At 31.2% G+C, this 126146-nt stretch overlaps 18 protein-coding genes and 1 pseudogene across 19 annotated transcripts in view; 12 read left to right on the forward strand and 7 right to left on the reverse strand.

The window, feature by feature from the left end:
• Positions 1-69: 69 nt before the first annotated feature.
• Positions 70-1933, forward strand: LOC114395492 (BTB/POZ domain-containing protein At3g56230-like). Its single transcript, XM_028357285.1, has 3 exons — positions 70-363; positions 574-750; positions 1345-1933. Exons 1-3 carry the CDS (start codon positions 175-177, stop codon positions 1786-1788), a joined length of 810 nt encoding a protein of 269 aa, XP_028213086.1. The 5' UTR covers positions 70-174; the 3' UTR covers positions 1789-1933.
• Positions 1934-5515: 3582 nt separating this feature from the next.
• Positions 5516-7227, reverse strand: LOC114394931. The gene is made up of 4 exons (XM_028356613.1): positions 6997-7227; positions 6442-6567; positions 6139-6309; positions 5516-5711 (listed from the first exon to the last, which is right to left on the reverse strand). Exons 1-4 carry the CDS (start codon positions 7072-7074, stop codon positions 5613-5615), a joined length of 474 nt encoding a protein of 157 aa, XP_028212414.1. The 5' UTR covers positions 7075-7227; the 3' UTR covers positions 5516-5612.
• A 6417-nt stretch (positions 7228-13644) lies between these two features.
• Positions 13645-16474, forward strand: LOC114395115. Its single transcript, XM_028356821.1, has 6 exons — positions 13645-13760; positions 13948-14014; positions 14340-14447; positions 14548-14646; positions 15322-15447; positions 15949-16474. Exons 1-6 carry the CDS (start codon positions 13731-13733, stop codon positions 16092-16094), a joined length of 576 nt encoding a protein of 191 aa, XP_028212622.1. The 5' UTR covers positions 13645-13730; the 3' UTR covers positions 16095-16474.
• Positions 16475-19041: 2567 nt separating this feature from the next.
• LOC114396678 (amino acid transporter AVT6C-like) lies at positions 19042-21837 on the reverse strand. The gene is made up of 5 exons (XM_028358772.1): positions 21314-21837; positions 20394-20546; positions 20077-20280; positions 19529-19994; positions 19042-19419 (listed from the first exon to the last, which is right to left on the reverse strand). Exons 1-5 carry the CDS (start codon positions 21672-21674, stop codon positions 19293-19295), a joined length of 1311 nt encoding a protein of 436 aa, XP_028214573.1. The 5' UTR covers positions 21675-21837; the 3' UTR covers positions 19042-19292.
• A 1371-nt stretch (positions 21838-23208) lies between these two features.
• LOC114396807 (alpha-soluble NSF attachment protein 2-like) lies at positions 23209-27841 on the forward strand. The gene is made up of 9 exons (XM_028358980.1): positions 23209-23543; positions 23962-24011; positions 24118-24190; positions 24731-24810; positions 24985-25136; positions 25740-25899; positions 25984-26031; positions 26252-26332; positions 27530-27841. Exons 1-9 carry the CDS (start codon positions 23399-23401, stop codon positions 27608-27610), a joined length of 870 nt encoding a protein of 289 aa, XP_028214781.1. The 5' UTR covers positions 23209-23398; the 3' UTR covers positions 27611-27841.
• A 1246-nt stretch (positions 27842-29087) lies between these two features.
• On the forward strand, positions 29088-31419 carry LOC114395772 (annotated as a pseudogene).
• Positions 31420-35131: 3712 nt separating this feature from the next.
• Positions 35132-36055, forward strand: LOC114397750 (senescence associated gene 20-like). The gene has a single exon (XM_028359940.1). The coding sequence runs from the start codon at positions 35419-35421 to the stop codon at positions 35740-35742; it is 324 nt and encodes a 107-aa protein (XP_028215741.1). The 5' UTR covers positions 35132-35418; the 3' UTR covers positions 35743-36055.
• A 12436-nt stretch (positions 36056-48491) lies between these two features.
• LOC114395055 lies at positions 48492-50068 on the forward strand. Its single transcript, XM_028356745.1, has 3 exons — positions 48492-49114; positions 49675-49744; positions 49821-50068. Exons 1-3 carry the CDS (start codon positions 48767-48769, stop codon positions 49880-49882), a joined length of 480 nt encoding a protein of 159 aa, XP_028212546.1. The 5' UTR covers positions 48492-48766; the 3' UTR covers positions 49883-50068.
• A 2364-nt stretch (positions 50069-52432) lies between these two features.
• LOC114395056 (copper transport protein CCH-like) lies at positions 52433-53240 on the forward strand. The gene is made up of 3 exons (XM_028356746.1): positions 52433-52731; positions 52813-52888; positions 52969-53240. The coding sequence occupies exons 1-3, from the start codon at positions 52723-52725 to the stop codon at positions 53106-53108; spliced, it is 225 nt and encodes a 74-aa protein (XP_028212547.1). The 5' UTR covers positions 52433-52722; the 3' UTR covers positions 53109-53240.
• Positions 53241-54067: 827 nt separating this feature from the next.
• LOC114396134 (cation/H(+) antiporter 15-like) lies at positions 54068-57585 on the forward strand. Its single transcript, XM_028358028.1, has 3 exons — positions 54068-54489; positions 54823-55821; positions 56289-57585. The coding sequence occupies exons 1-3, from the start codon at positions 54280-54282 to the stop codon at positions 57525-57527; spliced, it is 2448 nt and encodes an 815-aa protein (XP_028213829.1). The 5' UTR covers positions 54068-54279; the 3' UTR covers positions 57528-57585.
• A 6063-nt stretch (positions 57586-63648) lies between these two features.
• Positions 63649-66233, forward strand: LOC114397647 (arogenate dehydrogenase 1, chloroplastic-like). Of its 2 annotated transcripts, none has more exons than XM_028359792.1 (6): positions 63649-63938; positions 64141-64465; positions 65160-65242; positions 65332-65401; positions 65488-65562; positions 65666-66233. In XM_028359792.1, the coding sequence occupies exons 1-6, from the start codon at positions 63772-63774 to the stop codon at positions 65759-65761; spliced, it is 816 nt and encodes a 271-aa protein (XP_028215593.1). In that variant the 5' UTR covers positions 63649-63771; the 3' UTR covers positions 65762-66233. The 2 variants fall into 2 exon arrangements, 1 of the variants encoding a protein (XP_028215593.1); XR_003663373.1 differs by having other exon boundaries at positions 63662-63938; positions 65478-65562; positions 65666-66012.
• Positions 66234-66291: 58 nt separating this feature from the next.
• LOC114397645 (protein RETICULATA-RELATED 5, chloroplastic-like) lies at positions 66292-73622 on the reverse strand. Its single transcript, XM_028359791.1, has 7 exons — positions 72854-73622; positions 72355-72484; positions 70997-71524; positions 69603-69710; positions 68966-69514; positions 67942-68055; positions 66292-66728 (listed from the first exon to the last, which is right to left on the reverse strand). The coding sequence occupies exons 1-7, from the start codon at positions 73531-73533 to the stop codon at positions 66594-66596; spliced, it is 2244 nt and encodes a 747-aa protein (XP_028215592.1). The 5' UTR covers positions 73534-73622; the 3' UTR covers positions 66292-66593.
• A 2685-nt stretch (positions 73623-76307) lies between these two features.
• LOC114394541 (biotin carboxyl carrier protein of acetyl-CoA carboxylase-like) lies at positions 76308-83057 on the reverse strand. Its single transcript, XM_028356153.1, has 9 exons — positions 82784-83057; positions 81799-82008; positions 81184-81260; positions 80873-80926; positions 80080-80340; positions 79913-79975; positions 78403-78471; positions 78276-78321; positions 76308-76744 (listed from the first exon to the last, which is right to left on the reverse strand). Exons 1-9 carry the CDS (start codon positions 82815-82817, stop codon positions 76683-76685), a joined length of 876 nt encoding a protein of 291 aa, XP_028211954.1. The 5' UTR covers positions 82818-83057; the 3' UTR covers positions 76308-76682.
• A 2495-nt stretch (positions 83058-85552) lies between these two features.
• Positions 85553-88040, reverse strand: LOC114396185. The gene is made up of 4 exons (XM_028358088.1): positions 87909-88040; positions 87438-87830; positions 87159-87337; positions 85553-86304 (listed from the first exon to the last, which is right to left on the reverse strand). Exons 1-4 carry the CDS (start codon positions 88038-88040, stop codon positions 85743-85745), a joined length of 1266 nt encoding a protein of 421 aa, XP_028213889.1. The 3' UTR covers positions 85553-85742.
• Positions 88041-94086: 6046 nt separating this feature from the next.
• On the forward strand, positions 94087-97296 carry LOC114395508 (probably inactive leucine-rich repeat receptor-like protein kinase IMK2). Its single transcript, XM_028357302.1, has 2 exons — positions 94087-96248; positions 96460-97296. Exons 1-2 carry the CDS (start codon positions 94130-94132, stop codon positions 97056-97058), a joined length of 2718 nt encoding a protein of 905 aa, XP_028213103.1. The 5' UTR covers positions 94087-94129; the 3' UTR covers positions 97059-97296.
• A 7989-nt stretch (positions 97297-105285) lies between these two features.
• On the forward strand, positions 105286-110230 carry LOC114395044 (laccase-12-like). Its single transcript, XM_028356731.1, has 7 exons — positions 105286-105478; positions 105592-105743; positions 106342-106586; positions 106843-106971; positions 107870-108411; positions 108964-109408; positions 109762-110230. Exons 1-7 carry the CDS (start codon positions 105353-105355, stop codon positions 109890-109892), a joined length of 1770 nt encoding a protein of 589 aa, XP_028212532.1. The 5' UTR covers positions 105286-105352; the 3' UTR covers positions 109893-110230.
• Positions 110231-112005: 1775 nt separating this feature from the next.
• LOC114396186 (cation/H(+) antiporter 15-like) lies at positions 112006-114650 on the reverse strand. Its single transcript, XM_028358089.1, has 2 exons — positions 113928-114650; positions 112006-113199 (listed from the first exon to the last, which is right to left on the reverse strand). Exons 1-2 carry the CDS (start codon positions 114648-114650, stop codon positions 112006-112008), a joined length of 1917 nt encoding a protein of 638 aa, XP_028213890.1.
• Positions 114651-117038: 2388 nt separating this feature from the next.
• LOC114395146 (cation/H(+) antiporter 15-like) lies at positions 117039-121684 on the reverse strand. The gene is made up of 5 exons (XM_028356854.1): positions 121544-121684; positions 121445-121481; positions 120607-120794; positions 118693-119691; positions 117039-118289 (listed from the first exon to the last, which is right to left on the reverse strand). Exons 1-5 carry the CDS (start codon positions 121682-121684, stop codon positions 117039-117041), a joined length of 2616 nt encoding a protein of 871 aa, XP_028212655.1.
• A 690-nt stretch (positions 121685-122374) lies between these two features.
• The window catches only part of LOC114396187 (SNF2 domain-containing protein CLASSY 1-like), an 8779-nt gene continuing 5007 nt past the window's right edge, over positions 122375-126146 (forward strand). Inside the window, exon 1 of the mRNA XM_028358090.1 lies at positions 122375-122468. Coding sequence (XP_028213891.1) covers positions 122375-122468 — 94 coding nt within the window. The remainder of the gene's footprint in view (positions 122469-126146) is intronic.

The raw sequence follows: 126146 nt of genomic DNA on the forward strand, positions 1-126146 counted from the left end.
GGCATCAATCATTTATAATGATGGGGTCCAAGCAATGTATTATATAAAGAATGAAGGTAGATGGCAACTCTTTAAATTAGCAAGTTCTTCCGAAGAAGCAAATAAATAACTCCTTATTCTTTCTGTGATTTAAGAAAGCAGAGGAGAAGGGGGAACAAAGAGAAGCTAGCAAGCATGGATTGTTGTGTGTGTACAACTATGCCATTGATATTGAGGCCTCCGAGGAATACAATATGTGGGGCTTGTTATGAAGGAGTTAGGAGCATAATCAACATGATGAGCAATGTCGAAAGTGAGAAAGTAAAAGCAATGGCTAATCCAAATCCAAACAGTTCTCCAGTTTCGCGGCGAAATTCGAGTAAGGCAAGCTCTAATCCATTTCATAATTTAAATTGTTGATTATAAAATGAAAAACTGCATGTAGTTTATATAAATTTGTGTGCCTCCTGTAGTCATTAACTTTTTAACATGCTATAATTTTTATTTAGTTGATTAACTTGGGAATTGACTCTGCAAATTGTGTAATCAGAAAGGCGTAATAACATTAACATTGAGATTATTTTTCCTCTGCAGACACTTGATGATTGTATAAGATGGTGCTCAGAGCAGATGGAGCAGTTTAATCAACAAAAAGAAGACTTGGTTTTTCTCAGAGGCTTTGTTTCAGCCTTCAAAGCACAGATTCACACGGATATATTGGTCAGTCCAGGCAGGCATGGTCCACCTATACCTGCACATAAGTCCGTTTTGGTGAGTTGTTTTTTGTTTTGCCAACTAAAGCTACGTTTGGATCATCATTCACCCCTTTTAAAATTACTTGCAGAATAAAAAAATACAAAGAGTACCTTTCTTCAACAATAAGTTTAAACACTTGAAAATATGTCCACAACGGTTATCCAAAACATGCACAAAATATTTCCCTTAAAAGACTAACATTACTAACCTATTATTTGTGAATCTTTTTCTATCATTAGATAAAACTTATTACAAAATTACGAATAAAATTCAGTAAATAAGAAACGAAACTCAATATTTTGTGAATTCAGTATAACAAAGTGTGTTAAGAAAAGTGTTTTCTTAACATTCTTGAAAGTTGAAATCATTCAAACTTTTAATTAGGTGTATAATTCTAATTATAATAGTGATACTTGGATATTCAAATATTTTAGACACTCAATTAATACTCTTTATATGTGTTTATTTCTTTTTTTTCACATCAAATACTTATTACATCTATCACTTTTTTCTATTATTATTTTTTCTAAGTGTCTATTAGTACATGGGGTGTCCATTTAACTTTTTCCTTTTTATTAAGGATGTAACGAACATGTTATTATGTTCTAGGGAGCAAGATCAGAAATATTTAAGAACATGCTAGAGTGTGATGAATGCAAGGCAGCACCAAGTAACAGCATAACTATACCCGATTTGAACCATGAAGAACTAGAGTCTCTCCTTGAGTTTCTGTACAGTGGGACCTTGGGTGTGGAAAAATTGGAGAAACATGTTTACGCTTTGTCACAAGCAGCTGATAAGTATGTGATCCCACATTTGCTGAAACACTGCGAACGATATCTGCTGAGTTCACTAAGCACTTCCAATGCCCTTGAGACATTGGAGATCGCGGATACTTGTTCCAACCACAACTTGAAGGAGACAACCTTGAATTTCTTAGTTAAAAACATTGAGCACATGGTGCCTTCACCTAAGTTTGAAACTTTTGTGCATAGGAGTCCACATCTTACTGTTCAACTAGTTACAAGGGCGTTTGTGAATGGTGCCAAATAATCAAAATTGTCTCCAAGTTGAAGAGCCATCTATGTTTTCTTTTCTTCAATTTAATAATGTATTTATCCAAGCCTACAAACTGAGATCTCTAAAGTTTAAACAGAATAATATAATTCATTCCTTGTTCTCTTCAAGGTTCTCTCGAGTTCTCTAATTCAAAATTAAAGCACCTCTCTGTTTTACTCTTTTTGTTATGCCTTTCTTGTTACTTTGATTTAAAAACAAATGAGACGTCAATAAAAAAATAACAATTAAAAATGAAAATAAAATTATTTAAAAGAGAGAAAATATTGACACGTTATATTTATTTAAAAAGTAATAAATAATTTAGGCAGGTTACTTAAATTCCTCTCGCTAATAATACATTTCAATGCATGACTCAACCATGTTTGTATGTTCGAAATCTTATTATTGATTTTTCTTATACCAATTAAAACACTTTTTTATACACTTTGCATACAGAAAGTATGAAGCATTAGTATTATCTCTATTATTATAAATATTATAGATTTCTATTAATAATATAAAGCATTATATTAAACTTTAATATATTGATGATATATGTCATTTTTTTTAAACCAACAAAATTGTTTGTCTATTGTTAATTATAAAAACTGGTAAAAATATATTAGTTATTTAAATTTTATTATATAAATTTATATCAACAAAATGATGCTACAGCCCACATCAAAGGCATAATTCCGACTTTCATTGCGAGCCTCATTTAGCATGGCCTGACCCCATTGGTAGAAAGCCCATCAAAGACAAACAAGCAACCAACCTATCTGATGTCTTCATTCTTGAATACTATGTCATGGTCTATTTAGTTTGGATTTCCGTGGAATTAATTACATAAACAATTAATTAACTTTTAAAATATTACTAATACTTCCTTTCTTCGTTACTAATTATAAGACATTTTAAATAATTTAGGTCCTTTAAAAAAAATTAGTTAATCACATTAAATATATCAATTAATTATATTAATATTTTAAAATTATTTATTTCTTATTTCTTTATTCACTTAATTGTTTCTTATTAATATTTAAACAGAAAATAATTAAGTAAGGTTATATAAAAAAAAATAATTCGTGCATCTAAAAATTAAAAAATAATCTTATAAAAAAGAATAAATAAAATTTAAAAAATAATCTTATAATTAGAGAAAAAGTAACAATAAACTTATCCGTAAATATTATGTATCAATATTATAATATTGCAAAAAAAAGTCTAATATTGGTAGCTTAAAAAAAACTTAAAATGCATAAAAAAGGATTATGAGAGTACTTAAATATTTTTGCAGAAATAAATCACTCAATTACTTAAACTCTATTCACTCATAAAAAATCAGGCTTCTAAAGTTCTTAAGATCTAACAGCTTAAACAAATTAAAGCAAACGTACTTACTCTGAACTATTAGAGTTAACTTAGTGGGAGAGATATTAGAGTAGATATACTCCTTGTTATTGTTATTATACACTAAATAAAAAGAAAAACTCACTTTGAGATTTTTAAACAAGACACACAAAGGTTCTGATAGCTAGCATTTAAAAAAATATTTTTAAACTTTTAGATTATCATTTACATAAATAAAGGGCAAATTACACTCAAAGATTCTTAGATTTAATGATATTACATATGATATTCCTTCCCCATTTTTATGTTACATTTCTAATCATAATTTTAAAAATTAATTTAATTCAGTTCTGTTTTTTTTGACAGGTAATTCAATTCAGTTGATTATTTAGTTTATACAAAACTAGTATTATATACCCATAGTACGAGCTGAAATTATCCAAAAATTCAATGAGGAATGATGATTTTATATTGCTATAAGTTACATTAATTAATTCTTATATAAATTATGATTTTTATCAATTTGATTCTAATAATTATATTAGGGGGCTCGATATGACTCATATTTATTTTTTTAAAAATTATTCTTATGATGATATAATAGAATATGATGATATTGGAAAATAAAAATATTTTATTTTATAGGATACTCAAGAATAAGAGAGATTCAAATTCCTTCTTATATTGTTGGAATTGAATTGCTTTGGACTATAATGCAAACACCTCTACCATCATCACCATAGGAGCAACTGTGAACATCCATCACCATCAGCATTCCTCATATGGAGTGCGCATGCAAATGAAATAATAAAGATAATCTTATGATATCTATAACTCTTTTTTTTTATTATCAAATGATTATATATATATATATATATATATATATATATATATAATGTTCAATTTGTAACATAATCCTAGTTTGTTGATAAACCCTTACATTTTGGATGTCAGATTTGAAGGACACAATCAATCTACGAGCGGAGGACATGGATTTTGTCAGGAACTTTGTTGCTGGATTTACCATTTAGTGAACAAATTCCCACTGACATAACAGTCAGTACTGCAAACTATGGGCCTCCCATTCCTGCACAAAATTGCTGCATTGACATGATCGCTCTACTCTATAACATTGCATGTGATCAGGCCCTACCCTTTTAATTTTGAGGATTAATTATATATTTATGTGAAAGCAATTACTACAAAAAAGTATATTTCACCGTGAATGTCCAAGCTTAAAAAAAATCGATTGTTGAAAGTGTGAAAAGCTTGTCCATTCTAATATATATTTTTTCATCAGCGTTCACAGTGAACACACTAGCTAGTAAAATCGATTGCACCCAATCTAGTCTAAATATTCTTCCTTCTTCAAAAGAAATTAAACGAATAAAAGACAAGCACAATATCTTTCTGCTTTGCCAGGGGTGGTAAGAATTCAATAGGACCTATATATCTTAGTGCATCCTTTTATGAAAGTTAGTAATTATGTTAATGGCCTAAAAGTCCCACGCACAATTGTTTACAATCCTCTCTGTTAGTACTTAGTACCCAAAACAGTTCTGTCCACGACTAAAAAGACAGGGTCTTTCTAATTGGTATTATTAGTGTTTTTAGAACATTAGACAAAGAATTTTTTAAAAAATATTATAAAATTATAGGAGAGTATAAAAAAATTATAAACAGTATATTTTTACATATTTCAATAAAAATTTATTCTTTTAATTTTTTAATCAATATTTTAAAAATACTAATCAGCATATGTAAAAAAGATACACCTGTGTGTCTAAATTTACATGTCTAGTTTGTTTACCAGAGACCATTTTTTCTTTCTATATAAGATATGTAAAGAACTTTTTATTGAAGGAAGATGCATCACTTCATAATTGATTATTTGTGTTTAAGATATTGTTTATTTTGCTCTATTCGTGATGTATACAAGTGTCAGCTTTGGATATGTGCTTGCTGCTTCACCAGGTCACTTATTTGTTAGTTTTGTAGTACTTCATTCATTTTATCCCTCAAAACTGGAGACATAATTTTTTTCCTCACTGTTTCTGTACGGTGTCGTTTCATGTTTCATTTGTATCACTGGATATCTTGTATATTCAATCGTACTCTTTGCTGAAAATTTTGTTTTACAGAAAAGCACATGCGCACGATTTGAAATAAGAAAATCTTAGTGAAACTCTAACATTATACTGCCATACATCAGAAAGTGAAAAATTAAATGAATTTTGGAACTCGTCATTATTCTAAAATAAAACGTGCATATATGCATATATACATAAACTTGATATATATTGGCTAGCTCCATATATATAAATTTGATAAAAAATCATAGAAACTCGATTCCTTGATCAATATAACTACCAGTTAGGCTTAATACATGAAAGAGAAAATGCATAAACTAATTTAATAAATGGACAACAAAAGATATAAATAACATAAATATAAAAGCTGACATTTTGTTACTTTTGGTCAGCATTTTGGCTCCAGTTCTTTATTGCTTGTCCCATTGCCTGTTTCACAGCTTGTGCATCAATGTCCTCATCACCTTGTTCTTCATTCTACAAAAAGTTACATTATTTCGTCATTCTTATGCATGAAAATATGGAGAGAACAAGACAATATAAACATGAAAATATTTAAGTTATATACTTCGAAACCTAACTAGCTTGCTTCTGTTCGTATTAGCCAATTAATTGACGGAATTAAAGATTCTATAGGATTATAATTTAAAATACATTATACACTTATTTCAATGCACAGCAACATGGTCCCTCTCGCCTTTTCTTCTAAAGGATGAGAGCGAGAGAGAGAAGCAGATAGAAGAGGAATGTTTTATATATACAAGGACAACGCATGTGGCCTACAAAAATATAGAGTAATGAGAGGGAAAAGAAACACTGAATGATATTGATGCATGCATTGAACTAGTTAGGTAGAAAGCATCTATAATATATACAAATTTATGCTAACAATATTGTGTCTTACTTTTCCTCCAACAGCATGAAATCGAAAGGTGTCCTTACAAGTAACCCTAGCTTCAAGCACATGAAGACCCATCTCTTCAAATGACTCCAATATGGAAACAAGCAGACCGGGGCAGCTCTTTGCTGAAAAAACATTTATAAGAAATCCCTTCTCTAAGGTTTCTACTGTAACCTGTTTATGCCCATCCAGAAAATGCAATTCCAATCAATTTCTTTTAGAGACCTTGTAAGTTGATAATAAGACCTTGGAAATTAACACACACATAAATATTCAGAGGAAGCTGTTAAATTTTAGCTAATATACCATAGGCAAAGTATTTTGGTCACTGGAAGTTTGTGCGTTGGCTACGTCTTGGTTCAGTCTTTCTACTTTTTCCTTTAACTCTTCGATATACTTTGATGCATCTATTATGATCGAGGTTTTGTCTAGCTGCCACCAACCCAGCAAAAGAACAAGAACTATTAGATAATTTACTATCTCAAATAAATTAAGCACCATATATGTAATTGATAAGTACAGGAATATATGCGCATAAGTTAATGTATTAAATTAATTAAGGACAATATAATATATCAACAATATATATTTAACAATCTTCATTTCTAATTAGTTTGTGTTTCAATTTTCTACCCAGATATATGGGAATGATAGTATACAATACATAGAAGACAAACGATGATACGAATATTTCAACAAACAAAAAATAAAGAATAAAAGTAGGAAGTGGAACAGAAGGGAGGATAACAATGCTGACTCAACATGGAATCGCCATGATTGATTTCCCTGAGAGTATTCATAGAGAAAATCAAATGAAACGAAAGATATATATAAGAAAAAAAAATGCAGGGAATTAATTACAGCATTAGAGTTGGTTATAGAACGAAGAAGTTGCAGCTTCTCATTCAGTGTTGCTCTCTTTTGCTCTCTAGAAACCATTTTTCTTATTGTGCTCTCTTTTGCTCTCTAAGTAAGTGATCGTTCTGGTGGCCTAGCTAGCTAGCTTTCTCTTTTCTGTGATGCTGATTTTTTCTTTTGTTATGAACTTAATTTGCTGATCTCTATGGTATTTTAAAAGAGGGGATATGGGCTCTCAAATCTATACGACGTTCTGCAAGGAATCCCACATGATTGTCTCTATTTGTCTCAGTTTCTTCACAAACAAATACTGCATAGATTCTCACTGAACTTCCACAAATACCCTTTTTGCAATATACTAATTAATTATTTTAGAACTTCCTACTTAATTTGCCTATTTTTAAAAGAATTATTTTTATCTCCTCTCGCTAAGAATTGATTTAATTGACGTGAGTGCAAGTTTGAGTCAACTAAAAGAATATAACGTGTACTCATTTAGGTATCATATCCAACTTCAGTCACCTTTCATTTTACACGTGTATTGTTTATTACATATATTTTATTTTATTTAGTTACATAGATATGATGTTGACGAGAAATTAAATTTGGAATATATATATATATATATATATATATATATATATATATAGCTAGCATGATCAAGTTGTGAGTTGGCGAGTATGGGGGAAGAGGAATCATGAGCTCGTGAGTGAAAATTTGCCATCGAAAGAAGTGAAGGAGAAGCAACAAATCAAAGGATGTTTACTTCTGATTTTGGAATGCATCCAAACACTCCTCACGGGGAATTTTTTAGGCTCTCTACTCCCGCGCGATCTCTCTTGTATCACCAGCAATGAAACTTTGTCATATTTTTCCTTCTCTCTCCACACGAGCCATCTCCTATCCTTCTTTTTCATATTAGACATTAATTCAAACCCTCTTTCATTTAACTTTCCCTCATGAAAGTGAAATTTAAATGATAATATTGGATTCCGATTGTGCAAATTAAATACAAGTAAAGGCTTTTATATATATCCCAATAAATTAATATGTAATTTTATGATTTTGGTCTTAATAATTTTTTGTTTTAATATAATTTGTCTGTGCCTTTTCTAACAAGGATGATGTCAAGTTAAAATCATGATGATGTCATTAAGTATCACATCATCAAATGATGAAATCATCCATTATCATATTAATAAAAAAAATGATATCATTAAATAGGTCGCCTACACCATCAAATAATGATATCATTAAGAATTAAAAATAAAAGTTATATATATGCAAGAATAAAAAGTAAAAAAATGACATTTGTAAGAACAAAAAAAATATTTAAACATTAAATTAAATGTTTACTTCTATATACTCCATTATCACACTTATCACCCTCAAGTTTGTTTATGCAAATTCTATTTATCAAATATTATCACCAAAATTTCTCATACTAAAAACTTTTAGTCATGAATGTTGAATTGAGATACCATCTTTCATTTGAATTTACTAAAATTCAAAAATAATATAATTAATATAATTATATAATTTTTTTGGTGAAAACATAATTATATAAATAAATAAAAGAAAGTAATGAAAAATATAAACACATATTAAATTAATCTAACAAATAAAAGGTATTTCAATTAGTTGACAATAAAAAATATACATTATTAACAAGATTATGACTTAAATTGTCTATCCACAATTGCCAATCAAAATACATCACTAAATATAATTATTATAATTATTGATTAAAAAAAAGCTATCAATCCATATTTTGTAGAATAATACCTTAAAACAAGCATAAACATAAATTCTTAGAACTTAACAAAATAAAATTATTATTATATTTAAATATATATTAATATAAAGTTCAATTTTGATCCTTATAGTTATATAAATTTTATCTTTTAGTTTCTATACTTAAAAATCATCTCTTTTAATCCTTATGCATAATATTTTTAATCTCTTTTAGTTCTTATTATGAGTTTAAATGGTATGGATTAAAAGAAATAAAAATGATACAAATTAAAAAAGATTAAAAATAATATGTGTAAAGATTAAAATACACAAATTTAAGTATAAGAATTAGGATAAAAATTATATAATTATAAAAATTAAATGAGTAATTAAGCATTAATATAATACTATTATATGAAAAGTTTTGTTTCTAAGAAGAGTCTCGTCCACTTTGCTTTTTACAATCACATGTTAAAAAAATTATATCATATTAAGGGATGGCCAATTATCTATGCCTATATAGTTTATATGTTTTGAAAAAATTTGGGGCGTCGTGACTCCCCCGCCCTCAAATAGCTCCGTCAATGACCATTCACATCTTATAGTTCAAGTATCATTGTTACAAGTACACACATTTATTACAATATATATACCTAAAGTAAGGTTGTTTTTGCTAACTTAAACATCAAAGTGATTTTGTGGATAACCCACTGCCACTCAAGGAGTTCGGTGTCGCAGAGTTCAGGCATCTAAAATCTAGACCATCGCTTGTCGCACTTTGAACCAAACATGAAGGATGGAGCTTTGAGAAGGAGGGGTGGAGAAGAAAATGGGGTGCAAATATATATAGCGATGAGGAGTATTTTAATATTTAATTGAATGCTTAAATATTTTTTTATCTCCTAAATATGTCATTTATTACTTTTAATTCCAGTAAAAAAAATATTTTAATCCTTGTAAATTTGTTACTATTACATTTTGTGTTTAATAACATCATCATTTGATGATGTAACATTTTAATTATACAATCATTTGATGACATAATTTTATCTTCATTTGATGATGTAACATTTTAATTATACAATCATTTGATGACATAATTTTATCTTTATATTATATTTGATTACATTATCATTTAGTAATGTGCCAATATAATATCATCACTATCGGTTCTGATGGTTTTTTTTTTAACAGCGAGAGAAACTAATTAAAAGACACATAAAAAAGATAGAAAGTAATATATATATATATATATATATATATATATATATATATATATATATATATATATATATATATATATATATATATATATATATGTGTGTGTGTGTGTGAGTGTGTGTGTATACGGGTTTACAGGGTATGTACAACATGGTTATATATCATATAGTATCTAACTAACTATATATGAAAATAATTTCATAAATTGTCATGAGTGGTTAGTATAATTTATTGTAAAAATTATTGAGATATGTATGTTTTTTAACTGCATTGAGATATAGTTTTTTTGACTCATAATATATATTTTATCTGCACTCATAATATATAGTATCAAGATATTTTTTTTTGTCAGCGTCATATGTGATGTTAAATGTGATACTTTATATTGATGAAAAATGCTAATAAGTTTCTTTAGCATATTTTTTAAGGAATTAAAAATAATTTTTTTATTCGAATGCATAAAATTGTGTTGTTTATAATTTTTTTTTTATAATTTCCTAAATATTTACTTTTTTTAGTTTTTTAACCCATGAGCACTGGTTAACAAAACCATATATCAATTAGGGGTTATAAAGTTTTTAGGAATAATAATTAATGATAATAAAGTTTTAAACTTATGATTTATAATGCAGTGCAAAAGTCAATTTTCCAAGACATGTTAGGCAAAACTTGGATTTGAATTCTCTGCCATCGGAGAAATCAGGCATTCACGTAGTCAGATGATTAAAAGCGTCGACTAGCAGTGAAGATCTAACAATTCATAAGTCATTTAATAACTTCAACTTTAAAAATATCTAAAAAATACTAACCATATGATGAAATCAAACGGTCCATAATTATGACTGTGTGAATGCAGAGAATCCAAATCCGTAAAACTTCTGAAAAATGCTTATCGAGCGTAAAATTTTATCGAGAATGAGCACGTACTCAGAAGCATCTAGTATGAATTGAATTATACATATAGATTCAGATGTCTACATGCACACACATATATAATGAGACGGATCTTAGATCATATCATACGTATTTGGTATTTAGAGCTGTTACTTCCTTGTGTTGCTTCCAGTATTGTCACCATTCCACAAGGACAAATCAGGTACCCACCTCTATTCACATCTGTGTCCATTAATCATCACAACAAAACAATATCCTCCATACATATATCCTGCTCCTACCTTGTCTATTGCCTTATATGCTCTGAACTCTCCTAGAGTACTCTTTTAGATCCCATAATGTTCACCATTCATCAAGGTTTTCCTAATTACTTTAATTAAGTGTTGGAAATGTTGTATTTTGAGTTGTTGGCCATATTTTGATGAGTTCTCAAAAGACCAGTTTACTTAGAAATTATTAATTTTTTTTAAGTTACTATGTTCGCTATATGGCCAAGACTAGGGGAAAAAAACATAACATGCATGTAACCCTAGGTCATAATAAAGAATTAAAACCAAGTTATTTTATTAAATAGTATAAGGGCTATCAATAAATAATTTTTACAAAAATTAAAATTAAAATATTGATATTTTTACAAAAGTTCAACTTCTATGTTACTAATTAATAATATTCTGCAAATAGAAAATCATGTTAAATTTTTTTTTTTTAAGATAATTATTATAAAAGTTGATAAAATTATGCATGCATGATTATTTTAATGACTATTTGAAAGTGTAAGAATTATTTACATTATCTATATATATAATCGTTATTTTCTGAGTTGAATGAACGTGTCCGAGTCATTATCCATATATTTGTATTTTTTTTTTTTGAGTATTTTTTTGTTGTTGAATAGTCCATATATTTGATGGTATCAGGAAAATGTGGAAAAGATACAAAATCATACAGGTAAGCAATTTGTCTTGAGTCGTCATGAGTCTGTTAAAAGTCTATCGATCAGCAACCTTATGTAATATATACACTTTGGGTGCGATCATTTCAATCAAAATCACATTCCCTAGCTTTGGCTCAGAAATCAATAATTGAGCAAGTAATTTTGTGGATACATAAAATAAAAAGAGTTGGCCTGTATGGTGAGGTTCACAGGTAATTACACATTATTCCAGTTTATTTTAGATCGAAACCAGATATTAATGATCACAAAAAAAGATGGATCGAAGAAAATAAAATATTGCTGGCCCTCCCTTATGCTATTTCCTATTTCTTCTTATGCTTTGAACCTATTAATAGCACATTTTAGCCTGAGCAAGGAGTCCGAATGTCCTTTTTCATGGACTTGGCAGTTGCAATAAAGTTGGAGAAGCTGATAAGATTCTGTTTCAGATTTGATTATTCTTACTCACATGTTCCACGATTGACGAGAATATATATATATATATATATATATATTGGTTTTTAAGTGTGTCTCTATCCTCCCGTTTAATTTGAATTTGATGACTTTTTGGTAGGGTTAAAGACTAAAGCTAAAACTCCTCTAAATAGTAACTTGTTCTTAAAAAAAATGATTTTTTTTTATCAGTTAACCACACATACTTAATTTAAAAGATTTGAACTCCTTTAACTTGAATCAAAAGATGCTAGCTTTTTATTAATGAATATGATGATATGTACGAGGTAATGTTTTAGTATGATTATTGGAAATTTGGCATCTTGCTAGCATGTAGGTGATACTCTTATTTCTCATGTTAAATAGTTAAATTCATTTTAAAAGTATAGAATACCAATAAATTGATTCTTAAAAAATAAAAATTTAAATTTAATTATTGAATATGTAAAAAAATATGATAAATTAGTCTTGCAAATAATTTAATGGCAAGTTAGTTCTTGAAAATATAATTTATTATCAAATTAATCATTAAAAATTATAATTTAATGACAAAATAGTTTCACAAATTTAATGACAAGAATAATTTTTTGCATTTTTTACCTATTTAGAAATTAAATTTATGTTTTTCATTTTTTAAGGACCAATTTATCATCGTATCATACTTTCGATAACAAATTTGACTATTTATATTTCTTATTAACATGCTCAATGATGATCTATTTTTCTGTCTATATAGATAGATCTATGTTCTATAATTTACAATTGAATTATATACAAATATCATTATATAACAACATATATTAAAAAAAACTTGTATTTTTTTTATTTTAGAGAGTTTTTGTATCTTTTTATCTTCCTGTTGGATGAATAATTTCCATGTACATATATACTAGTGCTTTGTATCATGGAACTTTTACATTTTTTTTTTCCTGGAAACAAGCCATGGTCATGAGATTAACTCTTAGAGGCTTAAAAATAATTAAAGTGAATTTTATCTTTTTCAACAAAGTCTTCTTCATACGCATAACCAACAAATACATATTTAAGAAATTCAATCATCTATCAACTGTGTTAAATCTTGTTGATATCTCTATTACAACACTTTTTATTAATCCGTGTATTAAACTTGAGATGTGGACTTAATTTTAACAATTAATTAGAAAGCTATGCTAACTAAATGAGAGTAATTACAAGTAATAGAACCAAAATACAATAAAAACGTTCCAGAAATTAATGTTCAACTAGTATATTTTTTATGAAAAATAAACAGAAAAGTTTTTAAAAAAATAAAGGGTTATAAATCACCTTGGTTGACACCCAATGAGATAATGGGCTAAAATTACTCATTCATTTCAAGCCCAGTAAGTCTGGGCCTAGCATTAGCTTCAAGTAGTTCGGATTCACCCGACCCAGATAAGACATTCGGGTTCGGATCCTGTAGTGTCATCACTCGTTAGATTTCGATGAAGAATAGTTAGAGAGTGCTGTGAGCTTCAGCAAAATGCGCGCCCTAGCAGCTCAGTTCTCTAATGTAATGTTCTCTTTAATCCTTGTCTCTGCCTCTGTTCAATTTTAACCCTTTATAATTTAAAGAAGAAAATAAAGTAATCATTTTCAAATTCAATTCATATTTGAAATCGATGTTGATCTTAAGTAAGTACCCATTTGCGGATTCATTTTATTCTTAACTTTTTTCATTTTTTTAACCCTTTTTGCAGTATTTATGCAGAAGAAAAGTTGGGGTCAATCTGCGATCTCGTAATTTTTCATCATATAACAGTAAAGGTATCACCTTGTTTTTTTCTATCGGTACTTTTGAAAGAAAGAAATAATTATAAGAAATTATGACTAATTTTGTCAGGCTATGGAATCATTCTGTTGAGAACGAGAAAAATGAAATAGGTACTTGTATTGAACGTTCTAGTAGTAAATGATAGGTACATATGTTGATTTTGGGGATTTCTGGGATTAGATCATCAAGCCAAAATCTTGCACTGTAAAATACTAAAATACAAAGAAAATGGTTTTCTTTTTTCGTTCAATTTTTGGTTTCATTGTTTGAGCTGCAATTATGTTGCGTGACTTCACTTGTAACTCTTTTGATTTCCAGATGAGCTAACCATCGAGGAAGAAGCTGAGAGAAAAGTTGGATGGCTATTGAAGACGATATTTTTTGTCACTGCAGGGGTAGCAGGATACCATTTCTTTCCTTATATGGGTATATCAGCAAAATCCCTGCAACAATTTTTAACTTGCAAAGCCTTCATTTGCTCTGGGTAGTTCAAGCTTCACAATGCTGTTAAAATTCATATTTTCAGGAGAGAATTTGATGCAACAGTCTGTTTCGCTTTTGCGTGTCAAGGATCCCTTGTTCAAAAGGATGGGAGCTTCTAGATTGGCTCGTTTTGCAGTAGATGGTAAGTTTTACTATCTGTATCTTTGTGTCACTAATTGCTTGCTGTTGTTGTTTTATGACCCATATTTCTTTGGCACATGACATATATATTGAATTGTTTATTAATTGTTAGTCATTTGCATATTAGGGCAGTTGTTTTCTAGAACAGATTCCTATTCTTGCAACAAGCATATTTTCATTATCCTTGTGCTTTACACTAGTGACATTTAGTCATTTAGTATTAATCTCAGCTTATTCTTGAAATGACAATTTTGGTTGAAGGGGAGAGTTGATGGGAGATTTTGAACTTGGATAAAAGAGTCATAGATTGAAATTTTTCTCTTGAACTGATAATCAAATAGTTATTGAGATTTTTAATTGAGCTGCATTTGTTAAGAAGTCACGGCTAAAAGAGTTACCTAGTTGTCAGTTATACTATTTTCATGACTAAGCAGCAAGCACAGATATTGCAGTGATACACAACCGAGAGCATATTCTCCAAAAGGCAAATTGCCTTGATGCAATTTGCTAGTTTGTACACTGATAGAATTGCTTATTTATCAATAGTGTTCCAATGTATAGGTATCTCATGGCACTGATTAAGGATAAAACATGGTGATTTATTCCTTTCTAAAATCTTTTGTCCCTGCACAAGTTGTTTATATTAAACATTGTTTACCTTACTTTTGCTCACAAGATGAAAGAAGGAAGAAGATAGTTGAGATGGGTGGAGCTCAAGAACTCTTAAATATGTTAAGCACTGCTAAAGACGACCGTACACGGAAAGAAGCATTGCATGCTCTTGATGCACTGTCACAATCAGGTGAAATCATAATTTTAATATTTTTTTAAATAGTTATTATCATGCTGGTGGAGAGGTAGATTATTGTGATCAATTAGTACCTTTGTGGTTCTAAATAGTAAACCAGAAATGCCCAACCACTTATGGAATTTGTTAATTTATTTGTATAATATTGAGCTGGAAATCAATTTTATGAGCAAAGTGTGATAAGAAGCATATGAAACTTTTATATGTTTCCAGTTTCTGTTATCCTTATTCAATAGATATGGGCTTGTAAAGATGAAAATGAACATAAATTGTTTTGTGCATTAATTTTGGGACATATTATACGTGCACAAGCTTATGTGTAACAATATCTATACCTGCTACTTTCCCTGTCAACATATTGATTTTTAAGAATCCAGTTCAAGTAATATTTATGAGGTTGAAAGATATGCAACAGTACAACCAAATTAGTAGTGCTAGCTAGTACTAGCCTTTTCTGTTCTCTTTCGATTGAGATAAGCTACTTCAATGTTATAGATGAAGCTCTTGCATCCTTGCATCATGCTGGGGCCATTTCAGTAATTAGGTCTGCACCAAATTCACTTGAGGATGCAGAAGTTGAGGGATTCAAGTTGAGCTTGATGAAAAGATTTCAAGATCTCAGATATGATGTGCCATCATGACTTGAGGTGCATGCCTCCTTTTGCTTTATGTTTTTGGTTGGTTGGAGCATGAAATAACATGATATGAGAAATTAAGCTGGCAACCAAAGCTTTTGTGGGGAAGAGTACTTGAAATTACTGTGTATCATTTGACCAAATCTAATGGAAGATTATAGTTCTATTGTCATTTTAGTTTTTTTCACTTGTCAAATGCGATTTGTCGCTCATTGTTCTGTCAATCATAATAAAATGGAAAAGATTTATGTGCATGTCAATTTTTATTTTTTGAAATATGTGTTTAGAAGATAAAAGATTACAACAAACTAGTATTGAAGTTGTAAGTGTTTAGATACTGTAATTGTATATTTGGTTAACACTACTAGATTAAATTTAAGCCTCAACTTTCAAATGTGATTGATCATATAATGTCATAAAATGTGTGTAATTATAGGTTGATGCTTTAATTGTTATTTACATATGCCTCAACTCTCAACCGTATGTCATCATCAGGCTTCTTGTTTAGGTTCAGCTGGCGCCTTGCTCGTTCTATTTTGTTCGTATTCCTTTGTTCATTCGATGTTTTTTTAGGAAAATATGTTCGTTGAAAGAAAAAATCAGTCAACAGAAGATACATGCCCTTACTTTTCTCTACTCCACGTCTCCACCTACCCTAACCCTTGGAGTTACTTTTCAATTGAGCACGTTAACAAGCCTAACTAAACGTGGTTCTGTGGAGATAATATACTAAAAAAATATTATTTTTTATTTAATTTAATAAGACTTGTGCGCGTAACTCTTTTCAAAGTGCTAGCTTTCTTTTTTGGTGAATTTTCAAAGTGCTAGGTGAATATGCGTATTTGGAGATAGAAAGCTTTTTTTTTTGGGACACAAAAGCTTGTTTAACATGTGATAAACTTAAAACTAATAATCATTTTTTTTAATTATCCCTATTCAATGTTTTAGTTTTAAAAATACCCCATTTGGGAAAATAGCCCATCTGTGGATGTAAAAATTACTAGAGTACAAGTTAATTAGGGTTAGTTGTTTTTTTTTTCTTTCTTCTTTTCCTACGAGATCAAGAGGAACGGAGCAAAATCATGTTTTTTCTTCCACCAAAATAACATAAAATTTTAAAACAAAATACTAAAATAATAGGTTATAATATATTTCTTTTCCTTCATTTTATACTTAGTCTTTTATTTAAAAAAAAAAACATCATTCTAGTTATTTAACTCTCACATTTGAGTTAATGTTATACTTTTGAAACTTCAGTCATTTTTTTATTATTTTAGATACAATTTTGAGCCTTTTTTTTATTAATTAAAGATATAAAATTTGTCTCATTAAATTAAACTATGAATCCAATTAATGTTCAAACAAAACATAAATCCTTAACATGATGAAAATTGAATGAAAAATGAATTTCATAAGCAATTGGAAAACTGAAAAAAAAAATCTAATAACAATATTTGAAAATCTATTAACAATGAGCAGTAGGCTTCTTTGGAACTTGAAATGAAGGATAAAAGAGTCATTGGAAATAAATCTCAATTAATTGAAAGATATTTTTTAGATAATGTCATTAAATAGAATAAAAATAATCAAAATTTGCTTATATTTGAATCTAATAAAAAAATTGTTGATTACTCTTTTTGTCTCGAATATAAACAAAAAATACTTTGAGTATTAGTCTCAAATAAAAGTAAAATTTAACTATTGTTACTTTATTTAATGAGATATTCCTAAATTATATTTTATTTAATTAAAGTTTTATTACTTATTATCTCTTTTTTTTATTTTTGATATGAACTTTCAAGAAAGTGTAGTTCAGAAGAAGAAATTTTTTTTTAATAAGAATGGTGTAATTAAATAATCTAATTATCTAACTACTAACTTTTTGAATAAACCGTAAGTTAATTTCTTTTATATAGAAAGAAGTGATTAAATTAATTTTAAAAGAGTTCCTCTTCATTTTAATCATTAATTTTTTTGAAATTCAATAATCAATACCTACTCATTACAATAATAAAATACAAAAACTTCTTCATGAAATAAATTGATTCCTTGTGTACTATAATTTAGTGTAGCTGGACACATATTAGTGCCCCGTGGCCGTGTGTTGTGCTTTTTTGTTGGGCGAAACAAGGGCCAAAGCGACGAATCACTTCCTTACGTGACACACCTCTGTCTAATAGACGATAGGCCAAAGTCACCAATACTGTTTGATTGAGTATTTTTTAATGCCACATATCATATCTGTCAGCGTCACATGTTCAAATAAATCCCTAGTAAAAACGCCAGAAAACAATTTTTGGACTTTGGACTAGTTACAATTTTTCAACGTCACATCTTTAAATGATTTCGTCTCTATTTAGTAGTTGTTTTTAATGCGGCCATGCCCACTTTCTCGTTACAAAGCATGCATTTTATTATTTGAACGAAAATATTTAATATTGTGTATTACTCGTTTTACACAATTGCTTTTATTCTTTTTTTATTTTTATTTTTTAAATACAGTCATCTTTAAAAACAAAATCTTCGATCATTCCATTTCATTGTTCACAAAACATTATCCTATCACATGCACCCTATGTAATATAATACACGGTTGTGGATAAAATAATTCTGCACCTGCCCAACTTTTGTATTGATATCATTTTTTTATTTCCTCTATATTTTCCATATTTATATATTAATTCTATCACTTTCCTGCACCCCAATAAGTCATGCTCCAAATATTATTGTTTTGGATAAGCATATTGCACAATCTATTCTTGGCTTCTTCATGACCATGACACGGCAATGGAGACGAACGATAATGAAAGGCGCGTAAATCATTTGAAAGGTTGAATTATGTACCAAATGCTATTATATTAGCATTTCATACGCCATTCTAACAATAATGAGAACGAGTTGCCCCACAATTGATCAATATTTGTATCCTTGCACGGCACAAACTTGTAAGATATGGCCCCAACTTCGTCACCCCATCAAGTTGATTTCATTTCTTTAATATTTGGTATTTTACATAGAAATGCTGCCACAAGACATGAATTCTACAATAAACAACAAGGGATCCAAAATACAAAAGTAACACAATCGCCACAGCAACCAAATGCCTCTAGAATCTCCCCAGCCATACCCTCTCTCCCCAAATAAAATTTTCTATACATATAAAAAAAACAATAGAAGGGGAGAAATGAGAGAACCAGCTTGTATTTATGACTTGCTACTAAAAGCATTATATATGTTGGTGGAAATGGCAAGCACACTTGTAACCACAGCTAGTATAATCATTATCAGTGCAATAATTTTGTCTCTTCTCGTTGATATACCTTTAACATCCCTGTCATCAGAAACAATGAAAATTAAGAGACTAATTTATTTATTTATTCAATTCAATTTTCAACTTGAGCTCTACTTTATCAGAAGTCAATAAGTCTATGCTAGATTACCTTAAAACAATAGAGCCGGGGAAAATGAAGGCAAGGCACACTGCGGATGAGGATCCCAGGAACTGAAAGAAGTACCAAATATCTGGGATTGCTATAGCTGCAAGGTAGGAGAATACAAGCAGCACCAGAGTGAGGATCATAAATCTTTTGTTGTCTGTGGCTAGCATAGGCTTCTTAGGGAAGAGAACTTCATCTATGTTGGTTCTCAAAGAGAAGTTCAAGAGAGGAAACACCAGCATGATGTGGAGGGCATAGCTTACACGGACCAAACTATTGAGCAAGGAACCAACTGCTGAACCAGCATTCTGGTCAAAATTGATGAGAATGTCTGACTGGGTTGAATCCCCAAATAACATGTACCCAAATAAGCCTATTGCAAGGTAGATCACAGCACAAAGCAATAATGCTAATCGAACTGCTGTTGTCATTTGGGATGCCTTGGCAAGCTCAAACCCAATGGGGTGCACTGAAAGTAAAATCAACCATCAGCACAGAAATTTTCTAGGCATACCCTTAAAAAAAATGAGCAAATCCATTAGGCCAATTACCATTAAAGTGAAATGTGAAGGCTGTGACAACAACAGGAACTGCAGTGAACAGATCAAAGAATGAGGTTTGGTAGTCTAGCCGAGGAAACAATCTAGGAGTTTGTGTTTTTCCTTGCACCAGAGCTGTGATAGCCAACCCACAACATATGCCAACAAATGCCACTGCAAGAAGAGTTGACACTGCAGAGCTGTACTTCAAGGACTCTACCAATTCCAAAACACCAAGAGGAAGAACCCATGTTAGTTACTGAAACTCTTCAATTCCAAATACACAAGAAAGCATGTTATATAACAAAATATTCAATTGTAACACTCACCTACACGTTTGTACAATACCAATGGAAGCATAACAAAGACCAAGGTGAAAAGCAAAGCAAATTCCCGGGAATTCCACCAGTGAATTCCAAACCACTGTTGCAAAATGCCCAAATGCACTTCCCCTCCATTTTGCTTTCCAGATAGCACATCTCCTGTTGTTCAACAAAAGGTAATTATTAAAATACATCTATTTTTTTCTTTCATCTTCTTTCTACTACATTTTCTTCTTATATTTCTCTTTATTTCCTGTCATTTCACTTTTTTTTTTCCTGTCTTTCTTCTACCCATTACATAGACCAAAAATTGAGGTGTGCATTGCGGAAACAGATTCCCCACATTCACTTTTTTTTTTTCATGAATCAGAACTATTAGATTGAATATCGAAGGTTATATTTGGAATACATATTTTAAGAGTATGTTTGGATACAAAGTTAGAAGTGCATTTGACAACTTTTGGGAGCTCCTCTAATGGAAAAAGATTAATATTTTTAGTAGAAAACTCTCAAAAACACTTCTAGTTTGTATCGAAACAGGCCTAAGTTAGATTCATTGAGATAAGTTATGAGTAATACAATCTGTATTTAACAGTGAATTCCCAGCGGTAGGAAATCCCGATCCTTACATTTCCATTATCTTGTTAAATTAATTACCATACACAAACATTAAAGAAAACGACTTACTACATATATTTTTTCAAAAAATGAACCTTTCTATTTATAGTAAAAAAAATAAAAAACAAATTTCACTTATTATTAGCAACAATTTCACCAATCAAAATGAATCTGACTGAAAACCCGGCAAAACTCAGAACAAGCATACCAAACCAAAAACATGAAAAAATCTACATTTTTTTTTTTCCTTTTTTACGAATTCAGTAGAAAGGAAATTAAAAAAAAAGGGAAAAGTTTCGTTACGTTACCGATGATGATAAGGTAGAGAATTAAACCCCCAACGTTGGTGATGATGACGCAAACTTGCGCGGCTAATGCTCCACCCGATCCGAACGCCTCCCTCATGACGCCAGCGTACGTCGTCGTTTCGCCGGAGTGCGTGAACCGCATCAGGAAGTCCACGGACAGTTCCGCCAGCACGGCCACCACGAGAATCATCGCGAAAGCGGGAACTACGCCGAGAACCTTCATGATCGCCGGAATCGACATGATTCCGGCGCCGACTATGCTGGTGGCCACGTTGAACACCGCGCCGGGGACGGAAGCCGGCGGCGGCGTTCCTTTGGAATCCCCCAGGAGGGGGACGCTGACTCCGGCGGCCGGAGACATGCCGGAGGCAAAATTGTGAGGATCGGAGAAAGTGCGGTGGCGGTGTGCGGTGCCTGGCAGCCTACTATCTTTGAATTGAATGGTTTTTGTTTTGTTGTCTCTCACGAAAATTTCACTTCCTCTCTCTTTATAAATGATACAAGTGGATTTGGGAAGTTAAGAAAACAAAAAATGAAGTTATAATAAGTAAGATTTTATTTTATAAGTTTTGTAGGATGAAAAGAAATATAGTTGAATGAGGAAATTTCATTGAAAATAGTTAGCTAGATTTTATAATAGAGATTAAACAATAATAAAATCTGCAGATACTTCAACATGAGTATGATAATAATAATAATAAAAAATTGTTGTTTTCTATTTTTACTTCAACATGGACTGAAATTCATATGAAATTTTTTGAATAGTCTAAATTTTATTTTTATTTAATTTAATATTCATATCAAAGTTATTTCATACTGAAAAAAATATTAAATACTAGCATTCTATTATTACCATTTGGAGGAATGATTGAAAGAGTGTTAAAGTGCACCTTTTCAGTCAACAGTTAAAAATAAGGCGTTTAATTCAATTCAATATTAGAAAGTTAAGTTGGCTGTATAATAATAACAGTGGTAGTAAGTAGTAGAGTGAAAGAAAAAACTTTTTAGCCAAAATATTTAAATCAAGACTAGAAGATATGCAAATCAGAGATTACATTGGATGATACGGTCGACCAATAAAAAATAAAAGAAAAAACATAAATTGGGATGTTCAAATACTAATAATAATAACTCTAAACAAACATTAACACGTGAGTTTTCTTTCCCACGTTGTAATCATTTTGAATTTTTAAAATGTTATGACACAAATAATAAGTTAATAATAATTATAATTTAACATTTGAATTGATAAAAGTGTTTAGTTTTATTGTAGATTAAACTAATCTTTCTTCGAGTAAAAATAACATTAAATTCCTACACAACAGGTTTATCAGTTTATAGAGTAATAACACTCTTATTCTTAATCGTTTTCTTTTCTGGAAGAAAAAATAAATCTTAGTCTTGTTATTTTTTTTGAGAATGTAAAATATACCTTAAAAAATTCCCTTAAAGTTTGTATAATTTTTTGGTATGTAAATATATTTATAAATAAAAAAATGTTTGCGAAAAGTAATATTTACATAACAAACACTATTTACAGAACATTGATGAAATTATTTTTAGATATATAATTATTAATACGAATATATGAATATGTTATTAAAGTAATCAATAGTTTGTCAATTTATTTTTTATTCACATAATTGCTATTTTTTTCTCGGTTTGTTTTTTCGTTAAAAAACCTTGCATTGGAGGAAGGCCAATGCTAGTTATAAAAATATAAAACATGATTTGAATATAAAATTATTTTTAGTCGAAAAACAATGAATTATGTTGCAAGTATCACTATTGAAAAAATGCCAAAGGAGCCCAAGAAGGTGAGGCCCAAACTGAAAGCGTGAAGCGGCCCAAGACTGAGTGAGGAAATAAATAATTATCCAGAAAATCGGAAATGGACAATCCTTCTTGTTACGCAATTCTGAATTTGCGGGTTTTGGATTTGGACTTGGTCGTCAACACAGTCTAATTAATATCTTTTTGCTCCTTCGCTTATGAATCTTCTTCTTCTTCTTCTTCTTGTTCCTGCAACGCACTGAATTCGATCAATCAATCCATCTTCAATTGCTTTGTTTCGATCGGAGGAAAATGGCCGATCAGTTATCGAAGGGAGAGGAATTCGAGAAAAAGGCTGAGAAGAAGCTCAGCGGTTGGGGCTTGTTTGGCTCCAAGTATGAAGATGCCGCCGATCTCTTCGATAAAGCCGCCAATTGCTTCAAGCTCGCCAAATCATGTTTTTCCTCTTTCTCTCTACTTTTTTTAAATTCCATTTCGTGTCTCCTCAAAATGTTGATTTAGTGTCATAAATCATAATTATTATTCTCTTCTATTGTTGTTATTTTATTGTTATTACTTCAATCGACGAGTGTGTTGAGTTTTGAGGTGTCCGATTTCCCGATTAATTGAAGTATAGTTTTAATCTGATTTTACTGGAAAATATTTTTTGCCTGATTTTTGTTTTTTGGAACAATTACTAGCATATAAATTAGAATTGTGGAAGAAGTACGACAATCAACTCTGTGTTGTTTGTGACTGCGCTCACTTTCAATTTGACGACTAATCTCTTTATTTTGTTGAAAGCGACGAACTTTGAAATTGATGTTGGAATAGTTCTGTTTATTGTTCTTGATTTGATCTATGTGGCATTTTAGGGGACAAGGCTGGAGCGACATACCTGAAGTTGGCAAGTTGTCATTTGAAGGTAACATTCATCAGACTTGGGGTTTTGGAGTGGGCTGAATCTCTTTTGCATCCTTTAGTTCTCTATTGAGCCTGCAATGACATTGTTGTGTTCTGTTTCCATTTAGTTGGAAAGCAAGCATGAAGCTGCACAGGCCCATGTCGATGCTGCACATTGCTACAAAAAGACTAATATAAACGGTATGCATGTGTCTCAGTTGTTACCACTACATGCACTACAATACTTTCTCATTTATGATTTGTGCTTTAAATGCTGCTCTTGCTTCCATGCAGCAAGGCCAATTCCTTTTAGCCTCAATGTTTCTCTGTATAACTTTAATGTAAATCATATAAAACAATTGTTACCTTTTTGCATGAACAAATTATATAAAGCAAATCTCTTTGTTTAATCTTTACATATGTGTAAATCAAATACTGGGCTTCATATCGATAAGGTCTAAGTAGGGGTTCAGTCTTTTATTTGGATTAGTTTAAGTCAGAAATTGAAGTTAATTTGTGCTTGCATAAGTTGCTTCCATCTGATTGCTTTCTTTTTATGGCTGTCTGTATGTCATAGCCTTATTTTGATTTGTTATTTGCTGACTATTATTAGATTGGAACTCATGATCATATCCCTAAGCAGGAGCAAATTATTTTGCTGTCTTGCTTGTCTTAGTATGTCCCACTTGCATTAGGAAGAACTAAGACAATTAAAGTTACCTTTTCTTTCTTTGAATACAGAGTCTGTATCTTGCTTAGACCGAGCTGTAAATCTTTTCTGTGACATTGGAAGACTCTCTATGGCTGCTAGATATTTAAAGGTATATTATGTTTATGATATTGATATCTCTTCTCCTGGGTATGATTTTTAATTTATTCTCTTGCCCATATCCCAGATTTTAGATATTGATCCTGTAATAAAATGCGTTGAAGTATACTAAGTTATCTGAATCCCTATTAACATGTTTTAACTGGGTTCACTATTTTATACACAGGAAATTGCTGAATTGTACGAGGGTGAACAGAATATTGAGCAGGCTCTTGTTTACTATGAAAAATCAGCTGATTTTTTTCAAAATGAAGAAGTGACAACTTCTGCGAACCAATGCAAACAAAAAGTTGCCCAGTTTGCTGCTCAGCTAGAACAGTAAGATATTGTCCTTTCTGCATATATTATCTCTTTTATTATGCTGATGAATTGATCAATATTTCTTCAACTTGGGTTTATTCTTTAATTGGTTAGTAATTTCTTCTGAGAACTTTCTTTCTGGCCTTTATTTTGTTCAGTACCCTTTCTCTAACCCACTCTCCTCAGGTTAACATTAGCTTAGGTCAGTGTAGGTTGTTTGACACTGAGTTGTTATTGGTATGGATGTATGGTCTATTATGATCTCAATGGAAATCTAGCATATTTTTTTTCCACAATCCATAATATGATGACTTGTGTACATGGTGTGAATAAAAGTCAGTCCATTGCTGCATTTGGTATTGGTTACGTGTTACTGTACTTTCTGCATATATTATCTCTTTTATCATGTCGATGATTTGATTAATATTTCTTCAATTTGGATTTATTCTTTAATTGGTTAGTAATTTCTTCTGTGAACTTCTAGTTAGAGCATGAACTGCTAAAGAAATCCAAAACTTTATTTTTTACATGGAAGGAACTTTATCAGAGTTTTATTTATTTATTTATTTTTATGTTAAATTGAACTTTAACTGTTTCTATGTTATGATAACTCTTCTTCAGATATCAGAAGTCGATTGACATTTATGAAGAGATAGCTCGCCAATCCCTCAACAATAATTTGCTGAAGTATGGAGTTAAAGGACACCTTCTTAATGCTGGCATCTGCCAACTCTGTAAAGAGGACGTTGTTGCTATAACCAATGCATTAGAACGATATCAGGTCTAAGTTTTTTCAATAGTTCACTTCTGGAGACTGGACAGCTTATTTGTTGCTAAATTATTTAGATATGTTTTTATTTTGCAGGAACTGGATCCAACATTTTCAGGAACACGTGAATATAGATTGTTGGCGGTAGGTCACTGGTTTTGAAATTTCGTTATGAATTTTTTATGACCAAGTAAATTGGATTAGAATATTTGAACTTCTTTGTAGCTGTCTCCTGGGTCATAATGTTTTATTATATTTTTGTATTTATCATAGCATTGTGATAGCCCTGTTACTACTTTGTTTGCTGATTTACTCATACATTTGCCAGATGAAACTGACATTTTTTTTTAATCCTGGTGGATAGGACATTGCTGCTGCAATTGATGAAGAAGATGTTGCAAAGTTTACTGATGTTGTCAAGGAATTTGATAGTATGACCCCTCTGGTAAGCTCCAAAAGTTGTTAAATAGGATAACTTCTAGTGGTGTTTAACAAAAAAAAAAATTCCACTTGTATTTTTTATCCACATTTTATAACAGAATAATCATAACCTTTCACAACTTAATTCTCAATTTTCACAGTAATTAAATGTGTAATTTTAAAAAAATATTTTCCTTAACTTAAACCTGATTGAAATTTCCCCCTGAAATTTAAGTTCTATTTGATTACCTAGAGTGTAATTTCCGTGTTTTGTCACTTAATCACTGTGTAAAATTAATTTTTTTGCTTACAAAGGTGTCTTGTTTGGAATGCTAAAATAATAAGTACACGTGTCACCAAATTTAGTAGGATTAACATTTGTTGTTTTTTGCCATAATAAACGGTTCAACTTAACATTTGTTGTACGTGTCATCAAATTCTACAAATTGTGAGCTGCTTAGTGGGTTGGACAAACATTTTAGCAGGTGGTTTCGATTGCCTGTTGAATACGTGAAATTAAACCAAGGCAAAATTATAATTTGTTTCTTTTGTCTGTGTTTCACTCATACACATTGAATCTTGATGATACACAGCCTTGTTAATTGTTATCCTTCCAATTTTTTTTAGTGTTTTTGAGCATCTATTCTTGTTGGTCATGCGTTTTCTTCACTCATGTACCTGGTTCTTTTCCTACAACGATAAATATGTATCCTTTGTTTTTTTTTTCCAACTAAATATGTAATTTCAAATTTCTAATCAATCATTGCTTCCAAAATACTCTCTCTGTTTCAAAATAAGTATATTGTTTTACAAGACCAAGAAAAGCTAATATATATGAAAGAAATTAGTAATTTTACAAAACTAACCTTAGTATTAATATTATACTGAAAAACTAAATTGACACTTATTAGGGGTGTTAGTGTAAAAAAGCAATTAATATTACATTGAAAAGCTAACATGATACTTATTTTGGGACAACTTTTTTCTTTCAAATGCAACACTTGTTTTGGAACGGAGGGAATACTAGATATTGTGCTCCCTTGTATGCCCTGGACATAACGTATTTAACTGGTCTGGATGAGTTTATGAATGTCATTAATTTAGGGGGAGTCATTTAGAATAGCTTACCTATAAGTACTTTCTAACTTTTCTCAATTAGTTTCACAGTGCAATTTATTAAAAATGTCTGTATCTAATCAACATTGTCTGTGTGCTTGTGCAGGATTCTTGGAAGACCACACTTCTCTTAAGGGTGAAGGAAAAGCTGAAAGCCAAAGAACTTGAGGAGGATGATCTTACTTGAATTGTACCTTTAATATTCCTGGTGGTTGGACCTATTGTTTGATGATTTACATTGTACTACTATGTGTGTCTGTCCAGTTGTTCGTCTTACACATCCACTTACAGAGTGTACCTGCTTTGGTTTTAATTGAATTGGTCTGACTGAATTCAAAAAATGAGTTTTTAATGAGGTTGCTGGAGTCTGATCTTATCTACATTATTATGAATTGAATTACTATCTATACTTGTTTTACACCAGGTTTATGCTAACCTGTTAGCAATACTAATCCATGTTACTTTATGCGGATAATCCATAAAAACAGAAAGAATTAACCATCACAATTTATTGATAAGTATATGATAGCATATTTTATCGAGAGTTGAAATTTGAAAATAAGGCGTTTCTGTATGATTTTTGCTTATTTTGACCGACATTAAATACCTACCTGGTAAAGAAGGATGGAACATATCAAGGTAGGGTATTTCTTATTACAAGACAAACAAAAAATATAGTAACAAACTGGGTGTTAAAAAAGTCGTGTAATGAATGGACGGTCCGCAACCGCAAATTATACCTTTGAACTAGAAAAGTCTATAGCTTCCTTTCTTTTTCTTTTTTCCGTTCCTAGACTGTTCTACTTTTTGTAAAGGAAAAGATTCAAAAGAGAGAACGCAAAATACCACGCGGCAATTTTTTACTTTTTTGCTTGATTATCTTATCGTGGAATTCCTTTTCCAATCTCAATAACTTTTTATTTTCAAATGTGTTTTTAGATTTTATACTTTTGTCAATCAGGTTCACCTACTTTATTATATTGATAAACTTGGTCCTCAAATTTTTAATAACCTGAAAAATTATTTTCAATTCATTAAGAAATCATGATTTTTCAAAATTAGAAGTGACTGAATTCACATATTTTTTAAAGTTTGAGAACTAAATTTAACAATTTAAAAATAGAGATTCATCATGTTTCACAAAAAATATAAGGACTAGAAATATTTTTTCTTCTTCAACAATTTACTCTTAACATTAGGCTAAAATAGAATCTTTGTTCTTACGGTTTGCCACTTTAGGAACAAAATTTAACTTAAAATACAAATAAAGGATTAAAAATCCATTTTAACTTATTTTTAATAAAATACTGTATGATCATTAATCTAATTAATATGTTTTTTTCTTGATGAAAGTATGACTTTGTTAATCATAATAATCTAATTATACGAAGAATCGCGTGACCTTATACTCGTGCTTGGAAATAAAAGAGAGATGATGGTCGACATTTGATAAATTGCTTTAACTTTTGATCTTCTTTCTTACGTAGTAGTTTTTTGTCCCACAAAATGAATTTTGCATGTATTCAGTGCTTCCTTCTTCGGCTTCACTTTTTCTGGCCGGTGGCAGCCGGTAACCAGTAGTCATATTTGGATGTTAAAGAGACAGAAAATCTTAATCACCGCTCATTGTTTGACTGCATTGTTACCTGCGACTGCGAGTACGTGGATTCATTCTTGTTTCGCCAAGTGTATGAGTGCGTGTCAGTGTGCCTCTTTTTTGTAACTTTTTCCTTTGTATTAGCGCTTAGACTTTTGATTCCAAACCATTTTTCTTTTCTTTGTTTCTGAAATTTTATCAATCAAACATAACTCTGTGAGGAAATCACACTTCCCCGGCCGTCATGAGTCAGCTAATTAATTGGTATGTCTAATTTTCACCACCACCTTATCGGGTCTTCAAAATTTAATGCTATTATTCTCAGATTTCTTTTCTTGTTCCTACATTCTGACTTTGCATCTGTCACTGTTCTGAGAACTGAATTTTGTTGAATTATTAGAAAAATAGAAATAGATTCTGGGTTTTCATTTCTAGTTTTAAAATTGTTTATTAAGCATATGAACACCGTCACCACTCACCATAGCTCAATTCTCTGTCTTTATTTTTTTATTTATTTGCTTTGATACTTTCCCCGGTGCTTATATGGATGCATAGAAATAGAAAATTTGCTACAGACTTGTAACCTTGGCATAGTTTCTTCATGTCTTCTTCGCAGTATTTTTCTGTACCTATATCATTGATGATACGGTTCTGATTTGATCGAGAAAGCTCAGTTTTTTATCAGAATGGTTTCGGTTGATGATGGGATTGTGAATCCCAATGATGAAATTGAGAAATCTAACGGGAGTAAAGTGAATGAGTTTGCATCTATGGATATTTCAGCAACTCAAAAATCATATCTGAACAGTGAAGATCCTCAGAGAAGGCTTCAGGGAACCTTAATAAGTTCTTCTGTTACTAATAGGATAAACTTTCTTAAATTTGGTTCTGCATCTGCCAAATTCAAAAGGCTTGCTACTGAGAGAGACCAGGTTTCTATATCTGTGCCTTCTCCTCGTTCAAAGAGCCTAAGATCACGTTTCAGTGGCATGTTTGCTCAGAAACTTGACTGGGCTTCAGTCAAGAAAATGTGCATGGAATGGATTAGAAATCCAGTGAACATGGCCCTTTTTGTGTGGATCATTTGTGTCGCGGTTTCGGGTGCTATTCTGTTCCTTGTCATGACAGGCATGTTGAATGGTGTGCTACCAAGAAAGTCTAAGAGAAATGCATGGTTTGAAGTAAACAACCAAATACTCAATGCAGTGTTTACACTCATGTGTTTGTACCAACACCCTAAGAGATTCTACCACCTTGTTCTTCTGACCAGATGAAGACCAAATGACATCTCTAGCCTTAGGAAGGTATATTGCAAGAATGTCACTTACAAGCCCCATGAGTGGACACATATGATGGTAGTTGTCATTCTCCTTCATGTTAACTGTTTTGCTCAATATGCACTTTGTGGTCTAAACTTAGGGTATAAAAGGTCCGAGAGACCTGCCATTGGAGTTGGAATATGCATATCTTTTGCAATTGCTGCTCCTGCAATTGCTGGTTTGTACACCATTCTTAGCCCACTTGGGAAGGACTATGATTGTGAGATGGATGAAGAAGCACAGGTTCAAATTACAGCTTCTCAAGGGAAAGAGCAGCTGAGAGAGAAACCAACTGAGAAGAAATATTCATTTGCATCCAAAGATCAACAAAGGGTTGTTGAAAATAGACCAAAGTGGAGTGGAGGAATACTTGACATTTGGAACGATATTTCCTTAGCATATCTCTCACTTTTCTGCACCTTTTGTGTGCTTGGGTGGAATATGAAGAGGCTTGGCTTTGGAAACATGTATGTTCACATTGCCATTTTTATGCTGTTCTGTATGGCTCCTTTCTGGATTTTTCTTTTGGCTTCCGTTAACATAGATGATGACAATGTTAGGCAGGCTCTAGCAGCTGTTGGAATCATTCTTTGTTTTCTTGGTTTATTGTATGGTGGATTTTGGAGGATCCAAATGAGAAAGAGGTTCAATTTACCAGCCTATGACTTCTGTTTTGGCAAACCTTCAGCTTCTGATTGCACACTTTGGCTACCCTGTTGCTGGTGCTCTCTCGCTCAAGAAGCGCGTACCAGGAATAACTATGATCTTGTAGAAGATAAATTCTCAAGGAAAGAAACTGATACTAGTGATCAACCATCAATTTCACCTTTGGCTCGTGAAGATGTAGTGTCAACCAGATCTGGCACAAGTTCTCCTCTGGGTAGCACTAGCAACTCTTCCCCTTATATGATGAAAACATCTAGTTCTCCAAATTCAAGCAATGTCTTAAAGGGATATTACAGTCCAGATAAGATGCTATCAACTTTGAATGAAGACAATTGTGAAAGAGGTCAAGATGGAACAATGAACCCCTTATATGCACAAAAATAATATCAAAATACTATAGACATTAACTCTGTCTTATCATCTTTTATGAATCTCAATATATTTCTGTGCATATATCAGCATCAGCGTCACTGAATTCCTTGGACATTGACACTGAACACTCATGTATGAGCTGGAGATATTTATTGTCTTTATTGAACAAATTCAAGAAAAAGAAGAAGAAATAAGCCTCGAACTTTGATTCTTAAAAATGTGTATTTCATTTTAATATCTAATTCTCTAAAACTTTTACTTTAATTTCTAATTTGATATGTTGTCATATAATAAAATATAATTTAGTTTTTCTCATTTCATTTTTATTGGTATAAAAAATTAAAAAGAATAATATTTTATAATACCTTACACATCAACAAACAAAGTGAAGATTTTTATGCAATAAAAAAATTAAGCCATTAATACTTATACTAAAATGAAGGTTTACTCAAACAAATTATAAAAATAAAAAAAATAAGTAAGACATTAATATAATGTAGATACCCAACAACATAAATGGTCGACGTGTCACGGCACACAATCCAATTTTCTTTGCTAAAATACTATAAAGTATAAACAAAAGAGTATATGATTAGCATTACCAATGAACGTTAAAAAAAAAAAAAAAGCATTACCAATGAAGTTGGGGCCATACTTCCCTTAGTACCAAAAAGAAAAGCATATGAAGTTGGGTTTAACAGAAAAGAGTTAGTTCTACTGTGAAATTTGTCTAAATTTAATATCCGGTCATATTTAAAATAGAATTACCTTTAAAAAAAATACATGTGAGAAACTAAAGAAAAATTGTTTAACATTAAAACCATCGACACTCTATAAATGATGCCCTATCCACAGACCACTCTTTAGTGTTTTTAATACCCTGACTCAGCAAGCAATATAATCCACTTACTCCCCAAACCTAAAAAATATACAAAAGTCAAACAAAATGCTATTTATGTGACCATTTTAAATACAAGGAAATTGGAGTTTCAGATCTTTTTTTCTTTGCAAACTTGCCACCTTTGAAGTGAAACATAAGACGAAATAGATAGTGACACACTGACAGTGACACCTAAATAGTAGCTACATTGATGCATTGTGTCTAGTGTAATTCCATGACTCATTGAGGAGCTTTTCCATAGATGAATAGCATGTTTATGGTATGGGACTGTAGAGTAGTGGAGAGTTGCTTCTGGGGGAGTGCTTATTTGGAGCATTGGCAAATGGCAATTGCCATCCAAAACAATACAATACATTACACATACTGATAAAATAGTACAGTGGATATGATAGACCATGCTTATGTCTTATGTGATTCGGATTGATTGCATTCCATATTAGAACAGTTGCTATTGTTACTATGTCATTTGAATTTAAATTTGAGAAAGAGTTAGTAGTGAAATTACATGTCATTTAAGCACAATCATTATATATTAAATTTATTAATTTTTATAATAATTATATTTAAAATCATATAAGTAATGATTCATAATTATATGACAATCTAAAATCAATACATAATCATCAAATTATTTAAATTTTACTGTCAATATGAGAATTTTGCCAATAATTAATATATAAAATCTCAGAGATTTTAATTTATTGAGTTTGTAATTTTTAAATTTGAACCTGACCGATGATTAAAATTAACTCATATTTTTCTCTTCCATTTAGTTTGGATTGATCCAGTCATCTGGTAGATCTAGATATGGGTTCACTCTTATGTGTATTAACTCGTTATCATTCATTTTTTCTTTTTGAGAAAATGATATGCTGAATAATTATACGCGAAACCTCCTTTTTCTTATATGGTACCATTTGAAATATGAGTTAGTCATAAAAGAAATTTGAATTATAAGTTGATAAAATAAGCATGCTTTCTTTTTTCTTAAATTTTTAATCATTATTATTATGATGATGGTTTTTGTTTGGAATCTTAGTCGGTGCCGTCAGTTGAATCCGAAAAGAATGAATAGACAGAAGTGCTTTCCGACCCAGAGAACCAAACAGTAGCTAACTTTGCGCTTCTTGTTGGTGTTGTTCGTTGAGATGCATAGATGGTGTGAAAATTCATTTTTGCTTTTTTTACGAATGAATGGAAACAGATTATCTTTTTTTAATTTAAATTTCTTTTTGCCTTGTTTCCTGCAATGCATCTTTTTTTTTTTTACGAAGAAATGGAAACAGATTAACTTTTTTTTTTAATTTAAATCGTTTTCCCTTGTTTCCTGCAATACATCTAATTGCGTACAAGATACAACTACATTTGTAATTAACTTTTTTTTTTTATTATATATATGTCACTTTAAAAATATAGAGTATTATGAACGGCGTCTTTACATTTTTTCAGTTAAATGACCTTGGAAAATTATGTACATTATCAACGTATAACCTATTTTCTCATTATTGTTTTATACACTTGCCATAAAATTTGATAATAAATTGTTTCATATTAAGCAAAATAGGCTATAATTGAAGTAATTTTCTAACTCATTTTTAATATTAAGCAAAATTTAAGTGAAATTTATTAGATCACTAAATCCTATTATTTATTACATATTGGTTTACGTGAGTTATCGAAAAAAAAAAAGGTTACGTAATTTTGCAATATTCTTTTCCCACATTAATTAGCACTAAGACAAAAAAAAAAAAAAACATTGTTTTTGGGAGTGAAAACTGAAAAGTCTAAATTGCCAAAACTTGTAATACCTACTATGGTTCTACCTAGCTTACCTTGTGGATTGTAGTTAAGCTAAACCCGTTAAAGACTTAATGCAACTAAGTAACCAAAAAACAAAGACAAGCGAACGCATTTGTATATACATGCTTTCACTTATCACTTTTTTTTTATAAAAAAAGAAAAGATAGCAACAAGGTTTGAACATATGATCATGTATAAAAAATATGTTTTTTATTTATTATTTTACCTTAAATATGAAGGAAATAAAAATATACTTTTATTGAAGAATATTTATTAATGATATAACTAAAAATATGTCAATCATAGTATTGTAATGAATAATAATTTAATTGACTAAAAAATTAATGATATAACAAATTGTATCCAGTAAAAGAAACTAAAAATGTAGTATCAATCATTAATAAATGATAAAATCAAAATTTACAAAACAACATATTTTAGAATTACCAAGGTATCAAAATGTTACTATTTCCTCCTCCGTTTCAAATTATATGATATTTTAAAAAGAAAAAAATTGTTCAAAACTAGATATTATTTTACAAAATTAATGTTATATTAAATATATTTTTTAAAATTATTCTTAATAAATATTCAGTGAAAATAATATATAGAAAGAATAAATTAATTGTTAATTAAAGAGATAAATATTATATTAAAAATTACTTAATATTTATTTGAAATTAATCGTATTTATTATTATTAAGTGTGCTTTCAATTCTTTAACGTGGACAAATACTTATTTCTGCATAATAAGAATATTAAAGGTGAAGAGAATATCCGATCCACATATTTTTGGTCAAACTCCTTCACACATCAGTGAAGTCCTTCAAAACTCAAATTAAGTCAAAAAAGTAGGCTTGACTACTATCATCAATTTGAACACTCATGACGTTGCAACATTTAAAACCCGCCTACTATTTCCATCTTACTCTACTTCTATTCCATCGCCCAATCAAAACCCAACACGTCATCAAATCAAAAAATATTCAAACTAGTACCGCCCGCACCCGATCGCAAGCTTCCCGGTGCGGAATTCCTATATAAACCCCTCTTCCTTCCCATTTTAAGACACAACTCCAACAAGGCATTGTTTGGTTTGGTTTGGTTACTTGAAAATCTCGAATCGCTTAATTTTGATTTAGTTTTCCACCGCAACGCGGAACCTCTTTCTCGAACTGGCTAACTCTCAGGCAAGTGGCTCGGACGCTGATTCCAGCAACACGCGGCTGGTGGTTGCACTGTATGACGCCCTAAACTCCGGCGACTCCAACGCCGTCGTCAAGATCGTCGCCGCCGATCTCGAGTGGTGGTTCCATGGTCCGCCCTCTCACCAGTTTTTGATGCGCATGCTCACCGGCGACTCCGCCGCCGACAACTCCTTCCGATTCGTTCCGCAGTCCATCGCCGCCTTCGGCTCCACCGTCATCGTCGAGGGCTGCGACTCCGCCCGCAACATTGCCTGGGTCCACGCCTGGACCGTCACTGATGGGATGATCACTCAAATCAGAGAGTACTTCAACACCGCCCTCACCGTCACTCGCATCCACGATTCCGGCGAGATTGTTCCGGCCAGATCCGGCGCCGGCCGTTTGCCCTGCGTCTGGGAGAGCAGCGTCTCCGGTCGGGTCGGGAAATCCGTCCCCGGTTTGGTTCTCGCAATATAAAATATAAAATAAGTAATTAGGGAAGGACGAGGTCACGTGTTGCCGTTGCTATAATAATTAAATAAGGGACTTGTGCACGTGGCGGTGACTGGATCGATCGGTTTCAGGGAACATTGATACTTTGTGTTAGTATTGGAGGTTAGGGAGATGTGAGAGCTTTGTTGTTATTGGTGTGGTTTGTTTTGTTTGCTTGTGTGTTTTTCACCACTATGGGCGTATTCAGGTGGTTGTATCTTTCTTTTGTTATTTGGAGTGTTGATGATGATGCAATAAGAATATCTATGGACTATGCTTTTAAGAGTTGGGTTGTGATGATGCCAAATATTCTATTTCGTCTTTGTCTTCTCATTGTTCCAAGTTAATTAATTGGGTAATGTGATTTTTAAATCTAACTGCTCTTGGACACCCAGATGATCCAAGTCATCTCCTTCTCTTCTATATACTAAAAAAACATTTGCTTTCTCTAAAATGAGGATTTGTATTTTAGAGAACAAAAAAACTAAATTTGATGACAATTTCAATTATTAATTTCGTAATTGATAGTTATTATTATATTTTATCCTCTAAAATGTCATTTCCTCATTTTACATGAACCAAATCCAGAAAAATAAGGATTTTTTACTTGCATTAAATCCAAATATGGATATAAGATTATTACATAACTTTTTGGTACTAATTCCTCGCGGATCATGTGTCATTTTAGTTAGCATAATTCCGACATTTGGATATAAGGATTTATTTTATTTTATTTTCTATCTTCAATAATTTGTATAAAGTTTGAGAGAGACCATTTTGCACATATGTCTTTCTCTTTTTCTCTTTTTCTTTAATTTAAGGGAAAATAATCGATCCAAACAATTAAATTAAATAATAAGAATTATATAATTTTGGTAATTACAATAATTCTAAGTCACGAACAGAAAATGTTAGACTCATTTTTTTAACTTTTTGGAAGTGGTGGGGCTAAGATCCTTCAGGAAAATTCCAAAAGGGATGCAACTGAAAGAGGGATTAGCAAAATTCCTCTTCAATAATTTAAGAAAGTGAAAGATAAATTTGGTTCTACTATATGATGTGATGTTGCGCTTTACATATGCTCGTTGCTTGGTGCATACTTGATTGAAAAGACTCAATTTTAGGGCATAAACAATACAATACCCTTTTACATTACATCAAAACTTCTAATAAGTTGTTTCAATTCGTGCGTGTATTGTCTATTTATCAAATTGCCAACAACCCTAAATTATGATTTAATTGGTCTAAGAGATTATGTCAATGGTGTAATCGGAATTGAGGTAGAGATGCGCCTGGTATATTGTCTAACCAATAAACCAATTGAATTTGGCAACTTGAATCAAATTTCAAATATCATCTTTGTAAGCTCAGCTACTAAAAATAAGTAGAATGCATCTGTTTTTGTTTTGTCCTCTAATATTGGTCTGAAATATCTATTAATTTTGTTATTATTAATTAATTTTTGTTAAAAAATTTAATTGATTATTTTTGTTGAAATATTTCTTATTAATTATATTTTTTTATTTACAGAACTTAAATCTCTTGTTTAAAAAGAAGATTAAGATCCAACACCTTGTTTAAAGAGATTAAAAAATTTGATATCACTACCAATTGACTTTTTGGTAAATATGTAGGATGTATAATAATGATAATTAGAGTTTTTATGAAAAATCTTTTAGGGGCAAAAAATTATTTTTAAGAAATATATATACGACTTTTCTAGAATACGTGGAGGCACAGCTAACAGGAAGCTGGAGTAAGGTCCACCATGTCTTGGGCTAATACAACATAAACCTCTTCACTTCCTTTTAAATTGCAATAATCACATGCATCGCATCGTAACGCATGGTCTTGTTTTTTGTTAGATGATTGGTCACTTTCCCACGGTCGCGGTAGAATCAGCCACCACCATTTCTTTTTTCTTCTAGGACCCATTTGTCAGACCAGGATTCGTGGACTCAAGATATTCACTGTACTATGTGCATTCATTTTGCTACATGTTTAGGAACAAAAGAGAAGAGAATCTCTATGTTAAGTGCTAATTACACATAACCAGCCAGATAGGGGCATCCATTGATATCTTTGTTTTTCCCTCTCATATTGTCACGTTTTTATATATTCTTTTACATCTTAGGAAGGAACTATAAATTAAAAACACCCATGTGCGTGTCCCTTTTAAACTTAATAATTTAGGTGGATGCATGATCTGGAACTCAATTAAGTATAGCTTAATTTATAGTTTTATTTTGGAGCGTGCTAAATAAAATAATTAAACTCCATGCAGAGCAGGATTTTATTCCTTCGGGATAATTGTGTTTACTGATTAGTGTGCATGAACAAAAGCTGCGGCTCTTTGTTTTATACATTTGTTTGATACTTTGACTAGATAAAAGATTAAAAAAAAGTTACAGCAGAAAATAATAAATGTATCTGTGAATGGAATTATAATTATATTGTTTCAAAAAAGAAGCAAAGGGTCAAATTTTCCTATACAACACAACAATTTAACATCTATCTCCTTGCATCAGACACCAAACCACAAATCCGGCACTGGTTATTCATTGATCAATTCGAACTCAAACAAGAAGACACAAATAATTCACCGTCTCTTATGGATGACTTCGCAAATCCAAGACGTAACTTATTTATTGGAATTTGAGTTCAGACAGAAAGACACAAACAAATGGATTACAAGCCTCATTATTCCGTCAGGAAAAAAAATAGGTGGTTTTGTTTTTCTCTTTTCACTATGTCTAGTAGAGTCCACACCACATACTCACTAGTACAAAGATAACAAGATAAACAGTTGAACACCCGTACTATTTCAACGAAAAAAATAATAAACGATCCAAATTTAACAACTAATATTGTGGAGTTGTTAAATCATAGCTATAGGTCAATTTGCACAAGGAATGAGAGATCCATTAGAACCAATTAGTGTTTTCCACTAGTTTATGACATCTAGTTCTCATAGAACTTTAAACTAGTTGTAACTAATTTCACAAATCTAAAGATAAAGTTATTAAAGCTTAAATTTTAGACTTATTAATAAAAAAAATACCACATATATTGATAAAAAAAAAAGCCCAACATATACATCTTTCATTTTAAGTAGAGGAGTGCTTCCCCCAAAAACCCTAGAAACAATAACACCCTAGGAATCCTAGTAACAGAACACGACAACACGTACCCTTTAATTTTAAGGGGACTTCTCCCTCCTCCTTGGAGAGCTTCTACCTCCATAGGAAGACTTCTCTCCCATCTCAGGAGGTTTTCTTTTCCAACATCACGCTCCCCCTCAATCCACCACCTCTTTTCCTCATCTTTCTTTTTTCCTTTTTCAGTTGCTATTCTCATCTCTTCTCTAGCTTTATAATTTTTTTGTTTGTTTTTTTAACATTCCCATTATTTTTTATTCCTATCACATTTCTCCTTTACGATGGAGCTTGTTAGAGGCCTATATATTGCAGATGGATCTAACAGAATGAAAGATCGATAGAAAATATTAGAAAAAATGTCATTAACATTGAAAAAAAAACATTTCTTAAAAATTATTTTTAAGTCTCACTTTTGCTAGCTAACCTCGAGATCACAAATTATATATAACTTTTTTTTTATCGTGCTCTGTTGCAATTTCATCTCAAATTTATTTTGATAATTAATTTAATTTTTAATTATGATTTTTATTTGTCTATGAATATTGATATATCAATACGACTTTAAACATTAAACTAATTGCTCAAATAGTTTACACAAGTACTAATGAGGTCAAGGTTGAACAACTAACCTTGATCGAATTCTAGATTGCTCTAATGGTTCGTTTAGAAGGGATGAAAATGCATTTTCTATGGATTAAGATTTGGGATGTTTAGATGACGGTGCTGCTTTCAACACACCTGAAACATTGTGAATATATTTTTAAAAAAATCTCATTATATAGTTAATAAAAAATATTAACGTCATCATTTAAATAAACATTTAATAAAAGAATATGAAGAATTTGACATAAATATTTTCACTTGGTGCATGTTTGGTAACATGTGAGTTGAACTCGATACGATTTTTTAAAATGGTTTTTGTATTTATTTATTTTTAAAATATATTTTTTACCACCAATTCAAAAACACTATACTATCCAACAACACGTGCATTAACTAACATGGGATTTGTTAAGTTTGATATGTGATCTTGAGTTTTTGAGACCTCACTATTTAGTTATATTAAATATTTGAAAGAGGAAAAATAATTTGCAATCCATAATAATCTTACAAAAGTGAAGTAAAATTATTTTTTTATAAAAGATACATGTGACAATGTTCCAAAACACACTATTATAATTATTATTATCTAACTCATATGCATTGACAATTTGATTCAGTGGAGAGGAGAGAGAAGTTATCACGTTAAGTGGGGATTAGTTAATTAAGTGCACAAATACGTCACCTTCGTTTTCAATATGCCATTCTGCTTTTCCTCCCACGTTTTTTCAAGCCGTTCGATTTGTTTTCTGTAATTGTTTTCAACCAAGGAAGAGAATAAATCCAATAAAAGGACATACTGTCGGGGTAGTGATCGTTTGATGATGATATTGATAACATTGGCATCTTGGAGAATATCGCATAAACACAATTTTGATTTTCTCTTTATAGGAGTTTCCCTGAACTTTGATCATTATACGTATTCACATAACAGAATCCATTTTTTTTTTTTAAAAAAAAGGATCCATATTTCATTTCCTCTTAATTATTTGCTTCCTTTTCCCATGTAGGTGACTAGGTGGTGTTTTGGCCAGGGTCCCAGACTTGCTAAATTGCACAGTTAAGGAATATTTTCATCATTGGATTCCACTAACAAACCCTGAAGAGTCTTATCAATATGAATTATTTACTATGCCACCATATATGATATATGTTAAACACTAATTAGTGATCTGATGCTAATTGTGAAGTGCTGAGAAATTTTAAGCTACGAAAGCGATCGTATGAAAGATAAGTGGTTTTCAGCATAAAAATTAAAACATATTATAAAAAAATAATAACACATGAATCATTCCTTAATTTAAATATTTTATCGACAATTCTTATTTTTTTATTTTTTTCTCACATCATAAATTTCATTATATTTATATTTTTTTTCTCTCTTTCTAAACGTAGGAATTAAGATAATATATGCTATGTATATCAAACACTTTCGATTATAAAGAAAAATATTTGAGATATTTAGAAAAGTTTGTACAATGATTTAGAATGGGAGAACTACTTCACCGAATTCTGTGGTAAAGAAGGGTGACCTCAGTTTTTTCTTTGCTTATTTCTTCAGTTAATTATTACTACTGTTATTATTGCATGTACACCCAATAAGTACTTAAATTAAAGAGGCAAAAAATAAAGAAAATCTAATTTTATTAATGTAATATTTTTATTTTTAATTTTTAGAAGGTTACAGGACACATCAGTTAAAAGAGTGGATGTCATGATTTTTAGAAAAAAAAAAGAGAAAAGAGGAAAACCTTAAATAACATTGAAAACACTCATTAAAAAAGACTTGAGACTTTGAAAATAATTCTTAAACCTTAATTTTTAACTGTGTTAAATGATGTCATGTGATTTATATAATTGATTTCACTTAATAATAAGACTTTTGCTGTTATTGTTGTTTATTTATTTTGTTTATTTTAACTTGCACAGTTGGTGCGTAGAATAAAAAAGAAATTAATCGTTATAACTATAGCTATCAATACAAGTAGATCAAGCTACAAGAAGTTTTTATCATAGAATTGAATTAGTTACTAGTTGGGTGTGTTTGGTTCACGCATTAATAACATAGTTTTCATATCTGGATATATGGAAGTGATCTCTTATAGCTTTTTGCATCTTTTATTCAATGAATATGATCAATCACTGCACAATGCATTTCCGAACACTTGGTTAGTGGTTGGAGGAATCTAGTCTCCGAAATTGTCCATGACTTTAATTTAAATTAGGTGTTACGTTGTTATCATTTATCAAGCACCCGTTCCCGTCACTTCTGGTTAAAATCCATTAGCCTTTGCTGCTAAAAAAACTTAGAATTTATCTTAGTGGGGAACATTTTGATACAACCTAAAGTAAGCATTCAAGTTTTGAAGACAGTAAGCAACTTAAATTTTATGGCTCTCTTTACTAATGACGCCATTAGTTAACCACACGACTCAAAATTTAAGTTATTTGATATTTACGTTTAATAACATAACACTACCTCATCCCAATAGCCAAATATGTATATATATATATATATAAAATTGAGAGAAATTTTACTATTTTCACGTCTTGGTCAGTTCCATTCTTGTAGAAAGTCATTTCCTTTGTTTTTTCTGCGGCTTCCACATCACTGTCGACATTTTTCCACGACCTTTACTTTTTTTTCTCTAGCTTATGAGATAAGATAAGAGGCAGCCTATTCATATCACATTATCATATACCACCACTGATATATGAATTTTTAAGCCTGTGTTGCGTCCTTATCATAAATTTACATATAACCCTACGTGTGTTATCTATATTAGAAACTGAAATATGTTATTAACATTAATATACACCACTGCATAGGATAAGTACTACTTTCGACTTTCAAAGATTAAGAAAAATGAGGTGTCCATATCAAAACAGTGGGATAAAATTATATATTAAGACTAATTCAAAATGAATTTAAATCGGGCTTAGTTTTCACATGCTTAAATATTTCCATTTCTATATCTTAGACTTCCAATTCCAATGTTGAATTGTGGAAGTAAATTAGCATATATAGGAACTATTTTAAGGGATGAAGGCGAGCATACTACTCCTAATAATAAAGGTATCTGAATGAACTCAAATGAAGAATAAGAGATAACTTGTAAAAAAAAACTATTAGAATTGAGAGAATATTATTTTATCAATAAATATAAAGTATTTTTTATTATTTATATATTTTCTATAACTACCATAACAGAAAACTAATTACTTCTAACTCATTATAACAAACTTAGTTTAGTTAGGTATCACTAACTCAAATTACACTCGGATGGGTAATACCTCAAGACATCAATTGGCGTAATGTCATAGTCATAGTCATATAATTCTCAGATCTTGAGAACAATACAAGCAAGATTCTGAAATGACATCGGATCGGTATCTTATTCCATGGCTAGCCTTTTTAATTGGTTAAACTGAAGAAGAAAAAAATAGCACAAGAAATAAAGAGAGAGATGGAATCAGATCGCGTATATGCTCATTGCTGTAAGAGAATAAAATTCATAAACGTGCTAGTTTTTAAGAATATTCGTAGATCAGTTGGAATGTGACAATCGTGGTTGCTGAAAGTTTTGGAATAATGGTCTAAAATGGCCAATTTTATGGCAGAGCTAAGATGCTTTAGTCTACCGGGGTGTCAAGACAATCTAGTACTTCAGTTGGTTGATTAAGCCTGTGTAAATTATTATAAAATTTGTAATATTATCTTTAATTCTTATGAAAAAAATAAGAATATATTGGGGTGGATTAACACATCATTCAGCTTATTTTTTTAAATGAAATTAGATGAAGATACATTTTTAAAGAAAATTAGGTAATTTAAATAATATCATCTATAAAAGTACTTGCCTTTTTTTATGTATTCATGTATCTTACTTATTTGATGAATGATGATAAATGTTAAATTAATATTTTTCTCTTTGTTAATTCAAGAAATATTAAAACATTGAGATATATAAAAATCATTACTATTAAAATATTATTTTTATTAATTAAATATCTTTATATTTAAAATTTTAAACGTATGCAATTCTTATGTTTTATCATCAAAATCTTTTCTAAAGTTAAATCAATCTTTTCTGCGTATTTTTATTTATATTTAAGATACCTTATATTTAAAAGTACGTATTACTCATACATAAAATAGTTTCTACTTTTTTTAAATAAAATACTTTTTATTTTTTATAATTTTTTTTATATCTATAATAATGGTCTAAAGTATTCATCAATTTTATTGATAACTAATTCTTGTTGTAGAATCTGATCAATCATCTTTAGTTTGTAAGACTAAAACATGAGATTTTGTTTAATTAGATCAAACTCAATACCACTTGAACAAATTACTTGTTAGTATTAGTTTTCATATTATGTTCGCAAGCTAAAAATTATAGCATTAGTTGAATTTCATCTAGCCATTTACAAACTCTATTCAATGGGCCAATTTCTATGAAAAGAAATATTTTATCCTCTAAATGTTGTATATATTTTGGAATTTGAGAGAAACAAAAAAAAAGAGAAAGATTGTGAATGTGATAGATGATATAATAAAAATAAAAAAAAATAGAAAATGATATAAAATAGATGTAAATTTTAGGGTGCCCAAAATAATTGAATCTATGTGTAGTAATAATAATGGAAAAATAATATAAAAATATTATAAAAAGTGCAACAATTTCTTAACTATAGTCTATAGGTTACTTAAAGTAGGGTTGTTAAAATGAGTAGATCCGTTTAACTGAGTCAGCTAATTAAAATGTGTTGATTGAATTTGAAAATTTTGAACTCAATTTAATTTTGATTTTACTTTATTCACTCCAAAGATTTGTTTGAACGTAAAGTTGTAATGAGACTAGTTCGTTAGTCCATTTTCTTCTTAAGCAAATATATATCACCCATTCATTAAATTGAGCTAGGTTTTGAATTAAATTTTACAAAATTTGAAATAGTCAAATTTGTCAATCCAACTTGATTAGAAATTCTCATTTAATGAATGAGGGGAACTAGCCTGAATTGCTACTTGCTATATACCTGAAGTCTTACTTTCATTGTCATATTATAATTATGGAGTGAGAAACAAATTATTTTAAAACAATCATTAATTTAATGTTTTAATGTAATATTAATTATTTTTTATTTATATCTCTTATAATATTAATAATAAACATCAAAATTTATAAATAAATTAATAATAATATAAGATTAATTTTATAATTTTTTTTTAATTTGTATAAAATAACTTAAGATTAGTATTATTTTAAAAGGGATGGAGTATGATATGCAATATAAAGCAATAAAATCATATATATCTGCCATGTCAGCATGTATAATGACATCTAAATTAAAATGGCTGGTGGATAAGATTTTTTGAACTTCGCTTCTTATCTCTCAACAACTGGAGGCTATTATGTCCACTTTCTACGACATCAAACACATGTTAGGTGCATTTGGTTGCAATTTGCAATCTATAGGATTAGGAGGGTGTTTGGTATGTAGCTTACAAGACTATTTGCTTTGAATTTTCAAGTGACCGTATCCAGAGTTTTTGCTAATATCTCATCAGATATTAGACATTTAGTTTTCATTAGTATCTATCTCCGCGCAATGCAAGAGACTTGACGTTAAGAATTTATGAGAACCACAGGTGAAACTGCATTAGCATCCTTCAATTTTCACGAAAATGATATCTATTACTCAAACTAAAGTGGCATTTTAAGCTGGAATTTTAAGAATCATAAATTTTTTGAGCTTTGTTTGTGTGGAGGAAAGACTCAAATGAGAATACTGATTTTATCTCATTTATTTAAGTAGAAAGAGGTCAATTAAGAAAAAAAAACTCATTTGAGAGAAAAAAAAACAATTACAAATTATTGAGAGAGAAATGAGAGAGAAAATTATTGTGATTTTCGTACACTCACCGATTTTTAGATTATAACTGCGGATTCGTTCATCTTTGAATTAGGTTGATTGTTAGACAACAGGTTCTACATATGTAATACTTCAAATTGTTTGATGAGATCGTTAAAAAGATATCTGAAGAGAGAGATAAATGTTTTTCATTTTCTGTTCTATATTTTGGGATTTCATCTTCTTGTCTCTATTGTATCAATTGGGGGTCTGTTTTGATTTGGCTGTTTGTAGCACGTTTCAATGCACTTGTTGAAGACTTTCTTGTAACTTTATTGATTATAGTGAAATTATTTCTTTGGTATAAATGATCCGTGATTTTTACCCTTGCATTGAGGGATTTTTCACTTTAAACAAATTGTGTCTCTTGTGTGCTTTTAATTTCTATTTTGCTCTCTTTATATTTTAGCCTGCTCCTCACAAATTCTTGCAAGTTTGGACCAATTTATTTCTGCTGCCTATATTACTTTGTTATTGTGTTGGTATATTTTCTTCATCAAAGAATATCCATTTGTGCTTTAAATTTTGGGTAGTTTTGTTTCTTGCTCCACAAATTTTTGCAGTTTTAGTGAAAGGCCCAACCAATATTCTCAACATTTTGGGCCTTCCTCGAACAAGGACCCGTAAGAATAGAAGTTTCTAAAATGGACTTGTAATTGGTGTCACCCATGACAATGAGAAGTAAAAGAGATTGCTATTGGTCTCAACAAAATTATTATTGGCCGTTATCACCATTCAAAAAATTTAAATTTACCCTTACCCACAATATACAACGAAATCATGTTTTTATTGTATCAAAGGGTGCAGAAACTGTTGTTCAACAAAATTTATAATATATAACAAAATCTTGATTCCACTATGTTAGAATTTATATAACACAATCCGTGGTGTTGTAATTTTTGTTGCACACGATTTTGTTGTGTTACATAAATTACTATACAACTAAATCGTAATTCCATTATATTACATGAGGTGCAAATTTGTGTTACAACATAATTGTAATTTTATTGTACGATAAAAACTATAAAAACTATAACACAACGGAGTCACAATTCAATTGTGTTATACAAAAACACAAAAAAAAATTAAATTATAATTTTTTATGTTAACAAAAATGGAAAAAAATACATCCAACAACATGAATGCAAAGAGTGCAGAGAAGGGAGAGAGGAAAAAAAAGAAAATGAATGAAGAAAGGGATAGAAAAAATGATATAAGGAATGAACAATAGGAAAAGAAAAAAGAGTGATGAGTTGGGAAAGGGTGGGGTGAAAATACTCAAAAGGTATTTTGGTTTTTATTTTTAACTTATAGTAGGGATCAATAGTATCACCTTGAAGTAAATAATTCCTTTTATAATCAAATAAGCCCAACAAATGACCTATAAGAGGGAATGGAAAAAGCTAGCTTGATGATGTTGCTACTTGCTAATGACTTGTTCAACTGTAATCTCCCCTCGAAAAAAAAGGCCTCATGACTCATGAGCCATTGACAACTCATAAAGTAATAATAATTATTATGAATTAAGTAATATATTAAACAAAGAGGTATCACAAAATTCTCCTTTAAGTGATAAAGTTGTATTCAAAATATAAGGTGTTTGTTTTACGGTATATTTTGCATTCTCATGAATTATGTTCACAAAATCTTTTATATCTAAGAATATTATTCTCGTAGATATGTTTGGTTAATGTTTAGTAATTTTAGGGGAAAAATAATTTATTTATTTATTTAAAATTAAAAAAAAAAAACTGGTGTAGTGCTGGATATTGGAAAAATGCGGTAAATGAGGGGTGAATGAAATCAGCTTATGATTGTTGGGATGAGCCCCTTTAGTATTCAAGCTGGACGGAAAAAATATTGATCCAAATGAAATCGGATTCATTTTGGTCCAATATTTTTTGAATGGGTTCTGACTGAACTTTAAAAATAACAACACTTATATAAAATATGTACTGATGCAATTCAATTCAGTCCATTTTATCAACTCAACCCTTTACTATGAGAATAGGAATATGCATCCTATAATTTAGTCCACCCAGATCAAACTTGTGAATCTTTGAAAAAAAGAAAAGAAAATTTTAAATGTGATTTGTTCTGGATTATAAAGTAGTCTCGTAGCAAATCCAACTATCTGAAGCTTAAGCTTATAAAAATATTTCAAATTTTATTATTGAATCAAATATACTATCTATAGTGGTTAACAAAAATATGAATATGCATTGATTTTTCTAGAGAGGGTGCTGGGGTCCAAACTCGAAGCGTATTTTTGTAAGAGGAAGAAAAATGTCAAATATATAATATTGAAATATTTTCACTAAAATTATCGCACATCATTTTTACAATTATTTTATTGTATTACATCATTTATTGTTTATTTATTTTCATGTACATATTTCTTAACCTTTTTGCATTTATAAATTTTTAAAAAAATTATAAAAGTTAATCACTTTGTTTGAATTAACTCAATTTTTATTTATGAAATAGTTACTTAATTTTAGTAATTTTGATTAGTGATTATTTGAATCATCATTCAATAAATGAATACATATTTAAGTGTAATAATTTTCATTAGTTATTTTTATGTATGATATTTATGGTATTTAAATTTAAAATATTATTTATTTTACCTATTTTTTTTATAAGCCAATATGTTTTATTAATATTTATTTACCTTTTAAGTAGCACAACATTTTTATAAAGCAAATATTTAGATGAATCAAGAATAAAAAATAAAATTAATTTTTATACATTATTAATATAAAAATATTACAATATCAATTAATAAAAAGTATAATAAATATAACCCTTAAAGTGATTATTACGGAAACAACAAATTATCACTTTTATATATCTATTTTATTTCTATAATTATATTCATAAGTTACTACATATTATTTTATCCTCCTTACAACTACTTTCACAAATCATCCACTAATTTTATTTGAAAAAACAAAACATGGAAAAAAGTTAGACACAAAAGGCTTGTTTCCCTAGTAATTTATATAAGAGAATAATAGTGTAATTAACCTGTGTGACTGCATACACCTTTTACTTATTAAAATTGGTTGGTATGCAATCTCTGTCTATGCCATTTCAATTTCGATCTAACCCTTGTGTTGTATCAATTCCTCTTACCACAGTTAGCATAAGTAACATACTCACCTTTATTCCAAGCTCTAACCATTTCGACTTGTTGCTAACTAGATTGAGGATAGTGATCTTTGTCTTCGCCAACAACATCGTCCACTTGAACAAAAAATCAAAAAGACCCTGAAATATCTGAACTTTTAAAAGCCGCACTTTTTATTTGTTGTGTGTGAGATTTTGATTTGATGGGAAAATATCTTGAATCTGCGGCGAGGCTGGCGGAGCTATCGCGGATTGTGTCATCTGCTGCGAAGCCCAACAGGCCAAAGAGAGCGCTACCCAGATCGCCCAACCGTGTGGCGACTCCTCGAAGTGCGAACCCATTTGGTGTTAAGGTCGAACCTGCGAAAAAGATGGAACCTTTGGAAGAAGAACAACAATGTCGGACACCCCTCGCCAAGGTTGTCTCAGATTGCTCCAAGCGCTGGTTCCAGGACACCCTCAAGGAGGCTAAGGCTGGGGACACTACCATGCAGGTTTTGGTTGGTCAAATGTATTACTCTGGATATGGTGTTGCGAGGGATCCCCAAAAGGTCTTTTCTTTCTTCTTATTTTTATCATTCTATGTGCAATGTAATAATTGATTGTACACCCCTTGTAAAGGGTATGGTCATAGACTCATATATATTAGTGCTTGATTCTTTTAAGTTATCCCTCATTTGATGCCAAAATTATGTGATTTTGTTCCCTCCTTGGAATTGGAACTGAGATAGAGTGCAGGGAAGTTGGGCATTTTACTTGCTGTTAGATTTTAAATCCCTTTTCTTGTGTTATAATTTTTATCAGATTGTTGTTTTTTGATTTAGAAGCTCTCTCATATTAGCTTCTCCAAAAGCTGGTTTTTAAGTCAATTTTAGCTTATCAGATTGTTGTTTTTCCTTTTATTTTCTTCTCCTATAAGTGTTCATGGAGAAGTTTATCCAAATATGCCTTTAAATTGCTTTGGTGGAAGGGGCTGTTAGGGCTTCTAAATCTTGCTCAATTGTCAATCAAGACCCCTCACTGCAGTTAATTTGAATTGTGTAATTGGTATGCTATTAGCTGCTTCTCAACTTGAGGTTACTGACTATACTGTGACAAACTTTGTTTATAGGGGCATGCTTGGATTAGTAAAGCATCAAGGAACCGAAATTCAGTTTGGAAATTGTGCGGTAAACGGCCAGGTAAGCTCTACCTTTTGTTGGACTAGTGAATTGTGGTTTTATGTGTCCTGATTGATCTCTATTTTGTGACATTCAGGTTACAGAGCAAGTGATTCTGATTCATGTGAACTGGAGGAAAAAGATAAATATTTTCCTTAATTTGCAAGTATAACTCTTTATTTTTTTTTCTTCTAAAAAGATTGAATTTCTATTTCAATTCTATGGTATAGTATATGTGAACTTATTGTCACTGATACTGGTGGTTATTTATTGTAACATCCAAAACATAAGTCAAATTTTGTTAACTGACAGTTGCTCTACAATGGTGTCTCTATTTTTGAATTAGATGTTGTGTTCATTTTCATGAAGATGTTATAATATACTAGTAATAACTTAAAACAACAAGTGTATAGCTTATTTCTTATGCCTATGTAAGCATTGTGTTCTGTCCTTTTTTCCCCCTCCAAATTGATATGCTCCTAGTATTGACCACTCCGCATCTAGGACTTAAAGAGAAACTCTTGCGCTTAGACTTTCATCCATACTCCTCAATTCCATGGGAGATCATAGCTGTAAATGTTATCTTCTGATGGTCTGATACCAAAAAGCATCTAGTTTACTTTTGCCTTGCTGCAATTAGTATGATAAGCTGCCTGAAACTAATTGTGTTTGATTCAGTTCTCATTTTGAAGAAATAATGCACTGACTAGCAGTCTAGCAGTATTGTTATCTAGGATTCTAGGTGTATTCAGTATGATATGCCGCTATAGTATGAAGACTTAAAAGGTCAGGCTGCTGGGCACTGACATCTATTTTGGGTATCTCATGTCAAAATCAATTAATACTTAGGATGCATTTGGAAGAACTTACTTATTTACAACTTATTTGGAATTACCTCATGATATAAGCTCTTGTGTAAATGTTTCTGAAAGCTTATAAAATTAGTTTATGATCAGTTCATAAGTTATTTTTAGCTCATTAATTTCAGTAAGCTCTGGATAGCTTATGAAAATAGCTTACAACTTATATTAAAACAGTTTAACATTATTTTCTCTTCACTTATAGAAATAACTTGTACATAAGTGCATGTATGATAAACACTCGATTAGTAAGTGCTTAATTAAGATTTTTAACCAAACAAGCCCTTATGTAGTGTTTTTGGGTGTTGTTGCTGCAATCAGTATAATAAGCTGGCAAGTACAATTGATATTTGTTTGTATTCAGTGTTATATGTCTTGTGCCTTTGAGTCAATTAATAGGATCACACTGTGTATTTAGTTAACCTGATAAGTAAAGACTGTTTACTGAATTAATTGCATTTGCAGCATTGCGAGCCCAAACTGATATTTGCCTCATGAAATATGAAAGATGTTGATTACTAATATTCCACTATAACATATAATTGCTTGTGATAACAAATGGATAATCACTTTTTGGTTTTGGTTTTACAAATAGAAAGCTTGCATGCTATCATGTTTGTTGACGATCAGGACCTACTAATGGGAATTTAGAGAAGACTAGGGTGTGGTGGCCTTTTACGTTGTGCTATATTGTCTTTTCTCATGCTATTACTTCTCAACACTGGGTAGAATTCCTCCAATTTGCTTTTTTATCTCTTATAAAGTAAATGGCGATTAGGAAGCAATTAATATCACATGATACCGGAGAAGAATCCATTTTAATAATTGACCTTGGTAATTTTTGTGAATGGGAGTCGCTAACTCAAATATCAGATAAATGATGAAAACATAACATCATGAAAATAGTCAGTGTTACAAATGTTTATGTTAACGGTTCATTTATAGATCCAAAAAGGAAACTAATATAATTCAAATGATTGATAAACTAAAGGACAAATTTTACATATGGTTTTTTAGGTATTGTTTTTCACTCAGAATTAAAGTTTCAATTTGTTAATATGCATAATCATTCATGGCAGGGGAGAAGTTTTTTTCCTATGTTTAGAAATCATGAATCCTAAGAATCATTTTTTTTTTGGAAACGAGTAAAATCTGTTTGGTTGATATTATGATATTTTTATTATAATAAAAGAAAAATTAAACTTGAAAAAGTAAGTTTACTACAATGAGAAAAATTTTCTTGTTCGTGAAAAAACTTGTTAAAAAACATTTCCTAAAAATATTGTTCTCTAGGAATCTTATTTTTAACGGATATCAAACATGGGAAACTAACATTTTTATCTCAAAAGTTTCATAAAACTCAATTTTTTCCCACCAAACACCTCCTCAATTGTAGACCTGTATTTCAAATATTAACTATATGAAACTTCAATTCTAATTGAAAAATAACAAAACAATACTTATGAATTATATGTAAGTGTTGTCCTAAACTAAACTAAACCAATCAACAAAGAAAATAACTCAAATTCTAATTGAAACAAATGAAAAGATCATTTCACTGTTCTAGATAAATTTTATGATATATAATGTAAAAGTGAATTAATACCTAAATTAAGATAGTACACAGGCAAACTTCAAGAAAAGAGAATTAATGAAAGATTTCTACAATTACAAATTATTAATTCATTGAATAGAAGAAGTCCCAAAGCCTTTTGTTTTCCAGTGAAAGAACCAACAAAAAATTGGTTGAATAGAGAGCATTGCGCGCTTTAGTTGATTTGATGATAATTGAAGATAAAGATTTATTTATATTGTTTCGCTATATATTCCTATGTTGTTTTGAGGCGAAGTATGATGCTTGCCGACCTCACTTGCTAATTAGTGGAATCCAGACAACTCCCAAACCTTAAAATAGGATTAAAGTTTCACCTTTTGTTTGAAATATTTCTTACAGAAAGTAAAAGCTTCCACAATTCACGTTAAGAATCCAATTCTGTCTTGTATTTGCTCCATTTCACGCGGTTTCATAAATCATTAGAACCCCACTTCTCTCTTTTTTTTTTCTTTTTTTCTTTCTCTTCCACTTCTCATCTCTGTCCAAACCATAGAGTTTTACTCACACCTCTTCAGCTTTCAATCATGGCAAATGTAAGGCTTTTTATTAATTTCTTGCTTTCTATTTGCAACTATGAGACTGAGAAGGCTTTTCTTGTTGCATGCCATCATCAGGTTGTGGAAGTGAAAGTCGGTTTGCACTGTGATGATTGTATCAAGAAAATCCTCAAGGCCATCAAGAAAATTGAAGGTTCTTAATTAATTTTCTCAACACCAATAACACATAATCACTTTTTGTGTTAATTAGTTTAAAATTTGTGTTCTTTGCAGATATTGAAACTTATAACGTGGACACAAAGCTGAACAAGGTCATTGTTACGGGAAACGTGACAACAGATCAAGTGATCAAAGTCCTTCAAAAAATTGGCAAGAATGCAACTGCCGGGGAAGATACTCAAACCAATAAGTGAACTTGTTTAGGATAGGACCCTTTTTTTCCCTCGAAACATATCCTTCTAAACTATGTACTCTGAAATTCAATAATCTATATATTGTGAATAGTTTAATTTTATTCTTGAATTTCAATTGCAACACTTGATATATATGTTTTTTCTTCTTTATTTAATTTTAAAAGAGAGATTAGGGAACCATTGGATGATTGATTGATTATGCAGTTCTTTAGCTGTTCTGAAGTTTCATTTCACTAACCTATGTATCCTTACATTTAATGTAACTTTTATTATGTAATTTTGCTGACAGATTTTATAATGTAAATTACTGACACGAAATTTCTATTTGGATTAAAAACAACACTAAACTGGATATAAGTCTTGTCTTTTATTTGGGAAATTTAATTTATATATACCGATATTATAAAGTTTTTTCACACTGATATTTACTTGTAAATTATTTTTTATAATAAAATTGTTACTCTTTAAAAGTTATACCTACCAACTAATTTTTAATTAATTGATAATATAAAAAACTAACAGCACATAAAAACTAAAATCTATTTAATGTTATAATCGATTTATTATTTATACAAGTGCGGATAAAGTTGAAAGAAGCAAAAAAGTGAACACTAACAACACCAAGTAAAATATTAATTGTTGGCTACCTCTTTCTCTCACGTATAATAGCGTGAAGTGTTACTACTGAACCGTGGTGCCTGATAGCAAAAAAATTATTTTTCTGTGACGGTCTTATCCTTGAGTCGTCCCTGTAATCTAGCTAAAGTAAATGTTGCGTGCGTTCGCTATTATATATATATAATTGACAATATTAACCATTAACCACAATGCATTTGTATGGCAATAGCTTTTCGATTTACGTAGTTCTGTGGATTTGCTAAAAGGTCTCAAGTTAATATGATTTGTATCCTCCACACCCAAGTTGTATAAATATAGATATAAATATTTCCTGGCTTTGCTACAAGTCTATAGCCACCTTGCTTGAAGGCAAACCGTTAAATATGTCAAATGCAAAATACAAGGTCAACCTCTTATTCTCTTGTGTATACTTCTTCATGGGTTTAGAGCACTGTTATCCTTCCTCTTGTTTTTCTCAAGGAAAAGTACTTTTTAACAATAAGCACAAGAACAACTAAGGTTTTTTTTTCCTCCTTGATATTGATTCACAAATATGGCCGCTGTATCTGAAATTGGAAACAAGACATTGGTATGCCAAAATCCCCACAGTTTTGGTCACTTTGATGTCTGGCACCGAGGCAACCCATTAGAATCCCCCACTTGTCTTCTCTTTCTGCAGGTCTCTATGATGACCATAGTCACACAGATAATGGACGCATGTCTCAAGCCACTAGGTCAATCCTCCCTTGTATCCCAGATTCTTGTAAGCTTTCTCTACATTTTACAAGGTGTTTAATGATGGTCACTAGAATCAGTGCTCTATGACCATGTAATTCTAAATATCTACAGAAATATTAGTAACACTCCTTTGAATACATTTTTTAGTATAGATTAAAATTTGTTAAATACTATAAAGTTTGGTGGTTATGCATTTTACAAGAAAGACACTTGTAGATTGACAGGACTATGATAGCTGTAATAATTTCTCGTGATAGTGTGTGTTGCTACCACTCCTATCACCAATAATGTAAAAATGTGATTTGTGTATCAATAATGTAAAAATAGCGTGTTGTTAACAAATGATGCATGGTAACAGGGTGGAGTGCTGTTTGGCCCCTCAATGTTGGGGAACAAAAACATTCTGGGGCAAACCTTATTTCCTGTGAAGGGTGCTGTAGTGCTTGAAACAGTTGCATCGTTTGGCCTTATGTTCTTCTTCTTCATATGGTGTGTTAAAATGGATGTTGCCACATTGATGAAGACTGAAAAGCTGGCCATCACTGTTGGTATTTCTGTGTTCGCATTTACATTGGTAATCCCTACTGGACTAGCAATTCTGTTGAGGAAATATGCTACAATGGACAGCAGCCTTGCACAGGCACTGCCCTTTATGGCTCTCTCACAAACCTTAACTGTATTCATTAGCATAGCAGTGCTCTTGAAAGATCTCAAAGTCCTTAACACTGATATGGGACGTTTAACCATGTCAGCAGCAATGTTTGCTGATATAGCTGGCTTTACCTTGACAGTGATCATTTTTGCTGTACTGCAGAATCAGAGTGGTAGCTTTCTGACACTAGCAGGCCTCCTTCTGTCCGTAGTTGCACTCTTTCTTGCTGTTATATTTGTGATGAGGCCAGCAATACTTTGGACGGTAAAGTACTCAGGTGGCGGTTCGGTTAATGAAAGCTGCGTTGTTTGCATCTTTCTCTTAGTTCTCTTATCTGCATTTATCAGTGAGTTAATTGGACAGCATTTTATTATGGGACCAATAATTTTAGGCCTGGCTGTTCCAGAAGGGCCACCCATAGGAACAGCTTTGTTGAGTAAATTGGAGACAATCTGTATGGGATTTCTTTATCCAATCTACCTCGCTGTTAATGGATTGCAAACTGATATCTTCAAAATTGACTTGCAATCTCTGTGGATTGTGGGTCTCATACTGATGGTGGCTTTCGTTGTAAAGATTGGTGCTGTCATGTTGCCAGGATACTTTTACAATCTACCCATGAAACAATGTTGTGTCATTGGCCTCCTTCTAAATGGAAGGGGTATAGCCGAGCTTACCATGTACAATATGTGGATTGGAAGCAAGGTATGTATCTATGTATGTGCATATGAGATTGAGACTAGTGAATTTAATTTCTAATTGATGCCAAAAATGTGTTTCAGGTCGTCAAAATTAGTCTTAAGGCACTGGGATTCACTGATTATAAAAATAAGAATACCGAATACCGAAATTATCATTTTTAAAGTATATGGATGAAACAACAAGTCGTTGGTTAGTGTAGTATTGGACTTCATTCCCTTAAACAGGATCTTAGATTTGAGTCTTGTAGATGAGAAAAATATAATTGGGAGGGACAACCCTATTAGAGGTGGTCAGCCAGATTCTTCAACAGAGATTGATTATCAGCAAAGTTAATGATATTCCGTACCAAATAATATGGTTAACAAAAAAGTATATGGATTAAGACTAAGGTTAATTGAGGGACATAATAAAACACATTTTACCCGGTTGATTAACTAACAGTCTAATACTTGTTCTCTTGTCTATGGTAGTTAATATCGGAACAAGAGTTCGCTTTGATGGTGGCCTCCATTGTAGTAGTAAACGCTATCCTAGCACCAATCGTAAAATACACATATGATCCTTCAGAACAATATCAGACCGGAAGAAGATGCACAATTCAGCATACTGGGCGAGATATGGAGCTCCGAGTCATGGTGTGCATTCACAACAATGAAAACCTCCCAACAATCCTGAACCTCTTAGAAGCATCCTATGCAAGCAGAGAGAGCAAGATTGGGGTCACAGCATTAGTCCTAGTGGAGCTTCAAGGAAGAGCCAGGCCTATTCTTGTTGATAACCAAAACCAACTCCATGATGAGCTGCGCTCAATGTCTTGCAACGCAAGTCACATTGAGAATGCATTGAGGCAATATGGACAACAGAACGAAGGATATGTATCTGTTCAATCTTTCACTTCAATCTCCACCTTTGAAACCATGTATGATGATATTTGTAGAATTTCATTAGAGAGTGGATCCAACATTTTGATCTTGCCATTCCACAAGAGGTGGGAAATTGATGGCACCGTTGAGATTTCTCATAGGACCATCCAAACCATGAACATTAATGTCCTCCAAAGGGCCCCATGTTCAGTGGGAATTCTAGTTGATAGGAGCATCTTGAATCCTTCTCCTTCACTCTTGATGGCTAGAGCAGCATTCTATGTCGTGGTGTTCTTCATTGGCGGTCAAGATGACATGGAGACATTAGCCTATGCCACTAGAATGGCTAGGCATGAATGTGTGTATGTAACCGTGGTAAGGTTCCTTCTATTTGGAGAGGAGAATTCTAAAGATAGAAAACGTGACAGCGATCTTATAGATGAGTATAGATACTATAATGCCAGAAATCGTAGGTTTGAGATTCTGGAAGAATTGGTGAAAGATGGGATAGAGATGTCAACATGTATAAGAAGATTGATAGATTATTTTGATCTAGTGATGGTGGGAAGGGAGCATCCAGAGAGTGTTATTTTTCAGGGACATGATGAATGGAGTGAGTGTCAAGAGCTAGGGATCATTGGAGACATGCTAGCATCACCAGATTTTGTGACCAAGGCATCGTTGTTGGTGGTGCAACAACAGAGAATAAGAGGGAGGCTTGTTACACATAATGTGAATGCCACTCCAGTGCCTAATCAAAGAGATCAGCTCCTACATGATGTTCCAATTCATGAAACCTTTAGTCCTTCATGTACTATTTCAGTGGACAAATATGACAAAATGTAGATAGATTCCTGTGTTTAGTGAATTTTCCTTGTCGATATATATATTATGCAAATCACAGATTTTCATTTAAAACCACAATATAATGTTACTTTCGACAAAGCCATGAAAAAATAAAATTGATCATCACATATGGTTAATACTTAATACTAATACATTGCCCTCACTTAATAATTTTGAATTAAAAAAAATACTTGAATAGTGGAATGGTACTAACTTCCTTAAAGGTGTGAAGAGGCATAAATGGAAAAATGTGATTTTATTTAATATAAATGGCTAAATGAGTAAACCATGTTTGGTTCTGCACAATAGTTATGAACGTTCAAAGTCTGTCCTACCCAACTTTGCATGATATTCAACCTTACGGGCATGTAATGAGGAAATCCCCTTAATTTTACTAAAATAAAAATCAAAACAAGGATAAAAATAAAATACAGATAAAATCCTTAAGCTACAAGTCTAATCAGAAAGAAAAAAAATATGATCCAGAATCATCAAATGTTTACAATTCCAATTAATCTCTTTGTAACACGTAATGTTAATTCTTTTCGTAAATTAAAAAAATTCAACTACATGTTGTGTAAATTTACAAAAATTATATACACATAACAATCTCAAATCAAAAAATAATTTCTGAATGCTCATCCACAGAAAGGTTTAAACTGCACGTCTTCACAAGGTGGATTCCTTAATACAGTCAGTGTATATATATAAACCTAAAAGTAATTTATTAGAAGGTGCTAATAAGTTGGTGAAGCAAGCCAATCTTTCCATAAAGCAATGGTCATGGAAGGTGATACTTGGAAAGAAAGTACCTGAATTTCTTGGTAAAGCAAGAAATTATGTAAACAAAGACATTGGCGTCAGGAAACAGCATCTCCATTTTAAGTGCCAATTTATGGTGCGTATTCAAACATCATGTCCAATAAAAGAAAGAAATTCTTACGACTTTGTACCATTTCATGCTGTAATTGAGGGGTACACATTTTTTTTCCAACAACTTGAGGGGTACACGTTGAACAGAACCTAAACCGTTCTCGTCGAATAATACCGATTCGACAAATAAAAAATGAATAAATTATATTGGCAAAACAAAAAATAGAATAAATTATACTTTATTTTCCAACTATTTCTTACTTTTTTAGTTTTCTCTCTCTCTCTATAAGTTATATATTTATATACAAAAAGACGAAATTCGTAAGGCAATCTTATTGGTATTTTAATTTTCTCTACTGATTATGTCTAACCATTTATACACACACACACATATATATATTGTATTACTTGTTAAATAAAATCAGAAAAATGTTGTAATCACTTTCAAAACTGTAGTTAATAAACCTTAACTAAATCAAGCAAAAACAATGGATAAGATGGAAGTTTAGTGATACAAAAATATATACAGGTATAGTGAGAATAAAAAAGTATAAAAAAAAGTTGAGGAAGTGTGAAATCTACGTGAAGATGAAGGATGAAAATTGGTTAAGTTAGGTTAGGTTAGATTTTATAAAATATGTATGAGTTTGATTTGTTTTTTAAGGTTCGAGCTTAGTTTATATATTTAGTTGATATAGACTACATTTAAAAGACTGACTTAAAAGTCTCTTTAAAATACATAATAATAACGAAAATGGATTAAGTTAGATTTGGTTTTTTTTTTCTTTTTACTGGGTAGTTAGATTAGGTTAATCTTTATAAAACATGAATTTGATTTGTTTTTTTTTTCAAAAAAAATTAAGGTTCAAGCTTAATTTATTTAGTTGATATAACCACTTTCAAAAATCTGACTTACAAGACTCTTTAGAATTCATAATAGTGACACTTGATTAAGTTAGATTAGACTTTATAAAACACGAGTTTGATTTTTTTTTTTTTAATAATAATTAAGGTTCTAGCTTATATATATTATATAGTTGATATAGACTACTTTCAAAAGTCTGACTTAAAAGTCTCTTTAGTATACATAATAATATAACCTTTTAATTTAGTTAAAAAATTTGTCCCTAAATAAATTAATAAATCCAAACTTATATACAAGTTAATAGGCTTAAGTCTTAAAAAAATAATATATATATATATATATATATATATATATATATATATAAAGCATTAAAACATTTCAATGAAAACAATATAATAATAATAATAATAATAATAATAATAATAATAAATATATTATTGTTATTAATTCATAGATTTTATTATTACTATTATAGAATAATTTGTGTGTATATATATAGATATATATAGAGAGAGAGGGTCATTTTATATGAGTGAGAAAATTTAAATATTATTATGAATTTTCAAAATTAAAATACACATGCCATATGATTTTCTTAAAAAATTACGTAACTTTTTTTTTTACAAAAGTAATCATATGGTTTTAAAAACTAATTTAAATAACTTATATATAACTATATCAGTTAAATTTGGTTCATAAAATAAGTATATCAGTTATTTTACAAAATTATAAGTATTCATAAAATAAATACAAAATGATAAGTACCAAGTGTATGGATCAGCTTATGCGATGTTGTTCCAATGTAACTAATAATCTTAAATTCGAGTATTGAATCGAATATGCAATTCATTTAAATACTTTAAGAGATAATTTGTTTACTCGTAATAATTTTATTTGACTTAAGTAAAGTTTTCTCATATAAAAAATACATATAGTCTATAAAAAAAAACATTTTCTGACTAAATATATTTTCACAGGCTCCACACAAAAAGGAAATAACAAAATTTTAAGAGAATGTATATTTACACTCATCAGTTTGTTAAAGTTAAAATTAAAATGGAGTAGAAATTGAGAGAAAAGAGAGGAAATATTTAAAATAAAGGTTGATTTGTATAAATAAAATGTGAAGGAAAGAAATAAAAAACTGGTGAGTATTACTCAAAATTATGTTTACAATGATGAAAGGAAAACTGATAAAGAAAGTAAACACTAAAAAAAGAGACCAACTTACAACTAACATTTACTTCGAGCATAGTTAATTAAGTGTTTGGGACATAATGTTTCTATAACTAAGTCTTACGTAGATTAAGGTTTACGAGACCTATCCTAAAAACATGAATTGAAACTAGTATCACCTGTCTTCTGGGCTCAATCCTGGGGATTCATAAAGACATTTCTTGAACAATCAAAGGGGTTATATGAATGGTTTAACGATCATTAATGTGATATTGATTGACAACCGATCAATGCTAGATATATAGGCTTAAAATCCTGTATCAGTCTACAGACGACTAATATGATGTAAAATTCCTTAGTTTTAAGTGCTTTTGAACATCAAGAGACTTAAAGTTCCGTGTTGGTTGACAAACAAATGGTATGATATATAATCCTTCAACGTAAACACGAAAAAAAAAACTTAGCCAATCATCGATACAGTACAAATAATAAATTAAAATGCAATTTTTTTCTTGTTCTTATTTTTTTCTTTATTTCTCTTAAACTAGATACTATCGAATCCATTCTATTTCTTATCTATTTCCATTATTCTACTTCTCACTTATTTTCATTACTTTATTCCTTTCTTTTATGTTTCTATCCACTTTATTTATCACCTATTTCTTTCTTTCTTACCGAATACTAAACAAGCCTTGTGATCCGAAAGCCCGAAACAATCATTTTTTTATGAAACAGCTTACACTCTGGTGGTGTGTTGTGTAAAGTTAAATAAGCTTTTTAAAAAATGGTAAATAACCGTTTCATATATTATTCAAATAAATAAATGGCTAAAATTGAATCATTCTCCGTATATAATGACCACCCATTTATTTTATTAATATATCTAACAATTATTTTTAACTCCATATAGGCATTTTTGACCCTCATCTTAAAACTCACCTCAAGAAATATATAGTTATTTTAATTAAATTAGTACTCAACTTCAAATTAATTATTAGACAAGTGTTGTTTTTTAACCATTTATCAAATTAGGAACTTTATGTCACGTTATCCTAAAATCGTTACATAAATTTTTAATGTCACCATACAATTTTTTAGAAGAAAAATTTGTCTGAAACCCATATGACATGGGATGCATTAGTCAAAGTAACACTTCCTAAATCATCAACTTAGTTAGTGGCATGCAACATGGCGTTAACCTATTTTTTTTTTCTAGAAAAAAAAAAACATATAAATATCACCAGCTGATGTCGCGCCACCTTCAACGCCCAGCCCAGTGTAGGCGCACTATGAAATCAATGCAGTCAGTTTTGTCATGTCAGACTTGCAAGAAAATCTCCAAAATTATATCACACTTAATAAATTTTATAAAGTATTATGCATAATATTTTTTTAAAGTTATTATGCATAGTATCTTAAAAGTTTCATTACCACTATTTTTCATTAGATAAACTTATTTAATACTTTGTGTAGGCTCATATATAACCAAAAAGTAATCTTGAATGTTAGATTTAAATATAAATAAATTTATTTTATCTTATTTTATTTTAATAATTTTTTTATTCATGATGAAAGATATTGTAAAAATAATTTTATTTTCCCTTTGAGATTAAAAAAAATTAAATGATATGAACCAACTTTTAATTAATATGAAATTAGTTATTTTTATTTATATATAACTTTAGATAACATATTTTTACTCAAAAGACTAAATTAGGTGGGAATGATGGTCAGATTAAGTGTTGTGGAATTATTGAAGTCTTATATTCAAAGTCCTAACTTATAACTATATTAAATACTTAAATTTTTTTTATCATCTATAACCATCATATTCAATTCTAAAAGAATTGTTTCTAGTAAAAAAAATCCGTGACTCAGAAAAAAAACATTACTTGGGTTGATTTTTGTAGCATCTAATATAATTAGGTGTTGACTCTAATTTTTATTTTGACGGAAGAAAGTTCAGAATGACGAGAAAGTGTTGAAGCAATATTGGTTGTCGACTTGTCGTGTCTGAGACGTGTACGTGTACCTTCCTTACCTAAAAAATGACAATTAAAAAGTGTTTATTCGGGACGCGCTTAACCAACTTCACAATTTTTTAAGTACCACTCCGGGTGCTATGTTACATGGGCGTCATTCTATTTTTTTTTTCTTTTTAACTAAGAAAAATTAGTATTTTAACCAATTATATAATTGTGAGATTAAATATTTAAAATATATAATTAAAATTTATAATAAATAAATTTTTTTAAATATATTAATTATATTTGTATTTATAATGAATAATTTATATAGTAATACAAATTATTTTTAGTTATTGATATTAAAAATACAGATGAAAAAAATATATTGAAAGAGATGAAAGGTTGAGAATTTTTTTAAAAATATTGTTATTGAAAAATTATTAGAAAAATTCATTGAAGAATAGTTTTAAAAAAATTCTCATTCAAGATAATTATTCTTATATATATAAATTTATAAATGATTTCATGTAATACGAAAAATTGTTAATCCACATGACAATCTTAGCGAAGTGGCAAAACTGCCTTGGTAAAAAATTTTCATAAGATAATCCCTTTTAAATAATTAATTTGTAATTAATATTGTGTCATCCTCGTTACCTTCTGTTCATTTAGCTTTAAGAACAAATTTATGTTTCGCATCACGTAACGTGTGTGTTTGGAAGCGTTGAAACCACATTTAATGAAAGAAAAAAAAAAAAACATATTCTAAGACACAAGCAACAAAAGGAAGGTTTCTTTAACGTCAGTTAGGTTGAGATAAATGCGTACGCAAAAACAGTTAAATGATTAGCTTTTAGAAAAAGTTAGAGGTTATAAGAAAACATAGGGAAATGTCACTAATTTGTTATACTTTCAATAATCAAGATGTTAGTTTTCTCTTTCAAAAACATATTAACTTGTTCTCTAATTACCATTTTTAATTTTTAACTACATTTATTATAAATACTTTAGTGAAAAACTCATAGCAGCTATTCCAGTTCTGTTCATGTAAATATCGTAGAAGATAATTGCATTTTTTTCCTTTTCTTTTTCTAAAACAAGAAACGTGTGAGGAATCTTAAGAATTAAGATGCTAATTTAAAAAGTTGCTGAGTTAGAGCATAAAAGTTCAAATAAAAAATAAATGAATAGACAAACTATTAAATTATTAATAGCCTTAGCCTTGAATCTGATGCAGACGTGTATGGCAATGGACATAGAAGCATTAAATAGGCCTCGTTACATTCAAGTTTCAACCAAATTGGCAGGGAAAATCCTCTGATACTGTTGTTTTCCTGAAACCATCACAATTTGTTTCTCAATCATGTCAACCTCATCCTCTTCCCAAAGCCTCAAAATTGGCATAGTTGGATTCGGCAACTTTGGCCAGTTTCTGGCCAAGACAATGATAAAACAAGGCCACACTCTCACAGCAACTTCTCGATCTGATTACTCTGAACTTTGTCTCCAAATGGGCATCCATTTTTTCAGGTAAGTCAAACCAAACCAAACCATGCATAAATACATACACACTTGCACCATTTTGCTGGAAATCCCACGTGGATCAGTGATATAGTCAAAATAGTGTATATAAATAGAGAACAATTTTTCACTTACGAGCTGATTTTGTGAAGTTAAAGTCTAAAGGCAAATTCTAAGACATTTCATGTTCCGTATGTCAAACATTGCGCAGGGATGTCAGCGCATTCCTTACCGCGGACATAGATGTCATAGTGTTGTGCACATCGATATTATCGCTATCCGAGGTTGTCGGGTCAATGCCACTCACCTCCCTGAAGCGACCAACGCTCTTTGTTGATGTTCTTTCTGTCAAAGAGCACCCAAGAGAGCTTCTACTGCGAGAGTTGCCAGAGGATTCGGACATACTCTGCACGCACCCAATGTTTGGTCCTCAGACTGCCAAGAATGGATGGACAGATCACACTTTCATGTATGACAAAGTTCGGATAAGAGACGAAGCTACCTGCTCTAATTTCATCCAAATTTTTGCTACTGAGGTAGGTTAATATCCTTTGTCAATACCCACCAATCACGAAAGAAGAAAGAATCATTTTTTTTTTTTTTTTTTGCATTGGACCAGTTTAATTATGTTAATCAAGAAGAAAGAAACAGAGAGGGTGGAAGCTAAGTAACTTCTGACGTTTGCATTTGATAAATCAAGATACAAGATAAATCTATGTTGTAAAAAATATAAGTCTCAGTCCCACATCTAGCAGAGGTAAGGATTACCATCACCTTACCCTTATAAGTTATTTGTTGGTTTGAGTTAGGCCTAAATTTAAACTTACAAAGTATCAAAGGTAGCTTATCTTGGATCTATTAATAGGTCACTTATCATATTACCTACACACAAAACCCAATAATGTGGACCGTGAGAGGGTGTATTGAGAAATATCAACACGTTGATTTTGAGAGGTTAAGCTAGGCCAAGCCCAAATTGAAAGAATCTAAGCATACAATCCTACAGCCAAGGTTATAGAACCTCAACGTCATTATTGAAAACAAATGCATATTAAACAATTCAATCTTCAATTCTCCCCTGGACTGAGTTTGAACTAATTCTTCATAAGTTTGGACCATTGTTGCTTGGTTTACAAAAGAATCACAAAAATCAGTTGTGAATGCCTTACATTTATGATTCATCCGGGGTACATCTATTTCACTGTGTTTTGTTACTTTTGTATTACGCAGGGTTGCAAGATGGTACAGATGTCCTGTGAGGAACATGACAGAGCAGCTGCTAAGAGCCAATTTATCACTCACACAATTGGCAGGTATGCAGCTTCCTACATATCTAATAAACCATTGAGAAGCACTAATATAAATGCTCACTAGATGTAACTTTTGGCTGCTTCTTGATCAGGACACTGGGAGAAATGGATATTCAATCCACACCTATTGACACTAAGGGCTTCGAGACACTTGTTAAATTGGTAAAGAGTTGTTAACATTTCCCCTACTTTCTCTAAAAAAATTCCTTTATATGTGGTTATGTATCATATGGAAAAGTTACTTGCAGAAGGAGACGATGATGAGAAATAGTTTTGATTTGTATAGTGGATTATTCGTGTATAACAGATTCGCCAGACAAGAGGTAATGGAACTGCCAACGAAATGCTTATTTACTTTTAAATTCCATTTTAAAGCACTGAACCAAGTACCCCAAGATAGACTCATGAATTGTGAAAAATATGCAGCTGGAAAACCTTGAACATGCCTTGCACAAAGTCAAAGAAACGCTGATGATACAAAGGACGAATGGGGAGCAGGGTCATAAAAGAACTGAAAGTTGATGCATATTTATTTTGCAAGATATTTTCTCTAACTCTCAAATATCCTCCTGCAGTTCCAATTATAAATTACTCTTATTTCAGTTTCCTTTTACCAAAATTGAAGTTCAATTAATAAACCAAAGAGACTGGTATATGTTCAATCACATGCGATAAAAATGTTCCACGTTCTTGTTCCGAGCAGATTCTTTGTAATTTCATAAAGTTAGAGAAAAGAAAAAAAAAACAGACATTTAGTCGCCAATGCCTAAAACCATATAATAACTCCACAGTTTGGTTCTCTGAATGAATTCCCTTCATTTTAATCCAAATCTCAACTACCTCTTCAATTCTAAACAAATAAATTAGAACACTACCAAGTGATCCTCTGGGGTCTTGACATGAGCCTTCTAGTTCTAGCTTTTCAATCAATGTATCTACAGAGCATGTATTCCATTTTGGATTATAGAGAAATAATGTAAAACTTTTAACCAAATGTTACTGCAAATCTAAAGAAAGTTCATTGCTCCATGATAAATTGATAATACTACATAAGATGTACAACTGCTGATTTTATATATCATTTTAACAAGACTTGCCAAGAGATATATCCCTTAAAGCCAAGAGCACTTATGTTTCGATTTGAGACACCTCTATTTATTCCACTTACATTTGAAAAATAAAAATATTACATTCACCAAACTGGGAAATGGGAAATATCAAAACGTATAGAAGTGAGCCGTGGAAGGAATTGTAAACAAATTATGACGAAAACCAGAACCTATTCCTACCAGCTTTTCAAGAATAGTACAAAATTACCAAGAAAAAAAAATGATGCAACGTATTTTCACCGCATTTATTTTTCTCTCTCATCAATGCTGGCTTCTTCTGTTTCGTTGCATAAAATTGCAGAAGGATTCGGAGGATCTGATGCTGATGGCTCTGTCTTTCTAACTTGTAGGCCAGTAAAGCGCGCTAGGTCAATCCATTGCTGCAGCAACTCACGAAAACAAAAATTTTTAAAACTCCTAGTCAAATTTAGAAATGTATGTGCAGATGAATAATTCACATAAAACTAAATTATACTCCATTGGTTTTAAAACAATTGCTACTCTTGATTCTTGAGGTTTTAGTCTGTTTCAAATTATGTCACTTTAGAACATGAAGACGACATTGCTTTTTTCTTTGTCTTTTATTGTTTCTCTAACTAAAAATGAAAGCAATGAAAGCAATAATGGCGGAAGAGGATAATATAGTCAGACGAACTTAGGGTTTCCTTGAAATTAAGAATATTTAATGACTTTATTAATCATAGTAGAAAACATTAAACAATTATTGTGAAATGGAAGGGAAGTATATTGCAATATGGCAAAAGCAAATGCTAAAACAGTGTCTTTACAATATTGGCTAAAAAGTCAAAAGAAAAAAGTTATTAGAAAATGTCACTAATACATTTCCATTGTGATTTTCAATACATCCCTAATGTAATTTCTAATAAAAGAAATTCTATTATTAATTCCTCAAGACCTTATTACAAATGCTAATGAGTTTCCTTAAGACTCTTGTCAAGGGATTAAAAAAATAAAATATATTAAATGAAAAGTAATGTATTACATGTTGTACTTTTCATAAAATGCTCTATATTTTTGGCTTAATTATACTTTTGATCTTCTTACTTTTTCAATTTTGTAAACTTTATCCCTCTATTTTTTTTCCACAATTTTGATCTCTAATTATTTTAATTATCCATTAACATAACATCCAATATTCGATAAATGTGCTGACATGGCAGTGTAGAAGAGTGTCATGTCAACATGAACGTGTTGACATACTAGCAACACGTTAACAAGACCCTTTTTTATTCCTTAACAAGCACCTTAATGGCACTCGTTAGCAACACCTTTGTAATATTAAGATGACACGTTGACAAGCGGAAGTTATTTTCTTTCCTTAACTTGTGATTTATTGTTCCTAGACAAAAGCACAAGCTGACGCAATTATAACTCCTCAAAACACATATTTCCATATTAACACTTGAATGTGAAATTCACCACTTTAAAAAGAAGGAAAAATTAAATTAGATTTTTGAGAAGAATTATAGTGTTCAACCATAAATAAATGAAATCCACTTACTGACGAGATTGTGAACATTGAGCATTGAAAGTGAACAAAAGCAGATAGAAGATAAGGAAAAAAAAACTGACCTGGGTTCCCCAATATGAATTGACTGTCCGTGCTACAAAAGAAAGCATATTTACAAAGAATGTTTGAGAAGCAAACTGTTCAGAAATCCGATGCTCCACTATCCCAGCAATTATCTGCTCAACAAAAATATTATAATTTCCGTATTAATACAAAATAACAGTTCCAGGCATTAAATGGATGTATATTTGTTGAATATGATATAACCAAAGATGTAGTCACAGAACAATCAAAAATCAATTTTAAGAAAGAAAGAGCCTTAAATAGTTATTCAGCAAAGTGCAGATGAAGAAGTAGAAAGGAGGAGAAAATTACAAAATCAGATATAATAGATATTATTGAACCGAGTAATTTTTTTTCCACGATTACTAACATAATATTTGGTTGGAAAATAATGGAGAGGAAAGGAGGGCAAAGATTTGGAAGGAAAGGGAGAATGGAGGGGAGTAAAACACCTCCTCTATCAATTTTGGCTCCCTTCGAAAATTGGGAGAATTTGGAGAGGAGAAAGTTTTACATGAATTGGACTAAACTATCCTTAATGGTTTTATCCTATTATGAGGATATAATAAATAATAAATTATTTTATTTTCCCTCTTATTTCCTTGTGAACCAAACCAAGTGTTCCTCCCCTCTACTCCCTTTCTTTGAACAAAATAGATAGTATACGATGTAGTCCAATCTTTCCTATTATGCTTGCTACCCACCATCTACTTCAAACACTGCCTAAGTGGCCCGAAAAACATAGTGTACAAATTAGTTATTCAAGACACAGCTGGTCAAGTCCTGCTTTCAAAATGTCTACATGAATTTCCAAATTGTATTTCTGTCCTGCTTCAATACTATATATTGGAAAAAAATCAAGGCATCACATAATCAACTATTGAGTATTGAAACATAAACCATCGACGTGACAATATAGAAGCCTTCATTTCCTACAGAAACTAGGTTCAATCTTCCATGAAGTCTATTGTTACATATTAGTTAAAATGAAAACTTTATGCAACAAACAAGTTCTCTATATACCTGATAACGGAGATTTGCAGATATTCCAAGAAAGCATGCATATATAAATGCAGTTTTGAGTATTGGGGACCTCATAATCCGTTGTTCAGTGACAACTGCTGGATTAAGGACTTTACGAATTGCATATAGAGAATTTGATGAAGCCACAGCTCCTATGCTTGAAATAAATCCAACACTAGCAAGTTTTAAACCACCAAATACAACTGATGCAATCCTATGATTGAGATTCCAGTTTATCCCTGCTGGATTCTTTTGAAATGCATTGTCCGGGATGGAGCCAAGAAGTCCCATTAGAGAACCAATGTTGTCGGGTGCTTTCATCTCATCAGCATATGAAAGGAATGACAAAGTTGGTGCAGGAAGCCACACTGTAAAGAAATCAACAACTGATCCTCTGACAGTGTCCGTAATAACATAGTCAATCTCTTGGAAAAAATTTTCTTTCCGCTTTTCATACTGTGCCAATAATGTAGTTGTTATTGATATAGCTTCTTCTATGGCTAATCTGTGCAAGAATTTGGGATCTGCCAACAATCTTTCCCTGAATCCCTGTATAAAAAGAACCAGATAGTGAAGGGAACAAAGTGATGAATGATTAAAAGCAGAATGAAGGTTTCATTTTCAAATAAAAAATTACCTGGAAACGGTGAGTGAGCTCTGAAATTAGAGGATACTGCTCTAGATCAAAGAAGTTCTGCAATACCTCTGGTGATACTAAACCAAGATCAATTCCCTTTTGAAGATCCTGAAATTGAAAGGAAAATATTTCCTATGTTCACCACCAATATTGGCACACACTATCCTGTCTAAGGTATGCACATAAAAGAGTAAACAGATGCATAGAAAAAAGAACTAGAAAGTAGAAACACACTAACTACCTAATCATCAAATGCAAGTATGCAACTAATGTATGCCAAATTATAGACCAGAGGTACTTTATTTTAAGAGAAAGAAAACAGAAATAACGACCTCATTATCACAATTCACCCATTGGAAAAGTTTTTATGTCCTTAAATTATACATTGCTGTGCAATGAATCTTTCCTCAAAAGGAATATGAATTTAAAGGAAAAGAAAGATAGCACAAAGACAGCACTACAAAGTTGCAAGCATTCAATTAAAATCCCCCACACCAGTAGGTTGAGCTGCATGATTTGTGTCAATTAATAAAATGCAAAACAGAGATATCAATTAAAGGGATAAGGACCCATTTATTTAAGCTTTTAAAAAAATATTTAAAAAAAAAAAAAAAAAAAAAAAGAGGGCGAGCCCTGGTGCAGCGGTAAAGTTGTGCCTTGGTGACTTGTTGGTCATGGGTTCGAATCCGAAAACAGCTTCTTTGCATATGCAAGGGTAAGGCTGCGTACAACATCCCTCCCCCATACCTTCTTCTTGCGAAGAGCCTTGGTGACTTGTTGGTCATGGGTTCGAATCCGGAAACAGTCTCTTTGCATATGCAAGGGTAAGGCTGCGTACAATATCCCTCCCCCATATCTTCGCATAGCAAAGAGCCTCTGGGCAATGGGGTACGAAAAGAAAAGAAAGAAATGTAAAGTTATTTTATTTGGTTACAATAATTAAAAAATGTACTTTATATTATAAAAAGTAGTTATAATTTTGACTTTTTTTCAGCTGCTACTCAAAGTAGCTTCTGAAAATAATCATATAGATAGATAGATTCTGATTTTTTTTCTAAAAAAAAACTTAAACAAACACACTAAGAAATTTTAGAAGTGATTTTTCATGAAAAAAGTTGAAACAAATGGGCTCTAAAATGCTCCTGAAATGCCAAAGTTAATTGCATACAAAAAAAATAATCAATAGGTACTGGCACAAGACACCTAGTAATATGCGAAATCTCTTATGTTTGTATCACCAAAATGGACAATGAGAGGACATAACAACAACAACACCACCAAAACCTTATCCCACTAGGAATGAGAGGACATAAAGGGCTAAAAATTGGAAGGAGGGTCTACGGGGCAAGAAGATTAACAGTCAAACAAATTAGTAACTGTAATTGTTGGTTTACCTGTGGGAGGGCATCTCGCCTCCGCCCAGCAGCATTCATAACCCGAGCAATCTCAGCACGGTCAAAGCAATTTCTACTACAGGGTCTCGCAGCAGAATACCACAAAAAATCAGCAACAGGAACTTCTCCTTCTCTGCGAATGAATTGTCTTTCAGGGTCAAGTAATATAACTGCATGGTTTTTCTTTTGTATTTTTCCTGAAATTCTTGCTGGCACTCCAGTTCCTCTAGATCCATATGTAACATGGCTTGCACCAGTGACAACTATTAACATACCAGTGACCCCTCCATCAAGCACATTTTGTAAGACAATCTGGGACATAGAATACTCATCAACAACTCGAGCCTGTGCAGAAAGGTATGAGCTTGGACCAAAAGGAATAGACAGATTTTGAGTACTATCAACAGAAGATCTGCGTGAGATAGAAGTAAAGCCAGATATGAAGCCTGAACCAGCTGGAGGTGCATATAGTTTACGTTCATCCTTTGTAAGCCCACGAATTCCTTCTGCTTGGACAGTTCTTAAGATCTGTTGATGAGAAAAGTTCAAGTCTTAATTGTCATCTTTATGTGTCTTGACCTAACAATACAAGAACTGAGCCTAATCCTACAAGGTGGTGTTGGCTAGATGGATCAAATGAAACCTTTTAGCTCTATCAAAAACCAAAATTGCAATAAAGTTTCTCAGGTTGCCCTCTACCCTTTCAACAGATTATATTCCTTTCTCATATCTTGACATGATCAAACTACTTGAGGCAACTTTTCATAATCATATCCTCAATTTTTTTATGTTTAACTTTCAGTTTAATATGGGAAGGAATCTTTGAGGATTATGTGTTTATTTCCAATTCAGGGTCTGTTCTTTGTAGACTAGATTTTTCTAGTCCTAACGCAACCAAAATCCTTAAGGGCAACTTTTTACAGCACATAGCTTTTGCACTTATTGGAAGTCAATTTGACAAGCACCAACAAGTATATACTATACTACTCCCTCCATTCCAAAATAATTGTTGTCCTAAATTGTTTTACACAGACCAAGAAAAAACAATAGATAGATGAAAGAGAGTTGTAGTTTTACAAAGTTAATCTTATATCATCATTGATTCATTTATAGATTTTGTTTCCATCATTAATATTATAAGGAATATACGTGAAAAAATGTAATTAAATATTATATTCAAAACTAAAATAACAATTATTTTGGAATAATTTTTTTTTTCTTATACGACAATTATAATGGGACAGAGGGAGTAACATTTTTCCGTTGCTCCTAATTATAGCCACACCACAACCATAATTTTCAGAGACAAAATAAACATTTGAAAGATCAACATGAGTTTGGATGAAATTTATGCATACCTTCAGTGGTGTACCACAAGCAACAAGATGAATTCCATTTTCGCGACAGTAGCTCAGAATAGGTTCATACTCCTGCCATCTTTGAGGCGGCCAATGCAACGTGTAAGACTTCAAGGTGTCTCCATCTATCCTGCCATGAAAGTCAAGTTTCAGGACAAGTAATGCAGAATTATGGAAAAGCAATCTGACTAAGACAAAAGAGCTTCAGAGATTAACAGAAAATAGTGAGCCAGAAAAAAGATTGGGAGACAGAAATTGGTCGCCAACAAAAAGTTGTCTCTTTTATAATTTTTAATTGAAATTTTCTTAATTTAGCTAACATGACTTTCTACGGCCACAATTGCGTTTGCAGACACTTAAAAAACTTGATGTTGCAGCAAAAATCACGTTTTATTTATTATTGATGTCAATTATTTAACAGTTTTATGTTAGGTTTAATAACAGTAGGTTGATGCAAGAGGCTAAACATTAATCAGAAATTGAAAGGCAGTGTTATTACTTCTTATCCATATACTGATTGAGCGGTTCCTGAATATTAGCGGGAAAAACTTCAAGCGCCAGAGACAATAGTTTTTCCTTCTCCAAACAGCGCCTATGCAAATTCTTCACAATCTCAAGCTCCAATTCCCTATCGTCTCGAACCGGAACTTGCTCTGCTTCACCTAAATACACCACTCGAGCATTCATCAACTTCTCCCACACTTTCCCTTTCTCTTTCCCTATCGCCAACGGTTCTCCTATCACCGTCGCGTCGTAAATCCTCGAAGTTATCACTTCCTCCTCCTCCTTCTTCTTCGGCGGCTCCTCCGGCTTCGGCGCCGAAGCCAGAGGAGATTCCGCTGCCTTCTCCTCCGCCCTCGCCGTCGCCGCCGAGAGCAGGATTGATGCGCCGGCGACTAAGAACGGCGCCATCAGCACGCCGCGCCGGCTGCTCCGAGCTCGAGTATCGCCGTCGCCGTCAGAACCACCGGGATTCGAGGCGGCGGTGACGCGAGTCGCGTGGCAGACGGAAAGGCTGACGCGGCGGCGTTTGGCGGTCGAGACGCGGCGGAATTCGAGGCCTCCGGGGGCGTCATGAGGAGGGTCCGGTGGCGCGGCACGTGCGGCAGTGGCGCCGCGGAAGTAAGGCACGTGCGGGAGACGAGTGACGAAAGAAGAAGCCGGAGTGTGGGGCTTCATTAGTTTCGTTGGCTTCAGTCTGGCCTTATCATCAACCGCAACAAGGTTTAAGTTTTGTCAGTTCACTTTTTTCAACTGCCACACAAAACACGAAGATTCCTTTATTTTCAGCATTACAAGATTCCATAATTATTATTATTATTATTATTTTGGAGAAACTTTTTTTTTTCCTTTCAAATATCCCTTTTCATAGACCATTTTAATTGGCAAACAATTAAACATTAAATAAATAAAAACATTTATTATCAAACAGTAGATCAACTTAGATGTGTTAGTCTAAAGAAAAACAAATAAATAACAATGACATGTTTTGAGAGATAGACAAATATTCCCTCTAACATAACATAAAACATATATATATATATATATATATATATATATATTTGTGGTAGAAAGAAATATTAGTTTTAGTTCGACATATTATAAGATATTAGTTTCTTTATGTGAAATTCATGTTCTTTTATTATGTGTTTAATTTAAAAGATAAAATTATATAATCTAAAAATAAAAAAGAAATTTTTGAATTAAAATAAAATATAAGAGGTGTAGGATTCATATTATTTTTTCCTCAACCAAAAAGACACCCTAAAAAAGTTACCAATATACTTTTTAACATGTTATTTTAAAAGTATTTTTATTAACTTAAATTTATTAAAAATTATAATTTTTTTTAATTTCATCTTTTATTCAATGAATTTTCCCTGTAATTTGATTGTTTTCAATAAATTATAATCATTATTAAAAAAATATATAATAAAGAAAGTGTATCAAGAAAATATATCAAGAGGTTATTCTTATTTTTGCCTCTCATAAAATCCTAGATTTAAAATATACACTCTACTTTTTGTGTTCAATAATAAATTCGTATATTTCGTGGTCGCAAAAAAGTTAAATGATATTGATAATTTACATAGTCACGCAAACTATATATAGAAGGCCTCAAATTTAGAGCTCTACGTGAAGCATTGGTGTCCATAGAGTTACATGGTGCCAATTACCATATCTTTCATTATTTTGGAATTTTCATGTAAGATAAAATCGATCCGAGTCAGATGTGACTCAGGTCTGAAACACAGGTGCCAATCCAATATCCATATATGCCTATACGAGGCGTCTACTCTAATTTGATTGAAAATAAGGGGGCAAAAAGTAAAATATATACTGCCAAATTCCAATTCAATTCAAGTATACGACATTGTCTAAAAGTTAGACCAAATTGACCAACTGAAGTGATACCTCTTTGTTGATATAAAAAAATCGTCTGTGCTATGAATATTTTTAAATTTAATAGAATTTTTAAAACAAAATAATATTTATGAGATAAAATATCATTATTGTCAAATAATGATGAAATACTATCATGTATTTTAAGAAGAAAAAAAATATATAATAGAAGATGACTTTATTGTTAATTATGTGAATTATATTTTATTATATAAAATAAATTAAGGTTATATTTAAAAAAACTAGTTGAAAGTTAAAAAATAAATTAATTGATAACTGAAAACTTTTAAGTTAGTTTATTAAATTATAAATGTTTGATAGAATTATCTGTTGTTGAAGTAGATAAAAAATATAATATTACAAAAATAGATATATTTATATGATATTTATTTAGACTTTAATGTTTTATGGATAAAAGTATATTGAGGTATTATAAGTTTATTTTTTAATTAATTTTAAACTCTTGTAAATTATTTTTCATTATATTTTTTGTTTCAATTATTAGATTTTTTTATGTTACATATTCTATTATTAATCTTGTACAATGTCTTAATATTTTTAACCAAGTTTGAAATAAAGTTGAAAAAACATGCACTTAAGTAAATATTATACTTTTATTATATTAATTAGTATAAAAGTTAAAATAAATTGTCTAATATAAAATTATTCAGAAAATAATAGATTTTTTTAACATTTATCATTGTCAATTTCGTGAAGATGTTGAAATAATTACAAATAATACAATGGCTAAGACAAATAGTATAATATAAAAAATTTGTAAGAGGAATGAGTGAAAAATAAATAAATAATAAAATTATGTTATATTTAAAAGGAATAATAAGAATATTTAATAAATATTTTAAGAATAAAAAGAAAATAAAATATAAAAGCAAAAAATTAGAGGCTAAAAACTAAAGCTTTAAAAAAGTTACTTTAAATAATGTTTCAAAAAATAATAAAAGTTACAAAAAAATACTTATTTATTAAATAGTTAAACAAGTTTTTCAACTAATAAAAAAAAATAAAACTAACTAAAATAACGTATTAAACATAGCCTAAAGCGAATTTTTTTTAAAAAAATTAAGGTGGAAAAGCATCAAAATTCAAAGTTGGTATCAAAATTAGGATTAACTAAATTTAAGCAATAATATATGTATCCTTTTCCTCTCGGTCCCAAAGTTCATGATCAATCTTATCAAACCTTTTTAACTTGTCAATTTTGCTTTCATGCAAAATCTAGTAAGAGTAACTTCAAATTAAATCCACGTTTGATAGTGAGACTCAAGTTTAAAATCATATCTATCTTGCTATATATAATAATCATGTTTGACTGCTGAGTTTGATGGGTCAAGACTTTCCTAATAAAATAAAATGTGGGTACGGATGCTTAGTTTTGATGGGTGCAAATACAATTGGAAAAGGTATGCATCATTAACAATGTTTCTCACTTTCTCATGGTTTAGCCTTAAAACATGATTCATCGCAATCTGCCCTTACCATTTGGGAATGTGACTGAATAGATTGGTAACTCAGAATTTGCTACAATCTGGTGATAAGTAATGACTATTAGATCATAATTTTGTTGAGAATACAATATTTCTATATATTCTAATACTACAGTGTTTCTATTTCTGGTTTCAAATCTCAAAAACAAGTTATACACAAATTCTTTTGGGAGAAAATAAATAATAATAAAAAGGCAAGCTAGCAATCAAACTCCGCAACTAAAGATACATAACGAGGTGGTCACAGAATAGCTTATCCAGTACAATTTAAGAAATTGGTATACAAAGTATGATTTTCAACAACGAACCTCCTTTACCCAATATTTAGTCACATTTATTTGTAACCTATTAAAAACTTTTGCGAATAGCTCCCCTAATAAAAAATGCCGCATGATTAATCATCAACAGGAAAAGGCTAGCTCACTTGATATCATGAAAAGAAGGCAAGACAGCAATAAGACGGTCTCCATAACCAACAGGCTCTGTAAATAACAAACAAAAAATAGTAAGGAATTCATCACAACTATGGATGAGTGATTGAGTGTAGCTGCCATAATTGATGGCCTAAAATATGTTTAAACATTGATAATTTGGTTGAGCATTGACGTTGAACTTCAAATATTGCAAAAGGACGGAAATCGCAATGAATAAATCACTGAAAAAGCATAGCAGAAATTAAGACCTTAAGTAAACAATATTTTTCCATTCAGTCAATAGTCATATACTGACTAGAAAACCCATGAAAACCGATATACTGTAAATTACAATGAGCTAAATTAATTTATCATGAATATCCTGTTACTTTCCATCATTTAGCAAAAAGGTATACAAGATTCAAGATCCCCAGTGTTTGGTATGATTACAAAAAAGTCACATTATTTTCCACTTTGTTTTCTGTTTTAAGATATTTTTGTAGTTATAACTTATAAGAGAAAACAAGAAATGTTTTCTCAAACTCTATTAAGCCTAGATACTTACGCGACCCAAATACGGGGGATACGGGAAATTCTTAAAATTCAAGATACAACGCAACTCAGATGCATTAACACAAATATACACACACACAAATAAATAGAGAGAGACATACATACATACTTTAAATAAATGCACAGTATTTATTAAGACATTGATTATCTTACACTAATACATAACTATATCAGTGGACGATGATCATAATTCACAAAAGCAATACCTATGATAATAACAAAATAAAAAAACAAAAAAAGAGTGACATATGTTTCCATTACTCATACCAGAATATATTATTTTCCAACATGCTACAAAATCTTCCCCCTAACTTGGGTCAAAATGTCACAAACATCATCATTTGTCCTACTCAAAAGAAGAATTGACTCTATATGATTGCCTAGTAGTAATATTTAGTATTTACTATAGCTTTAAAGATAAAGCTGTATTGAATTTGCTGTGCAAAAAAAAAAAAAGCTGTATTGAATTTTATTCCTATTCAAAGTACTGGAGCCATTCTCAACCATACCAATCTACAAAGTTTTGGAAAAAAAAATAGAGGATACTCTTTGGAATTGGATAAGTACAAGAGTATCATATGCGTATCGGTGTTGCATACAAGTACAGCATAGATACTTTGTCATTTTTGGAGTATCAAGGCTTCACAGCTCAAACTAAACAAATCAAACCCAACATCCCCACGTTTTAATATGATAACAGCATGCTAGCCATAAAGAAATTAGGCATCCATGATACTAGAGTATCATAAATACAGGTCAGAAAATGCTCAAGTACTAAGTGTTCCAAGATGGTAAAATTCATTTTTAATGCTTATCACTGTGACTACGAGAATTTAGAATTATTAGGATTGCCAAATCATTTTTGCCATATTTTATTGCTAGAGGCACACTATTGCTTTAACTATTTCAATTTTGGATGAACAGCACTGCTATCATCACTCTTTCTTTCCCCAGAAGCCCTGTATTACCTTAGTACCATGTAAATAAATCTATACATTTTTGTAACAGGTCATAGAAATTATTATACCTCCATCCTCAACAAGTAGCTTCAACACTTCTCCAGCCACATCAGACTGCAAGATTTCAAAAATTAAACTAGTCAGAAGTAGTAAATATTTAGGAAGGAACCAGAATTACAGAAACAGAGGCATCACCCTTATAGGAAGTCCAGTGCCAAACTGATCCAAATACCCTATGACTTGCCCTTCTTTGATTACATCACCCTAGAATTCAATTAGGAAATAAATATATTGAAAAGAATTTGTAGTCAGTTCAATGAAAGTGAGGTCCTCAAACAACTTGATGCAGCAACTGTATGATACAAAATATATTAATAACTACACCAGCAGAAAAATATAGGTCAATCTATATTTGGGAACCAAATAATATTTAATTTGTATCTGATAGACTCAAGAAATTATAACTAATTTGGAAGAAATGGATACCTAGTATTATTAAAACACCAAAACACAGGGCAGATTATAGTAGCTAAAGAGGAAGAAGCTAACTAGTCAAAGTGTCACACTATTCAACACTACAAAGGACCAATCCCCTTTTAGAGAGCCTGACCTTTCTCACCCAAGAGCTACCCAAGAGAATACACACCCTCTCCTCCATATCCCCTCCCATATAACACAATCCTCACCAACTAAGCACCTACCTCACAATTCCCTCCTAACCAACTCTCTGCTCATCAGGGTTGATTCTCTTCTCTTTCCAAGACTTTGGGCTTTTGTTTTGACTAAGCCAAATTTCTATCTGCTGGTCTGGTCCAACAGTATCTTTTACAGACAAGTTTACAAAATATTCGTATTTGTTAGAATGTATTGATATTCCTATTATGTCCCCACTATGTGCAAACATTTAGAAACTAATATTACAATTAACAGTTTTTGTGAATGCAGCAAAACTAAATATATATGATATAGAAATCAACAAAACTGAAAAATTATATACAAAGTTCAATTGAAAAGAAAATTGATTACCCTTTTTGTGGTAATAAATATAATGATAAACTAGGTAGGTTACAGTTTGGATTTGTGATCAATTGAAGATCTACATGCTAATTGGTCATAACTTTGTATTTTTTGCAGTGCTTCTGTGCCTCACATCAGTCACATGTGTCTATATAACTTGTTCTTAAAGTAAATATTAAAATAATATAAAAAATATTAGAAATTTAAATTATATTTACATTTTTTAAATGTATTAGTAACTCAACATTGTTTTGTTTATATCAATAATCAATTTTTTAAGATAAAAATTTACAAAAAGTAATACAGTAATAGAAAAATAATTATCAATATTGTATAAGCTGAGACTATCATTGTTAATTATTATCAGCTTTTTCTTTTTTATAGCATCCAGTTTTTTCAGTTAAATACTTAAATTTATTTCAAAAGCCAACATATGCATGTCAGCAAGGTCACATCAGGAGACTAGGCCGACAAGCAAGCAGGCTGATACATAGACTGCAACTATTAGTTTCAGCACTGCAAAATGTTAGTGAACAACAAACACATGCACCAAATCCAATGGTGGAGCTCATAATGAGAATCCAGATGGAGGGAGTATCAAGTGAATTATGTGATCTAGTTCATAACAAATTGATGACATAAAAACACCAGAGAAGAGGATGGATCTTGACAAGCTTATCACATGTACCTCTTTACAGATAGGAGGTTGCTTCTTCCCTTTCACTGTTCTACCTCTTCGGAATAAGCCAACCTAATGAGAAAGAAAGATCTGTGATAGCTAACTCTACATAGCTCAAGTCAGAGATAATTAGTGAAAGCAGAAGTTAAAACATATATTATTGATGGATGCCATACCGTGGGAGATGTTACTAAGACATAGGTATTGGTCCCAGAAGCCTCCAATGCTGCCAATTTTGGTGATTTCTCTTTGGAAACATTTGCAAATGGGTTGTTCTTTTCAGGAGATGATTTTGGTGGTGATGGTGGCAGGCTATTGGGTGCTGATTCATCCATAGGTTTACTTGGGATAGGTGGTGGTGTAGTTGGTGAAATGTTAGACAAAGGAACCTTTGTTGCTCCAATGTTTCGCTTAATATGCATTTCAAAATCTCCAACCTATAACAATATAAGCCAAATAAGGTTGTGTACAAGGTCATCCAGCTAAAAGCATGCTTCTTTTGATGAACCAGACAGAAATTACAGATTTGAAGTTATATTAAAGTTATTAGGCACAATGTTGTATGAAAACAAAGCTGAGCTGACACAATTTTTTAAGATCAAATTTGCATTACAAGAAAAATTATATATTCAGATAGGACATTAGGCACAATAGCACCATATTCTCAAGTTTCAATTACAATGTGCTACCATTTTGATAAAAACATAAATACCATTACCTCATTTAATAATCTATAAGCCTGTGTTATCTTAAGTGAATTAAAATCATCCTTTGACATAAGTTCAATACACAGTATATGGCAGGCTATAGACATATCCAGACACTAATTACGAATTGCAAAGAACCCTACCATATAACATTTTGCTTTAGAACATACACTTAAAGTTTTTTTCATCCTTGTTATTATTATATTTAAAATACTGCACTTCAAATTTTACAGAAGCAGTAAACAAGAGAGAAGAAGATCACCTTTACTTTCAGTTCAGCAATTTCAGTCTCATCACAGACCTCTAATACCAAAGCCTGATAATAAGCAAACCAGACATAAGTAGTGGTTTATCAGATTCACATTGAAACATGGCTGTTAACGAATGCAATTATGCAGTCTTGGATAAAAACCAGCTATCATAAGTAAAAAATACCTTGTATTTATTTCTTCTAATAACTAACATAAGGTATTTGTATTCATGAGCGTACAATTGCCAATTCCCACCAAACTATCATTTTTCACTAATAAGATAAGATTTTCAGGAAAATAAAAGGAAAGAATAGCTATAGACCTCAAATCCATTAGGAAAAGTAGCAGTTTGCAAAGGCTTTTTCTCCAATGAGCCTTGGGGGGTGTTATCTGAAGAAGCTGCAACATCATAAATAATTGTAAGGTCATGGTTTACGAATGTTAAAGTAAAAGTTGTTAAAGGGAAGCTATTCTGATAGCCAACTATAACAAAGCTGTATATATCATATAACCTTCAAACAGACATTCACAATTACCATAATAATAGTTAGCAACAGAGTAGAATGATTTCCTACTATTGTGTATCTATGTAAATAACATAATACCTCAAAAATAAACAGATAAACAATAAAAACAACATCTTTTGTTTGTAAGGATTTTCTTCTATCTTCTTTCTTTCCAACAAGTATATAACGGTTCGGCAACATTATCTTTGATCATGTATATAAAAATATGAAATTGCAGCCCAAAAATTTTGCAACTGGTTAATGTATCTCAAAATCTTAAGAATAAAAACAACTTAAAGTTTATTACTAAGAAGATAATTACACTAAGAAGTAAGAACAAATAAGAGTATCAGACTTTTCTCTTTCAAACAATAGCCAAATAGAACAAAAACATAAGGATATAATTCATTTCACAATCAATATAAACCCACCATCAGAATTGGATGTGTTGATAGCTTCAGCTGTTTTTGCAGATGAAACTAGTGCGCTTTTCCCCTTCATGTGGGAATTAATGTGCTTCTGACCATATGCCAAATGCTGGATGAAAAGCCTACGTTTAGAGTTCCATCTGGCATTATGGATGGGAAGTACAGCTTGCTTCTCAAGGCAGGCTCGCACATGGGACATAGTGCCCATGGGATCTGAAATCCAAGAGTCATGATTAAGCATCTGGTTGCAATGGTAAAATTTGCCCCTTTAAAAATATAAAAAACATTGAAGTATTACAAAAATATTGTATTTTGATTTATGAAAATTGACCCTTTAAGAAGGCATTAAGAATCTTTCCAAAAAGAAGTAAGCCTATTTCAAAAAGGCTCGGAAAAAGAACGGAACACATTGTTTTATTTAACAGAAATGGATCAAGACAAGAAAAAAAAAAAAACCAACATAACACAAATATTTCTGACAAGTGTTTCCAATCAAAAATAGTATACAGCCTATGGGTACCACCAAAGTTAATAAATAATAATTTTAAAAAAAGAAAAACACAGTCCCTTGTGTCCTACTATATGACCCAACAGAATGCCAATTGCATGCTCTTAGGTGATTGCAGAGCATCCTTTGGTTATATATATATATATATATATATATTTGTAGAAACATGAAGGATACATTCAACTGCCTTCATGAAAATGTTATGCTCGTGATTCTGATAAATACGTGACACTTAGCATTAGCATAAAATAACCTGTCAATGCTACCTCATTTTTCCGTTAATTTCTTTGGTGTTATTCTTCAACTGTTTTTCAATTTGATTTTTCCTCATATATGTCACATAAATTAAAGCAAATAAAACCGAAAAGCAAGAGAGCAAGATCAGAAGTCGCAAACACACGAGCAGAGATGGCAGTCGGCAAAGCACGTTCATAACAAACAAAAAAATGCAGGTAGAGATGAGGAGAGAGAGAGAGTTACAGTGAAAGGAACGAATGGCAGGCGAGGATTCCATGGGAAGAAATGGAAATGGAAGAATGGGAGGGAAAAACAATGGAGGAGGAGAGGAACTTATAGAGAAGAGAGAATAGCCAAGTTGAGTTAAGCGAATGAGGAAAGAGGTCGATAAATTAGTTGCACTGTGTCTGCTTTGAGATTTCCGCCCCTCTAATCACCTTCTCCGTTTCAATCTAGGAACATTGCCTCGCTAACGTGCGCCGGTGTGTGACTAGTGCTTCCCTCCTCCCTCTTACAGTCTTACGTGGGACCCACCCCTCCAGGCAGGTAGGTTTCATGGACAGCCATACAATGAATAGTTCAAAAAGTCTAATTTAGTAGTTTCTTGTTACTATAATTTTTTTATGCAGTCCACACTAATAAAAAATTAGATGGTTGGAAAACAAATCTTATTACAAGTTTTATAGGTAAACTTGAAAAACTCTATGTTATAAGACCTTTTTCTCACTTTGGTAGTAGTCTCTTATTCAAGTTAGATAATTCTTCTTATCTTAATAATATTTTTTTTATAGTGATAGTCATGGATGTTATTATCCCCTGTCTCCACCTACTCTTTCATTATAGTAATGCATTCTTCAAAGAGTCAAAATACATCATTACTTCCAAGAATAAACCTTTTAATTTTGGATAGATTTATTTTTTAGTGTTCTAATTTATTTATTTTTAGATTTAATTTGATCTTTCAATTTTTCAGAGTTTAATTTAATTCTCTAATTTTTTAAATCGATCAAATTTGGTTTTTCAATCTAAATTATAAGAAACTACATTTTGTGATGGTTTAAAATCGTCACTAAGTGGTCTTAAGCTACCACAAAAAGTATATTTCCAAAAAAATAAATTGATTTTAAAAATTAGAGGATCAAATTAAAAAAAAAATAAAGGACCAAATTAAACATAAATAATAAATTAGAGGATTAAAAAACTAATTTAACCTTTAATTTTTTTCTCACTTATATTAATATTAAAAAATTATATTGATTTTTTTAATAACTCCTTATCTCAATTAAAATTTCCAAAAATTAATTCTAGCATCTTCAAACACTACTCACCATGAAAGTTCATCACAACCATCTTTCTTTCTCTTTTCTCTACATCATGTTTTCGCTTCGCAAACTTTATTGTGTTCCTAGTCTTAGATGTCTGATAATCTTCCACAAGTATTGAACTATAACACTTATTGTACTTGCACCGTTAATAGCTAACATCAAATGAGACGTGTCACTTGACTTCTATATCACTAAGAAAACTTCAACACATTGATCCGGTATTAGCTCCATCTTGCTTTAACACTTGTTTGACTAGTCACTTAAGTGCAACAACCAACTTTGATATCATTGTTGGAAAAATAAACCTTATTAGAAGTTTCCTAGACAAACACGAGAAACTCTTTCCATTACAAGACTTTCTCTATTACTTGGGTATGGTGGTGAATAGCTCCATTTATAAATGTTATTTAGTGAGTTTTAATTATATCATCTCTCTATCCACATTTTCATTATGCTAGTAGGATTCTCCAAAAATCAAGTTACATTCCATTTTACGTCACCTCTTAATTTTTTGCTCAGTTGCTTTAATATTTGGAAATTTGGATTGGTTTTCACAACCTATACTAGATATAACTTTTAATGTAATTATATTATAAAAGTTAACAAAGTTATCAAAATAACAATTCTTGATAAATTGATTTTCACAACATATTCATACTCAAAATTTAAAGGTAAGTACTACATTTTATCAGGTGGGCCAACACATTTTACCTCCCCGATCATAGAGTGATCAAGAGGAAGAAAAGAATGGATGGAAGATGGAGTAAGGTGAAGGAAAGTAATGAAAAGAATGAGACAACTTTTAAAAACTTAAAATTAAGGACAATAAATTTATTTATTGAAATAAGTGTTTATTTTAATCAAATAACCAACTTTTTTGTTTTTTTAGTATGTTTGTCTAAATTATTATTTTTAAAAAATAATTTTCTGTTTATTTTAAGAAACAAAACAAATCTTATTTGCTTTTTTAAAAAACACTTATATAAAAATATTTTTTTTAAGTTTAAACAAACTCATCCTAATATGAACCAGAAAACCTTAGTTTTTGTTAACAAAAATGAGTTAAAATAATTTTGAATTCATTTTAAAACTATTTCTTTGTCTTTTTAGTCATTCAAATGATTTATTGATAAAAAATTATTCAAATATTTTTGTTTTCAAATTTAAGTGAGGAGTGATAAAAACACTTTTTTTTATTGGATAGAATTTATTAAAATTTACAAAAATCATGAGTGAAGTTAGAATGATACATACATATTTTGTCATTTCCAATAATTTTTAGTGAAAATAAATTGTATTAAAAAGTGTGTTGCTATCATTTTTCAATTTAACTTTAAAAACCAAAAATAAAAAACATACAACTATACATTGTATTAATTAGCATGTGAATTAATGTTATATATATATATATATATATATATATATATATATATATATATATATATATATATATATATATTTGAGTATGGAAGGAGTACTCTATTCAATGAGATGAATATGTGTTAACAAAAAGATTGATTAGGTCATTAAGAAAGAAGAGAGATTCAATTCCTTTTACTACTAAAATCTAATAAACTGATAATTAACATTTGTTAATAATAAAAAAATGAAATGGACATGCAATTAATTAGGCCAATGATAAAGAATATATATTTAAAACAAATTGTTAAATACAGTGTGTTTGACAATGATATATAATCGTGTCCATGGATCATATCAACCTGAAACTAATGAAAGGATCACAGATCACTTCTATCTTCCAATTAAGGAATCACAGGTTTAAACAATAGTAGTAGTTAATTTGCACATCACTACTCTGGAGGCAAGGCTAAGCAACGTCGAGATGGACTATTTCTCGAAACTCCAACCTCCTAGTTTCACTGTAGAATGTCACACATTTTGTTAGACCAATATGTTAGCCATATCCAACCCCTTATCTTCCATTCCGTTGTTTTCCCTATGGCTCCTTTGTCCACTTTCCACCACACTTTTTTTCCATATTCATCACCTGCGAATATAACCCATCCTTCCTTGTTGAAAGGTCGGTAAGCACTGGAGTATCGATTTTTGAACCATGACTTTGGGTTAAGCATTGCAAACTTCGAAGGCTTTGATGACAAAACTTCTTTGCCATCAACGCTGTCATGAAGAAACCAATTCAAATTTGCACTGTATCCATAAACTAACGGTTGAGGACTCTCTCCAGCTGACACCTTAAGTGCCAAGGGATTCGATGCCTCAAATGAAGCTTCTACGCTTTTGTCAACACCAATTTCTTTTCGTGGGTTCTCTGAGGATTTGCCAACTGATAGGCTCAACACTTGGTCTTGGATTGTGGGTGTAAGTTGCAATGATATTCTGGAAGGAAAATGTTTTTCAGCTGCACCAGCCCCTCGTTGTTTCATAAGGAACTCATTCACCAATTTGATAACATCACACCTGTCCACATGGAATATTGTAAATTATATTGGAGATTAAGAATTTACGTTAAAAATTAAGAGTGAATTTGTTTAAACTTATAAAAATTAATTTTAAAATAGATAGTTTTTTTATATAAAGGTTTTTTTAAGAAATAAATAAGATTTTTTTTTATATATTAAAATAAAAAAATTATTTGTTTAAGTAAAAATAATTTAGAAAAATGTTTAAAAAAATAAAAAATTACTTATTTTATTAAAATCAATATTTATTTTAACAAATAACTTTAAATAAATTGACCCTAAATTGTACACAATTAATTAAGAAAAACAGTTACTCAATATATATATATATATTACAATCTTATTTCCTTAGGTGAGATGAATTAGATAGATCACATATCATCATGACTCGATTAATAATCTCCTTAATACAGTGAAGTAAATATATAAAGATAATGCGATTCATAAAAAGAATCTTGTGATTTTGATCATCTTTGTTATAAAAAGAAAAAGAACGATGCTTTTTTTTTTTTTGTAAATATAAAATTTAAGTGACTTTTAGATATTTCCAATCTAAATCCAAAATATTGAGCTATAAGAAATTGAGTTTAAGTTGAACAAAATTATATCATAGAAGGAAGAATTTAGAGAAAAGAAAAGAAAAAAAGTACATACCACACCTTGTAAACAATTCAAGCTAATGAGCCCAAAATTGTACAAATGATGAATTTTTTTTCCTAAACTTCTAATAACAACATGGGCATAAGCTGAATAATGGATAATTTATTTGTCTTGTTAAGATGCTTATTTATTGGCTCTATATGTATTATCTCTTAATGGGATAATATTAGTGGTTAATTAATTAGTGGTTACCTTACGTTGTCAATGTCCACCATGATTTCAGCCCACTCGTCTTTGATTAAGACTTTGTGATTGAATTGAAGAACGCCTTCCACATGGTGATATCTGAGGGAGAATTGAAGCCTCTCGCTAGCTGGACTGCTTTTTGAATTCTCAACATCCATGACCATGAGGTGACAATACAGCTGCACCTTCCACAACCCAATTGTTGAAAATGCATAAGAAAACAAAGGACACGGTGTTCTGAAGGGGTTGTTATGTGCTTCCAAGTTCCCCAACCCAGTTACTGACCGCAAGGTTCAATGAACGCATCCACAGCTCTTCCAAGTTAGACCCTAAGAGTTTCATAATCATATGTGATGCTTGTCTAGATTGAAAACCTATCAAGTGGTCTTTCAAGTTACTAATGCACCCAGAACGAAAATCTGCAGCAGGAGCTTCATATATGTAAACTAGGAACAAGAGGGTGAAGAAAGAAAGATTGAAAACGTCTGAAAGGTTGTCGGAAGCTGTGGAGTCAAGGTTTGGAAATCTGATGAAGGGAGTGCTGTTTTTGTTGGAGCCATAAAGAAGGATGGCTTGAATGAAATTAGCAAAGACATTGTAAATGGTTTCTTCATCATCTATTAACTTATTATTGGTGTTTTTAGTAGTGCTGCTAATTGGCTTGAAAGGTTTTGAGGTCTAAAGATGGATGGGAATGTTGCAGTCTGCAATAATGCCAAGATAGAGGTTTGAGGAATGACTATTCTTTTTGTGTACGGTGAGATTAAGACGTGGTTGGCATGAGCTTGAAGAAGAACATATGCTTAAGGACATGGAACTTGTTTCCCATTCTGAGATTGGTGGAAGGTTCTGAATCCAGCAAAACACATCAAGAAAGTTGTTAGCCATGGATCGAATGAAGCAACTTAATTAATATAACTCTCTCTCTCTATCTCTCTAATTCGGTTGCATTCAGGTGGGGCTTCACATTTATTTGTAGACTCTTACATAATGCTATGTTATGTACTGCAATTAGCAAATACTCTTTCTAGTGGAGAAATAATAATTAAAAAAGTGGACTGATTGGTACGACCATTAGTTTAATTAGCTCCATGGAGAAAAGCAAGATAAAATTGCTAATTATTGGATAAGAAAATAATTGCACCAGATATATTATATAAAATGTCAAAAACGCATTCCGTACATTATAAATAATATTATATACGTCATATTTACATCATTTTTTATCCTTGTTTATCTCAAAAAAGTGTAAATATAGAGAAAGTATATATATATATATATATATATATCATATAATATGTAAGTTTTTATTAGTTTAAAAAAATAGCTTGAGAGTAATGTGATTTGTCATGTGCTAATAAAATATCATTTTGAATGCTCTTTTATCCACATATATTAATTGTTAATGATTGAAGTTTATTGTTATAATATCCTTTTAACGATGGAAGTTTGTTTTAAAAAAATATAGATTTAAGATGTGTTTGGAGGAATTTATTTATATCTTATCTGAACTTATTTTATGGCATACGTGTAAATATTTAAGAAAACTTATAAAATTATAGTTTATGATTTATTTATAAATTGTTTTCAACTTATTTTAATAAAATTTTCAAAATAACTTATAAGAACAAATTAAATTTTTTATATGAAAATAATTTAACCTTATTTTCTTTTCAATTATAAAAAACAATTTACAAATAAAAGCTTATATATATGATACACACTTTTAAGTGTTTAAGTAAGCTATCTAAAAAAGGCCGTACAGTGTTTCTTTAATGAACTATCGATCGGGAATGTTATATATGGAAATATATATACTTGAGTGAATATAGGCTCGATTACTCCATAGTACAGTCCAATAATTATTAGTAAACGAATTATACGTTTAATTTGTATCTATATATCTTTTGTTGATAATTGATGTAATTTCAATTTTAATTTACCAAAGAGAGTTAGTTCCACAGCGAGCATCCGTTGCCTCATTAGTCATTAGTACTTATCACCGACATCTTTTTGTTTGTAAAAGGACCACTGATTCATTTACCTACATATATAATATACAATATGTATGTATACAAAAATCATAGTAAGGTTTAAATGTAATGCTTCATGAATAAGATATTCTGTGTTACAGATTAAGATTCGTGTATGATAAAATGTTTGTTATTATTAGAGTTAACCGGCAATTTGTTCATATTGAGTCTCATTAATTACCTTCTTTTCGCATGTTTTGTTGACATCGAGAGTGACGATCCTACCGAGATAGATAAGGATATATAGTGATAACAAATTGAGATAAAAAGCTCTTTGCACAGTCAATTATGATTAAGAAAAATATCAAATCAGTTTTACAGACCCTAGCTCATTAGGCAGAGATCATTACATGCACGTAAAGAAAAAATTATTGAGTCACTAAAATTGGGATAGCGAGGAATTTGAGTAATTTGAACTAAGTCATAAGTTTAAATCGTATCGTTAAAAAAAATGTAGTTTTTGTTACTCTTTTAAATGCTAGTATTTTTATTTTGAAAGGTTTTAAATACCAGTATTATTCCACTAATAACCTGCCTTTATTTCTTTATATAAAGCCTTCTCTTGATGAAAATAGAATACTAATTAAATAATCGAGAAAAAAAAGATACAAATGGAGAACAAATTATCATGAAAAAGTTACACATTAGAAAATATACATGTTTTAGCATTGAAAAATACAATGGTCAATTATAAACCAAAGAGGCCCTTAGTTAGTTAGTCTAATGTTTAAGCCACCAAATTTTTGGTTGATAACGTTTAAAAGTAATAGCTAGATGGTCTCTTTCAAAGAAATTTCTGTCCATATTATTCAGGTTTCAAATTTTGTTTGTAAGACGAGGAATTTTGGATCTTGATGATAAGAATAAGACAGGGTGAATAAGTTCATTTAATTAAGATGGAAAGTGCGAGTTTAACTTGATTTACGTGTAAGGTTTCATAATCAAGTGTACATATGTATATGTATTAGGGTAGATTAATGATATTAGCTATCAAATTTAATAAAATGTATATTTAATATTATTTTTTTATCAACAGTAAATTTTGTTAATTTAACAGTTGAATTTAAAGTTTTCATAAAATAAATTAAACCCCACATTATTTCAAAAAGTAATTAATACTTTGTTACTACACTCTTAATTATATGCATAATGCATTATATTTTGTAATAAAAACTTTATATTTACACACGTATGACCATTGGTGAACCTACACTGTGGCAAGTACACCCTCATTTTCTAACATTCACAAATAAAAGTTTTTCTAAACAAAAAATTATAATAAAATCTTATAATTTTATATTTTATTTCATTTATATTTATATATTTCTGATAAATTCCTATATTTATATATTTAAACCCACTCATTTTACTTTTTATAATTTATTCACATTGATTCAAGTTCTAAATCTACACCCATCGAGTGCATAAATCAACTGGCATATATTTTAACTTAATCAAAGGTCTTGAGTTCAAGTTTTGAATATAAAGTTACCTTACATATTTAAAGGAAGAGTTTGTTATCCATGATGATTCCATAAGACTCTCTAACAAAATTACTTCCAATAAAATATACATGTGGTTTATAAAAAAAAAATTCCATCAAAATTTTACAAAAACAATACAAAAAGAATAAAAATATTTTTTTAAAAAATTAATTCATTTATTTTGAATACATTACTTACTTTTATATATATATATATATCAACAGGGACATAGTAGTTCAAGACTATTAATGTTGTTCACCCGTGACACATGTCAACTCAATATTACACAATCATTATCAAATTTAATTTTAGAAAATTTAATATTTTTTCCCATTAGCATATAGTCATTTTTATTGGAAAATACATTGATGAAACATATTATACTAATTAAAGGATAAACATTATAATTTATAAAAGCATTCAACTATATCCATTAATTGTAAAGAAAATTTTCAATTGAGAATCGAAGTTAATAATTATCAAAATAATTCTTGCTTTTATTTATGAAAATATATTGTGTGATTCTTAATTATTTTCGTAAATATATAAAAATGAATATCATCATATATTTTGAAGTAACTTAAAATATATTTAATCCTAAGGTTCTACATGCTTGAACAAACGTCTTCATCACAAATCTTTGTAGAAAAAGTAAATAAGACACTACCAAAAAAAAAAAAATCACCACCACTACAAATAAAAAAGGTATGCAAAAAGAGAGCTTACACTATTACCACCCTACACACTGTCTTTTTTATCCACATATTCCTTCTCAATCGGTAAAAGAACCAATAGCTATGATAGACATCCCCGGCCGGACTCGATATTTTTTCAAATGTTCCCTCAAATCACTGTTAGTTTTGATGTTAAAACAATTTGTTTCTTGGTTTTGCTAGTGAACCGCTTGATTTCATATAGCAAAATAAGTTCCTTTTTTTTTTTGTAGGCTAGAAAAATAAGTTGCAGTAGATAAAAATAAAGACAAAGCATTCTGATCGCTATAATTGTAACCAATGTGCAATATTAAAGGGGTGTCTGAGAGCATACAATATCATTTTGTAGCCTTTTATACCCATTTCACTTAATTTGCCCATGTTCTCTGTCCACTCGTTTGATGTCTTCTAAGTAATAACTATCAGTTTCATTGACCTTGTGGTCATAACTCATATCTACCATCCTTGAGCTAACACAAAGAATAAAGAGATATTTAGGAAGATAAAATTGTGCGAAAGTAAGAAACATTCAATTGTAATATGCTTCAACAATAGTATGGCCAACAGTAGTGGCGAATCTAAGACTCTGACTAAGCAGCCATAAATTAAAGAAGCTTATTTACAACTAGTGTTATCGGAGAATGAAAAATTGAAGAATAATAAGTTCAGCTATAATAAACTCGAGGGAGGAAAAACAATGAAATTCAAGATAAATAGATATAACTTATTAAATTTAAGGGGTGTATTTGCACACCCTGAATTATAGAGATTCTTATATCTTTGAGAAAATAATTAAATTGGGAAAAAAGAGATAATGACTGATTGAGATTTGCCTCAGAATTGTTCGTTTTAATATTGGTACGAATCTAATGGTTTTATCCTGAAAGATGCTCACAAGTATTGAGGGACTAATAAATTGTTTATAAACTACTACTAAATGAGATGAGACTTTAAGGTGTACTGAAGCAATATCATTTAAAAAATGACTACTCGTATTTGTGTTGAGAAAATTTATTTTCAATGAAAAGAAAATATATACATATAAGATAAAGTAATTAACATAACGAAAGGAAATAAAATGCAACATTATAAAAACTACAACTATATAAATGATATATACAACTCCTAGCACATGCATTGGATTGTGAATTAATTAAAATGTTGTATGGATGGTAAAAATTCAAAACTAAACCCCACACAATTTAGTGACACAGAATATAATTAGCGTTGTTCTTTTTACAGAAAACGACGAGAACAAAGGTGTCAAAGGAAAGGAGATGGATGCATATGGTATGAGCTCATCCAATTCCAAACATGTTGTGGACCAAAAGCGAAGTACCATGAACATGATGATCACGACGATTCTTCTCAGATTTTGGGACCGCTATGATATGAATTGCGACTACACTACTAACTCTTACGAACCGGGGTCATCATAAAACCATTACCATTTACCACTCTTTTGAACGTTAATGTAGCCTAAATCTTATATCCAGAGAACCAGACCCTGTTTAAATTTCCTTTTTAAAACGTTTCTGATAAATTTCTCTTGCTAGTGTCTCAGAACCCAGTTAGCTCCTTCCTCACCACGTGACACTTCAGTGAAACTTGGAGATGCCAGCAGGTTTATTTCAGCCAGGGTCTTTGTCTCTCAGGGCAATTCATTAATTTAAAAAATAACATTTTTTTATACATATTCATCAGTGCACGAGGAGGAGGGATAGTGTGTATCACACTTTTTAATTCACTTTCTATTGTTTTCTGTTAGTTGAAATTCAAATATCCCTCACTAATTTGAGACTGAAACATTTCACAAAAAAAAAAAATTGAGGATGGAACTTTCTTTTTTAGTTGATCATAAATTTTTTCTTCTAAAATATATAATGTGGATACATATTTTTTGAGATTGAAACCTAACAAATGATAAATAAGACTCACTTATTTAGTGAGACATACATGAATTTCAGAGAATATTTTCCTATATAGGTTATTAGCATTTCTTTTAATATTTTTTTTTATTATTGTCTTATTTTTAAAAAGTTGGCATTCTTTTTAAAATTGACTTTTTTGTGATATTGAACTATTTTAATAATAATAATAAAATTAAGTTATATAGTGTATTAAAAAGAATAAGATAAAATGTGTTTTAAATTTCTCAAGATTTTAGTCAAAATTAGTTTCAGTCTCCTCTATTAAAAATGTGTTTTAATTCTCATATTTTTAAAAATATGGTGAATTTCATTTTTAATCTTGAACAGTTCTTTAATTTTGACTTAATTAAATTCAACATATTTCAGAAACACGGGAACCAAAACCACCATTTTTAGAATCCAAGACTAAAGATCTTAATGACGTAAAACACAATTTACCCGTGAGAATATTAAAGCTAGTAGTATTGCTTTTCAGTGTGTTTCCTACGGCACATTGTTGTGTGTGGAAGTGGAAGCTAGAAAACAAAGGCAGCAGAAGAAGTATGGTCCTACAAAGTGTGTAGTAGTGAAGAAGAAATAGCCGTTGGTGGTGGAGAGGCGCGGGTTTGCAATAAAAGAACAGCGCGCCATGATCCTATAATAAACCCTGTCAACAAAAACAAGTATGCTTCATGAATAGTTACTATTTACAAGGAAAACTAGCCGTTACTCACTTTTTCTTCTTCTTTTTTTTTTTTTTGTAACAAATTCTGAACCCTGCATGTTCATTCTCTCTCTCTCACGCTCGCAACCCGCGCGCGCACCTACACTTCTTTTATGTCATCACGTGCTCCTTCTCACTCTCCCTCTCTCTCACTACAAAAACCATTCTTCAACTTGCAACACACGCACACACACTGTTTTTTTGTTCCACTAAATCAAAACCTCTTATCTCTTACTCTCATTACATTCATTCTTTTGATTTTCGTTATGGTAGTAGCAGTGGAGAAAACCAACCTCACTTCACAATCACAATGCTTCAACCGTGTTTCTGACAAGAAGAAAGAAAGATGCAAGACACACATGAACAACGTTAACCCATGTTGTTTTTTGTTTCTCTTATGTGTGTGGAGCCTTGTTGTGCTCCCCTCATGCGTGAGGCCAGTTTTGTGTGAAGATGAAGGTTGGGATGGAGTGGTTGTGACAGCATCAAACCTCTTAGCACTTGAAGCTTTCAAGCAAGAGTTGGTTGATCCAGAAGGGTTCTTGCGGAGCTGGAATGACAGTGGCTATGGAGCTTGTTCCGGAGGTTGGGTTGGAATCAAGTGTGCTCAGGGACAGGTTATTGTGATCCAGCTTCCTTGGAAGGGTTTGAGGGGTCGAATCACCGACAAAATTGGCCAACTTCAAGGCCTCAGGAAGCTTAGTCTTCATGATAACCAAATTGGTGGTTCAATCCCTTCAACTTTGGGACTTCTTCCCAACCTTAGAGGGGTTCAGTTATTCAACAATAGGCTTACAGGTTCCATACCTCTTTCTTTAGGTTTCTGCCCTTTGCTTCAGTCTCTTGACCTCAGCAACAACTTGCTCACAGGAGCAATCCCTTATAGTCTTGCTAATTCCACTAAGCTTTATTGGCTTAACTTGAGTTTCAACTCCTTCTCTGGTCCTTTACCAGCTAGCCTAACTCACTCATTTTCTCTCACTTTTCTTTCTCTTCAAAATAACAATCTTTCTGGCTCCCTTCCTAACTCTTGGGGTGGAAATTCCAAGAATGGCTTCTTTAGGCTTCAAAATTTGATCCTAGATAATAACTTTTTCACTGGTGACGTTCCTGCTTCTTTGGGTAGCTTAAGAGAGCTCAATGAGATTTCCCTTAGTCATAATAAGTTTAGTGGAGCTATACCAAATGAAATAGGAACCCTTTCTAGGCTTAAGACACTTGACATTTCTAATAATGCCTTGAATGGGAACTTGCCTGCTACCCTCTCTAATTTATCCTCACTTACACTGCTGAATGCAGAGAACAACCTCCTTGACAATCAAATCCCTCAAAGTTTAGGTAGATTGCGTAATCTTTCTGTTCTGATTTTGAGTAGAAACCAATTTAGTGGACATATTCCTTCAAGCATTGCAAACATTTCCTCGCTTAGGCAGCTTGATTTGTCACTGAATAATTTCAGTGGAGAAATTCCAGTCTCCTTCGACAGTCAGCGCAGTCTAAATCTCTTCAATGTTTCCTACAATAGCCTTTCAGGTTCTGTTCCCCCTCTGCTTGCCAAGAAATTTAACTCAAGCTCATTTGTGGGAAATATTCAACTATGTGGGTACAGCCCTTCAACCCCATGTCTTTCCCAAGCTCCATCACAAGGAGTCATTGCCCCACCTCCTGAAGTGTCAAAACATCACCATCATAGGAAGCTAAGCACCAAAGACATAATTCTCATAGTAGCAGGAGTTCTCCTCGTAGTTCTGATTATACTTTGTTGTGTCCTGCTTTTCTGCCTGATCAGAAAGAGATCAACATCTAAGGCCGGGAACGGCCAAGCCACCGAGGGTAGAGCGGCCACTATGAGGACAGAAAAAGGAGTCCCTCCAGTTGCTGCTGGTGATGTTGAAGCAGGTGGGGAGGCTGGAGGGAAACTAGTCCATTTTGATGGACCAATGGCTTTTACAGCTGATGATCTCTTGTGTGCAACAGCTGAGATCATGGGAAAGAGCACCTATGGAACTGTTTATAAGGCTATTTTGGAGGATGGAAGTCAAGTTGCAGTAAAGAGATTGAGGGAAAAGATCACTAAAGGTCATAGAGAATTTGAATCAGAAGTCAGTGTTCTAGGAAAAATTAGACACCCCAATGTTTTGGCTCTGAGGGCCTATTACTTGGGACCCAAAGGGGAAAAGCTTCTGGTTTTTGATTACATGTCTAAAGGAAGTCTTGCTTCTTTCCTACATGGTAAGTTTCGTGTGCTGTTCTTTCATTAAGTGTTGTGTGTGCTGTTCTTTAATTATAATTTGGAGTTTTACCTTAGTAATCTGTATAATTCTAATCGGAGAACAGTACAAACAAAAACACCTAAGGAACACTATAGCACCTAAGGAACAACACCTTAGCTTTAATATACCATATCAATAAGTGAATTATTTTCTTGTTCATCTTGATGCAGGTGGTGGAACTGAAACATTCATTGATTGGCCAACAAGGATGAAAATAGCACAAGACTTGGCCCGTGGCTTGTTCTGCCTTCATTCCCAGGAGAACATCATACATGGGAACCTCACATCCAGCAATGTGTTGCTTGATGAGAATACAAATGCTAAAATTGCAGATTTTGGTCTTTCTCGGTTGATGTCAACTGCTGCTAATTCCAACGTGATAGCTACAGCTGGAGCATTGGGATACCGGGCACCTGAGCTCTCAAAGCTCAAGAAAGCAAACACTAAAACTGATATCTACAGTCTTGGTGTTATCTTGTTAGAACTCCTAACGAGGAAATCACCTGGGGTGCCTATGAATGGACTAGATTTGCCTCAGTGGGTTGCCTCAGTTGTCAAAGAGGAGTGGACAAATGAGGTTTTTGATGCAGACTTGATGAGAGATGCATCCACAGTTGGCGACGAGTTGCTAAACACGTTGAAGCTCGCTTTGCACTGTGTTGATCCTTCTCCATCAGCACGACCAGAAGTTCATCAAGTTCTCCAGCAGCTGGAAGAGATTAGACCAGAGAGATCAGTCACAGCCAGTCCCGGGGACGATATCGTATAGCACAAATTTTGCATTGATTTTTTTGTGCCAAATGTAGTAGGCCTACTATATATATGTTCTATGATTCTTTCATTCTTATATTATTTTTGCCTGTTTGAATGCTTGAATTTGTACATACTCATACTACAATAAGGTGTAGTCTGGTTAATTTTACCTCTACCTCAAAGCTGGGGTGTAATTCTGTTTCCTCCAAGGCACATAATAGTTGAAAATAGTTCTCAGGAGCATTCATTGTTTATTCTGCAAGATTCTCTTTCACGGCTGCTATCTTCTATGCATGCCCTGCCCATAAATGCATTATGAAGAATTGTAACGGCTGTGTTTTTGGACTTCTTCAAAAAGTTTATGTTATTGCCAGGTGTATATATCAACATGTTTTAAAGATTTTCAAACAATCAGGTTTTAGATGTGGGTTTGCATGCATGAGATTGAACTAGTGCGCTTGATGTAGTATAAAATATAAATTGTCCAATCAGCACCCTCTACATGTCCAAATAATGGGCCTTATGAAACTTAATTTTTTAATTACAAACTACAGTAATCTTTTTGAATAAAGATTTACAAATTACAACAGACATGTGAAGTCGTCATCTTTCATTGCCAATTCTTTCAAGTTTACTACTATTATTTTCCTGCAAGCATTCCACATTCACATCTGATAACTATGACAGCATCTTCCAAGATAATGACTTCCAAGTTCCAACACTGGCTCTGTACATTTAAACTAATTTTATATCATTTATCTATTGTGATTGAAATATAAAATTGAAGTGATGTGAACAATACAAATCACATCTTGAATTAAAATATCTAAAAACTGGAACAAATAAGAGGCCCAGAAAAAAGGGATAAATAACGGATAACAAAAAAGAAAGAAAAAAAACCCAACATAATTCCAACTTCAAAATTCTCTCAATAAAAAGTTTAACATGTAAATTTACTTGGAAACAAAACTCATAACCAATAATAATAATAAAAGAAATCAGTTTTATAGCATTAATTTGGGATGCTCTGCTTGTATGCAAATGGCACAACCTTACCCTCAAGATTGCAAAACACAGATGAGTAACAGATGCAATGTGAATCAATAAAAAGTATTGTTGCGTTGTTGATGACACAACCTTACTCATAAAAAATGCATTGTTGATGGCTAGCATTGTTGCAAGGTATTCATACAGTTTATTCTGCAACATAGAGAAAATACAACTCATCAACACCAGGAAATGGTTCTGTTCAAAATCACGGATTATAAAAAGTTATTATCTAAATGTTACAAGCTTAAGAAGATCTATCATTGTGAAAGTCTCTTATGCACATTAATATTACAAGCTTAAGAATGCTATACAAATGTTTGAGGTTTTGATATTTAACTTTTTATGATATGCTTTGATTTAATAGTTGCAAATTGCCACATTTCTCATGTCAGTTACTCGTATTCTCCCATAAATAAATAAGGCTTCTTCTGTCTCAATTTATTTTACTTCTAAAGCAACAATTTCTTTCTTTCTCATTTTTTTTGTACCCTCTGATCAGATCGTAGTCCGATCCTCAAGCCTTAGCCTCTATACACTTTGTGCTCGAGGCTCGATGATTGTGTATCCTTTTGATGGGACTGTAGTCTAATCTGGTGGTGGATCCCAATCTGATCTGATAACCTCCACAGTATTGTGCACATTATAGCACTGATGTAGGGTTAACCATGTACCGAGATCCTTGGGGACAGCATCTTGATACGCTCAATTGGCCTCGATTCCTGAATATCGGAGATGGGAGAATAGGCAGGTCGCAATAAAAGGTCATACCATTAACCTAGGATGGTAGGTTAAGTAATAATACACTTGACTTGATGCTCTCAACTAGGTCACCTTGACATACGACAAAGCCTTTTCTAAAACAATTTTATACATTGAAATTTGGAAATATGTATGTATTGAAATTCACAACAATACTTTTCTAACTCATATCCAAATATAAGCTCAGCCTAAAAGCCCAAATTAGGGGATGCAAAGAATTTTACCCTAAAGACTGTATATTTATATTATAAAACAATTTGGGCTTCCCCAAAAAATTTACCTGAAAGCAAATAAAAAATTTGAGTATTTATTAGAAATTAAAAATATTTTAATAAAAATAAAATAAAGATCCAAATGATAGTGTGATAACCGAAGAGGAATGCATGTCTTTCAACCACTGCCTGACCGCCACCACTGCCAACAGCCTAGTATCAACCGAATCCACATATACCAACAATCTTCAGACAAACACTTCTAAGTTGGTACTGAAGAGAATATCTCATGGGTAGATCAAAGAGTGCTACCAATAACAAAATCGGGATTATCATTTGACTAACAAATAGTTATATGCATTGGATGTTCTACCATAGTACATTGCTTTATGTGCAAGTCTTTTAATTATTCAATATTGACATGTTCATATATATATATATATATATATATATATATATATATATATATATATATATATATATATATATATATATATATATATATATATATATATATTTGAGGGATTGTATTATCTCTGAAAAAAGATTTTATCATAAAATCATAATGTATCTTTACATTTTAAAGTTAGATAAATAAAATTGATTTTAAATTGTTAGATATAATTAAAATACATAATTAATATGACTTTTAACAAATTGATATATAAACACTTAAAAAAAAGTTTCATGACGTACGGTGTGTATTGTTGGTACAAAAAAAAATTTATACTATCAACTAATTAAAATTATTATAAATAATAAAATTAATAAAAATTATTATGATAATCTGTAATTAGATTATTGAAAAATTATTTTATAATATAAATATACAGTCTTTTTTCTTTAAGAAAAATTGCTAGACCAAGCAATATGGACCATGTGCTTTCTGAAAATATATAACACAAAAATTCCATTAAGTTTTTTTGCACCTATAAGCTACATCCGCTACGTACTGCATGTGGAGCCTCATGAGTGTGAGGATCTTCCACAGGTCACTAGTTTGACATCTGAAAGCTCCTCGTGTAAAACGTGAAAACAAATAACAAGCTTGGACTGGTGTACGATTTAGTGTTACTAGCTATCCCATGTAATAAATATATAAATCTTAAATCACAAGGAATGATGCAATATATGGTTCCTCTAATAGTAAGTTATCCCACCAAATCTGAATATAATTAAGAAGTTGTATTCGTCTGAATGTTGTGTCTAAAAGGGTTGATTGATGAATGATGGCTACATGTGAGAGTTTGATAACAACAGCTAGCTAGCCATTAGCCAAGCCACTAACTAGACATTAGTTTTGGTTGGTTGTCAGACAAACCGTTAGACCTGAGAACGAAAGCGTATTAAACAAAAGATGATATGTAGACTTTTAATATAAAAAGAGATGGAGAAACCAAATTGAGATTTGATAGGTGAACTATAAATCATGACAGTGCATTAGACAAGTTGGTAGAGTTTGTTACTAACTCATCAGATTCTTAAGAAAGGCAAAAATAGAAACTACACCACATGTCGCTAGCGATAACGTGCAATTTATAAATAAATAATGGCTTCATTTTCATGGTTAGTTATAAATTAATGGGTCACAATTCTTAATTTATTAGGAACGTATACTTCATTTTGAGAGTGTATAAAGTTGGAAGAAGAAAAGGGATATAGAAAGAATAAAAAAATGGATTTATCTAATTCATCCTAAATGAAAATGAGATTAAATAATTCAATATATCTTCATTGAATAATAGAATTTAAAAAATTGTCTTATTCTAAATTGTATCATTAATATTATAACTATCACATTTAATGTATTATCTTTCTTATCATTTATGTATAAAATTAAAAATTTATAATTAAAATTATATTAAAATACATAAATATATGTAATAGAATTATAAAAATTAAAATTACAGTTATATATAATTTCCTGTCACTTAGACTTGCAGTAGACAATTGTTTGTAGTTAAAAAATATGAACTGTAGTCCGGCTACGACTATTAATTTCAAGACTTATTTAACAAATAATAACAATTTTTTGTCATCTCGTCCCCATTTGTCTTGCGTGTTAATATATGTTATAAATATACATTGATATATTTTTTTATGTGTATTTGTTGATACATATAACAACAATAGGATTGCAATTCAGATTTTAATATTTTATTATTTTATTACATATTTATGTATTTTACTATAATTTTAATTAACAATTATAAATTTTTAATTTTATACAGAGAAATTAAAATGATACATTAAATGTAATAATCATAATATTAATGGTCAGAATTCATAATTAGACAAATGTTTAAATTGTATTGGTTATTGAAGATGAGATTTTTTATTTTCATTTTTACTTGGGGTCTTAGACAAACCTAAAAAAAAAAGAGAAAATAACACATGTAATAATTAAGTGAAGTAAATATAATGGAAAAAGATGACGAGATTAAGATGAGAAGAAAATGATATGAGATTGAAAAGATATTAAGTGTCTCTTTATATAAAACTCAATTAATTACGAGTTAACTGGTCATGCATCGAAAGTGTAAAACATTTTTATGTTATCATTTAATTATAAATTATAGTTAATATAATTTTTAAAATAATTATTATAAAAATTAATAAATTTACTGTACAAGATGAATTTTAATTAAATAGTGATATAATTTTTTTTACACTAACAAGTGTATAATTCTTTATCTCTTTAATTATTATCTAACTTTTGATTCCACCGCATGTCAATATTTTCTCTCTGACCAAAATAACTATCAAGGTTAGTAAACGAATATAAAGACAAATCCATCATGTTCTTTTGTGTCAAAATGAGGCCTTCTTAAAGATCACGCTCAATGATATGTAGTTTTCTAAGTCGCTAAAATGCATGTTACCCTCATGAAGCTATAATAGGGTTCAGAGATAGCTTTAGAAGTTCAATAGAGCATGTGGACCTGGGAGTGAGGTCGTATGTCGCTATAATGCTGTATAAACTTTTGGTGAGCATGCATGACCATTTTACTACTGGGGCTTCCATAGTGGGTTTCAGTGATAGTCTTCATAAGTTCATTAGTCTTTACAAGTTCAATAGAGAGAATATATGGGGACCTCGGAGTGAGGAGGTTGAAAGTCACTATAATGCTGTATAAACTTTGGTGTGTATATGCACCATCTGATGGCCATCCAATGTCCCCTAGGGACAACAGGGTACCTAATTAATTGGTACCACAACGGGGAGAAAATCAACACGTTTGTGGAATATACATACCTAGAATTGAAGGGCTAGCTCAATCAAGCTAAACTTGAATTCAACTATAGAAATTAAATTAAATTGAAATTTGGTTACACGAGTCAGGACCATTAGTTATAATTAAAATGCGTTAGCACAATTTCTAACGCTATAGGCATAGAAGCACTAATGGTGACACACACTAGTATAAAAATACTTTTAATATCAGTTATTTTAGATTTTTTTGTTTGTGTAAGTCAATCAATTTTAAAAGTTACTTCTAAATCAACTTTAACAAAAACTAATGTAGAAATGATCTAGAAAACTTTTTTTTTAAGTTCTAACTCTTTTTCATCAATGTTATACATATATATATATATATATATATATATATATATATATATATATATATATATATATATATATATATATATATCCCAAAATAACCAATCAAATAAACTACTTAGTTTACTTATATGTTAAATCATCGACCTATTACAAGAGAGGAGGTCTAACTCAGATGATTTATTATAATGTTAAGTTATTTTAAATCTTTTAATATTTTTATTTGATTTCTATGAATAAAAAAAAAATCAACTTACCCAACTTTAAAGTCTCAAGTCATTGGATATTATCTTTTTTAAATATATATATATATATATATATATATATATATATATATATATATATATAAATTGAACATTTGTTGTTATATTAGCTAATATTGAACATTTATTTATATCTTAAATAACATATTATCTATCAAAATAAAATGTTATAACAAATAATAATTCATTTTTATTTGTATGAATTTTCATAAATTTATTTATTTTCAAAAACTTTGAACTCAATGATTGTATGAAATAATTTATATTCTTAATTAATGAATTGATCGTATCCTATATATGCATAGTATATGAAAAATCAATTCTCTTAAAGTAACATAAAGAGGCCCTTTCGTTTAAGTAATTGAATTACTTAGACTTCAAAAAAACAATTGAGGGGAATCAAACAATTAACAGATAATTAATTCTAGCAAACTATATTCTCCTATATATTGTCAAATATTTGAAAATTAAAACTGTAAGTTATGATAATGATATTATAGTTGAACACGTGGCAGTATGGTGACCCAATGTTCGTCAAAAATCAAAATGATGTGTGCCTGGTACAGTCAAGTACGTATCTTTGAGTATGACATTCTTGTGCATGTAATTCTTTGCTGATCTTATCCATGTGTAAAATAAAATTAGTTATGTTGGATGACAGGCCACCTAGTTTAATACTTGAGAAATATTTTTCATAAGTATCTCTAACTAAACTCTTGTTAGATGCAATCAAATCACTTTAGTTACTTATAGTACTGTTATTTTATTTGCTCACGCATCATGGAAGTCTACGGTACTTATAGTACTGTTATTTTATTAGCCTAATTATCCATGTATAAGAATCATTGAATAAATAGTTAGTTTTACCAGATAGAAAATAAAAGAGGGTAAGGAACACCCAACCTATCATGAGAGCTAAAGCTTCACAACAAGCAACGAACAGCTTTTAACCTTAAACTAGGCTAATGCCAATATTAAAGAAGAAATAATTAAAATTGTAAGGCTGGTCGTGTATAAATTAAACAAAAGGCCCTCTATTCAAACCTTCATATATCATACCTGTTTTTAATTAACGCGGACTACTTTTTCATATAAAAAAAAGATCATTAGAGGATTAATTTAAAGCGTTTTAGTTTTTAATTACCAAAGAGAATAATTATTATTAGGCGCTTTGTCCCACAATCAATCACCTAAACAAGAAAAAGAAAAAGAAAAAAAAAGTCAAATTGGACTAATGCAAAAGTGGCACAATCTTTGTCTTGAACTCTTTAATTAGCAACAAATTATACTCTTCTGCACAAATCACAAGAATACCTTACATGAAAAGAATGTTAATTTGACGGTTTACATTAAATTATATGCAGTTTTCTGCAGGTAATTAATTTTCAAGAATTTAAGGTGGTTGGTAATTTTCAATAGCTAGCTTGACTAGCAAAGGAAAGAATAAAGTTAAAATGCTTCTTGTTTTGGCCTTTTTGGATTGTTATACTTTTTGCTAAACGGAAATGGTTATATGAATGGTAAAGGAGATAAATTGTTACATAGTCTAAAATTGTTATAGTCTTAATCAATCTTCAAACAATATATAATATAATTTTATTAACTATTTTTTATAAATTAAAATTTTCAATTATATGTCACATAAAAAGGAATTATGACCATAAATATATAATAGTCTTAAATCATGTAATAATTTGTCAGCAAAATAAGAGATTAAATAAAGTTAGAAGGAACACAATCAGTGGATTAATTAAAACCCGTCATATAAACTAAATTAAATATCAAATCTCAAAGTACGCATAAAAAATCTCAATAGATTTTTGTTAATAATTAACTAGTATTCTTAAAATATTGATTAAAAAATTAAAAGAAAAAATATATTTATTATATAAATCAGAAAAATATAAAAAAATTATAAATAATACAATTTTTTTCCTCCTAATAACAATATTTTTATTTGATGTCCTTAGAATATTGGGCTAACATTTAACATATAATTATACTTGGGAAAAATTTACTAGAAATAGTAATAATAGATTCTCTAACACTTTCTCCTAACATAGTCTATGATTAATTTAAATTTATTGAAAACTATGAAGTTATGAGAGAATTATTATTTTTGTAATTTTTAAGAAATTTCAACTAGAGAAAATATGTTTAAAAGAGCCTGCTGTTAAACTTTCTCAAAATTTATTTTCAACCTCTAACCGCAGACTTCTGAAATAAGCATTCATGCACTTTATTAACTAGCGGGTGCAACAACTCCTATGGGTTTGGAACCAAGTTAAGTTTCCCTTTGGGGTCTGACCTCAACTAAATTAACCTAATCTGCCTAACCTCAAAGGACTTTATCTTTCCCCCACCTCTAATCCACCCTATAAAAGCACCCTCTCCCACTCTTACTTGCATTGCAACCTTAACCTTCAGCATTCACACTAAGGTGTTCCTTGCTCGCCAAAAGATCATGGAGCCTGCCAAAACCATTCACAACAATGTCAAATACTCCCCCATCTTCTTAGCCATCTTTGTTCTGATCTTAGCTTCAGCATTGTCTTCAGCAAATGCCAAAATTCACGAGCACGAGTTTGTTGTACATTCTCTCACTCTCTTTCTCTTAATTTCTCTGGACTTATTTTATTCTTGTTTTTTTTAACTCTTTTCCGTTAGATAATAATTACCTAGCTGTTGATTGTAATGGAATAGGTTGAAGCAACTCCAGTGAAGAGGCTGTGCAAAACCCACAACAGCATCACCGTGAATGGACAATACCCGGGCCCAACGTTGGAAATCAACAATGGAGACACTTTGGTCGTCAAAGTCACTAACAAAGCTCGTTACAATGTGACCATTCATTGGTATAATATCAAGCTAGCATCTTAACTTCATTTTAGATTATGAAGACCCTTTGACTTAATTTTACACATCTGCTTACCACGATTTATAGACATATAGATATTAGTCTTACGAAAAACATTTTTCTCACTTTATAATTATACTACTCCCTTCACTCCTTTTTATATTAAAATGGAAAGAGTCTCTCTCTACCATGTGAAAAATAATATATAAATAAAAACATATATACTCTACCATGTGAAAAATAATATATAAATAAAAACATATATACACTTTTTACTTCTTGACATTCTAATTTTTTTTACCTTTCTTTCTTTCCCATGATATTTATCATTTATTCTCTCCTCTATTCTCATTTATCTATCTCCCAAGGTGTGTACATTCCATTAGAATGTGAAAATGAAAAACATTCACAAGCATAATGTAAAAAAAATAATATTATTTCTCATAACCCTATATATATATACACGCCACATAATACGTACGAACGTAAGTGATACTATCATGAAAGTTCTTGAATGGCTTTCTTTTCAGGGTGAATACATATATTAATGGATAGTGGTTTTTGTTGGTCATTGTTTCTTATTATTATGTCCTTAGGCACGGTGTTAGGCAAATGAGAACAGGGTGGGCAGATGGACCAGAATTTGTGACTCAGTGCCCGATTCGTCCAGGAGGAAGTTACACCTACCGTTTTACCGTTCAAGGACAAGAAGGCACACTTTGGTGGCACGCTCATAGCTCATGGTTAAGGGCCACCGTTTACGGTGCTTTAATCATTCGTCCTAGGGAAGGAGAACCCTACCCTTTCCCCAAGCCTAAGCACGAGACACCCATTCTTCTTGGTATTTTAATTTCCTTCTTAATTTACTCATGCATATGCATTATTTGTAATTATAGCATTCATGGTAACATGGAGGCAACTATCTAAAAAAGAATTGAGATTATTTAAAAACTAATAAGTGATTGTGATAGTTGTGATTAATTAATTAATACTATTGAAGCAAAGAGACAATATATATAGAAATTGTGGTTTTCTGTTGTTTAATTTTGCTTTTGGACAAAGATTAAACGGTTAAAGTGATGATGGTGATGATTTAGGGGAATGGTGGGACGCAAACCCTATTGATGTTGTGAGGCAGGCCACACGAACTGGGGGAGCCCCAAACGTGTCTGATGCATACACTATCAATGGTCAACCTGGTGATCTTTACAAGTGCTCCAGCAAAGGTTTGATTAATTGCTTCTTAATTTCGATTGCATTAATTGAACATGTCACATGTCTTGTTTAAATAAATTTACTTTGCAAAATATTTGACATAATTAAAACAGGATATGCAGTCATAAAAAAGAGAAAACGACATATGATATGAAATTATTAAAGATGTCAATTATTTATGAAACAAGTCAACAATAGGTTGCCTTTTGGTGCAGCGTCTATTTCATGGCCTTTCTACTTTTTGTTCTCTTTTGAAGACAAAAGTGTCTTCCCCACCAAATAAAAAGAAAAAAAAAAATGCAGAAGACTTTTAAGTAAATATATAGTTTATAAATTGCAAGTTTTAGCAAGAATTTTTAAAAAATATAATTTGATATTTTTTTTCATAAATTAGAAAGAAAAGGCTAACACTTTTTCTTAAAAATAATTATATTATAAAATTGTCTATTTAAAAAAAAAAAAACCATTGAAATGACTTAAAGCGAAGAGATTTTATACGCGAAACCTGCTTTTAATGATTTTATGCAACCAACAAGGTTGCCTGCAAGTCAAATGGAAAAAAGGCATTTAAAAACATAAAGTTAATCAAACTTTTCATTTCTTTAATTTAGATGATGTATCATTTTAATTTCTTACATTTTCTTAAAATATTAATTTTATGCATTTTCAACATAACTTTTTTTATATATTCAACTAATCAGAAAATATGATAAATCTAATTTTAAAATAATTATTGTAAAAATATTTTTTTACTATAAATATTAATTTGTAAAAAAATCTTTACACTATAAATTATTTACTACTCTTTTTTTTACTTCACATGGATTCCTTCTTAAAACTTTCAATTTTTTTTACTCAAAATCTGTAAATAAATCCAATAAATTGTTTTACCCTTTTGGTTTCATGCAGACACCACCATTGTCCCAATACATGCCGGCGAGACCAACCTTCTTCGTGTCATCAATGCTGCACTCAATCAACCTCTCTTCTTCACCGTCGCAAACCACAAACTCACAGTGGTTGGTGCCGACGCCTCCTACCTCAAACCCTTCACCACCAAAGTCCTCATGCTGGGCCCCGGGCAAACCACCGACGTCTTAATCACCGGCGACCAGCCACCTTCCCGCTACTACATGGCGGCGCGTGCGTACCAATCCGCCCAAAACGCTGCCTTCGACAACACCACCACAACCGCCATACTCGAATACAAATCACCGAATCACCACAATAAGCATTCTCACCATCATGCCAAAGGAGTAAAGAACAAAACCAAACCTATAATGCCTCCACTCCCTGCTTACAACGACACAAACGCAGTCACTGCCTTCAGCAAAAGCTTCAGAAGCCCTAGAAAAGTTGAAGTACCCACTGAAATTGACCAGAGCCTCTTCTTCACTGTGGGTTTAGGTATCAAGAAGTGCCCCAAAAACTTCGGACCAAAGAGGTGTCAGGTATTGGACTATTCACCTAATTCTATTATCATGCATCAATTTAATTTGCATGTACGTATCTTATCTTAAGATTTCAATAAATGTCTCATATAGGAAAAATTACTTATTTATGTTTATAAGCCCCACAAATTTTACATTTTAATCCATACTCTTAAAAATTAAGTCTAATTTAATTTCTTATTCTTTAAAAATGACTGATATGTTCTGATACAAAGAATTCAAATATTAAATATTTTTATTTTTTGTCTTTGTATTCTATTTTTTCATAAATTCTAATCTTGCTAATAATTTCAATTCATATTAAGATCGGTAAATAGAAAATCTAGAAAAAAAAACAAAAAAAGTATTTTTTTTCTCATTGATTTTATTTTCAATTGATTTGTCACTGACAAACTGATTCCTCTTAAATCTCACAAAAGTACATGTCGATATAAATATGAAATTATAAATTCATGATATCTATTTTCGATTTTTACATATAATTTTTTTTTTATCTTTTTTAGTTCCTAATAAGCATTTTTAAATGTCTTATGTTCCTACTTTGCATATCAGGGACCCATTAATGGGACGAGGTTCACTGCGAGCATGAACAACGTGTCTTTCGTTCTCCCGAACAACGTGTCCATCTTGCAGGCTCACCACCTCGGAATCCCTGGAGTGTTCACCACTGATTTTCCGGGGAAGCCGCCGGTGAAGTTTGATTACACCGGCAATGTGAGCCGTTCGCTGTGGCAACCTGTTCCCGGGACAAAGGCACACAAGTTGAAGTTTGGGTCGAGGGTGCAGATTGTGTTGCAGGATACTAGCATTGTCACTCCTGAGAACCACCCTATCCATCTTCATGGGTACGATTTCTACATTGTTGCAGAGGGTTTCGGGAACTTCGACCCAAAGAAAGATACGGCGAAATTCAACCTTGTTGATCCACCTTTGAGAAACACAGTGGCTGTGCCTGTAAATGGATGGGCAGTTATTCGATTTGTGGCTGATAACCCAGGTAAATAAATAGGGTCTTGTTAATGGGCGTAACATTAGTTAGGAAACTAAATATAAAAAATATTTATTGTATATGATATAAGAGAATGTAAAAAAATTTATAAAAAACAACTTTTCATATTTTAATAAAAAAAATCTTTTAATTTCTTAATCATGTTCTAAGAACACAAATTAATATTTAATTAGTAAATATTCACTATTGAGTTTTAATTAGATAACACTCTAGAAATATTATTTATTTATATATGAATATATACTTTCTTTCCAGTTTTCATTTGTATAATGTCCTTTTTATAAAAAGAAAGAAAGAAGCAAACTCAATCATTTGATGGGTGTGTTAATTGTTAATTGTAGGTGCATGGCTTTTGCATTGTCACTTGGACGTTCACATTGGATGGGGTTTGGCTACGGTGTTGTTGGTGGAGAATGGAGTTGGGAAGTTGCAATCCATAGAGCCTCCTCCTGTGGATCTTCCTCTTTGTTAGGATATCATTTCAAAATATTCGTTGGCCCCCAACAATCGGAGTTTTGCAGTTTTTCTTAGTTTGGAAGCTGGTTGATGCTTCCCTGCATTAATTTTGGGAGGGTTTTTTGTTTTGCTTCATTGCTTTGTTTTAATTGTACGTTCTTTTTCTAGAGAGAGATAAATTGGGTTTGGAACCTAGGAGAGGTGGTGATGATGCGGTTTCAACGCAACTATACCATCTGAACAGTCATTGCCCAACTAGTTAAATTGATGTTATTTTCCCCCCATAGCTCAAGTTACAAACAGATTGCAAGTTTTGAATATCAATATATCAGCTGGCTTTTTTTTGGGTTGCAACTCTTGGTCTCTTGAATATAAATATGTTGACATGTATTAAGTTTCAAAGTCCCCTAACCATTTGCCATCATAAACTAATACAAAATTCTCACATTAATTCACAGTATAGTGTATACAGAGGGATGCTTATCATAGCATCAAGCATTAAAATCCCTCAACGAATGTTGTCAACATATGGATTATGGGATAAAAATATAACTACGCTTTTCTGATAGAGGGTGGCTTTTGGTTTTCATCAGGCTGAATGTGCAAGCTGATAGAGGAGTATTAAGATAGAGTAGACTATTGTAATTGAGAAGCAGAAAGCTACTGTCGCTGATCATGTGAGTGGGTGGCAAATGTACTAGTCCAGTAGTCCTCTTGAGTTTTAGCCCAATAATCTCATCAAATGAATCTCTGGGCCTGCTTCATTAATGCTAAAAGTTGCCTCTTCGGCCTATGCTTTTTTTTTCTTTGTTAATAAAGTGATGAAAATAAAGGATATATTCATAAACTTTATTTATGTTTACTTTTTATAAATTTCTTAACAAATACTTATTGAGAAAAAAAAATCAAACTTCTCTCATAACATAAAATTAACTTGTGCATTTCTAACTTTTTAGAAGTTTTCTTATTTAACTTCCCTAAAAAACATTACATTTGCTACAGTAACTTGGTGACAGATTTCATGTTAGCTCTCGCATGATTTCAATTGTATTACAACATTTGTACTCTCAGTTATCCTTAATAAAATGATATGATTTTCCTTGCCTAAAAAAAACTTGGTGGCAGATTTTGTTGCATAGATTAATTCATCTATGTGCCTTTAGGCATTTGCTAGTCATGATGGTCTATAAATGCAGTCTTTACATGTATATTTCTAGATTTTAACATTGTTGGGTTCTGTACTATCTTTTGGGGTCTTTATTTGGATTCACCTTGTGCTTAAACCTAAAGGCTATTGATCATTTTATTCTTTTTCTTTTTGAATTTTTTTCATTAAAGTTTTTTCTTTTTATAAGTTGATTTTAATTTTTAGAAGAAACTTAATTCATTTTCTCTCTTCTTTTTCCTCCTGATGAAAAATTATTCAAATTGACTTTTAAAAAGATTGTATCATATATATGTGACATTTTCTTTTTCATTATTTTTTATGTTCATGTCACATAAAATGCAAGTCTCATAAAATGTGGTTGTAGGACAAAAAGTGATACTATACTCCACATGGTATATATACCAAAATAAAAGTAATACACGGAATCATGTGAAGCCTACTCAAGTAGATGTGCAAAATCTTGTGAATTCAAATTAGTTGTCTTGTTTATTCATTACCTTTTCAATTTTTTTAATCATCATAATTAAGGCCTTTCGAATCCCTTTAAGTGATAAAAGAAACGTGCAATTATGCAACAAATAAATTTTCGTTATGTTACTATTTAGTCAAGGAGGAAAAAAAAGTGATAAGGGAAGAAACAAGGGATATTTCCTGTTATAACAAACTTAAAATGGCGACTATTTTGACGACATTGCAAATACTCATAGTACGATATAAATTTTGAATTTAATATACAATGAATAGGCATATTCATTTTCTACCCCAAAAAAGCATACTCATTTATGTACATTTAATTTTCTCTCCATAGAGGAATTAATGTACAACCATGCATAAGGGATGAGCAAAAGGGACAGATTATTGCAATCCAGAAGCATCCAAGGAAAGTTGGATAAACAAATCAATTAATATATATAAAAAAAAAACAAAAATGCTCCTAGTAGAAGATTAAAGGAAGAGTTGGCTATATATGGCAAACCTTTTCTAACTGTTTTACCCTCTTCTCATCACCGCATTGCATCACCAATACGGGAACTTTCCCATTACAAAACTCATTGGAAGCCAACATATCCCCCAAAATTCCCAACTGATCTGCATTGTCCATGAAATTTGACATTTCTTCTTCTACAAAATTCCCCATGCTATGTCGTTTTCCCACCATCACTAGGTCATAGTCCTTCTCCATTCCCCGAATCGCTTTCAACACTTGTATGCAATCTTCCACCACAGCCTCATGGTAAACAACGTTAACACTATCACTACTAATATCATTCTTGGCAATAAACTCATCTATTAGACTCTCGTCCAACGTGCTCTCTAAATTCTCATCTTCATTTTCTACAAGTCCATTAAACCTCGAATCTTCATTGGTAGGCAAAACAAACCGGAACAAGGTGACACGTGTGTTGGGGCGTTCCAACATTCGAATCCCCAACGCCAATGCTTCTCTATCATCTTTTCCACCAATGAAGAAGATACCAACATCAAAAGACAACTTGGAGCTACTCCCACTTAGCACCGAGTATCTATCCACTAGTATCCCCAAAGTACCCTTTGCATTAGCGAGAAAATTTGTGTTGAGGTTGCGAATGGTGCTGGCCAGGTGGCTTCCTAGGGTTTGATCATTTTGGTGAAAGGGTATAATGAGAAGATGCACTGAGTTATCTTCGGCTAGGTTACAAACTGCTTCATGCATGCTTCTGTACGGAGCCACGTTAACATACGAAAGAACCGTTACAGGACCACTTGAGTTGTTGGAGTAGTTCTCAAAGGCACGTAAAATGTGGTTGGTGTTGGGGTAGTTTACGGACAAAGATTTTCGCTTGTTTTTGTTCATGGGAAGAAGAATGGGTGTGCTTTTTCCAACGAGCTCAATGAGATGGACCACGTAGACGTACAAGGGGCTTTGTGTGGTAGGGTTGCATGCTTCTATTAGGGCAATCATGTTGTGCACGTGTTCGTCTGTGTGCACACATGATACGATGTTGAACGGTGTATTTTCGGTTATGTTTTGGATTGTTTTCACACACCCTTCTTGTATGGTTTGCGTCTTACACACCCTACGGTGCCTGTACAAGGATTTGATCAAGGGTATGCAAATTGATGTCATGACCACCACAGACATCACCGCTACACTGAATACTTCTGTATCAATAACCTGCAAAAAGGAACGTCATGACATAAATTAGATTTAATATTTCACTAACAATATGTATAGCACCCACATTAAAAAGCATGAGAGTATTGAAATTCAAATCGCTTCAAAGAAATTATCATATGACCCAGAACTATCATGTATTCTTGATTCCGATTGTCAATTTGTATTACATGGCATATAATCAATTTTATTATTTTTTTATATATGAAAATTTTGATTATATATATCTTGACCGAAATCGTAGACATGTAGTGATGTCAAATCATAAAATAATTCCATCAATTAAAAACTTACATGCATAATTAATATTTTTTAATTGAGAGACAGAAATTGAGAAATTATTAGACAATATGACATCATCACATGATTATGATCTTATTCAGTTTCTACATGATATATAATCATGTTTTTTTTTCTTAATTTACAAAAGAAAGAATAATATATATGACTTTATTATGTGTCATATAGATGTTAATAAGAATCGTGAAAATTTTAGACCACCTGATCATTTCTCGAGGAAAGAGCATGAAAAGGAGACAAGCGATTTGATTTCTACCTCTCATAAAATAGAAGAAAATATATAAGAGAATATGCATTACCCTGAGTTTATTCATTCTACCGTAAAAGATGAGTTCGACTATACCCTTGACATTCAATATGAGCCCAAGCACGACGCCATGTTTGGGCTTAATATTATAGGTGGGAGAAATGAGCGCACATGCAAGTACCTTCACCAAGCATCCCACAAACAAGATAGCCAGAACTACTAGAACCACCTCCCAATGCTCATGAATTAAGGTCAAGTCTGTCCTTGTGCCAATCAACAAGAAGAAGAAAGGCATAAAAAACTCATACACGATCAATTCACTTCTCTCTATGATTGTTGTGGCGAGGGGGGGTCCATTTGGCAGAACCAAACCATAGAGAAAAGGTCCCATGACGAAATATATGCCGAATGTGTCACTAATAGCTGCCATAACCAAAGGCCCCAGAAGTAACAAGACAACGTATGCTTCTTTAATTGGCTTCCCAGGTGGTGTTCTCTCCAAAACAATGTTCACTAGTGGTCGTATAATAAGAAGTAATAAAACAGCAAATCCAGTTGCACCTATCAAAAGCACGATTAGAAATCGCATGCTGAATTTTGAGTTGAACAGGAGTTCCATCGTAGTCCATTGCAATATTTCACTGATCATGGCTGAAGATAGAGCAATTTGGCCAAGTTCTGTGGCTACAAGGTTGAGTTCCATCAAGGTTTCGGATACAACAGCGAAACTGCTCAAGGTGAAGATGTTCGGGAAGTGGTAGATTGACATTTGGTTTTGATTAGCATTACCGTTGGGAGAATACAAAGAAAACAAGGTTACAGTGACCAAGAAAGAAGCCAAGAAGGGAAACACACCGAATCGCCAACAACGTTTCGCTGATTTTAATGTTGTCACCACGTCCATTTTCAAACAAGTGAGGAACACGCAATATGTAGTGCCTATTTTGGACAACGTATTTAGAAACAGGGATTGTCTTACCGGAAAGAGGGCTCCCAATATTTCTTCATGGCGCCCTAAGAATGTTGGCCCCAACAGAATGCCAGCCTGTAAAATTTAAACGAAATTAAGATTATTTATGGGTATGTTGGATAGAAAAAACAAGACCAATAAATATAAAAATGATTATATATGTGTATGTTTTCTTTTTTTGTGGGAAAAGGAACGATAAACTTCTAAAAAAACCTTAAGAAAACACGCTTGAAGAAGCGTCTGCCATAATGCCGTTAAACAAGAAAGAATGATCAAACTTGGTCAGCTCGTATTGAACACTAGTAATTAAAATTACTAATAAATTAACCTATATATGAGAAATGTAGAATATATTAGGAGTGAATGCTTACGATGACGCAGCAGATGAATTTGGGTGTATTGATAGGCCTGAGGACATAATGAAGGGCTTTAGAGAGTAAACTGACTAAAATGATTTGGAACAATGTGACAGGAACCACAAAATCGAATGGATTATCACCCATCCACACGCCTAAAGAGCCTACAGTTCTATCATTCTTGAGACAAACTATCATTTGACCCGTTCTAGCGTCATTAAAGACCGTGGTAATGGAACTTTCACTCATTATATATATGTTTGTACCAAGCAATTAGTGTTGACAAGAAAAACAAAAACCTTTCTCTCTTGGGTTGTTGGTGTTTGCAACAAACGCAAACACGAGCACTACCTGAGGGAGAACAAAAGTAGATAGGAGAAAAGCATATATGTGCATTTTTATATGCTCTAATCAAATTGGCAGATAAAGCAATTATATTTAACAAAATATGAGCTGCGAATGTGGTGTTAGTTATTACAACGGTTCAAAAATCAATTATAGCAATGATAACTTTAGCCAAATGTATTCCGAGTTGGAGTTTCGAGAAATTTTGGCTAGGAAAGAAAATTGATATGCTATCACTGAGCTAAGGCCAGTGTGTAACGAAAAACCAAGAAGAGTGAATTTCAATTTTGTCTCTTTAAGGTATAATTTTAACCAACCGTGTCACAAATATCGCACAACAAAAGTTTGTGTACAAATGGTTTAATGAAGACAGGTGTAGTCAACGAGAATAACTGGTTACAACCAACAATGACATACGGAATAGTGGCAGGGATGATCGGAAAAAAAATACAGCAAATAGGCAATAGTAAATTTTAATTTGTGCGCCGTTTCACGATAATATTTTCTTGTAGAAAAGGATTCTCCTTGCAATAGAGGAGTACAAAAAGATTTGTACAAACTACCACTAGCATTTAATAATAAAAAATAATTTTGATAACAAAATATAAATTAAAATATGAAAATTCATGCATTTAAAATTTTAAGTGTTGAAATTTCCTTAAAAAAATAGTTTGATTGATTGATATAATATTTCTTTATTTTGATTTATATATATATATATATATATAACGATAATTGATAATAAAATTTTACTTTTACTTTTAAATACATATATAAAAATTAAGGAAATAGTATGTGATTAATTTTACTACTTTTCTATAATATAGTTTAAAATAAGAAATAAAATCAAGACACGTACTTGTTTGCTATTATTATTTAAATTAGAAAATGAAATAAATATTTTATTGAACCTAAAGTGTCTTTAATCATTTAGCATGGAGATCATTTGGAAAAGTTGTTATAATTTAACTAGATGTCCGTTTGAAAAAGTTTATGTGTATCTTAAAGTTATATTATTGTATAAAGTGTATGTTTCGAAGATCTTATTAAAATAATTTATAATATATATCTATGATAAAGACTAACAATAACTAAAAAAAACTTTGCATCACATTGTTAATCTTTTACATTAATTTAAAATATAATTCACATATTTTATTTTTTATTTATTATGAATTTTAATTATAATACATATTCAAAATTATTTATTTATTATAAATTTTAGTTAAATAAAATAAACATTTATTTTGCAAATTCTACAAGCTAATAAACTAGTATTACTAAATGCATAGAGTATGAGCAAATTCGTGTAGGTGGATTTTGTATATTATATATGCTTTTCGTTAAATAATTATTACTCGACTTTAGAAGGTTGAAAAAGGTCATAAAAATTTAGCTATTATGAATCTAAACTTTCTTTCTATTTTTCTTCCGATCCTTTTGTTTTTTCATCACATTAGTTATCGTATATGTTATTTTTTCTCGATTTTTTTCCTATCTCTTTATTCCTTCTACCTAATACACTAAAAATGATATATATACATTTTTCCACAAAGACTCCTGCCCTTTTCTATCAGCTAAAATTATTTATGTACAAATAAAAAAGGTACAAACACAACATTTATTTATGAACAGATAAACGTTTTTGTGAGACATTAACTGAACCTACTCTATCAAGCTTATTATTACTACTACTACTTATCTTCACTCCACCACACTGTGTCACTAAAACCGGAACCATCCCCATACAAAATTCTACTGAAGACAACATATCCCCCAATATTCCCAATGCATCAGCGTTCTCCATGAAAGTTGTCATTTCTTTTCCATTCAAAGATCCATCATTGTGGCGCCTTCCCACCATCACAAGATCATAGTTTCCTTCCAAACTATGCACTGCTTCCAACACCTCCACCCCATCGTCCACCGTAATCTCGTACCAACAAACGTTACCAATGCCATATTTCATGCTCTTGAACTCGTCAATTAACCCCTCGTCCAACATGGTATCTTCCTCTTCCTCTTCACGCTCTTCTCTTGTCAAAATAATTTTACAACCACACGGTTTCTTGTTCACGATAACAAACCTAAACAAGCTCACCCTCGTATCTGCACGCTCCGACATTCGAATTCCCAATGCCAGAGCTTCCCTATCGTGGGCCCCACCTATGAAGAATACACCCACGTTGAAATACATGTTGTTGTTGTTGGACGCGCCCAGCCGAGAGTGCCGGTCCACGAGTATCCCCAACGTGCATGGCGCATGCGCTTGAAACCTAATATTCATCTTCCTGATGGAGGCTGCCACGTGTCCGACAAGGTCAATGTTGCCGTTTTCGTGAAAAGGGATGATAATGAAAGGCACCATATTGTCTTGGGCGAGGTTGAAAATGGCGTCGTGCATGCTCTTGTAAGGTGCCACGTTGATGTAGGGAAGAACCTTGACTGGCCCACTTGAGTTGTTGGAGTAGTTTTCGAAGGCTTGCATGATGTGGTTGGTGTTGGGGTAATTCACAGACAAGAATTTTCTGCTACCGTGTCTATGTTTTATGGGAAGGAGAATGGGTGCACTTTTCCCCACGAGCTCGATAAGGTGGACTGCGTAGACGCATATGGGGCTCTCTTGCACTGGGTTGCACTCTTCTAATAAGGCAGTGATGCCACGCACGTTTGCTTCATTATGTACACAACAAACAATGTGAAACTCTCTGTTTCTTGGAGTGCTTTGGATCGTTCTCAGTTCCCCTTCGAATAAGCTTTCTGCGTGTACTCGAGGGCGATGCTTGTACAATATGTTAACCAAGGGTGTTACAATCGCGGTTATAAGTACCACACAGAACACCAATTGACTGAATGTATCCTCATCCAACATCTACAAAACGTAATAATAACCTAAATTAGATTTGATTTGATGTATTGTACATACAACGCATTTTCAATGTTTTTTTAAATGAATTAGTGCTTGAGTTTATATTTCAGTGTTATTTTAATCCCCAAAGTTATGGAAGAGTCAAATAAATTTTGATTTTTTTATGATTTAATTCGAGTCCTTCAAATTGGCGTCTTTTTTCTCGTTTTGGTTCCCAGTATTTAAGTCATAATAATAATAATAATAAAAGTTTAGGAAGAAAAATGAGAAAACTAATTAATTTCGGGTTTTATTTAAGGTTTTTTTAGTTTCAGAAACTAAAATGACATATAGATACAAATTTAAAGATTAAATTCGTCATTTACTCATTTTTTATTAGACAAAATTTAGGTTTAAGCATGCATACCTTTTGTTTCTTGAATCTAGCCAAACTTATGAGTTGAGTTATACCCTTGATGTTCAACATGAGGCCAAGTAGCGTGCCATGTTTAGGTCTAATGTTGTACGCTAGAGAAACCAACACACAGGCCAGCAACTTGGCCAAGTCTCCCGCGAAGAAAACACCCTGAAGGGTCAAAAATAAGCGCCAATCCTCAAGTGCAGACAAATCCGTGTTGATGCCAATGTACACAAAGAAGAAGGGTAGCAAGAACTCAGTGGTAAGAACTTCACTCTTCTCCGCTAGCGTTGTCCCTAAGGGGGGGCCACTTGGTACGACCAAACCAAAAATCAAGGGTCCCATGAGAAACGTTACGCCCATCAAGTCTCCCACACCAGCCATCACTAGCACCCCAAGAAGTATCAACACAACATAAAGTTCCTTCACAGGTTTTCCAACTGGGGTTCTCATAGCAATCAATTTCATGGTTGGTCGAAGAACAAAGAAGTTGAAGAAGACGAGCAAGCACCAGTTTCCCAACAATGCGATTGATTTTTTCACATCAACATTAGATGTGAAGCTATGCATAACGATGAAAAGCCATAGTATGATGTCGTTGATCATGGAGGAAGAGAGAGCGATCTGGCCAAGTTCTGTGGCTGTGAGGTTCAGTTCAAGCATTGCATCAGACACGACGGGGAAGTTGCTCAACGACATTAAGCAGCTTACTGAGACACGCGCGATTGTTAAAGATGCAGAGGAAATTTGTTGGGGGTGATAATAGAGACATAAGAGTGCTAAGATAACCACAAATGAAGCGAGGAAGGGAATTACTCCAAGTCGCCACGTGCTTTTGGCTGCTCTTATGGTCATTAGTACGTCCATTTTCAATGCAACTAAGAATACGAAATATACGGCGCCGGTTAAGGATGCCATCACTAAATACTCCGTCTGTCTCGGTGGAAATAAAACCTGCCAATACGTCTTGCTCCGCCCCAAAAATGTGGGGCCCAAAATAATGCCACCCTGCACATTTTCACTAAACACAACTTTAACATTCAAACTAAACCTATCATTATAATTTACAAATCATACAAGAATGAATTTCTTCTGCTAGAATTAACAGTTTCAAACCTTAAATTATACTAATAGATGGTTAAGATTTCTACTTAAAATCATATATATCATTTGCTTTCGTTTTCAATGCTAAAATGATGTCAGTAATAAGCCACAGTAATAATCACATTCATGATAATAGTGATAAAATGATCACCACAGTAATATCAATCACAATAGTCAAAATAATAATAATAATGACCTTGATGTGAAAACTGCTAAAGTGAATTTTATATAAGGAAATCATTCTCATATAGAAATGATAAAATTAATTATTATGAGAATGAAAATAATAAATTTTTATTTGAATGGTTAGATTTAAAAAATACATCACTTCTTATTAAGTGGTCATGTGTGAACATTAAATTACCTTTAATCTTTATCATAATTACTCTTTTCATTCTTAAATTAAGATTTTTTTCTAATTTCTAGATATATTAATTATTTTTTTCTTAGATATTCTTACTTAATTATTTTCTCATCAAATATTAATGAGATGAATAGAGAAATAAGAAAAGAATAATTTTTGAATGATAATATAATTAATTAATTAATAAATTTAATGTGATTAATTAAATTAATTATTTTTCTTAAGACACATAAATTAGTTGAAAGGTAATTGTAATAAGGGACAGACGGAGTGAAATAAATTGCTACTAATTTCATAAAAAAAAAACCTTCAAACTATGAGCAATCGTGGTCATTGAAAACAACAAAGAAATGAAATCCTAACTTTTTATCATGAGATAAATTTTCTTGGCAAAATGATAGACAGACCAAAATGGTGTCTTCCATGTCTCTCCTCCTTCCACAAACAAACGTTACCCCATACCTCAGACACTCCTCGACAACTATTGGACTTGTGGAGTCCAACATTGGACTCTTTGAAGAATAATTCGGAACAGCCTCAACTACCTTCAATTTGGAACTATAAACCACGTTATCACACTGCCTTGTCGGAGAAGTGCACCTATCCAGCTTATGGCGCTTTCGGCTGTTTTCCAGCGGCGAGACTAACACATTAATAGTTATGTATTTCAAGGGCAAAAGGTCCAAACTCTAGCGTGTGGAAGGGCGTGAGGTGGATTCCATGGGAGAAGAAGTCTCGCATCATGTTGAGGAATAAATGGTGTATAAGGAGAAGGCTAAGCGTCATGTTTGAGGAGACTAATTTCTTGAAGACAATTTCAAGAAAATCATCTTTGAATATTTGATTTTTAAGATGGTTTTAAGAAAATCATCTTTAAACACTTAATTTTTAAGATGATTTTTATAAAATTGTCATCATACATCTTCTATTATTTACAAAATTATTACTGCCTAACATTTTAAGACAATTTTTTAAACTATCTTAAAAAATACGTTGTAAAAATTATTTTTTAGTAGTATAATCATATTTGTCACTGTTTTCATTATCATTATTATCAATATTTTTATTGTTATCACTACCATCTTCACCTATCATTAACATCATCATTTCATGGTTGTCAACGTGAGAAGATGGTAGCTTGATACCGACATGATGACAATGATGACGATTTGTGATAATTGTTGCAAAAAAAGTGAAAAGAAAATAAGGGGTTAAAGAGAGAGAGAAAATTGTAGCCTTTCAATATTTTTTTAAATTTATTAAAAGGGAAAAAAACTTTTATAGCTAGCTTACCAGGACGTTGCAGATGAATTTGGGTGTTCTTAGAGGCCTGAGAAGAAAGTAAAGCGTTCGAGAGACTAAGATGACGGTGAAGAGTTGGCACAACGTTACAGGAAGCACAAATTCAAATGGACGATCCCCAATGAAAATTCCTAAAGAGCCCACATTTCTATCGTCTTCGACACAAACTTGCCACTGCCCATGGGAATCCCAATAACTTGAGACAATTCCATTGCCTCGTGAAGTCGCCATATTATCGCTATATATATCCAACTAATCAAATTAGTATTTCTGTGTTTGTGTTTGCATGCATGATGACGCAACACAAACACGTACCCAGGGACATAAAATGCTGAGTGGAGCACGCAATGATATGAAAAAACAATGTCTTAATTTTTTGTTGTTGAGTTATGAAGAACAATGTCTGAATGAAAGAAATGAAAAAAGAGGAGGGGAGGGGTCTTAGAAGCTTTAGATTAGGAATCGGAATATTCGTCAACGCCAAGATATAATAGCCTTGCATTGCATGTTGATATTTTCGTCAAAGCATGTGAGTTAATGGTGTTACGGGGGCACTAATCTAATATTATAGCCACTCGTGTAACTTTAAAAAAATTTCTATTTTGGCAAAATATAATATCTATATATGGATTGAGAAATTCTACTTAAAACTAGCGTACCACTAAAATTAATCTCATACGAAGTCAACACTTGAAAGTTTAAAGTAACTAATTAAAGGTTGCCCTAACAATCATAGGCCATAAGCCCTTAGAGGGCCTTGTGCTGTGGGCCATTTTTTAAAAAGTATTGTAGGGACAAAAATAACCTTAATGAAAGATGGGAGTGAATGACTTTTACACCCTTGCTCATCTCCATGTTTTTCCATAGCTTCCAATGGTGTTGGACTTTTGTGGTAATTCTATTTGGTGTTGGTCAGGGAATATGGAGGCCATGATTTTGAACGGTGTTCTTCTTGGAAACAGTTATGGGGTGGTAGCTCGCGTGGCTGTGGCGGGTCTTCGTGGTGGAGTGACGGGTTCGGCCATATCTCGTGGGGCTAAAGAACAAAAACAAAAATAAAGCTCTGATGGGTTGGAAAGGTGTCAAATACACTCAGCATATTTAATAAATTATTATTAAAAAAAATACCAACAAAGTTGCAAGTAACATATCCTAACTCTTAATTAATAAAATGCACAATCTAACAGTTTATATTTCCTTTATCACTATGAACTATCTAACAAGATTCACCATCTTAAACTTCATCATTTGCACGAACAAAAGTATTTAATTTATTTTATCTCATAAATTTCTATGAACCTATTTTTGGAGATGTTATATGGTGAACAAAAAATATTACTAATTCACTAAGTTTATGTGCAATTAATTTTTAGTGGAGTCAATTTATCTTTAAAATGAGTCAAAGGACCTATTCTATGGCAATCAACCCTTTTCATTAGCTTCTATTGTTCTAATATACAAATTTTAAATCCTAGTTTTTGGTCTCAAATGTTTTTAATTAAATTTGTTAAATTGTTTTTTATTTAACCTTACTAATCTAAACATCATGGTTATATATAAATGCAAGCATATTTATTAAGATAATATTTTAAAAAAATTATATAAATGAAAATGATATAAGATGTATATGAATATATAATTATTTAAATATATATATCAGCATTATTAATTTTTTATATTTTTAATATTAATATAAATATATTTTTATAAAAATAAAAAAAAATTACAAATCGTAATAATATTTTTGTAAGAAAAATAATAAAGATAATAAAATTTACAAATATTATATTTTTAAAAAATTGCATAAATTATTTAATACATGTTATAATATTTTAAATATTCATCACGTTTACAAATATTTTCATCATGTATACTAATATATCTTATTTATATATTTAATCAAAATATTAAAGATGTAAAAAAAGATATAATCTTGTTTTCATGTGACCGATATTTTATTTCATGTACCATTTATCTTTTAGTTAATTTTTTATAATTTAAAAAATTAAATAATGTATAAAAACTAAAAAAAAAAGTCTCAGTAAATCCGGACTTAGGATAACTAAAACAAGTTTTTTTAGTCTTTTAAGTAAATTTAAAAAAAATATGGTAAAATAAATTCTATTAAAGGTGACCAAATAGACTTTTTAGCATAGATTAATTATTAAAAGTTGTTAAATTCTCACACCAATAATATAATGACAAAAAATGTTAAATTATACTTTTAGTTCTTTCGTATTTTTAAGATTTATTTTGTTTTTTTATCTGTCAAAAATCATTTTAATTATTTATCTTTTAAATTTGGGTTAATTTGATCCTTTGAAAACATTGATCATTTTTAAATTTGAGATATAATTTTGAGTATTTTGTAGTCGATTCAAGATGTAAAATTTGTGTTACTAAGTTTATCTACATAAAAATTATGAAAATCAATTGATGTTTGAATAAAAAAAGACTATAAACATGATAAAAACAACATGAAAAGTGAATCTAAATAAATAAAAAAATCTAATGTCAAATTGTTTTTTTGTTTGCTTCTAAGACTCACTCTTTTACATATTTTCCATCTTATTTATGACTCACTTTTATTCAAACACCGGTCATTCTTTATTTAGTTTTTAAGTAGATAAATTTAATTGAAGAAATCCCAGCTCTTCAATCAATAAAAAAAAGGATTTAAAAATTGTGTTCCAATTTTTTTAAAAAATTATCACTGTTTTAGAAGAACCAAATTGACCCATATTTAAAAAGTAAATGACCAAAATAAATATAAAAAATAAGTTAAAGGACCAAAAGTTTAATTTAGTAAAAAAAATATAATTATTGACGTGCTTGATCATTATTAATATGTTTATGTGTTATTTAAATTATAGAATTGGAAAAATATATTATATATTAATTGACTTGTTTTTAATTTTAATTGAAACAATTATATTGTTGGGTTTTTGTGACTTAGCAATTCTATTATATTATAAAAATAGTTTTATAATTTACTTTATTGTCAACTTCAATTAAAACAATATGTTTCTTTGACTTATTGTTTTAATTTCATCAAGTATATAATTGACATTAATTTACTTATTATTGATTTGTATTGAATCTGATACGTTTATAAAAAGAAATTTGCAGTACTTATTTTATTAGTGATTAATATCATTTAATGTATATATATTATTAATTTGATTGATATTAATATTTGTTTAGTTGATATTGTTTCATTTTTTAAAATGACATTTATTTATAACTTCGCATAAAAAATTTAAATTTCAAAATGATAGTCAATATAAACGTGTTTTATGAAAATTGAGATAAGATATCCTTAATTTAGGAAACTTTCTTATTATATGACTTAATTGATTTGATTTTAAATGAAAAAATAAAATAAATATTTTTTAAAACATATATTTATACTAAAACAAAACTAGAGTTATCTTCTATGTAAATATATTTTTTATTATATGTTGTTAGATAAATTTGAAAAACACATAATTATGAATACATAGTATGATTTTAATCCTAGTTAATATATTTATAAGATGAATTTTAATTTGTATATCTGCCCTCCATCATTAAATCATGGGTCTAACCCTGCTTTTATAAGTACTCTTGGAGCTTGAGCCCTATAACCCTAATGAGTATTTGGGACCCAATGACCTAAATATTTTTTTTCTTCTGAATAAACATTTTATTCATTAACCAAAAAAAATATTGGTTTGAGTATCTGATCTTGCACTTTAATTGCAAATGTCCACTATGGTCAATCTCTCAAATGAGTACGCACAAAATTTAAGGTTTTTTGAACTTCAACTCTCACTCTACGATTTACTCCACGCGCGGTCTACTTCATTTTTATTTTTCCACTCTCTTTTCTTTGGTGCAGCATTGCTTGTTGCGCCTTGAGTTTTAAGAGTATATCTCAATAGCTTATTTCAGGTAAAGATTGACTCCAGTTTAGGGCGCCGTGCAACATGTTTATCGGAGTTTGATAGGAATTTTCTGTTAGGCTACATGCATATGGTAGATCAAGTTTGTTATGCATTTGAAGTTTGAATTCATGTTTACGTTTGAAGTTTGAGTACTTAATTTTTGCCACGTATAGAAAGAGACCAATGGATTTTGAATTCACCATGAATACTATTTTTTAAAAAGCAATCGGTTTTTCCTTTGTTAATGGCACTTTTTTGAACATATATAGGTGTGGTTAGTTATACGAACAAAAAAAAATGATTGAAAAAATCAATGCTGCTTGAGTTGTTACACAATATATAAAGTTACAACGTTTCCATAGTTTGCAGAAATATGTTTGGAAGAGTAAATGTTACAATTATTCCATTCTATCATCATTCTTAATTTTTCTCTCACTTTATTGTGGTAAAGGGGTATTGTATCCCAACATAAACATAAGTTGTGGATATAAAATCAGGTATATTTACATGTCAGGGAGATTGCATTGAAACTTCCAAAAATATGCATGATATGATTTATTATATCCATGTATATATGTCAAGAATTAGCCAGCTTATCGTGTAGACTTAATTAAGCCTTGATCTTGAATTTGTATTTTATAGTAGTTGCTGCCTGATATTACATAGTACTGCAGGTGCACGCAATACAATGATGCATAGAAAAAGTCATTTACGTCAACGGAAGCATCCATTCCATGCTTGTCGTAAGTCTTTCCCCTTCTTTTCGT

Source organism: Glycine soja, chromosome 18 (assembly GCF_004193775.1).
Source record: "Glycine soja cultivar W05 chromosome 18, ASM419377v2, whole genome shotgun sequence".
In the NCBI taxonomy this organism is placed as follows: Eukaryota; Viridiplantae; Streptophyta; class Magnoliopsida; order Fabales; family Fabaceae; genus Glycine; species Glycine soja.

Bases quoted from the DNA above. Each gene is read 5' to 3' on its own strand.
- LOC114395492 (XM_028357285.1), top strand. From the start codon at position 175: ATGGATTGTTGTGTGTGTACAACTATGCCATTGATATTGAGGCCTCCG. The intron at 364-573 runs GCAAGCTCTAAT...TTTCCTCTGCAG, and splicing joins CGCGGCGAAATTCGAGTAAG to ACACTTGATGATTGTATAAG. The intron at 751-1,344 runs GTGAGTTGTTTT...ATTATGTTCTAG, and splicing joins CTGCACATAAGTCCGTTTTG to GGAGCAAGATCAGAAATATT.
- LOC114394931 (XM_028356613.1), bottom strand. From the start codon at position 7,074: ATGGTTTCTAGAGAGCAAAAGAGAGCAACACTGAATGAGAAGCTGCAA. The intron at 6,310-6,441 runs GTATATTAGCTA...GGGCATAAACAG, and splicing joins ACCAAAATACTTTGCCTATG to GTTACAGTAGAAACCTTAGA. The intron at 5,712-6,138 runs GTAAGACACAAT...AACTTTTTGTAG, and splicing joins TTCATGCTGTTGGAGGAAAA to AATGAAGAACAAGGTGATGA.
- LOC114395115 (XM_028356821.1), top strand. From the start codon at position 13,731: ATGCGCGCCCTAGCAGCTCAGTTCTCTAAT. The intron at 14,015-14,339 runs GTATCACCTTGT...TTTGATTTCCAG, and splicing joins TTCATCATATAACAGTAAAG to ATGAGCTAACCATCGAGGAA. The intron at 15,448-15,948 runs GTGAAATCATAA...TCAATGTTATAG, and splicing joins TGATGCACTGTCACAATCAG to ATGAAGCTCTTGCATCCTTG.
- LOC114396678 (XM_028358772.1), bottom strand. From the start codon at position 21,674: ATGTCTCCGGCCGCCGGAGTCAGCGTCCCCCTCCTGGGGGATTCCAAA. The intron at 20,547-21,313 runs GTAACGTAACGA...GTTGAACAACAG, and splicing joins TCTCTACCTTATCATCATCG to GAGATGTGCTATCTGGAAAG. The intron at 20,281-20,393 runs GTGAGTGTTACA...TGGAATTGGTAG, and splicing joins GGTATTGTACAAACGTGTAG to AGTCCTTGAAGTACAGCTCT.
- LOC114396807 (XM_028358980.1), top strand. From the start codon at position 23,399: ATGGCCGATCAGTTATCGAAGGGAGAGGAATTCGAGAAAAAGGCTGAG. The intron at 24,012-24,117 runs GTAACATTCATC...GTTTCCATTTAG, and splicing joins TGGCAAGTTGTCATTTGAAG to TTGGAAAGCAAGCATGAAGC. The intron at 24,811-24,984 runs GTATATTATGTT...TTTTATACACAG, and splicing joins TGGCTGCTAGATATTTAAAG to GAAATTGCTGAATTGTACGA.
- LOC114397750 (XM_028359940.1), top strand. From the start codon at position 35,419: ATGCGCATGCTCACCGGCGACTCCGCCGCCGACAACTCCTTCCGATTC.
- LOC114395055 (XM_028356745.1), top strand. From the start codon at position 48,767: ATGGGAAAATATCTTGAATCTGCGGCGAGGCTGGCGGAGCTATCGCGG. The intron at 49,115-49,674 runs GTCTTTTCTTTC...CTTTGTTTATAG, and splicing joins TTGCGAGGGATCCCCAAAAG to GGGCATGCTTGGATTAGTAA. The intron at 49,745-49,820 runs GTAAGCTCTACC...TGTGACATTCAG, and splicing joins ATTGTGCGGTAAACGGCCAG to GTTACAGAGCAAGTGATTCT.
- LOC114395056 (XM_028356746.1), top strand. The intron at 52,889-52,968 runs GTTCTTAATTAA...TGTTCTTTGCAG, and splicing joins GGCCATCAAGAAAATTGAAG to ATATTGAAACTTATAACGTG.
- LOC114396134 (XM_028358028.1), top strand. From the start codon at position 54,280: ATGGCCGCTGTATCTGAAATTGGAAACAAGACATTGGTATGCCAAAAT. The intron at 54,490-54,822 runs GTAAGCTTTCTC...GCATGGTAACAG, and splicing joins CCCTTGTATCCCAGATTCTT to GGTGGAGTGCTGTTTGGCCC. The intron at 55,822-56,288 runs GTATGTATCTAT...TGTCTATGGTAG, and splicing joins ATATGTGGATTGGAAGCAAG to TTAATATCGGAACAAGAGTT.
- LOC114397647 (XM_028359792.1), top strand. From the start codon at position 63,772: ATGTCAACCTCATCCTCTTCCCAAAGCCTCAAAATTGGCATAGTTGGA. The intron at 63,939-64,140 runs GTAAGTCAAACC...AACATTGCGCAG, and splicing joins ATGGGCATCCATTTTTTCAG to GGATGTCAGCGCATTCCTTA. The intron at 64,466-65,159 runs GTAGGTTAATAT...TGTATTACGCAG, and splicing joins TCCAAATTTTTGCTACTGAG to GGTTGCAAGATGGTACAGAT.
- LOC114397645 (XM_028359791.1), bottom strand. From the start codon at position 73,533: ATGAAGCCCCACACTCCGGCTTCTTCTTTCGTCACTCGTCTCCCGCAC. The intron at 72,485-72,853 runs GTAATAACACTG...CTTTCATGGCAG, and splicing joins AATCAGTATATGGATAAGAA to GATAGATGGAGACACCTTGA. The intron at 71,525-72,354 runs GTATGCATAAAT...TCTCATCAACAG, and splicing joins CTTGTGGTACACCACTGAAG to ATCTTAAGAACTGTCCAAGC.
- LOC114394541 (XM_028356153.1), bottom strand. From the start codon at position 82,817: ATGGAATCCTCGCCTGCCATTCGTTCCTTTCACT. The intron at 80,927-81,183 runs GTCTATAGCTAT...GCTTATTATCAG, and splicing joins CTTTTCCTAATGGATTTGAG to GCTTTGGTATTAGAGGTCTG. The intron at 78,322-78,402 runs GTGATGCCTCTG...GAAATCTTGCAG, and splicing joins GCACTGGACTTCCTATAAGG to TCTGATGTGGCTGGAGAAGT.
- LOC114396185 (XM_028358088.1), bottom strand. From the start codon at position 88,040: ATGGCTAACAACTTTCTTGATGTGTTTTGCTGGATTCAGAACCTTCCA. The intron at 87,831-87,908 runs GTACACAAAAAG...ATCCATCTTTAG, and splicing joins AACCACGTCTTAATCTCACC to ACCTCAAAACCTTTCAAGCC. The intron at 86,305-87,158 runs GTAACCACTAAT...CCATGTGGACAG, and splicing joins GTGGACATTGACAACGTAAG to GTGTGATGTTATCAAATTGG.
- LOC114395508 (XM_028357302.1), top strand. From the start codon at position 94,130: ATGTCATCACGTGCTCCTTCTCACTCTCCCTCTCTCTCACTACAAAAA. The intron at 96,249-96,459 runs GTAAGTTTCGTG...ATCTTGATGCAG, and splicing joins TCTTGCTTCTTTCCTACATG to GTGGTGGAACTGAAACATTC.
- LOC114395044 (XM_028356731.1), top strand. From the start codon at position 105,353: ATGGAGCCTGCCAAAACCATTCACAACAATGTCAAATACTCCCCCATC. The intron at 105,744-106,341 runs GTATAATATCAA...TTATGTCCTTAG, and splicing joins TACAATGTGACCATTCATTG to GCACGGTGTTAGGCAAATGA. The intron at 106,972-107,869 runs GTTTGATTAATT...GGTTTCATGCAG, and splicing joins TTACAAGTGCTCCAGCAAAG to ACACCACCATTGTCCCAATA.
- LOC114396186 (XM_028358089.1), bottom strand. From the start codon at position 114,650: ATGGACGTGGTGACAACATTAAAATCAGCGAAACGTTGTTGGCGATTC. The intron at 113,200-113,927 runs GTACTTGCATGT...TCCTTTTTGCAG, and splicing joins TTGTGGGATGCTTGGTGAAG to GTTATTGATACAGAAGTATT.
- LOC114395146 (XM_028356854.1), bottom strand. From the start codon at position 121,684: ATGGCGACTTCACGAGGCAATGGAATTGTCTCAAGTTATTGGGATTCC. The intron at 121,482-121,543 runs GTAACGTTGTGC...CTTTCTTCTCAG, and splicing joins CATTTGAATTTGTGCTTCCT to GCCTCTAAGAACACCCAAAT. The intron at 119,692-120,606 runs GTAACGTTTGTT...GAAAATGTGCAG, and splicing joins AGGAGTGTCTGAGGTATGGG to GGTGGCATTATTTTGGGCCC.